General features: G+C 34.9%; 3 protein-coding genes, 1 long non-coding RNA gene and 1 pseudogene across 4 annotated transcripts; 1 reads left to right on the top strand and 4 right to left on the bottom strand.

Annotated features, from left to right (window-relative positions):
- Positions 1-29,841: 29,841 nt before the first annotated feature.
- LOC116420071 lies at positions 29,842-37,153 on the bottom strand. The gene is made up of 5 exons (XM_031943562.1): positions 37,031-37,153; positions 35,712-35,769; positions 34,889-35,116; positions 30,700-30,939; positions 29,842-29,927 (listed from the first exon to the last, which is right to left on the bottom strand). Exons 1-5 carry the CDS (start codon positions 37,151-37,153, stop codon positions 29,842-29,844), a joined length of 735 nt encoding a protein of 244 aa, XP_031799422.1.
- Positions 37,154-37,818: 665 nt separating this feature from the next.
- On the bottom strand, positions 37,819-38,114 carry LOC116420148. Its single transcript, XR_004230422.1, has 2 exons — positions 38,055-38,114; positions 37,819-37,890 (listed from the first exon to the last, which is right to left on the bottom strand). It is a non-coding gene; the product is annotated as an uncharacterized LOC116420148 (long non-coding RNA).
- A 13,425-nt stretch (positions 38,115-51,539) lies between these two features.
- On the bottom strand, positions 51,540-62,065 carry LOC116419941. The gene is made up of 12 exons (XM_031942678.1): positions 61,975-62,065; positions 61,329-61,411; positions 60,513-60,762; positions 59,604-59,742; positions 59,060-59,196; positions 58,074-58,131; positions 57,571-57,867; positions 56,685-56,905; positions 55,176-55,299; positions 54,046-54,254; positions 53,486-53,560; positions 51,540-51,848 (listed from the first exon to the last, which is right to left on the bottom strand). The coding sequence occupies exons 3-11, from the start codon at positions 60,540-60,542 to the stop codon at positions 53,495-53,497; spliced, it is 1,281 nt and encodes a 426-aa protein (XP_031798538.1). The 5' UTR covers positions 60,543-60,762; positions 61,329-61,411; positions 61,975-62,065; the 3' UTR covers positions 51,540-51,848; positions 53,486-53,494.
- Positions 62,066-62,787: 722 nt separating this feature from the next.
- On the top strand, positions 62,788-68,324 carry LOC116420072 (annotated as a pseudogene).
- Positions 68,325-142,740: 74,416 nt separating this feature from the next.
- LOC100925546 (olfactory receptor 1030-like) lies at positions 142,741-143,782 on the bottom strand. The gene has a single exon (XM_012552509.2). The coding sequence runs from the start codon at positions 143,677-143,679 to the stop codon at positions 142,741-142,743; it is 939 nt and encodes a 312-aa protein (XP_012407963.1). The 5' UTR covers positions 143,680-143,782.
- Between the last annotated feature and the right edge of the window lie 397 nt (positions 143,783-144,179).

A 144,179-nucleotide genomic window follows, 5' to 3' on the forward strand; every position in this document is an offset into this window, starting at 1 on the left:
ATTTCTTTGACAAAGAGACCTAATTCAGTTTCAATTGATCAATGATGGACAGAAGCAGCTACACCCAAAGAAAAATCACTGGGAAATGAATGTAAACTGTTTGCATTTTTGTTTTCTTCCAGGTTATTTTACCTTCTGAATCCAATTCTTCCTGTGCAACAAGAAAACTTTGGTTCTGCACACATACATTGTATCTAGGATATACTACGACATATTCAACATATATAGGACTGCTTGCCATCTAGGGGAGGGGCTGTAGGGTGGGAGGGAAAAATCAGAACTGAAGTGAGTGCAAGGGATAATGTTGTAAAAAAAATTACCCTGGCATGGATTCTGTCAATTAAAAAGTTATAAAATTAAAAAAAAACATGAGTCCTTTAGAGTGGTCTTGAATCATTATATTACTGAGAATAGCCAAGTCATTCACAGCTGATCATTTAGAATACTGTTGTTACTTTGTACTTAGTATATTTAGTATATTTCACTTTGTATTATCTGGTATAAGTCTTTCCTGGTTTTCTTGAGAGCATAATGGTATTCCATCACAACCACATAGCACAATTTCTTTGGCCATTCTCCAGTTGATAGGGATCCACTTAATTTCCCTTCTTTACCACAGAAAAAGCTGCTATAAATATTTTGCATATATAAATCCTTTCTTTTTCTTTTAAAATTTTTTTTTATAGATATCTAGTAATATGGTGTTACTAGATCAGAAAGGATATTGCATGGCCATAGATCTTATATTGCTCTATAGAATGGTTGAATTGGTCCACAATTCCATCAATAATGCAGTAAGGTCTTATTTTTCTTAAATTCTCAATGTTTCTCATTTGCCTTTCTGGCCTATTAACCAATCTAATAAGTATGAGGCCATATCTCAGAATTGTTTTGATTTGCATTTCTCCAGTCAATAATTAATATATTTTTATATGGTTATAAATCACTTGATTAGTTCATATGAATTTTCATGCTTTAATTATTTATTGATTGGGAACAGGATCTATAAGTTGACTGTTTTCCTATATGTTTGAGAAATGGAAACCTTCAGAGAAACTTCAAAATTCTTTTCATAATTACTATTGCTAAATGTATTTCCTTCCGTTTATTCTATTTTCTCTCCTTTCATCAGTCCTTCCTCAAAAAGTTTTCCTTCTGACTGTTCCTCCTTCAATCTGCCTCAATCTAATGAGGGATTCTGATTAAGGGTAATCCAAGATCCTTGCCATTATCAAGTATGAATCTATGGTTTTCTTTTCAATTCAATTCAAAAGTAGAAAGCAGGTTACTTCTACATCTTGGGATAGTTATCATTCCTATAAGAAACTTTTCACACACCCATATTGTACATATTGTTAACAAATTGAAGAGAAAAAAAGATTATGGAAAATCACCAAAATTATCCTTTCAATATGAAAAATAAAACACCTTGGATCAAGACTTACCAGTCTCTTGGTTGTGACTTGGTTCATTATTTTCCTCACTTAGTTTGTCCAGGAGTATCTAAAACATCAAATGTATTTGGGGTATGACTGGTGGACTGCAATGCTCTCCCTTTTCCTTATCTTTAAGAGGACTGGATTTCTGTTCTTCATTCTGGATCCTTCCACCAGCTTATGGGACATGTCTTCTGCACATCTTTTGTCTCTGATGTTTTTTTTTCTGCACAATCTGAGTGATGAATAGAGACTTGCTTAAGACTAATTTGTATGGGGTACTGTGCATATGGGGAATGCTTTTTGTTCCAGGAGATATCTCCTCTCCCATCACTCTTTCTTCTTTTCTTTCCACCTTCTCTTCTTCCTTCCCTTTCCACCCATCTCACTCTCTTTCTCTCACTCTTCACTCTCATTCTCATTTTCTCTACTTTTATTCTTTCACTCTCAGTCTCATTCTCATTCTTTCTCACCCTCTCATTCTTTCTCATCTCTCACTCTCACCCATTCTCACTCTCATTCTTTTCTCATCTACTTCTCATTTCTCACTTTCCTTCTTTCCCATCTACTTTCTACACTCATTCTCTCTCTCACTCTTTCCCACCCTCTTTTTTTTCAACCTCTCTTTTACTCTCACTCCCTTTTTCCATCCACTCTCACTCACTTTCTCACTCACTCACTCACTCACTCACTCACTCTCACTCTCTATGTGTACTATGTGATTAAGAAAAGAGCAAAATAAGGAAAATATTATGGAAGTAGAAATGAAGATAAAGAAATATATTTTAAAAAAGCTGTCAGTTGGGCACAATCTTACCTATATTTTGGAGTTTTCCTGACCTAAGTTTTGTATCTCTTTATCCCTTGATGGTTCCTAGAAAAATAAGCATATCTTATTTACTATTTTAAGAATTACACATTATCTTTCTCTCTCACCTATCATTTCCTAGAATACTTTTCCTCTGATTTTCATGCATCAAATTAAAAGTTGGTCAATGGAATATAGAAATCAGAATTCTAATTCCAGTGGAGGAGGAGGTGCAGTTTTTCTTGGCTTCTAGACTACATCTTTTCTGCCACAAAGAGATGTCTTCCACCACCTACTTCACAAAGATCTTTGTGGTTACTGAAGATACAGTTCTGAACCGGGGTTGATCATAGACAGGTCGATGGCACCTCAAGTGTCCACCCTGCTCACAATCTTTTGTGGTGGGAAAGATGTTTCTACATGACAGATGATCTTTACTTTGACTTTGCAAAACAAGTGACTACACATAAATTTATTTCAACTTTGCTTAAGATCAGCAGTTCCGTTGCCATCAAGTAGGTCAAATCTCTTTACTTGCCTTGTATTACTTGTGAAATGGAAGAGAGTGTATAAGTCCTTGCTGTAAGCTTTTCAAGAATTGGAAATCTGATACTTTCAAAGGCAGCTTATTGCACTTAACAGCTCTAATTATATATATAAAAAAAGTTTTCTGGTCATCAAACCAAATTGGCCTTTGGGCAACTTCAACCATTTGCTGCATTATACATAATCTTATTGCTGGTCTGAGCCACCATGTCTTAACAAAATCCTAAATTCAGATTCAGTCTCAGACTCCGTGTGCCTGAGGAAAGTCATTTAATCTCTATCTGCCTCAGTTTCTTCAACCATAAAATGGGTATTACAATAATTATACTTAAAGAAGGTAGTTGTAAAAATCAAATGAGATGATATATATCTTTTTAACAGCACATAGCACCGTGCTCAGAATGTCATAAGTATTTAATAAATACTTGGTCCCTTTTCTTCTTTTCCTCTTATTTCTGCACTATATAATTGGTGCTTCAGCCAAATTCTACTAAATTCCCCCAAACAAGTAGGTTCTGTTGCCCTTCACTTTCCCATAAGTTGAAAGGTTAATTGTTTTCATGTCTGCCTTCTGAACAATGCCACAAATAACTCTCTTCCTATTGCTCACTTACCTGAGAGTGAAAAGTGGACTCCATATTCAAACCAGCAAGCCCAAGGCCTAGTTCCATATGATTTGGCCCTGAAGGGTGAGGAAGCCTCTTATAGTTTTCTGAAAGGTTAATCAACAAACTCATCAATAAATGAATATATCCTTTCAAGTTCCTAATTAAAGGTCATTAACACTAAGGTTAACACACTCATCCTTGAATGAATGCTTGAAATATTATTCCTTAGACTGGATAAAGGTCCTCAGTCCCATAGCTAAACCACCATGCCCAAAGCCTATTTACAAGTATGTATGGGTGTATAAATACAGAACAAAAGATGTAGGAATTTAGAATAAAAGTATAGGACAGTTTAGACATTTTGTTCCTTTAGCAGAATAAAAAAATCTTGAAGGTATAATGACTGGCCTCACTTTTTGTTATTCTGATCTCATAGACCAGCTTGTTTTGAAAACAAAGCTCTTGATTGATTGATTGATTAGCTACTAGATTGCTCTCTTTTGTTTCTTCATAATTACCTCACTGGGAGTGTGAAGATGGGAAGGGGCAAAAATTGAATCAACAAATACTTGTTTGGGGAAATTTTATAGAAGGAAAAATTGGTGCCTCCTCAGTTTTCATCCAAACCACCATACTCTCAAAACTTTATCATTTCAGAGCTGGAAAGATCTAATGGATCATTGTAGTGAGACTTCACAGAGAAGTGACTCATTCAACTCATGATGAGACTGAGCTGATGTAGACTGAAATAGGTTTCAAGATAGATGCAGGGGTCCTCAAACTAAGGCCCCCGGGCCAGATGCAGCAGCTAAGGACGATTATCCCCCTCACCCAGGGCTTTATTTAAAGGCCCACAAAACCTCTCAGACCTGTGGAAGGGGAAGGTCTTTATGACCAAAGCAGAACTAGAGATCATTACTGATCACAAAATAGAAAATTTCGATTATACCAAACTGAAAAGTTTTTGTACAAACAAAACTAATGCAGACAAGATTGAAGGGAAGCAATAAACTGGGAAAATATTTTACAATCAAAGGTTCGGATAAAGGTCTCATTTCCAAAATATATAGAAATTAACTCTAATTTATAAAAATCAAGCATTCTCCAATTGAAAAAATGGTCAAAGGATATGAACAGACAATTCTCAGATGAAGAAATTGAAACTATTTCTAGTCATATGAAAAGATGCTCCAAGTCATTATTAATCAGAAATACAAATTAAGACAACTCTAAGATACCACTACACACCTGTCAGATTGGCTAAGATGACAGGAAAAAATAATGATGATTGTTGGAGGGATGCAGGAAAACTGGGACATTGATGCATTGTTGGTGAGTTGTGAACGAATCCAACCATTTTGGAGAGTAGTTTGGAACTATGCTCAAAAAAGTTATCAAACTGTGCATACCCTTTGATCAACAGTGTTACTACTGGGATTATATCCCAAAGAGATTATAAAGAAGGGAAAGGACCTGTATGTGCACGAATGTTTGTGGCAGCCCTTTTGTAGTGGCTAAAAACTGGAAACTGAATGGATGCCCATCAGTTGGAGAATGGTTGAATAAATTGTGGTATATGAAAATTATGGAATATTACTGTTCTGTAGAAATGACCAACAGGATAATTTCAGAAAGGCCTGGAGAGACTTACACGAACTGATGCTGAGTGAAATGAGCAGGACCAGGAGATCATTATATACTTCAACAACAATACTATATGATGACAGTTCTGATGGATCAGGCATCCTCAGCAACGAGATCAACAAATCATTTCTAATGGAGCAGTAATGAACTGAACTAGCTATGCCCAGAAAAGAACTCTGGGAGATGACTAAAACCATTACATTGAATTCCCAATCCCTATATTTATGCACCTGCATTTTGATTTCCTTCACAAGCTAATTGTACAATATTTAGGGTCTGATTCTTTTTGTACAGCAAAATAACTTTTGGTCATGTATACTTATTGTGTATCTAATTTATATTTTAATATATTTAACATCTACTGGTCATCCTGCCATCTAGGGAGGAGGTGGAGTAGAGGTGAAAAATTGGAACAAGAGGTTTGGCAATTGTTAATGCTGTAAAGTTCCCCATGTATATATCCTGTAAATAAAAGGCTATTAAATTTAAAAAAAAATAAAAAATAAAAAAAATAAAATATAAAGGCCCACAAAACAAAGTTTTTGTTTTTACTATAGTCCCGCCCTCCAACAGTCCTCAGGCACAGTGAACTGGCCTCCTATTTAAAAAGTTTGAGGACCCCTGGATTAGAGGATACAGTGAAGGATTGTTGCATACTTTTGCTCATTCCACCAGTTACTTTGGCACACTCCTTTTCTAAGATGCCTTTGTCTTGAGTGTTGGAAAGAGCTGAGTGAGAACAAAAAAGAGAAATGGTTGGAATTAAATATATTTGGAAAGACACAAGGAGAAAAGGAAAATATTTAGTAAAAAAGGAGAGGCAGAGAAAGGAAAAAGTGCAAAGTGAAATGTGAATGGTCATTGTGTAAGGCATAGTAAAAAAAAAAACTCACCTATTTTTTTGGAGATTTTCACATCCACGTTTTGAGATTCACTATTCCTTGGATGTTTCTGCAACATATGAGAGACATGCAAAATCGAATGGTTTCATCACTATTACTCTGCTTTCCTACTTCATGATGCCAATATTTATTCCTTTATTTCATAGGTTTTTTCTTCTCTGATCTCTTTTCTTCTCTGATCTCTTCTTTTTATAGAAAGTCATGAAAAACTATGTATCTGCTAGTCAAATTTTTGAAATGTAGGCATTCACCATTTCAAAACATGAAAAATGAAGGATTTTTAAGAAGAGAAAGAGGAGTGGTTAAAAATAGTTCTAAACTTCATTTTTATTTTTGCATAATACTCATATAGTTCTATTTCTTCCTAAAATTTCAGTACCTGGGCTGAAAAATCTTCAAAATATAATGGCAGAGATACCTGGGTAGTACAAGAAATAGAGCACTGGTTCAATAGTCAGGAGGACATGAGTTCAAATCTGACCTCAGATACTATTTGTGTGATCCTGCAAAATTCTTTAACACAATTGCTTCATAAAACAAACAAAGAGCACTCCCCAAAAAACTTTCCACAACTCATTATGGCAGATTTGTGAATATTAGTCTCTCTTCAATGAAAAACTTCAGTGAAGAAACAATCGCTTCAAAAAATATCTCCGGAACAAAGACTTTATTTCCCAGCCCACGGAACTTGACTTCCTACCACAGGAAGGCAAACATAATGAATATCTATCATTGAATCTTGAAATCCCAAAATATATAATTAAATGCCAGATTTTATGTCCCTTGTGCTCTGCTTTAATGCAGATTCCTGCCTTACGTTTGTTTTTTTTTTGTTTTTTTTTTTTTTTTTTTTTTGCTTTTCTGCTTCCGAATACCTGTGTGTAGTTTAAAACTTGTTATACTAGAGTAATGCACATGATTGGTCTGATTATGTCAAGTATTTGTTAAAGAGTGTGATCCCAAATTGCAATGGAAGATGAGAGTCCTAACTTACCTTGTTTTTTGGTTCCTTCTTCCTTTTCAATTGTGATTCTGATTCTGTTTCCCTTGTCTGATCTTTAGGAACTTCATTAACAAAAGTCACTGAGGATTGGAGAGGGTCCCTTGAGAGCAGAAGACAAGATGGCTCTAAAGGGGAGGAGAGTTAGAAATTAGGACTGTTAATCCAATTAACTCGTTGAATGATAGCTTCCTACCTGAATGCTCAGCTTAACAAATGTTACCAGATCAGAGTCAAACAAACAAAAAACAACAACAACAACAAAAACCCAGACAGACCTTAAAGAAATATGAAAAAAAAAAAAAAAAACACAAGAGAAAAGGAATATGTTATCTGATTAAAGTGCAAAAAAACTGGAGAAATTTCAAGGGAAGAAAAAATACTCAAGCAGAAAAGAAGGACAGCATGTCAGGATACTGTCTCTTTATGAAATAACTTTTCCATTAGTGAGGATGGTAAAGAAAATGGGCATGTGAGTGGGGGAAAAACAAGGAAAGACGAAAACATGGCTGGGGAGCGCCAGAAATACCGGAAACCTTACTTGGTAGAGTTGGCTGGAGTATTCCTGGGTTTTCAGCCAAGTTTTGCCCAAGGCCTTCAGAGTTTTTGGTTTTCTCTTCTTCTGAGTTAAGTACCTCTGGGAAGCATGTATTGATTTTTCCATCAATTTTCTGTTCACCATTTATAGCAGTTGGTGAGGATGATGGTGGGAACATTGAATTTTCTGGAAGAAAAATACACTAGTTAGTGCCATCTTCTGTTTTAGGACAGACCATCCTACAAAAGAACTCAGAGCTGTAATGGTGGATATCACAAATATTAAATATTCATAATTTCTAATGCAGCATCCAGAAAAAAAGATTTTGAAAAAAGAATAAATCTTCAGGTGGTGATGGGGAAGATGAGAAGCTTAGACAAATAAGGAAAAACTTGAAGCCATATGCTAAGGTGATCTTCTCAAAGCTTTAGACTCAGGCTATTGGACCGAGTGAATATTATTTTGGAAACTCATGGAAGAATATTCATACAAATATATACACACATATAGGTGTGTGAGTTTATTTCCATGTGATTGTTGTTTAACATGTTTACTTTGAGATTCATTTTTATTTGGATCATCTTTTTCTATGGGTACAACCATGTAGGAATCTCCTTTACTGAACTGCTTTTACTTCAGGAGGCAGAAGAGAAGGATGATAATTTTAGAATCATATCCTAATTTTTAAAAAACAGCATTCTATCTCTTGGGCAAACATCTTTTTTTTTTTTCTTCCAGACAAGATTGTTCCTTTCTCTACATTTCCAATTCTAAATGACTGAGCAAATTTCCAAAAAAAAACATGAACTGCCAAGTAATGCAAGTTGTTCTTTTGGAGTAGAAGAATACAAAAAGAAATCTCTTCTTTTTCCTAATGTGTTAACGGATTTAAGAAAGGTAAATGAACAGATGGAAACTATTCCTCTAGATAAGGAGGATATGAAAAGAAATGTCCTTTCCTAGTGCATTTTTCCAGCTGTTCTAAAATTATAGTCCTAGAGAGTTCCCTGGGCCACTGGGAGGTTAACTGACTTACCCAGGGTCTCCTACTAACTAATCATGGATGCCCCAAAGGGTTCTGTCCTAGACCCTTTTCTCTTCTCAGACTTGGTGACCTCATCAGCTTCTGTGGATTTAGTTATCTTGATGTTATGTTTTCTAGAGTCTATATTCCTAACATAACACTAATGGAAGAGTGAAACTCATCACTTCAACTAAAATAAAATAAACAATGCCTACCTGCCACCTGATTCTGATTCTCTTTTTCAGTTTTCTCAAGATATGCCATTAAGAGAGAATCTAAATCGTCAAATGAGATTGTAAGGTAGTTATTAGTTGGAAGTATTCTCCCAATTTCTTGGTTATCAGATTGGCTGGACTTCTGTTCCATACATTTTCTTCTTTCATCAATATCTTTGCCACTATGCAACTTCTCCATGACTTTACCAAGATGTTTTGGTCTCCAGTGTTGAAAATAACTAGAGGTCAAAGACAAGAGAAAATGGTTAAATTAATTGTATTTGAAATTGTTTACCCTTCATAATGCATTGTGTTTCCTTCTCGAAAATCATGATCAAAACAAAAGAGTAAGAAAATATTTAGTGAAAAAAGGTGAAAGGAAAGGAAAAAATGCAAATGAAATGTGAATGATTATTGAGTGTGATATGGTATCAAAAGTTTAGTTATCTCTTTGAAGATGACCACATCGTAATCTTGGAATTCCTTTTCTCTAAGATTATAGTGGAAGAGGCAACATCTAACTTTTAAGTCAGTTCATATTAGCATGTCCCCCTCCCCATTAGTCCTTTGATTATTTTTTCATTTAAGGAAGTAGATTTTGTTCCTTCTGATCTCTCTCTTTTCAATAAAGAAAGAGGAATCTTCGTCACCTATGTAAACTTCTGGAGACAGGACTTTTGACACCCAAAATTTTCAAACTCAAATCCTTCAAATGAAAGCCTCTTGACCTAAGAGTGAAAGGTAGTTAAAAATGATTCTTCCCAACTCTGACTTTCTAATTTTTTTTGACTACTTCTTTCAAATACAGGTAAATGTAATATAATCTTTGTGGGAAGAATTTTGAAATTAGGTTGGAATGTTGTGAAAGATTCTGAAAGATAAAGAGAGAAGCATTTGACTAAATCCTTAGGAGATTATTTATCAATCCCTTCCCCTTCATTCCAGGGTTTCTGGGATTGAGAATGGATTCCCTCTGTTACCTCCTGCTACCTCCCTCAGAAGACAAGTAGCAAATTAAGTTTAAATGATTCTTTTTTACTGTCATCCTGACATTTAAACCAAGATTCTTTTAGAAGAGACATTGCCATCCCTTATTCTAGGTCACATTTTTCTCTTAGCCATTCCTTATTCTAGGTCACATTTTTTCTTTTAACCAACTCCCTGTCCTCCAAGAAATGGTATCCCATTTCCCTCGTCTGTAAGACATCCTCTAGAACTTATTACATAATATTTCTTGCACCTCTTCCAAACAGGATGAAACACTTCAGTTATCCCCAAACTCCCCAAATCAAAACTCAGAAATTGTGCAAACAATCAGCTTTTTTGGGAATTATCCATAGGCTTGCTCTGCTGAAGACATGCTTTGCTATCCCTGAAGCAGCACTGATAAAAAGAATTCTTTCAGAAAATAGATTGTAAGAATGCAACTTAATCTTTGACCAAGAACCCCACAAGATTAATAACCCCAAATACAACTCACCTCCTGGAAAGAAAAGGGTTCAATCTCTTTTTTTAAAAAAAAGAAGTGGCACTGCTGACATGAAAGATCCAAGAACTGTGCTCTTCTCTGTCTGAGGAAGATGTGGAGTTGAAAATAATGTTGGTATTTATAGCCCTTTTTATGAAGGTGTTAACACTGAAGTCTGATCAGGGAGTTGAGTTCACACCTCAATTCCAGTCAGGCCATTCAAAATATTAATTTCATCTTCCTCAACCTCTTCAGTTTCATCTCCTTTAGAGGAACGTAAAGATCTCTCTGTCCCTCTTTTTTTGTTTACTAGTTGAATAACGAAAGGAATCTTGACTCCTGTTCATCTTTCAATCTATGAAAATTTGTTCTTTCCAGTTTTGTTCAAACTATAGCCTTCCTTATTCCTACATTCATTTCATCCATCTGTGAATCCATCAGGTATATCCATGCTTACATGGCTTCTTTCCTTCATGTACACTTTCTTTAAGTATTATTCACATGCCAAAAACATTTCATAGATAAAAATGTTAATGTTATTTTAACCCAAAATTTAAAAGCTAATATTGCAATGACCTGAGGTCAGTCCAAATAGCTAAAAGATGTCATGAGTGGGATGTGAACACAGGGGTGTGACTTCAGAGTTCTTTCTGAGTTTACACCTTTCTAAGTTAACACCTTTCATGTTTCAAACTTTATTGAACGAGCTCTTTTGGAGGAAAATGAAGACTGAAAAAGAAGAGAAACATATTCCTGTCCAGAAGAACATAGAGGCAGTGGGATAGCTTCAAATATAACACAACCATTTTGAAAATGAAATGAAAATGAAACTGATAAGGAAGCACACCTAAAAGAAAGGTGGATGTGTCACCAGAAAATTGTAGGCTGTGAGCCTCTAGGTACCTCACTTAATATCCCTGTGTCCTGAGAAATAATAAGCCTTGGTTTGGCTATTCAATCTACTTTGTGGTGTGGATGGAGGATGAGTTTTGTGGTCTTTTGGGCAGTCTCTGCTTTGATGCCAACCAGACACCAAGGAATGATGGCACAGATTGGCTGATGTATTGCTGAAGGTTTTGTTTCTCATAATACAGAAACTCATTCCCATAACTCTCCCAAGAGTAGATGAGTAAGCAATGCCTTCCAGCTCTTAGATATGAGAGTTTGCTATTTCTGAGTATAGTTCTATAATAATTTCTGAGTAGTAGGATCTGTTTCGTTTGCTCAATGATGTTTCATAAAAGTACAACATTTCTCATCGCTGGCCATACTTGACTAGGAATGGATCCTGATTATTGGTTTCTAAAGCTAGAAATGATAGAGAGGAAAGTTGTCAGCCTATGTGGCAGAGACTTTTTCTTTGAAACTACAGCAATAGAAACAACCACTGCCAGGATATTAGAAATGCCTGTTTAATGCAGTTCTCTTCATTTTATTTTTTCCCCTCTCTGAGGCAATTGAGATTAAGTGACTTGCCCAGGGTCAGGGCAAGTACAAAGTGTTAAGTGTCTGAGGTCAGATGTGAATTCAAGTCCTCCTGACTTCAGGGATGGTGCTCATCCTCTGCATCCTTAGCTGCCCCAAAAGTAACTTTTTCCCTGAGGAAATTGGGTTAAGTGACTTATCCAGGGTCACACAGCTAGGACGTATTAAGCGTCTGAGACCAGATGTGAACTCAAGTCCTCCTGACTTCAGGGCTGGTGTTATTCACTACATCAACTAGCTGCGCCTCCTCCCCTTTTCCCCATTTTCCAGAGAGAGGCAGAGATTCTCAGTAGGACATCTACCAGACTCAACTTCCGAGAATATTTGCTTCCTATCATTCTTAGAAATGAAATTTTATTTGTTACCAGTGAAATAAATAAAGTGTGAGTTTACACAATTTGATCAAAGTGATTTATTAGGCAAGCTAGCAGTAGCACAGTGATTTGGATCAGATGTCCCTTCAGTAGGCACTAGGACACTAAATAATAACAAAAGCTTTCTCATAATCAATAATGAAGAACAAATAGTTACATAATGCTGAGCCACAAAATATTTCTTATTTGTGACTGGTCAAAGTGTGATGGAATTAGAAAGTACTAATTACAAGTTACACTATTGTCTGCAAGATGATTTTTCAGTTAGTACTTTCTGATTTCCCTGACATCATATGAACAAAGCTTTACATGGTACTTCTAAGTCACAAAATTTATGCTGTTGAAAGCAAGGAGTTGGTTTTAGTCCCCGTGGATTACGTATCCAGTGCAATTTGCATAATATTTATGTATATTCAGGACTGGTATTTTGAACCATCATCAGATTATTAGAAATCCATTTTGAGCAGGCTTTATTACAATAAGTGATTCAACATCTAACACATGCTAAAAGAAAACAATCGTGAGGTATAAGATTATAAGAATATATTTGATTATTATAATTATATGCATCCTCCTGTGAACAGGAGAATAGTTCAGAACACCTTGCAGAGGGATTTCTCTATGGGCATTTGCATCTTGTTCAGACAAGTAGGTGTCTGCTATTATTTGTTGGATTGTGGACACTTGTCATAATTTCACCTGATTGGTTAATGTAGGAACAAGGTGGTTAACATGCTGACCCCTCCCTGGAAACAGGTATAGATCCAAAACCATATGCTTCTGCATGATCATCTGAAACAAAGAATCTACCTCAGTTTGAAGAATGGTCTTACTAATGGAGTGGCAACTTCTCATTCTCAAGGAGAGATTTCTAGCTACTTCTCTAAGGTGGCAATCCAATGTAGGAATCTGGATCAGAGAAACTTTATTCCTGAACTTTTATCTTTACAAGGTTTCCGATCTATTTGTTTCATTCTTTACTGTGGCCACCATGCTTCTAAATGTCAGTGAAATGTTTCTCTAGCAGTCTATAGAATGATTGAAAGCAGACATTGAAGGCAATAAATAAGCAATCCCACATGTTCCAGTGGTATAAGTTCTTCCTCCTCCCCAAAAAAAACAGACTCAGGATTCCAACCCCCAATGTAAAATTTAAAACTGAGAATTGCTTTAAATTTTGTCATAATAATAAAATGAAACCAGTATAAAATTTGCAAAATTAAGTATTTAGTTTTGTAGTCCATCTTCTGTATTTTATTACCAATGGGTGACCTTGATAAATAAATGATTCCTCCTTTGCAAAAGGAAGATATTAGTGTGCACCCTAAACATTCCCAAATTCTATTAATTCCTGGGATTATGTATCTTACAATATAGGAAATGACATTTGGAAGAGAGTAGCTTCTGAGTAATGAAAATAGTTTTGCAGAGAATTATCATTCCATTAAGTTTTGTAATAAAATAATTGCAATAAAGATAGGATAAAGTCATTAGCTTTAGTACTATCTATCAGAATCATAGAGATGACATAGAACTAACATAAATGATCCAAGATGTTCAACAACTTTGGAGTTGTCATGTCCAAGTGGGAATCATTTGGAATATCAGAGAAAGGCACCCAAGGATTAGATTCGCCTTGATTAATATGGTGGTAAATATCCAGCCTCCAAGAGGCCCACATTGCTTTCATATGACAAAAGTTTGCCTCTACTTCAACCTGAAATTTACTAACAATATTACAATTTTTTCTGTCATCTTGGGAGGAGTGGAACTGAATGAAAAGGCAACTGATGATAACATCAGAATTATGCAACGAGGAATTGTGAGCGGTATACAATATATGACAAGTATGATCATGAGGCATAAAGAAGATAGTAGGATAAAGAGTATCTATTAACAATTCTTCATTTCCAAAATTATTATTAGAGTTTTTTGTTCTTTTGTTCTCTAGACTTTTTTTGTGCAGAGTTAACTGGAGAAAAGAGAAACACTAGATGATAATATTAAGGCAAAGCAAAATGCAAACATTCTTGGATGCATTGTTCTCACGTGAAACAGGGAAGAACAGGTTTTCATGGGCTTGTGTATACAAAAATTTTTTTCTCTGATTTTTGTTGAAGTTGGGCAGTTAGTAATACTTGAAATGCACCTCTGAAGATTGGTTAAATTCTGATGGTCTATTGGAAATTCTTGATATAAATATCATCTCTAGGGTAGAAGTGTTTATTAAAAGGTACAGCCTATATTTTAAATTCCTGCTTTATGAAGTTCCTTCTCTCAAGTTTGTAATTCCTATATTTAAGAAGCAATAGATATATCGCCTTCCGACAGTGATGTATCATCTGAAAAGAAGAGGGTCACTTTTATGGGAGGGTGACCAAATAATATTTAAAAGAAGAGAGGTATAATTCCAGTCTTGGTCTGCTTCATAAATAAAACAAAACAAGTCAAAGTACATCAGGTCATTTTAAGTGACTTTCAGAGCACAATTTTCCAATAATCATTTTAAGTTCTTTGCTCAAATGTTTAACCTGACCTGAACTCTGGGAGAGATAAGGAGTATGAAATTTAGGAGTAATCCCAAAATAAGAATAAGTGTGAGAGAGTATTGGGCCAGGGGAGAAAACTCCTATTTAAAGATATATACAAGTTGCTAACCCATATCTGCTTATTATCTCCTTAAGCAGGATTTCAGCACAAAAAAAGTTAGCTATAGTTTTATGACTAAGAAACCTACTCCAACAAGACAATGTTGTGATCCAGTTGTTTCTGGTTTTCATCTTGAAAAAAATCCCACTCATAATATAAGCAAGTCAACCCCCATTCTTTGGAAGTAGCACTTTGCTTGCAAGCTATTTTCCTCTTTTTGAAATTAAACCAATTTTATTGTGACCAGCTTTGGGTATGAATCTAAAATCAATTTGTTAATTTTCAAATACTCATTCTGTATTTGCAACTGTTTGGAAGGCATGTAGGTTAAATGAATGAGAAGTGGGATAGGTAGTATAAAAATGTTTCCATTTTTTCATTGTCTTCTAATATCTTCAATTTCCATTTTTTTCTCTTATTACTAAAGTTAACATTTCTGGAACACTGAGTAATAGTGGTGATAAAGGGTGTCCTTGCTTCATACATGATCTTATTGGGAGCTTATCCCCATTTCAAATAATATTTGTTAGTGGTTTAAGATACATGCTACTTATCATTTTATGGAAAGCTCCTTTTATTCCTATGGTTTCTAGTGTTTTAATAGGAATGATTGTTTTATTATGTGAAAGTCTTATTCTGCATTTAGCACCAGATATGACCAACACATGATCTTCCAAGTGGTGGTAGTTAAAGTTAGCATTTTATAGGACCAGTAGTGAAAATTTTTTCCTGCTCATGTGAGGGCCAAAATGTGCTGTCAGTCTTCCAGTACCCACAGCACATTCCCACCAATGCTTGAAAACGGCTGCTGTCCTTGGTCCTAAACTCCATTTCCCCAGTCCCTAGATGTTTTCTCTTCTGGAATGTACATTAGTAAGACTAAAATGAATCTCTTTTTCCATACCATGTTCCCAAAGAATTTCTTCCCCTTATTCTTATTTAGCCTCACATTTCACCCCTTTTCAATATCATTTTATTATTGATTCATTGATTCTCTTTCTTTTCTTGAGGAAAGTACCCATTTCCCTTCTTTTCCCTTCTATCAATCAGATGGAGCCTGTCTCTAACTGTACATGGGGGAGCTAATCAGAAAAGGCTAAAGGCAGATGAGTGAGGAATCAAACTGAAATTTAATTTTAAAAAGGAAAACGGCTTGCAAACAAAGTCGTACTTCCAAGAGGGGCTCACTTGCCTATGGAAGGGTGTGGATTTTGCAGAGTGAAAACCAGAAACAGTTATATCATAACATTGTCATTTTTACATCTTGTGTGGAAAGTCTTCAATTCATTAGCATTGTTGAGCTATTGGTTCATAGTAGATCACACAACTAGGGCTAGTGTGATTGGGAACATCAACTGTTCACTTGACACTTCCAAGACTGGGGATTGTTAGCATGTCAGGTTATCTGATTGATTGAGCCACAACCTCAGTTTCCAAATCAAAGTTTCCTGGAAAATAGGGAAGTTCCAAGAATGGAACTTGTTTATTTTCCTAAAGCTTGTGTACAAGTTGACATAGATATTATCGGTCTCACTACTTCCACATTCCCTCTTTTCAGCCAAAGACTGGGACAGCCTTGCTGAATAAGGGACAATGATCACCTGAAGCTTGATTTTATGCAGATAGGCAAGAAGCACGGTCCATACCACAATGAATGTGAAGACAGAATGCAAGACCAATAAGAAGAAAGATTAGATCAACGAGGACAGTAGCACAGAATGCAGCTAAGTTTTCCAGGGAGTCAGAAGAAAAAGTCTGAGAATGTGATAGTGAAGAGAATTATTTCAGGATGTGCTATTGAGAATAAAAGTGGAATTACATTGCACAAGATTTAGTGCTCTGAAATGGATCCATGTTCCCACTTGTGCCTGACATGCAAAGCAGAGCCTGAGTTTCCAGGGAGATTCCCAGGTGTAAGAGATCCTTCAAGTAAGGGAAGAATATAACAAAGCCCCTAAATGCTGCATTTGGCTTTTTTATTTCTTGATTATGATGTCCCACTTCCCCCATGTGTGGTTGTGTAGGCTCCAGGAGAATCGGAGTCATAACTGAAATAATAGGTCCTTTGAGCTGCTATGCTTTGAAGCAGGTCAATTGGCCTTTCACCATAGGATGGAATAGGAGTTTTGGAGTATTCTGATTGGTTTTCCATTTTGGGGGTCAGTGAAGTAGAACCCTCTCATCAAGTTCAGGATATAGATTTCTAAATATCAGCTATCTCCATGAGTTCCAGAAGTCAAAATCAGGAGTAGCAGGTCCAACAATTCATTAAATTAAATATTTTAGAGAAGCATTTGGGTTAGGATCTTGAGTGGGTGGTTTAATCAGATGCCTATGCCTGTTGAATGGAGTAAGAGGTCTATATTTCAGGTTTGAGATAAGAACAGCATAAAAATGAAAGTAAGAAACCCATAAATGTGAGAAGCTAAAAGCTGTCACTTATATGAGTATTGTGATTGCTAAAACATACTAAAATAATAGTAATAAGGAGAAAGAAAAAACTTAGTCTATAGAGGGAGTCAGTGGAAACTTCAATCTATGTCTATGGTCTCTGTTTATGGTCTAGATTTAGAGGAGAGGAGTGGAGAAAAGAGATGACAGGAGAGAAATGGACAGTTTTAGAGAACAAAAGAGGAGAGTGAGAGACTGGAGACACAACATGAGGTGAGAAAGAAGCATCCAGGAAGAGACAGGGGGTTGGGGAGGAATCTATCATCTATACCATAGTGCAGACGGATACAGGCTGCTCTATGAGTAAGAATGTGGGGAAATTAACCCCATTTACAACATTGGGAAAAATGCCCACAACTGGTCGAAATGAGTTCTGGCAGAACAGAAGCACATCATTCAAGCCAGAAGAGTCACCAACACCAGATGTGGACCCGAACTACACAGTTCAACCTGAAAGTTGGAAATTGAAGTTCTTGTAATGGTCAGTGTGTGTGTGTGTGTGTGTGTGTGTAAGAGAGAGTGAGAAAGATCGAGATCACAGTCTACTAGTTTATAAGATAAATGACAGTCATTTCCCTTATCTATAACTGTTCCTTTCCTTAATCCTCTTTCATTTACCACCATAAATCAGTAGGTTCATTCTTTTTAAATTATGTTGAAGTATAGAGATAATGATTTCTATGGTATCAGTTGTGTACCTCAATTTACTCTTTTACACTTTGATATCAAGTTATTCTAGAAAGCATTTATTAAGCACTTACTTTGATCTGAGGACTGTGCTAAGTACTTAGGAATACTTAGAAAAAGACAGTCTCTCACCCCTAGGAGCTGATACTGAAATGGCAGAAGATAATACATAAGAAGAAATTTTAAAAATGTAAGACCTATAAAACTTGAAAGGCTTGAGCATCCTGAGTTTGAAGATAGTTACTTGGTTGATAAGGCTTGAAAAGATGTGCATCCATTCCATACTACGTTCATTAAATTATTCAGCTCCAGTTTTGACTCACAAGAAGGTGAAAGAATCTTATCTTGAAAAGTGACCAATACTAAAATGCTGGAATTAGCTGATATACCGAGATCCAGACCACACTGTATCATTGGAACAATAGAAAAATTTCCACTTAAGATAGCATTAAAGATGTATTTGAACCCTACAAAAATAGTGGACCTGTTCTGAAGGAATATGGGCTTCCAAAGCAGGTGACCTTAAAACAAAGGACAATAGATTTTAATTAGGAGAAATCACAAAGGAGGTGCTTAGTAAATGTTTATTTATTGATTGATCAATGATCTGATCATCATAGGAATATGCAGGTGGGGTTCAGTAATGATCTTCTGAGAGAGACTACCTTTAGATTTCATACACCTTGGTCTCTATACTATTAATATACCGTTAGACACTAGGCAATGATGACTTGATTTTCATAGTTGCTCTCCTAGAGAACCTTGGAATGGACAAGATTTTTACCAGAGATGGAAAACCATAGTCTCTTCCTAGATCAGACTTCATAGGTAAGGGAGCTATCCAAGGACAGTTGAATGTCTGGTCCCCTTTTCTGACATTCTAAGGAGAGGTAAACTATCAATAGCTCAATAGAAAGTGACTGTAGGGTGAGGTGAGGTGAAGACAAATAACATTCCAGGTGTCATGTACAGCCAGGTCAAATATATAACTTCTGGAGTCAGAATTTCCTGTGTAAAGAAGATGAGGGCAACCCATGTAGCTGTACTGGGGTATCGTGGAAAGCAGTAAATTTTAACGAGAGTAGAAAGATGAGAAGAAGTTAAATGACAGAGAACTTATAGTGTCAAAAAGATGATTTTGTCTTCGATCCAGGAAGTGATAGAATCTCATTGGTGTTTGTTTAGCACAAACATAGTTTGATCATATATGTGTCTATATGTACATATAAAATATATGTTTATATAGATTAAGATATAGTGTACATATGTATGTATATGGAGAGAGGAGGAAATACACATTTTCATCACTGAATTTTACTTTGTATGCTTTCTGGAATCGTTTAACCAATTCACACTTTTATCAATAAGAATATTAAATTATCTGTATTATAATACCTACAATTCTCAGTACACTGTTATCTTTCTAAAACATGGTAATGTACTAGCAAATAAAGAAATTATAATAAAATGTTAAAAGGTTGACATACATGAGTCATTAATATATAATTTGTCATACTATTTAATATTTCATAGCTATTAAACAATTTGTATCTTTTTAATTGAATATCAACTATTTACAAGTTGATGATCCTATTGACAAAATATATTCACCCCAGTCCCGGATAAAGAAATTGGTCTTGTGAAGCCCAGAAGCCACTTCCTTGCATTGAATGATAATACTGGGAGGGTAAGTTATTTATATTTAAATACATATCTATTATATACATATATTTTCATTTCTTTTAGTTAGAAGTTCTGAATCTTAGCTATGACATTGTTGGGAACTTTTCTTTTTTATCTTTTAGGAAGCAACTGATAGATTCTTCCTATTTTAATTTAACTCTCTGTTAATGTAATTAACATTGTTATTATAATTTCTTGATTTCTTAAGATATGCTATATATACATATATCACACACACATCCATGCACACACTCACTCCTTTTTGGTTATGTCATCAAATAGTCCAATGATTGATAAATTACTCTCCTTCACCTATTTCCTAAGGCAATTGTTTTTGTGTGACATACCTTTCACATCTTTTTTCACTCTTTTTACTTTGTCTTACTATTTTTTTATTGTCTTATGAAGTAAATTTCTCTTTGGTCTATTATTATTTTCATGGAATTTATTATTTCAGTAAAAAAAAGGCAAAATGGTTTGATTTTAGAAGTGTCTTTAAAGCTGTGCAGAGGCTTAAGTTCATTTAAATGATGTTTTAAATTTAAATTAAAAAAAATTTCACAGGTCTAAGTTCAATACCATAATAAATATTTACTTCTCAGAGGGAAAAATATTTATGAAAGCAGATATTCTCTCAATTTTTATTAAGTAGCCTTTTAAAATACTTAGAACTTTAAATGTATGTTAACAGCAAATCTAAATAAGAAAACACAGTTCAAAATTAAAGCTAAATAATAAAAAACTTTGTACATAAAAAAATTTCTTTAATAATTGATATTTCACACTTCCTCTCTCTCCTGCACCCATTAAAGTGCAGCATTTTCCCCTAAGAAATTAGCAATTAAGTTTAATGAGTTAAAAACAAATCATGACTGAAGATTTAAAGCACTGTCTCTACTTTTACTTCAGTTTGTCAGGTGAAGAAATATGCAAAAAATTAACATTAATAACTAAGAATTCTGCTTTCTTATTTTTCTAGGAAACAGAACATGACCATTTACTAAGAAGTTAGTTATTAATCTTACTGATAAATTAAGCAATAATATAGTAAGTAATTAGTAAGATTTACTAAGCTGATTAACACTTTTGGGAACATACAAACATTATTCATTTTCAAAATGATTTTCTTTTGGAGAAATATTCCATTATCCTGACATTTTAGAATTAACAAATGAAAACTGAACTATTTCTAGTGTGCTATTTATTAAACCAAAAGGGGTAAAACCAAAATTCATTCAGATAAATTAATATTTAGTAATTAAAATTTCAGATGTCTATACATTTCTTGAATCTAAGTGTTTTTTCTTTTCTAAAAACCTGACTTTTGTGACCTGAGTACGTTAGATACATTAAATGTCATCTGAATGTACATATTCTATGAATGGATTTGAATTTTGCTATCTTTTGTAAACCAAAAAAAAAAGTTTTTGTCATTATTTACTATTTGGTTTTTACAAAAAGCACTCACTGAAAATGAGTCAAGAATTTCCTAGTTTTATCTACTGGTCATCCTGCCATTTAGGGGAGGGGGTGGGGGGGTAAGAGGTGAAAAATTGGAACAAGAGGTTTGGCAATTGTTAATGCTGTAAAGTTACCCATGTATATATCCTGTAAATAAAAGGCTATTAAAAAAAAAAAAATAAAAAATAAAAATCATCCTTAAGAAGAAAAAAAAAAAAAAAAAAAAAAGAAAAATTTTTGATTTCATTTTTACAAAAAAAAAAAAAAAAAAGAATTTCCTAGTTTTGATTTCCACCAGCCTTAACTAAACCACAGTTCAACAAAGTACTTATCTGTTTAAAAATACTTAATGTTTTCAATGAAAGATGTGGATCTGTAGACTTCATCCATGTGGACCAAGCAACATTGTTTCTGAAGTGGTCATTGATTCCATCTTTGGAATGGATTCTTCAATTATATTTGAATATAACTTCATAAAGACATTTTTCAAAAGTCTTGCAATTATGGTTTCAAGATCAGCAGGATACATTGTGGTTAGGTTTTACTCTAACTTTTTTGCAGAGCCAAGTTTTACATTGTTATGTCTTTTAGGATTTTTAGCATATTTTGATACCTAGAGTTTCTTCAGGTTATTTTGATTTTCATCATTAGTTTTCCTCTGCTCTCTCTGATCAGATCAATGGCAAACACACTTCTGGGTAATCCCAATGAAGAAAGTGGAAGGTGGTAGAGGTGGAGAAGGTAACTGTGGTACAATTGTAGGGATGTATATGGTGGGATTTAAGCCACCTGAAGTAAGACTACTATTCTTTATGATTTTTCACAATCTGGATTCTGAGAAAAGCAAAATCATGACTTACAATCTTTATCATTTGGTAATATTGTAATTTTGGATTATGTATCTTCATTGGCGAGGTTTGGTAAAGACACTTGTCTGGGGGTAGCTATGTGGTTCAAGTGGATAGAGCACCACCCTGAAGTCAGGAAGACCTGGGTTCAAATCTGACCTCAGACACTACTTCTTAGCTATGTGACCCTGGGTAAGTCACTTAATCCCAATTGCCTCCGCAAAAAAACCCTCAAAAACAAACAAAAAACCCTTGTCTGTTCAAGAGCTTCCTAGTAAAATCAAGTTCATCAGAATGGGGACGCTGTGACCCAATATCTGTTCTTATAGTGGAAAACTCTTCTTCCTCTGACAACTTTAGCAATTTTCTCACTTTAGCAAAAGAAGCCACTGTAATTCTCTTGTTGTTGATTAGGACTTTTTCCCTCTCAGATGACTGGTAAACTGAAATTGTACTTTTAGATGCCAAATAATAGATTAGTTAGTAATTCTTTACTTCCTTAAAATACTTTTAAGATAAACCATGTGGTTTATTTGATAATAATGATTTTATGCTTATTCAAATTTGTTAGTAAGTCATTCTATTTCGGCATTTAACCCAGTTAGGTATCTAGATGGCAAAGTCTTTACAAATTATTTTTAATATTTAAAGTATGTGGTTCATAACCAAATTTAGTGACAACTTCAACAATCATCTTTGTTTTAAGTCTGAAATTATTTTGAATATATCCCTAGATCAAGATAGTCACACTCATCTCAATGGCCAAAGCTTTCTTCCAAGTTTTGTTGTAGACTTTTTAATTTTTCTTTCAAGTCCCTCCTAGCAACTCATTTCTTCCCCAATTCATTCCTATATAGATCAGATTATATGATTTTGAGCTCTTTTTGAAAAATTACATCATTTCATGTACATAAGCTATATTTTCCCTTGAAACTCTATTTTTTGGTGTTAACAGAATTTTACTGTCTTGGTTTCTAAACTGTGGATATCTGGAGCTATACAAAGCAAGCTTAGAGATGGGTTTTAGAGATCAAGAAGGAGAGTGAAAAAACCATAAGCCCACCTCTAAAATCCCTGACCTAGTTACTAGCCTATGGACTGAATCCATATGTATCTGGGAAAATGTTCTTCAACCTCCCCTGAATTTCCTATAATTAATCTGTCTTGTGCTGTTCCTTGATCTTTTTGGAGGAGTTGTAAAAGAGAGCTGAACTGTACTGCTGCTTCCTATTTGGAAATGCTTTCCATTTTGGTCAATCTCCTCAGTGATTGTTTTTCTTTAAGTTATTTTTTATTCTGAACATATACACTAAAAAAGAGCATTTCTATATACAGTGCTGAAAACACAAAGGAGAATTGCTTATGAAATTGTATATCCGTTTCATGCTGTGTAGTTATTTTTAGCAAAAATAATTCCTTTCAAAGCTATCCTTTTAAATTTGTGCTTCCTTCTGAATGTCCTTCTGTGCATTCAAATGTTTCGATGGTTTCCTTTCAGTATCACTATTGCTAACTCTTTTTCATTAAATACTCCATTAAAAAAAAAGACTAAGGAAAGAAAAACATGAACAAATAAATACAGTCAAGTGAAATCAACACATAAAAAGACCATTTTCCAAAAAGGTATTTCTCTTTTTTCCACTTTGAGTCAATTCTCAAGCATTGAAAGCAGATTTGATAGATGCTCTCCCATCATAAATTTCAATGCAATATAATGGTTAATTATTTTATTGATCAAATTTAAATCTTTCAAAATTTTTTGCATTTCAATGTTGCTGTCTTCATTTAAATTGTTTTGTGCTTTCTGTTCATTTCAATCTATATCAGTTCATATTATGCAGACTTCTCTGATATATTTGCCATCTTTTCCTAAAGAAAAATAATTTTCTAGTATATTCACATAACAAAAATGGTTCCGCTATTTTTCAAATAATAAGAACTCCTTTGCTTTCCAATTCTTCACCATCATGCAAGGAGCCGCTATAAATATTTTTGTCCATATGGCTCCTTTCCCTTTTCTTCTGATTTCTTTAGGATTTAAATTTAGTAATAATATTGCTGGGCCAAATAGTATATATGGTTGAATAGATTTATTGGTGCAGTTGTAAATTTCTTTTTAAATGGTTGGATCAGTTAATAGTTCCACTAATAGTGCATTAGTGTACCTGTTTTGTTTTGTTTTTTTCCACATTGCCTACAGCATTTGTCTTTTTTTGGAGGGGTCGGGTTTGGAAATCTGGTTATGAGGTAGTTGATTTAATTTGCATTTCTTTAACTATTGATGACTATACGTCTTAGATTTCTACCTCTGAAAACTGCCTGTTTTTATCCTTTGACTATTTGCTATTTGGGCATATGACTTTTTTCTTAAAAATTTGACTCAGTTTTCTATATATCTTAGAAATCAGAGAAATTTGCTGTAAGGATTCCCCCTTCCTAATTTCCTACTTCTTTTTATAGATTTAGAGGCGTTAGTTTTGTTTGTAGAAAAAATATGAAAAATTTCAATTTTATCTCCTTTGAACCTCTCAATTCCTTGATCATGAACTCTGGCCCTATCCATTCATCTGCCATTTTCTTCCATGCCCTTCTAATTTGTGTGTGATGTTACTCTTTATGTTTGAATCACGAATCATACCAATTTAGAGTATACGTTGTAGGATATTGGTCTAGAGATGCTTTCTGACAGGCTACTTTCCTGTTGTCTCAACAGCTCTTTTTCCTTAATGCTTTTTTGCTCCAAAAGCTAGCAATCTTTGGGTGAGTAAAACAATCTGTGCTTGCTACTTGTTTTTGTATATTGTGTACCTAACCTGTTCCACTGATCAATTTGTTTTATTTCTTACCCATTGTGAAATTATTTTGATTGATTATAACTTTAGTTTGATAATCTGGTCAATCTCTGTTCCCTTATTCCTTCCCACTTTCTTTTCACCAATTCCCTTATATTCTTGACCTTTTGTTTCTCCAGATACATTGTTATTTGTAAAATCATAGTTTGATTGGAATGACACTGAGTAAGTAAATTAATATAGGTAATATTGTCATTTTTATTATATTGAGTTGGCCTATTTGCGAGATTTTTCATATTTCTCTATATCTGTCTTAATTTGTGTGAAGTGTAAAGAGTGTTTTGTAATTGTGTTAATTGTTATGGAGATTTTAGGTAGGCTCCAAAGTATTTTATACTTTAGTTATTTTAAGTGGAATTTATCTCTTCCTGCTGGATTTTTGCTAGTAGTATACAGAAATCCTGATTGTTTATATGATTTATTTTATATTCTGAAGCTGAAATTGTTCATTGATTCATTTTTTAATTGTCTCTCTAGGATTTGCTAAGTACTTTTAAAAAATATTATCTGGATGCATATTTATTTTTAAAATTTTAATAGCTTTTTATTTACAAGTTATATACATGAGTAATTTACAGCATTGACAATTGCCAAACCTTTTGTTCCAATTTTTCCCCTCCTTCCCCCCACCCCGTCCCCCAGATGACAGGATGAACAATACATGTTAAATATGTTAAAGTATAAATTAAATACAAAATAAGTATACATGTCCAAACCGTTATTTTTCTGTACAAAAAGAATCGGACTCTGAAATCTTGTACAATTAGCCTGTGAAGGAAATCCAAATGCTGGCAGGTAAAAATATAGGGATTGGGAATTCAATGTTATAGTTCTTAGTCATCTCCCAGAGTTCTTTCGCTGGGTGTAGATGGTTCAGTTCATTACTACTCCATTAGAACCGATTTGGTTCATCTCATTGCTGAAGAGGACCACGTTCATCAGAATTGATCATCATATAGTATTGTTGTTGAAGTATATGATGATCTCCTGGTTCTGCTCATTTCACTCAGCATCAATTCATGTAAGTCTCTCCAGGCCTTTCTGAAATCATCCTGTTGGTCATTTCTTACTGAACAATAATATTCCATAATATTCATATACAACAATTTATTCAGCCATTCTCCAATTGATGGCCACTACAAACAGGGCTGCCACAAACAGTCTTGCACATACAGATCCCTTTCTCTTCTTTAAGATCTCTTGGGGATATAAGCCCAGTAGTAACATTGCTGGGTGAAAGGGTATGCACAGTTTGAAAACTTTTTAAGCATAGTTTGCAAAGTACTTTTTAATATAGTCTTCCAAAGTTTAAATATAACTTAAATATAGCTTATCCCTATTCTTATTGGAAAGACCTTTAGTTTATCTCCATTATATATAGGGCTGGCTCTTGATTTTAAATAGGTTCTACTTATGATTTTAAGGAAAGAAGTGATGTATCTCATATTTTTAACAGGAATTGAGTGATATAACATTTTCTACATCTGTTGTTTTTTATTAATAAGTTCAATTTTGTTTATAATTTTTCCAATAATAAATCAGTCCTACATTCCTGGAATAAATACAGCCTTGTCATATTATACGAGTCTTATGATATGCAGTTTTAGTGTCCTTAATATTTTATTTAACTTTTTTACATCAATAATAATTGGTAATATTGGTCTATAGTTTGCTTTATTTTTTTATTCTGTTTTCTTTAAGTACCAAGAGCATATTTATGCCTCAAAAGGCATTAGATAGAAACATTTCTTGAAATGTTTCATAGAATTTGCTTCTAAATCGATCTTGATTTTTGTTTTGGGAATTCTATGTGTTATTCAATTTCTTTTTTTCTAAGATAAAAATCTAAATACTATTTCCTATTTGCTTAATATGGACACTTGATAATTTTGTAAGTGTTCATTCATTTTATTTAGATTGTCAATTTTGTTGGCATATAGTTGAATGAAATAGCACCTAATAATTGCTTTTTTTTTTCATTCATTGTAAATACCTTTTTCATTTTTGATGCTGGTAATTTGGGTTTCTTTTCTTTTTTTTTTAATCTAATCACATCTATTTTATTTTATTTTATTTTTCAAAAACAAAACTGAAAGGCTGTTTTTAAGGAAAAACATTTAAAGTATCAATATTCATATGAAGAAGATGGTGCAAATAACTAATAATTGGAGAAATTCAAAATAAAACTCAGTTTATCTTCACAAGAATCCTGTGAGGTAGACATTGTAGATATCATTTTACAGATATAGAAACTGAAGACTTGAACTTAGTTCTTGCTTTTAAATCAAGGTTTCTTAATCTTGAGTCCATGAATTAAAAACATTTTTTGATAACTATTTCAATATAATTAGATATCTCTGTAATCTTTTCTATTTTATTTGATGTATTTAAAAACTGTACTTTGAGAAAGTCTACGGGTTCATGGCACACACACAATGTTAAGAAACCTTGATCTAAGTCTGGGACTCTCTCTGTACCATTAGCACCAGGACATGATTTTTTTCCAGGTGGACTTTGCTCAAACTTAAATCACCACATCGGCAAATATTCTATAGACTTTTTAGGAGATTCATGGAGGATATGGTAAGGCAAAGTGTGGGAAGAAGTTGCAAGTTGCCACTTTTGTCTCAATGTTTGGATTTTCTTAGGCTTCTCATCAAATTGTCTACAATTTTTTCCTGTGGGAAGGAAAAGAGTGAGTAAATCTCTTTCATTTTACAACAAAAGAAAATATTCATATTGTACCATGTTCTGCTTAGTGAGAATAGTGAGAGGGATAGAAAATGGGAAATTGCAGAGAACTTGCCCTTTTTTATGGTTAGCTATACATATGGATCTCAATGTTCAATTTTGACAACTACACATTTAAAAGAATATTGAGAAATTGTCCCAGAGTTAAATGAGGGTGACAGTGATGGTGAAAAGGATGCAGAATGTGCAGAGCATGCCATATAAGGATCTCTTTATGGAAATAGGAAGATGTTAAGGCTGGAGAAGAAAAAATGTAGGGAGTGAAACATGGTATCAGATATTTGAAAGTACATTTTACAGAACTTGTATTGGATTTGGCTTGCTTCATCCAAGAAATGGAAGCAGGAACAATAGGCATAAATTTAAGGGAAAATATTGGAAATGTTATAAGCAAATATTTCATAAGCAATTGGAATATTAAAAAATAGAATGGCTTTCTAAATAGGTATAATGAGTGCTCTCTCTGGCTATCTGCCAAGTACCTTCATTGGCCAAACTGCCTATATTTGGAATATTGAAAAAAGTCTTGAGTGACTTGTACCATATAGAATACAACTGTAAAGCATGCCTTAAAAGTTTGGAGGGTGGATTGAATGAGATAAAAGTTAAATTACATGCTAATATGAAGGAAAGATTTATCAGCCATGCTTTCTGTCTGTATCTCATTTATTCTTTACATTCCTCATCATTGTTGAAAAATTATTGAAAAAATATTAAAAAATTCTAACTGTATAGATGGCAAAAATCTGTAACAGAATAATAGTTGTTTTATGACCTCTTCAGATCTGGGAATATAGAATACTCACTCCAGGTCTGGGAATGTGACTAAAAGAGTATCATGAAGGCATAGTTAAAATCTATGTCCCATTCCTAAATCTAGTTCTCTCTTGGTTAATCATTACCCTAGAAATTCTGATGAGCAAAGAAACTAGACTTTTATTACTAGCACATAGCATAGTGAAATTTTTAAATAGGTAAGGGATGGAAAATTAGATTCCCTTCTCATATTGCTATCATTTCTCAAGCTAAATCAAATCTTTGATTTATTTGCCTATATAGTTAGCATGAGACCATATCTCCAGGATAATCTCTCATCTGAATACATCTGAGAGAACCACAGTAGTTGGTCTTTTTGGCTGCCACAGATTAATTTAACTGTATCTTGAGATTGTGATATAGTTGAGTAGGAAGGCATACTGTAAGGGGGAAAAAAGGGAAAAGAGTAACTTTCTGGATCAAAAATAAGTATGTTTTTGGCAATAATTTGTAGCTCAATGCATCAGTCACCATGCCAAACTATCATAGATGTTCACACTGAAGTGCTTGCTTGATTTGTTTTCCCTAAGATGAAACATTTCTAGTAGAAGGTGAGTGATTGAGGAAATGTACTACCATAGTTTGAACCATTTGTAAGAGGCATTGCAGGGTCATTTGAAGAGCCTCTTCCTTCTTCCTTTTGTGGAGTTTTCTAGCCTTCAAATACAATAATAATATAGCATGCCATCACAATGGGAGAATGTTTAGTCTTCAGGTATATTGTGGAATGTTTGAGAGAATATTTAGAAACAAAGGAAAATTAGGGTTTGTTACTGTTTACTTCACAGTATTTTACGTAGGAAAAAGTAGGCACATGTGATGATTTGCCAGAAAATACAGGCAAACCAAGCTAGGAAAATTACTTGTATCTTGGATATAGTCTTACTGAAACAGATAATCCAAAGAATCTTTGTCACCTTGTTTCATAATTTCATGATTTGGGAGTCTAAATTAAAATGATTTCATAAACTTTTCATGATTAGGCTTATTATCAGAAAATTATTTTGGATTGAGTGGACCCAAAATACAATGGAATTTTGTTCAATCTTACCTCATTCTTTTTCTTCCTCTTTTCACTTTTGGCTCTTTTTCTTGCTCGTTGGACGGATCGGTTTCTGGAAATGGCAGGTTTTCTAGCTGACTGTTTAGGTGAGGTAGATTTATATATGCTATGGATGAAAAGTAAATCAGCAAAATATTAAGTTCTGATTAATTAACTTAGTGAATTACATGTCCCTACTTGAGTGCAAGTGGGCCAGAAATGAGAAATACAAGTTTGACAGGAATTATAAATCAGTAGCATATGAATGGATGTCTGCTTCTATCTAGGGTAAAAATAATAGAGAGAAACAAAGTAAATATGACATCAAAACATGGGTAAGCCTAGGAAGAAAGTGTCTTCTTAAAACTATTTAGCACTAGTTTGAATTGCAGGGTAAGTGGAAGAATGAACAATAGATCCTTTAAGAGAAAAAAGAAAGCTGGAAACATAATTCTGTGAGAAATTACTTGGCACATTTGATTGAAGCTTCTCTGTACTTTTATAGTCAGTCAAACTGGATCCAGGAACTCCAGCTGTTTTGACTTGCTTTCTTCTAGCCATAGATTTGTTGAAAATTAGCAAGATCTTTTCCACCAATTTTCTGTTTTTTCTTCATGGGGATCAATGGATGATGGATATCTAGGGATGATAGAAGAGATCTTGAATTTCCTGGGCAAGAAGGTCACGTATTAGTACTTCCCCTCATTTTGGGGAAAGCCTTTCTTGTGTTCAGACTTCAAAAAACTGTGTAAGTTTAATTCCTGAGCATCTCTTCTGTGATGCCAAGGAAAGATTTGGAAAAATAAGAGTGAGAAAAATGGGGAAACCCAGAGATATTTATGAAGCATTAGTTTTGAAATGGAAGATAAAATTTTGATGCTACTATTGCCAGGAAATTTTTACAGAGTACTTAGGTAAGAGCTTTAGTGATCAGTTTGAGTAGTGTGTTAATGAAAATTAATTAGACCTTTATAAAATTCATGCAAAAAATGTATTTTTCATATGATTTAAATATTTCAAAAAAGCCTTCTGAACTTTGTTCATTTTTAAAAAATTATCTTACATCAAGCAGGAATTCCTTTCTTCGAACTTTATTGCTATAAAGTACCAAAACTGAATTATTCTATTAATATTTAATTTTTCAATAGAAACATTATATTCAATCATTTTTACCCCTCTTTTCTAGTAAAGGTTCCAATGACTGAGCTTTCTTCAAAATAAAATCAGTGTCCATAAAAGGGAAGATTTTTTCTTTTGAGATATCTGAAAGCAAAATAAAGCAGATCTCTTCTATTTGATATGAACAATGCATATCTCAGCCTTATTTCATATTTTTCTCAAATGAGGGCAAAGAAAAAATAAAATATAATTCATTTCTTCTTCTTCAAAAAAGATCTGGACAAAGACTCACCTGTTACCTCATTCTGATCCTGTTTGTTTGCTCCTGGAAATGTAGTCAGGGGGTAATGCTGAGTGGTTATTGGATCCGGGAGGTCATTGGTAATCTGAAATTCACTATGTTCTTGATTCTTAGGTTGACTTAAATTCTCCTTCTTGAACTTACTCTTCCTAGAAGTATTATTGCTATAAGCTTTCTTCTTCGTGTACTTTTCTTGAGCACCTTGGACTTGGGAATCAGAAATCACTAATCCTAATGAGGAAAGAGAAATGGCAAGCATGAAATTCTACTAGGAAAGGGTGACATACCTACTCTTCACAACATTTTGCCCTTTGCAGTCTAGAAAATGAGGCTGTCCAAAAGGAGAGAAACATATTTCATGAAAGAGCAAGTTAAGAGAAAGGACACCAAAATCTCATTGATCTTTTTCGAGACTTTAGCATCAAAATCTTGGAAGTCATATTCTTTAGGAATGTTCTCATAGAATAGGAATTTCTACAGAATTACTTTTTTTCCAAAGAAATAGCCTGGGAGTAGCATTAATTTCTAATTTTATAGTCTTAAACTTTGTGCAAAACCTTGTACGAAAGTCCTTTTTTGGAATTGCTTTTAGATCCATTTTAAGAGGGAAGAGAAAATGCCAATTATAAAACAATCACACTCATTTTTAGTAGACACTATCTTCAATTTATTTATTTTTATTTTTTCTTTCCTTTTTTATCTTAAAATGAAATTGCTCATGAATGAAGACTTTTTTTTTCCATAATTGAAGAGTGAGTAAGTAAGTAAAACCTTTTCTTCCTGGTGCCAAATTCTGGGAATTTGATAAAACACTTTTACAGCTTGTTCATTTCTGGACAACTTCTGGTTAAGTCAAAGAGTATGAATTTTCGGGAAGGGAAGAAAAATATCTTCATCCTTCTCAATTTTATAAGGACTCAAATTCACAATGATGAAAAATCCAGATTTAAGATCAAAGAATTATTTCTATGACTCAAGAACAAAATTTGAAATAATCTGAATAAAATTTCAGAATCCCAGAAATAATCCTGAAATCAGTCTTGGAACTAAGGCAGAATTTGGCCACTACCACGGCCTGAACACCAAAAGGAACCTTGAGTAAGACCTTTGGTAACTCAACTGAATTTTGTTTACATTACTAATATTTAACAACACATGCAAGAATTTATATTCCCTCATGATTAGTTATTTCAAGGTATTATTCTTAGAAGTTTATATACATTTTTCAAAATTGTTTTCATTATAACTATAACTTTTTCTTAACTTTTTTCATAACCATAACTTTTCCAACTTCCTCTATGATCAAAACTGAGGAAGTGTTCTCAATTCACGATATTGTCACTTAAAAACTTGTTTGCATGTTTCTTTGATACTTCTTCACAACTTAGATGCCATCCTAGACAAATCAATCTTACTCCTATTCAAAATGTTGCCAAGTTTTATTGTTTGCCACATCTTTTATCTATTTCACATTCTCTCTTCTGGTACAGGCCCTCATCACTTCATGCTTGTAATGTTGCAGTAATTTCCTGATTATTCTCAGAATACCAACTCCAGTTCATCCTCCAGTCACCAGTTAAAGTGATTTTTTAAGGCTTAGGTTTTACTATGTCGTTCCTTTAACTCCACAGATCCCCACTACCATCAGGGTCCAACATATACTCCTTTATTTGGCTTTAAAAGTTCTTCACAACCTGAAAAGTTTCTACCTTTCTTACATTTCAATGCCCTCCAAATACTACTCTTTTTGCTTTTTTCTCAAACAACTCTTCATTTCCTGATTCTATGCTTTTTTTTTTTTACTATCTGTTTCTAATGTTTGGGATTTTCTACTTTCTTGTCTCCACTTCCTGGCTTCCTTTAAGACAACTCAAAACCTTCCTTCTGCAACAGTATTTTCCCAATTCCTATTACTGTTGATGACTTCCAATTTAACTTAATGTAACTTGAAAATATATCATGTTTGCATGTTGTCATCATCATCTCTCCTCCCCATCGTTCTCCTCCCCTCTTCTCTCCTCAATTTCAAGACAAAATCAATCTTTAAAGAACAATGTGGAACACAACAGAAAGAGCCTTGACTCTAGAATTCGAATATATGGATCCAAATTCTGGTCCTGATATTTACTAATTTTGTGACCTTAGACAAATGTCACAAGTTGATTTTTCTTTTTTTCCCATCAAGTTTCTTTTTTCATTGTGTAGGAACTTTAAACTTTCTTCCTGTCTCCCTCTTTGCTCTTTCCTATTCCCTTCCTTCCTCCCAGTTTTTTTAAACATCTTCATAAAGATTCATGTTGTGAAAAGAAAACATAGACTTCCCTAAAACCCCAAAACCTCAAGAAAAACAAGTATACTTCAATCTGTATGCAGACACAATTCTTTCTCTGGGTATAGATTGTATTTTTCAACATAAGTCGTTTAGAGAAGGGAAAGGGACCAGTATGTGCCAAAATGTTTGTGGCAGCCCTGTTTGTAGTGGCTAGAAGCTGGAAACTGAGTGGATGCCCATCAATTGGAGAATGGTTGGGTAAATTGTGGTATCTGAATGTTATGGAACGTTATTGTTCTGTAAGAAATGACCAGCAGGAGGAATACAGAGAGGCTTGGAAAGACTTACATGAACTGATGCTAAGTGAAATGAGCAGAACCAGGAGATCATTATATACTTCAACAACAATACTGTATGAGAATGTATTCTGATGGAAGTGGATTTCTTTGACAAAGAGACCTAATTCAGTTTCAATTGATCAATGATGGACAGAAGCAGCTACACCCAAAGAAAAAACACTGGGAAATGAATGTAAACTGCTTGCATTTTTGTTTTTCTTCCCGGGTTATTTTTACCTTCTGAATCCAATTCTTCCTGTGCAACAAGAAAACTTTGGTTCTGCACACATACATTGTATCTAGGATATACTACGACATATTCAACATATATAGGACTGCTTGCCATCTAGGGGAGGGGCTGTAGGGTGGGAGGGAAAAATCAGAACTGAAGTGAGTGCAAGGGATAATGTAAAAAAAATTACCCTGGCATGGATTCTGTCAATTAAAAAGTTATAAAAATTAAAAAAAAACATGAGTCCTTTAGAGTGGTCTTGAATCATTATATTACTGAGAATAGCCAAGTCATTCACAGCTGATCATTTAGAATACTGTTGTTACTTTGTACTTAGTATATTTAGTATATTTCACTTTGTATTATCTGGTATAAGTCTTTCCTGGTTTTCTTGAGAGCATAATGGTATTCCATCACAACCACATAGCACAATTTCTTTGGCCATTCTCCAGTTGATAGGGATCCACTTAATTTCCACTTCTTTACCACCAGAAAAAAGCTGCTATAAATATTTTTGCATATATAAATCCTTTTCCTTTTTCTTTTTAAAATTTTTTTTTATAGATATCTAGTAATGGTGTTACTAGATCGAAGGATATGCATGGCCATAGATCTTATATTGCTCTATAGAATGGTTGAATTGGTCCACAATTCCATCAATAATGCAGTAAGGTCTTATTTTTCTTAAATCTCCTCCAATGTTTCTCATTTGCCTTTTCTGGCCTATTAACCAATCTAATAAGTATGAGGCCATATCTCAGAATTGTTTTGATTTGCATTTCTCCAGTCAATAATTAATATATTTTTATATGGTTATAAATCACTTGATTAGTTCATATGAATTTTCATAGCTTTTAATTATTTATTGATTGGGGAACAGGATCTTATAAAAGTTGACTGTTTCCTATATGTTTGAGAAATGAAACCTTCAGAGAAACTTCAAAATTCTTTTCATAATTACTATTGCTAAATGTATTTCCTTCCGTTTATTCTATTTTTCTCTCCTTTCATCCAGTCCTTCCTCAAAAAAGTTTTCCTTCTGACTGTTCCCTCCTTCAATCTGCCTCCAATCTAATGAGGGATTCTGATTAAGGGTAATCCAAGATCCTTGCCATTATCAGAAGTATGAATCTATGGTTTTCTTTTCAATTCAATTCAAAAGTAGAAAAGCAGGTTACTTCTACATCTTGGGATAGTTATCATTCCCTATAAGAAACTTTTCACATACCCATATGTACATATTGTTAACAAATTGAAGAGAAAAAAAGATTATGGAAAATCACCAAAATTTATCCTTTCCAATAAATGAAAAATAAAACACCTTGGATCAAGACTTACCAGTCTCTTGGTTGTGACTTGGTTCATTATTTTCCTCACTTAGTTTGTCCAGGAGAGTATCTAAAACATCAAATGTATTTGGGGTATGACTGGTGGACTGCAATGCTCTCCCTTTTTCCTTATCTTTAAGAGGACTGGATTTCTGTTCTTCATTCTGGATCCTTCCACCAGTCTTACTGGGACATGTCTTCTGCACATCTTTGTCTCTGATGTTTTTTTCTGCACAATCTGAAGTGATGAAATAGAGACTTGCTTAAGACTAATTTGTATGGGGTACTGTGCAACTGAGAATGCTTTTTGTTTCCCAGGAGAGATATCTCCCTCTCCCCATCCTCTTTCTTCTTTTCTTTTCCCACCTTCTCTTTTCTCTTACTCCCTTTCCCACCCACTCTCACTCTCTTTCCTACTCACACTTTCACTCTCATTCTCATTTTCTCTCACTTTTATTCTTTCACTCTCAGTCTCATTCTCATTCTTTCTCACCCACTCATTCTTTCTCATCTACTCTCACTCTCACCATTCTCACTCTCATTCTTTCTCATCTACTCTCTCATTTTCTCACTTTCCTTCTTTCCATCTACTTTCTCCACTCATTCTCTCTCTCACTCTTTCCACCCTCTTTTCTTTTCCAACCCTCTCTTTACTCTCACTCCCTTTTCCATCCACTCTCACTCACTTTCTCACTCACTCACTCACTCACTCACTCTCACTCTCTATGTGTACATATGTATAAGAAAAGACAAAATAAGGAAAATATTATGGAAGTAGAAATGAAGATAAAGAAATATATTTTTAAAAAGCTAGTCAGTTGGCACAATCTTACCTATATTTTTGGAGTTTTCCTGACCTAAGTTTTGTATCTCTTTATCCCTTGATGGTTCCTAGAAAATAAGCATATCTTATTTACTATTTTAAGAATTACACATTATCTTCTCTCTCACCCTATCATTTCCTAGAATACTTTTCCTCTGATTTTTCATGCATCAAAATTAAAAGTTGGTCAATGGAATATAGAAATCCAGAATTCTAATTCCAGTGGAGGAGGAGGTGCAGTTTTCTTGGCTTCTAGACTACATCTTTTCTGCCACAAAAGAGATGTCTTCCACCACCTACTTCACAAAGATCTTTGTGGTTACTGAAGATACAGTTCTGAACCGGGGTTGATCATAGACAGGTCGATGGCACCTCAAGTGTCCACCCTGCTCACAATCTTTTGTGGTGGGAAAGATGTTTCTACATGATAGATGAGCTTTACTTTGACCTTTGCAAAACAAGTGACTACACATAAATTGATTTCAACCTTGCTTAAGATCAGCAGTTCCGTTGCCATCAAGCAGCTCAAATCTCTTTACTTGCCTTGTATTACTTGTGAATTGGAAAGAACTTCAACTTCAGTTTGTTCTAATCTTTCATCCTGTTCAGTAATCTCTTTTGCCTCATTTTGATGGGCAATTATTATACTGAATGGCACAATTTTAGAGTTTGAAGAGACCTAAGTGCTCATTTTATGTAACAAATACTCAAAAGGAAGCTCTACTGTAAAGTAACTGAGAAGACTGTACAAGTCTTTGTTCAAGCTTTTCAAGAATTGGAAATCTAATACTTTCAAAGGCAGCTTATTGCACTTAACAACTCTAATTATAAAAAGGTTTTCTGGTCATCAAACCAAATTGGCCTTTGGGCAACTTCAACCATTTGCTGCATCATACATAGTCTTACTGCTCGTCTGAGCCAACATGTCTTACAAAATCCTAAATTCAGATTCACCTCAGACTCCGTGTGCCTGAGGAAAGTCATTTAATCTCTATCTGCCTCAGTTTCTTCAACTATAAAATGGGGATCACAATAATTATACTTAAAGAAGGTAGTTGTAAAAATCAAATGAGATGATATATATCTTTTTAACAGCACATAGCACCGTGCTCAGAATGTTATAAGTATTTAATAAATACTTGGTCCCTTTTCTTCTTTTCCTCTTATTTCTGCACTATATAATTGGTGCTTCAGCCAAATTCTACTAAATTCCCCCAAACAAGTAGGTTCTGTTGCCCTTCACTTTCCCATAAGTTGAAAGGTTAATTTGTTTTCATATCTGCCTTCTGAACAATGCCACAAATAACTCTCTTCCTATTGCTCACTTACCTGAGAGTGAAAAGTGGACTCCATATTCAAACCAGCAAGCCCAAGGCCTAGTTCCATATGATTTGGCCCTGAAGGGTGAGGAAGCCTCTTATATTTTTCTGAAAGGTCAATCAACAAACTCATCAATAAATGAATATATTCTTTCAAGTTCCTAATTAAAGGTTATTAACACCAAGCTTAACACACTCATCCTTGAATGAATGCTTGAAATATTATTCCTTAGACTGGATAAAGGTCCTCAGTCCCATGGCTAAACCACCATGCCCAAAGCCTATTTACAAGTATGTATGGGTGTATAAATACAGAACAAAAGTTGTAGGAATTTAGAATAAAAGTATAGGACAGTTTAGACATTTTGTTACTTTAGTAGAATAAAAAAAATCTTGAAGGTAATAATGACTGCCTCACTTTTGTTATTCTGATCTCATAGACCAGCTTGTTTTGAAAACCAAGCTCTTGACTGATTGATTAGCTACTAGATGCTCTCTTTTGTTTCTTCATAATTACCTTACTGGGAGTGTGAGGATGGGAAGGGGAAAAAATTGAATCAACAAATACTTATTTGGGGAAATTTTATAGAAGGAAACATTGGTGCCTCCTCAATTTTCATCCAAACCACCATATTCTCAAAACTTTATCATTTCAGAGCTGGAAAGATCTAATGGATCATTGTAGTGAGACTTCATAGAGAAGAAGTGACTCACTCAACTCATGATGAGACTGAGCTGATGTAGGCTCAAATAGGGTTCAAGATGGATTAGAGGATACAGTGAAGGACTGTTGCATACTTTTGCTCATTCCACCAGTTACTTTGGCACACTCCTTTTCTAAGATGCCTTTGTCTTGAGTGTTGGAAAGAGCTGAGTGAGAACAAAAAAGAGAAATGATTGGAATTAAATATATTTGGAAAGACACAAGGAGAAAAGGAAAATATTTAGTGAAAAAGAAGAGGCAGAGAAAGGAAGAAGTGCAAAGTGAAATGTGAATGGTCATTGTGTAGGACATAGTAAAAAAAAAATCTCACCTATTTTTTTGGTGATTTTCACATCCACGTCTTGAGATTCACGATTCCTTGGACGTTTCTGCAATATATGAGAGACATGCAAAATCCAGTGCTTTCCTGCTTTCCTACCTCATGATGCCAATAATTATTGCTTCATTTCATGGGTCTGATATCACTTTTCTTCTTTGATCTCTCCTTTTTATACAAAGTCATAAAAAACTATGCATCTGCTAGTCAAATTTTTAAAAATTAATTAATTTATTTAATAGCTTTTTATTTACAGGGTATATGTATGGGCAACTTTACAGCATTGACAATTGCCAAACCTTTTGTTCTAATTTTTCCCCTCCTTCCTCCCACCCCCTCCCCCAGATGGCAGGATGACCAGTAGATGTTAAATATATTAAAATATAAATTAGATACACAATAAGTATACATGAGCAAATGGTTATTTTGCTGTACAAAAAGAATCAGACTCTGAAATATTGTACAATTAGCCTGTGAAGGAAATCCAAATGCTGGCAGGTAAAAATATAGGGATTGGGAATTCAATGTAATGGTTTTTTGTCATCCTCCAGAGTTCTTTCGCTGGGCGTAGCTGGTTCAGTTCATTACTGCTCCATTGGAACTGATTTCGTTCATCTCATTGCTGAGGATGGCCAGGTCCATCAGAATTGGTCATCATATAGTATTGTTGTTGAAGTATATAATGATCTCCTGGTCCTGCTCATTTCACTCAGCATCAGTTCGTTGTAAGTCTCTCCAGGCCTTTCTGAAATCATCCTGTTGGTCATTTCTTACAGAACAATAATATTCCATAATATTCATATACCACAATTTATTCAGCCATTCTCCAATTGATGGACATCCACTCAGTTTCCAGTTTCTAGCCACTACAAAGAGGGCTGCCACAAACATTCTTGCACATACAGGTCCCTTTCCTTTCTTTAAGATCTCTTTGGGATATAAGCCCAGTAGTAACACTGCTAGATCAAAGGGTATGCACAGTTTGATAACTTTTTGAGCATAGTTCCAAATCACTCTCCAGAATGGTTGGATCACAGTTCCACCAACAATGTATTAGTATCCCTGTTTTCCCACATCCCTTCCAACATTCCGCATTATCTTTCCCTGTCATTCTAGCCAGTCTGATAGATGTATAGTAGTATCTCAGAGTTGTCTTAATTTGCATTTCTCTGATTAATAATGACTTGGAGCATCTTTTCATATGGCTAGAAATAGTTTCAATTTCTTCATCTGAGAATTGTCTGTTCATATCCTTTGACTATTTATCAATTGGAGAATGGCTTGACTTTTTATAAATTAGAGTCAATTCTCTATATATTTTGGAAATGAGGCCTTTATCAGAACCTTTGACTGTAAAAATATTTTCCCAGTTTATTGCTTCCCTTCTAATCTTGTCTGCATTAGTTTTGTTTGTACAAAAACTTTTCAGTTTGGTATAGTCAAAATTTTCTATTTGTGATCAGTAATGATCTCTAGTTCTTCTTTGGTCATATATTCCTTCCTCTTCCACAGGACTGAGAAGTCAACTATCCTGTGTTCCTCTAATTTATTTATAATCTCATTCTTTATGCCTAGTTCATGAACCCATTTTGACCTTATCTTGGTGTACGGTGTTAAGTGTGGATCAATGCTTAGTTTCTGCCATATTAGTTTCCAATTTTCCCAGCAATTTTTGTCAAACAGTAAGTTCTTATCCCAAAAGCTGGAGTCTTTGGGTTTATCAAACACTAGGTTGCTATAGTTGTTGACTGTTTTGTCCCTTGAACCTAACCTATTCCACTGATCAACTAATCTGTTCCTTAGCCAATACCAAATGGTTTTGGTAACTGCTGCTCTATAATATAATTTTAGATCTGGTACAGCTAAGCCACCTTCATTTGGTTTTTTATTTTTTCATTAATTCCCTTGAAATTCTTGACCTTTTGTTTTTACATATAAATTTTGTTGTTATTATTTCTAGGTCATTAAAATAGTTTTTTGGGAGTTTGATTAGTATAGCGCTAAACAAATAGATTAGTTTAGGTAGTATTGTGATCTTTATTATATTTGCTCGCCCTATCCAAGAGCATTTAATATTTTTCCAATTGGTTAGATCAGACTTAATTTGTGTGAAAAGTGGTTTGTAATTTTGGGCATAAAGTTTCTGATTTTCCCTTGGCAGATAGATTCCTAAGTATTTTATACTATCAATAGTTACTTGACATGGAATTTCTCTTTGTAACTATGACTGTTGGATTTTGTTAGTGATATATAAGGATGCTGATGACTTATGTGGGTTTATTTTATCCTGCAACTTTGCTAAAGTTGTGGATTATTTCTAATAACTTTTTAGTAGAATCTCTGGGGTTCTCTAAGTATACCATCATATCGTCGGCAAAGAGTGATAATTTGGTTTCCTCATTGCCTACTCTAATTAGTCAAATTTTTGAAATGTTGTAGACCAAGGATCCTCAAACTATGGCCCCTGGGCCAGAGCAGCATCTGAGGATGTTTATCCCCCTCACCCAGGGCTATGAAGTTTCTTTATTTAAAGGCCCACAAAACAAAGTTTTTGTTTTTATTATAGTCCGGCCCTCCATCAGTCTGAGGGACAGTGAACTGGCCCCCTATTTAAAAAGTTTGAGGACCTCGCGTATTTTAAAATCAGCCAGAGACAGGAATTCAGGTTAGGGGAAAATCGTCTATCTTTATTCTCAGTGAAGAAGGATCGAAGGTGGAAGAGAATCGGCGATAGCAATGTGTATAGCTAAGTCAAGAAGCTAGCTAGACCAGCAGCCACATGAGCAGCAGCTAGGAGTATGGAACCCAGGCCCAATCTCTCCCAGCTTCTCTTCCTGTCTCTCTCTCTGCCTCCACCCACCAAAATCAGTCATTTCCTATACAACACATCAGGACTTGCACGGAGAGTGGGCAGGGACCATTCTTTATCCAATCATGTATATTAATAGAGTATAGCCCAATTACTATTTAACCTCACAGACTTGGGACCTCAGTGCATCAACTCAAACCTCAGCCCATTACAGGCATTCACCATTTTTAAAACATGAAAAATGAAGGATTTTTAAGAAGAGTAAGAGGAGTGGTTAAAAATAGTTTTAAACGCAATTATTATTTTTGCATATTACTCATATAGTTTTATTTCTTCCTAAAATTTCAGTACCTGGGCTGACAAATCTTCAAAATATAATGGCAGAGATACCTGGGTAGTACAAGAAATAGAGCACTGGTTCAATAGTCAGGAGGACATGAGTTCAAATCTGACCTCAGATACTATTTGTATGATCCTGCAAATTCTTTTAACACCAATTGCTTCACAAAACAAACAAAGAGCACTCCCCCAAAAAACCTTCCACAACTCATTATGGCAGATTTGTGAATATTAGCCTCTCTTCAATGAAAAACTTCAGTGAAGACCTTTAGACAATCGCTTTAAAAAATATCTCCGAACAAATACTTTATTTCCCATCCCACGTAACCTCACTTCCTGCCACAGGAACGCAAACATAATGAATATCTATCATTGAATCTTGAAATCCCAAAATATATAATTAAATGCCAGATTTTATGTTCCTTGTGCTCTGCTTTAATGCAGATTCATGCCTTACTTTTATTTTGCTTTTCTGCTTTCTGTACACCTGTGTGTACTTGAAAACTAGAGTTTCACTAGAGTAATGCACATGATTGGTCTGATTATGTCAAGTATTTGTTAAACAGTGTGATCCCAAATTGCAATGGAAGGTGAAGTCCTAACTTACCTTGTTCTGTTCCTTCTTCCTTTCCAATTCTATTCCTGATTCTGTTTCCTTGTCGATCTTTCAGGAACTTCATTAACAAAAGTCATTGAGAATTGATAGGGTCCTTTGAGACAGAAGACAAGATGGCCTAAAGGGAGAAGAGTTAGAATTAGGATTTAACTTAATAATTCATTGAATGATAGTTTCCTACCTGAATGCTCAGCTCAACAAATGTTACCAGATCACAGAGTCAAACAAATAAAAAACAAAAAAAAAAAAAACAAAAAACCCAGAGACACCTTAAAGAAATATGAAAAAAAAAAACACAAGAGAAAAGAAATATGTTATCTAACGAGAGTGCAAAAAACTGAAGAAATTTCAAGGGAAGAAAAAATACTCAAGCAGAAAAAGACAGCATGTCAGGATGGTGATTTACTTTTTGAAATAACTTTTCCATTAGTGAGGATGGTAAAGAAAATGGATGTGAGTGGGGAAAGAAAGGTGAAACTGGGGGGAGGCTGAAATACTGGGAGCCTACTTGGTAGAGTTGGCTGGAGTATTCTGATCTACATGGGTTTTCAGCAAGTTTGCCTAAGGCCTTCAGAGTTTTGGTTTTCTCTTCTGAGTTAATACTGGAAGCATGTATGATTTTTCTATCAATTTTCTGTTCACCATTTATAGAAGTTAGTGAGGATGATGGGAACATTGAATTTTCTGAAAGAAGAAAATACACTAGTTAGTGCCATCTTCTGTTTTAGGACAGACCATTCTACAAAAGAACTCAGAGCTGTAATGGTGGATATCACAAATGTTAAGTGTTAATAATTTCTAATGCAGCATCCAGAAAAAAAGGGTTTGAAAAGAATAAATTTCAGGGTGATGATGGGAAATGGAGAAGCTTAGACAAACAAGAAAAGCTTGAGTCATATGCTAAGGTGATTTCTTCAAAGCTTTTAGGACTTCAGGCATTAGACTCAGACCAAGTGAATATTATTTTGGAACCTATGAAGAATATATAAAAATAATTATAGGTGTGAGTTTTCCATGTGATTGTTATTTAACATGTTTACTTTGAGAAGTCATTCATTTTTATTTGGATCATCTTTTTCTATGGGTACAACCATGTAGGAATCTCCTTTACTGAATTGCTTTTACGTCAGGAGGCAGAAGAGAAGAATGATAATTTTAGAATCATATCCTAATTTTTAAAAAATACTTCTATCTCTTTGGGCAAACATCTTTTTTTTTTTCTTTCAGACAAGATCGTTCCTTTCACATTTCCAATTCTAAAAACTGAGCAAGTTTAAAATATGAACTGCGTAATGCTGTTCTTTGAGTAAAAAGAATACAAAAAGAAATCTCTTCTTTTTCTTAAAAGTTGAGTTGAGTGAAACTCATCACTTCAACTAAAATAAAATAAACAATGCCTACCTGCCTCCTGATTCTGATTCTCTTTTTTATTTTCCTCGAGATATTCCATTAAAAGAGAATCTAAAGTGTCAAATGAGATTGTGGGGTAGTTATTAGTTGGAAGTACTCCCCCAATTTCTTGGTTATCAGATTGGCTGGACTTCTGTTCCATACATTTTCTTCTTTCATCAATATCTTTGCCACTATCCCACTTCTCCATGACTTTTCTGAGATGTCTTTGTCTCCAGTGTTGAAAATAACTAGAGGTCAAAGAAAAGAGAAAATGGTTAAATTAAATGTATTTGAAATTGTTTACCCTTCATAATGCATTGTGTTTCCTTCTCGAAAATCATGATCAAAACAAAAGAGTAAGAAAATATTTAGTGAAAAAAAAGGTGAACGGAAAGGAAAAAATGTAAATGAAATGTGAATGATTATTGAGTGTGATATGGTATCAGAAGTTTAGTAATCTCTTTGAAGATGACCACATCCCAATCTTGGAATTCCTTTTCTCCAAGAAAATAGTGGAAGAAGCAATATCTAACTTTTAAGTCAGTTCATATTAGCATGTCCCCCTCCCCATTAGTCCTTTGATTATTTTTTTCATTTAAGGAAGTAGATTTTTTTCCTTCTGATCTCTCTCTTTTCAATAAAGAAAAAAGAAACTTCATCACCTATGTAAACTTCTGGAGACAGGACTTTTGACACCCAAAATTTTCAAACTCAAATCCTTCAAATGAAAGCCTTTTGGACTAAGAATGAAAGGAGGTTAAAAATTATTCTTTCCAACTCTGACTCTTTCTAATTTTTTTGACTACTTTCAAATACAGGTAAATGTAATATAATCTTTGTGGGAAGAGTTTTGAAATTAAGTTGGAATGTTGTGAAAGATTCTGAAAGATAAAGAATAAAGCATTTGACTAAATCCTTAGGAGATTATTTATCAATCCCTTCCCCTTCATTCCAGGGTTTCTGGGATTGAGAATGGATTCCCTCTGTTACCTCCTGCTGCCTCCCTCAGAAGACAAGTAGCAAATTAAGTTTAAATGATTCTTTTTTACTGTCATCCTGACATTTAAACCAGGATTCAGATAGAAGAGACATTGCTATCTCTTATTCTAGGTCACATTTTTCTTTAGCCATTCCTTATTCTAGTCCATTTTTCTTTTAACCAACTCTGTCTCAAAAATGGTATCCCATTTCCCTCGTCTGTAAGACATCCCCTAGAACTTATTACATAATATTTCTTGCACCTCTTCCAAACAGGATGAAACACTTCAGTTATCCCCAAACTTCCCAAATCAAAACTCAGAAATTATGCAAACAATCAGCTTTTTGGAATTATCCATAGGCTTGCTCTGCTGAAGACATGCTTTGCTATCCCTGAAGCAGCACTGATAGAAAAGAATTCTTTCAGAAAATAGGATTGTAAGAATGCAAGTTAATCTTTGATCAAGAACCCACAAGAATTAATAACCCCAAATACAACTCACTCCTGGAAAGAAAAGGTTCAATCTCTTTTTAAAAAAAGAAGTGGCACTGCTGACATGAAAGATCCAAGAACTGTGCTCTCTCTGTCTGAGGAAGATGTGGAGTTAGAAAATAATTGTTGACTTATGTGTATATAGCCCTTTTATGAAGGTGTTAACACTGAAGTCTGATCAGGGAGTTGAGTTCACACCTCAATTCCAGTCAGGCCATTCAAAATATTAATTTCATCTTCCTCAACCTCTTCAGTTTCATCTCCTTTAGAGGAACGTAAAGATCTCTCTGTCCTCTTTTTTGTTTACTAGTTGAATAATGAAAGGAATCTTGACTCCTGTTCATCTTTCAATCTATGAAAATTTGTTCTTTCCAGTTTTTATCAAACTATAGCCTTCCTTATTCCTACATTCATTTCATCCATCTGTGAATCCATCAGGTATATCCATGCTTACATGGCTTCTTTCCTTCATGTACACTTTCTTTAAGTATTATTCACATGCCAAAAACATTTCATAGATAAAAATGTTAATGTTATTTTAACCAAAATTTAAAAGCTAATATTCAATGACCTGAGGTCAGTCCAAATAGCTAAAAGATGTCATGAGTGGGATGTGAACTCAGGGGTGTGACTTCAGAGTTCTTTCTGAGTTTACACCTTTCTAAGTTAACACCTTTCATGTTTCAAACTTTATTGAACGAGCTCTTTTGGAGGAAAATGAAGACTGAAAAAGAAGAGAAACATATTCCTGTCCAGAAGAACATAGAGGCAGTGGGATAGCTTAAATATAACACAACCATTTTGAAAATGAAATGAAAATGAAACTGATAAGGAAGCACACCTAAAAGAAAGGTGGATGTGTCACCAGAAAATTGTAGGCTGTGAGCCTCTAGGTACCTCACTTAATATCCCTGTGTCCTGAGAAATAATAAGCCTTGGTTGGCTATTCAATCTACTTTGTGGTGTGGATGGAGGATGAGTTTTTGTGGTCTTTTGGGCAGTCTCTGCTTTGATGCCAACCAGACACCAAGGAATGATGGCACAGATTGGCTGATGTATTGCTGAAGGTTTTGTTTCTCATAATACAGAAACTCATTCCCCATAACTCTCCCAAGAAGTAGATGAGTAAGCAATGCCTTCCAGCTCTTAGATATGAGAGTTTGCTATTTCTGAGTATAGTTCTATAATAATTTCTGAGTAGTAGGATCTGTTTCGTTTGCTCAATGATGTTTTCATAAAAAGTACAACACATTTCTCATCGCTGGCCATACTTGACTAGGAATGGATCCTGATTATTGGTTTCTAAAGCTAGAAATGATAGAGAGGGAAAGTTGTCAGCCTATGTGGCAGAGACTTTTTCTTTGTGAAACTACAGCAATAGAAACAACCACTGCCAGGATATTAGAAATGCCTGTTTAATGCAGTTCTCTCTTTTCCATTTTATTTTTTCCCCCTCTCTGAGGCAATTGAGATTAAGTGACTTGCCCAGGGTCGGCAAGTACAAAGTGTTAAGTGTCTGAGGTCAGATGTGAATTCAAGTCCTCCTGACTTCAGGGATGGTGCTCATCCTCTGCATCACTTAGCTGCCCCAAAAGTAACTTTTTCCCTGAGGAAATTGGGGTTAAGTGACTTATCCAGGGTCACACAGCTAGGACGTATTAAGCGTCTGAGACCAGATGTGAACTCAAGTCCTTCTGACTTCAGGGCTGGTGTTGTATTCACTACATCAACTAGCTGCGCCCTCCTCCCCTTTTTCCCCCCCATTTTCCAGAGAGGAGCAGAGATTCTCAGTAGGACATCTACCAGACTGAACTTCCGAGAATCTTTGCTTCCTTATCATTCTTAGAAATGAAATTTTATTTGTTATCAGTGAAATAAATAAAGTGTGAGTTTACACAATTTGATCAAACTGATTTATTAGGCAAGCTAGCAGTAGCACAGTGATTTGGATCAGATGCCCTTCAGTAGGCACTAGGACACCAAATAATAACAAAGCTTTCTCATAATCAATAATGAAGAATAAATAGTTACATAATACTGAGCCACAAGAATATTTCTTATTTGTGACTGGTCAAAGTGTGATGGAATTAGAAAGTACTAATTACAAGTTACACTATTGTCTGCAAGATGATTTTGCAGTTAGTACTTTCTGATTTCCCTGAAATCATATGAACAAAGCTTTTACATGGGTACTTCTAAGTCACAAAATTTATGCTATTCACAACAAGGAGTTGGTTTTAGTCCCCGTGGATTACGTATCCAGTGCAATTTGCATAATATTTATTGTATATTCAGGATTGGTATTTTGAACCATCATCAGATTATTAGAAATTCATTTTGAGCAGGCTTTATTACAATAAGTGATTCAACATCTTACACATAACTAAAGAAAACAATCATGAAGTATAAGATTAGAAGAATATATTTGATTATTGTAGTTAATATGCATCCTCCTGTGAACCAGGAGAATAGTTAAGAACACCTGGAGAGGGATTTCTCTATGGGCTATCTGCATCTTGTTCAGACAAGTAGGTGTCTGCTATTATTTGTTGGATTTTGTGGAAACTTGACATAATTTCACCTGATTGGTTAATGTAGGAACAAGAAGATGGTTAACATGCTGACCCCTCCCTGGAAACAGGTATAAGATCCAAAACCATATGCTTCTGCATGATCATCTGAAACAAAGAATCTACCTCAATTTGAAGGATGGTCTTACTAATGGAGTGGGCCAACTTCTCATTCTCAAAGGAGAGATTTCTAGCTACTTTCTCTAAGGTGGCAATGCCAATGTATGGAATTCTGGATCAGAGAAACCTTATTCCTGGACTTTTGTCTTTTACAAGGTTTCCGATCTATTTAGTTTCATTCTTTTACTGTGGCCACCATGCTTCTAAATGTCGAGTGAAATGTTTCTCTAGCAGTCCTATAGAATGATTGAAAGCAGACATTGAAGGCAATAAATAAGCAATCCCACATGTTCCAAACAAGATTACAGAACAAGTGGTATAAGTTCTTTCTTCCCAAATAAAAAAACAGACCAGGTATTCCAAACCCCAATGTGAAATTTAACGGTGAGAATTGCTTTAAATGTTTGTCATAAGTAATAAAAATGAAACCAGTATAAAATTTGCAAAATTAACAAATTTACTTTTGTAGTCCATCTTCTCTATTTTGCTATCAATGGGTGACCTTGCAGAAGTAAATAATTCCTCCTTTGCAAAAGGAAGATATTGTGTGCACCCCTAAACATTTCCCAAATTCTATTAATTCCTGGGGATTATGTATCTTACAATATAGAATATGACATTTGGAAGAGGAGTAGCTTCTGGTAATGAAAATAGTTTTGCAGAGAACTATCATTCCATTAAATTTTGTAATTAAATAATTGCAAAAAAGATAGGAGAAAGCCATTAGCTTTAGTACTATCTATCGGAATCATAGAAATAACATAGAAGTGATATAAACAATCCAAGATGTTCAACAAGATATTTGGAGTTGTCATGTCCTAGTGGGAATCATTTGGAATATAGAGAAAGCCACCCAAGGATTAGATTCACCTTGATTAATATGGTGGTAAAGTATCCAGCCTCCAAGAGACCCAAATTGCTTTCATATGACAAAAAGTTTGTCTTACTTCAACCTGAAATTAACTAATAATATTACAATTTTTTTTTGTCATCTTGGGAGGAGTGGAACTGAATGAAAAAGGCTAATGGCTTTCTCCTATCTTTTTTGCAATTATTTAATTACAAAATTTAATGGAATGATAGTTCTCTGCAAAACTATTTTCATGAGGCATAAAGAAGATAGTAGGATAAAGAGTATCTATTTTTGTTAATTAGCAATTCTTCATTTCCAAAATTATTATTAGAATTCTTTTGTTCTCTAGACTTTTTTTGTGCAGAGTTAACTGGAGAAAAGAGAAACACTAGATGATAATATTAAGGCAAAGCAAAATACAAACATTCTTGGATGCACTGTTCTCACGTGAAACAGGGAAGAACAGGTTTTCATGTGCTTAGTGTATACAAAGATTTTTTTCTCTGATTTTTGTTGAAGTTGGGCAGTTAGTAATACTTGAAATGCACCTCTGAAGATGGGTTAAATTCTGTTGGTCTATTGGAAATTCTTGATATAAATATCATCTCTAGGGTAGAAATGTTTATTAAAAGGTACAGCCTATATTTTAAATTCCTGCTTTGTGAAGTTCCTTCTCTCAAGTTTGTAATTCTTATATATAAGAAGCAATAGATGCATCACCTTCCAACAGTGATGTATCATCTGGAAAGAAGGGGGTCACTTTTATGGGAGGGTGACCAAATAATATTTAAAAGAAGAGAGGTATAATTCCAGTCTTGGTCTGCTTCATAAATAAAACAAAACAAGTCAAAGTACATCAGGTCATTTTAAGTGACTTTCAGAGCACAATTTCCCAATAATCATTTTAAGTTCTTTGCTCAAATATTTAACCTGGCCTGAACTCTGGGAGAGATAAGGAGTATGAAATTTAGGAGTAATCCCAAAATAAGAATAAGTGTGAGAGAGTATTGGGTCAGGGGAGAAAACTACTATTTAAAGATATATACAAGTTGCTAACCCACATCTCCTTATAATCTCCTTAAACAGGATTTCAGCACAAAAAAATAGCTATAGTTTTATGACTAGGAAATCCACTCCAACAAGTCAATGTTGTGATCCAGTTGTTTCTGGTTTTCATCTTGAAAAAAATCCCAGTCATAATATAAGCAAATCACCCCCCCCCCATTCTTTGGAAGTAGCACTTTGCTTGCAAGCTGTTTTCCTCTTTTTGAAATTAAACCATTTTTATTGTGACCAGCTTTGGGCATGAATCTAAAATCAATTTGTTAATTTTCAAATACTCATTCTGTGTTTGCAAGTGTTTGGAAGGCATGTAGGTTAAATGAATGAGAAGTGGAATAGGCAGTACAAACATGAGCTGTTTTCTCATTGTCTATTCTAATATCTTCAATTTCCACTTTTTTCTCTTGGTGCTAACGTTAACATTTCTAGAAAAATATTGAATAACAGTGGTGATAAAGAATGTCCTTGCTTCATACATGATCTTATTGGGAGCTTATCCCCACTTCAAATAATATTTGTTAGTGGTTTAAGATACATGTTACTTATCATTTTATGGAAAGCTCCTTTTATTCCTATGCTTTCTAGTGTTTTAATAGGAATGATTGTTTTATTATGTGAAAGTCTCATCCTGCATTTAGCAGCAGATATGACCAGCACATGATCTTCCAAGTGGTGGTAGTTAAAGTTAGCATTTTATAGGACCAGTAGTGAAAATTTTTTCCTGCTCATGTGAGGGCCAAAAATGTGCTGTCAGTCTTCCAGTACCCACAGCACATTCCCACCAATGCTTGAAAACGGCTGCTGTCCTTGGTCCTAAACTCCATTTCCCCAGTCCCTAGATGTTTTCTTTTCTGGAATGTACATTAGTAAGACTAAAATGAATCTCTTTTTCCATACCATGTTCCCAAAGAATTTCTTCCCCTTATTCTTATCTAGCCTCACATTTCACCCCCTTTTCCATATCATTTTATTATTGATTCATTGATTCTCTTTCTTTTCTTGAGGAAGGTACCCATTTCCCTTCTTTTCCCTTCTGTCAATCAGATGGAACCTGTCTCTAACTGTACATGGGGGAGCTAATCAGAAAAGGCTAAAGGCAGATGAGTGAGGAATCAAACTGAAATTTAATTTTAGAAAGGAAAATGGCTTGCAAACAAAATCGTACTTTGATTTTTAATATGGAAAAAATTCCACTTAAGATAGCATTAAAGATGTATTTGAACCCTACAAAAATAGTGGACCTGTTCTGAAGGAATTGGGCTTCCAAAGCAGGTGACCTTAAAACAAAGGACAATAGATTTTAATTAGGGGAAATCACAAAGTAGGTGCTTAATAAATGTTTATTTATTGATTGATCAGTGATCTGATCATCATAGGAATATGCAGGTGGGGTTCAGTAATGATCTTCTGAGAGACTACCTTTAGATTTCATACACCTTGGTCTCTATACTATTAATATACCATTAGACAGTAGGCAGTGATAACTTAATTTTCATAGTTGTTCTACTAGAGAACATTGCAATGGACAAGATTTTTTTTTACCAGAGATGGAAAACAATAGTCTCTTTCTAGATCAGACTTCATAGGTAAGGGAGCTATCCAAGGACAGTTGAATGTCTGGTCCCCTTTTCTGACATTCTAAGGAGAGGTAAACTATCAATAGAAAGTGACTGTAGGGTGAGGTGAGGTGAAGACAAATAACATTCCAGGTGTCATGTACAGCCAGGTCAAATACATAACTTCTGGAGTCAGAATTTCCTGTGTGAAGAAGATGAGGGCAACCCGTGTAGCTGTACTGGGGTATCGTGGAAAGCAGTAAATTTTAACAAGAGTAAAAAGATGAGAAGTTAAATGACAGAGAACTTATAGTGTCAAAGAGATGATTTTGTCTTTGATCCAGGAAGTGATAGAATCTCATTGGTGTTTGTTTAGCACAAGCATAGTTTGATCATATATGTGTCTATATGTACATATAAATATGTTTATATAGATTAAGATATAATGTACCTGTGTATGTATATGGAGAGAGGAGGAAATATACATTTTCATCACTGAATTTTCCTTTGCATGCTTTCTGGAATAGTTTAACCGATTCACACTCTTATCAATAAGAATATTAAAGTATCTGTATTATAATACCTACAATTCTCAGCACACTAAGGTATCTTTGTAAAACATGGTAATGTACTAGCAAATAAAGAAATTATAATCAAATGTTAAAAGGTTGAAATAAATGAGTCATTAATATATAACTTGTCATGCTATTTAATATTTCATAGCTATTAAACAATTTGTACCTTTTTAATTGAATATCAGCTATTTACAAGTTGATGATCCTATTGACAAAATATATTCACCCCAGCCCCGGATAAAGAAATTGGTCTTGTGAAGCACAGAAGCCACTTCCTTGCATTGACTGATAATACTGGGAGGGTAAGTTTACAGAAGAATGAGTATCCATCTTGCATTATGATGGTCATAGAATGAAGAAATAGCAGTAACCATGGGATTCTGGGAACTTGGATATGAGAAAACAGCTCCTGTACATCTGACATCCTATATAAGAAAAAGAAAAAAAATACTTTTTTTAGTGATGGGTTTCTAAAGACATGACATTGTCAACCTAATTTACAATTCTTTGCACTTTAGAGGGAATAAAATCTGTTGTATAGAAACGTACATGTAGGGCCATCAAGAAAGTTAAGGAAAAACTTTCAAAGTCTCTTTGGAGAAGTTCTGGAATTATCCACAAAGTGACAAACAAAGCAGGGAAAGCTCAGGAGTTTTTTCTTCTTTTAATTCAACGTCATTTATTGGAAAAGTCTGACAATTAGTAGAGAACTAATTGTCTCTTAGACAAAAGAGTTCAGTAAGAGAACAGTTTACTCAAGGGAGTGTAAGGACACATCACTCAATATTTAGTTATTCCCATCTTTCTGAATCAGAGACTTCCTCTTCTACTTCCCAGCAATAATGGGTCAAGGACAAGGTCATTTGTAGATACAGAGATATGCAAGTTGAAGAGAATCATTCTATTTAGAAATCACTATCAATCATATGCTTCTGTTTCCTTTTCCCATAAACTTCCCTGGTATGCTAAGCACTGAACTTGGTGTGTTAAGGCCTAGATGCCTCCTTGAATCAACAAAAGACGTTTTTCCTAGGAGTGACAGGAAGTATGTTCTTTGGACATGAGAAATTTTGGGGGGAAATCTCAAGGTCCCATAGGAAACCAGGGCACTCTTTTAGAATGTAATAAATTAACTTCCTGACAGCAGAGAGATGATATTCCTTCTAAACTTCTGAAGCCAAATTGATTTGAGGGATCTATATAGGTCTCCTTTCCTAACTTCCAAAAGAAACGAGTAACTTTATAATCTTCCCAGAACAGAAGGATTTTGGTGTTTTTGTCTTTTCATTAGCCTCCTGCCACTATTCATGAGATAGCTCATGGAGGCTTCTGTCTGCATCAGGACATAATGGGAAATTCTTTGCAAAGTCAAAGTTTTACAATGTTCTAAGCAGAAAAGGCTACATCATACCTGGGGAGAATATTTTGAGGACTCTAGAAAAATGATTTTCAGGAGCTTCCAGCTATCCCTTTACATGTATTTTCTAGGCTTGAACTGACTTTCCACTGACTCCAGAAACTCTGGAAGAAGTCTTTATCACAGACTATTTTTTATATTCCTTTGAGTGAATATTCATTTCTAAAAAGTTAAAGTCTGGCTGAATAATTGATAATAAACCAGAGATAAGCATATTGGTGGGGATTTGCAGGCTAAATAACATATTAAAATAATCATCATCTCCACGAGTTCAACACTAGTGCCTGACAGCACAAAGCAGTCTTGATTAAAACTACCAAGAAGCCATTCAAAGAGCAAAGTAAAACTAAAGCCTACATATGTGACACAGTTATTAATCTTCCAAGTTGAAGTTCTTAAACCATTGCTTTCATTCTGATATAATTCATGATATTAAAAATATTTTCAAATACTATTACTTTACTTATATTTATTACAAATAACTAGTATGAGTCAAAAAAGTGATGTGAACATAGATAGCTATTTGTGAATCTGTGATCAGTTTAATTTTAAAAACCTTACTCAGTCTCTTTGCTTTAAAATTCTTTTAATTAGCTTTTTAAAATACTAAATGTTTATTAGATTGAACTCGTAAAACTTACTTACTTCCACATTTCATGTGCTGTTTGATGTACCCATCTTCTTCTTCTTTGCTCTCTGGTTACCAAACCAGAATTTGATCTGCAGGAAACATGAAAGTTGTAAAATTTTGTCTTATATGCAGTTTTTAATAATTCTACTTGAGTATATTCTCTTTGAAAAACATGAACATCTGTCCTCAAGTTAGTCAGAAGGAAAGAATAGGCTTTTAGCAGTTTGGACGGATGTACATCTAATCAGGGATAATTCATTTATAGGCAAACAATCGTTTTAATGATTGCATACCCCAAAGCAGACATTTTAAAGGGGAAGAAATTGAGGTTCAGAATGCTAAATGGTCTCAAGATTCCATGGTCAATTAATGTCTGAGCTAGGATTTGTGTCTAGGTCTTCTGATTGCAAACTCTTTTCTTTTTGTTACTCATTTTAGGATCTTATTTCCCAAAGTGTTGATAACTTCATGAAATTTCAAATCACTCATTTACTAGTTATGTGACCCTGTGCACATGATTGCCTCAAAAAAAAAATAATAGTCATAAGCATTTTTCTCAGGAGATGAAACATACCCGCTGGGGTGAGACAGCCAGTGTGTTGGAAAGAAACTTGACTTCATTAGGTCTTATATATTCATTTCTCTGAAAGTATTCACTGAGAATCTGTAACTGATATTCTGAAAATTTGTATCGTATTTTGTTTTCTTGTCTAGAAGCTGGTTCTATGTTCTCTGCATCCTCATTTTTGAATCTGGTCAAAGGTGGAGTTTGGAGCAAGAAATCTGAAAAGCAACAGAAATAACAAAAAAGAGGTTTTTTTTTTTTTTTTTTTTTTAAATGAGCTAAATGAAATTAGACCAAGCCTCTTAAAATTACTAAAAATGAAGATGATGTCATCCCATGATGGCCATGGTGGGTCAGAAAGACTGCATGTTTTTTAAGAGAAAGAAAACACAGAAACCTACAGTCTCCACATGAGACCTGAGCAAATTCTAGCTGTGCCCGAGGATCCATCCCACAAAAATATAATCAGACCCCTCAGGCCCACATGTCTCCTCTGACATTATAGCTGATTAAGCAGCCTTTGCTCATTTTCTACTCCATTGCCATCTTGTGGCATAAAAGCAAACCTTGATTTCTTGTTGATTATACAAAAGTTATAGCAGATTCTTCTAGGAAGAAAGGTTTGCATTTGGGGTTATATATAATGTCAGAAGTTCAGCATTATCCATTTGGGGAGGATGATCATCAGATTGTCTAGAAGGAGATGATTTATCAGGTATAATCATTCATAAATACAATGTCCTCCTATAGAGGGAATGTATTCTGGGGATGATGAGGGAGTAGGACATATTAATGAAGAAAAGTACTCTGACCCCAGATTCAGAAGGATCTGAGTTCAAATTTGAATTCAGCTAGTGTGTCCAGCTAGTGAATCCCACAGCTAGTGAGTGTTAAAATACTCACTTTACTATTATTTTATTATTATTTATATTTAATATTTATTATTAACATATTATTATTATTAAAATACTCTATTTTAACACTCACTAGCTGTGTGACCTGGGCAAGTCACAGCTTGTCCTCAATTGTCTCACCAAAAAATAAAAAAAATTCTGATTCATAAGTGTAAGAAATCCCATTCTTGTGTAGGAAAAAAAAATCCTTGGAAAATTTTTATGTATTATTTATCCCTTTCTTACCCATCTTCTCAGGATTCTCAGATTTAAGAATCACATCTCTCTTCTTATCATTTGATAAGTCCAGTAAGATTCCTTTCTGTAGAGAGGAGTTGTTCATGCTGGTGGTTGGAATTTCATCAGTTGCCTATGGGGATAAAATGGCCTAAGGTTATTCAAGTCCCTGACTTTGGTGTCACAGACAGATTTTAAATTATTTTTTATCTGTTGTGATTTATAGATTAGTTTCCAACTCTCACTTTGCACCACTACAAAGAAGATTAAGTCTTACTTCTCTATACTCCTGAGTACTCAGAAAATCAAACCATCATCCACTAAGAACTAAAAACTATTTTAGTGAATTTTTTTCAAAGATAAAGCTAGTCCAATGCAGATTAAAATTCCCTGCTGTTTACTCTTCATTAATATAATCTATATTTATGTCTATTTGTATGCATGTACATGTGTGTGTTTGTGTGTCTGTATTGTGTATCACACATACATGTGTGTGATTTTCCCAATAGAATCATGGCTCTCAAGACCAAGGACTGTTTGTTAATTTTCATCATTAGCTGCAGCATGTTGCAGAGTGTTTTGAGTAATGATGTTTGGCCAAGATCCATATAAATATATCTTCCAAAGATAGAACATCAAATATTAATGCAGATAATCACCCACTTGGGTACTTAGATAGGAAGGTGACTGAGTCAGTGAGATTTACTAGTCCAAGTTCAAATAAAGATAATATTGACCAGAGATAGACTTAATGATTGACCAGTTCTCTATATGCTATACCATGCTGACTTTTTACTTTGTAAGCAGATAATACACTGCTGGCCTATATTTGGTAATGTTAAATACTTATTGGATTAAATTTTAAGAATTGACTTGCATATCTGATGGTTTTTTTTAATGAGTCTGCACATTTATTCCATTTGGATCTTTGATTTTGAAACCAGCATTGGATCTGCAGGAAATTCAAAAGCTTATGATATAATAATGTTTTTGCAATTTAATTATAAGTACCTCAATTGTCTTCTAGAAAACATTTGCATTTATTGTGGAAATAGTCAATGTTTATAATAAGAGTCCTATTGTGAAGGAAATAATTATCTTTTAAAAATGTAGACAGCCTGAGTGGTGCTAAAACTTCAAAGACTGGGAAATTTTTAAATATAATCTAACAAAGATAAATCTTAAAGAAGGAACTTAGGTTCAAGATGAGCAAGTTTTCAAGAATTTTTCAGCATTAAGTAAAAGTATTTCAGTTTAAACTTTCTATAGCCTAACCCAGGACTCTTTCTGCTATCTGAACCAAGGTCTGAACCAAGTTCTGTTGTCACAATTGCTAAGAGCTTAAGTTTGGCAACCTTTTCTTGACCTTAAGTTAAGATATTTTGAGGGGAAAACAACATGAATTTTAGAAAGGCAACACCAGAAATGTCATCAACAATTCAAGAAGCACCAAGACTAAAAATAAGAGAGGAATAAAGATTTCACCCTGCACATTTCTACTCAAGAGATAAGACATACCTGCTGTGGAGTCAAGTTCAATGTCTTAGAAAAAGCCTTGACTTTATTAGGTGAGTTATACTCATTTTTATAAAAGGGCTCCTTGAGAATTTTAAACTGATGCCCTAAGAACTTTTGTACTTTCATTCCTTTTTGATCACCAGATGCCTTTGTGTTTTCTTCCTTTTGTTCTTTATTTTTATTTGTTGGTCTGTTCAGATCAGGAGAGTCAGGTAAGAAATCTGCGGGGAAACCAAGAAAAGGACAAATAAAATTCAGAATAAATGAACTAAGGAAAATTAGAATTATCTTTTTAAGATTACTGAGTGGAATATTGTGTCACCCAATAAGGATCAAGCTCAGTTAGGCTGGCCATATGTATTGTAAGAGACAGAAAGCACTGAAGCCCTACTCTCTAACTGTGACCCATGGAACATCCAACAATGCTTAAAGGAGGAGCCACAGGTGACATCTCCTCTGACACAATGGATGCCTGGCCACCAGAAACTACCACCAATCTCCTACTGCATTGCCATCTTGTGACACAGAGGTCATCCTAGTTTCTTGAGAGCTGTGTTGGCAGCATTCCAATTTCCCCACATACTTCTAGCTGAAAAGGTTTCCAGGGAGGAGTATGGAAAGCTAACTACTAGGTTTCACATAATGTCATGATTTTCCCAGTACATCTACTCTCTAATCAATATACTGAATTGCAAGGGTTCTGAAATTTAGTGAGGAGGAGTAATCCACACCAGTGAAATTACTGATTCTAGAAATATTATAGTCAATTGCCTGGAATTTAAAGTAATCTATTCTAGCTCTCATGCATGTGAAAACAATGAGCCTTTTCTGGAAATAAATAAACAGTGCTTTATATATTACTATGTACTATATACTCCTTACTTACCAGACTCAATGATATCTAGTACGAATTCTCCCCTCATCAGGGCATCAAATTTGTCAGTTGGGCCTAGATTCTCGAAGATTCTTTCCAATGAAGAAGCGTTGGAAATAGGGATTGTGTCCGGGATCAGGGTTCCATAACTTTCAAATGTATTTGGGGGCTGGTGGTTAATGTTAAATGCTTCCTGATTTTCTTGGTCTTCAAATTGGCTGTAATTCTGTTGTATGTGTTTGCTCATTCCACCAGTAATTTTGTCACTCTCGTTTTCTGAAATGTTTTTGTTTTGAATATTTGAAAAAACTGGATGTGAACAAAAAAGAGAAATGGTTAGAATTAAATACATTTGGAATTATAATTCTTACCTAATACCATTTTGTATTTTCTGCTCCACAGGAAAGAAATAAGGAGAGAAGAAAAATATTTAGTGAAAAAAGGAGAGGCATGGAAAGGAAGAAATGCAAGTGAAACATGAATGGTTATTGTTGGAGCAAAGTAAAAAGTCTTACCGGGATTTTTGGAAATATTCACATCAGAATCTAGGTGTTCACTCATCCTTGACCGTTTCTGCAATATATGAGAGACATGCAATATCCAATGGTTACATTATTAGTCATTACTCTGCTTTCCTACCCCATGATGCCAATAATTATTCTTTTATTTCAGGGATTTGCTATATTTTGTCTTCAGTGATCTCTCCTTTTTATACAAAGTCATGGAAAACTATGCATCTGCTAGTCAAACTTTTGGAATGTCATAAGCAGTCACCATTTTGAAATATGAAAAATGAAGGGTTTTTAAAGAATTGAGAGGAGAGGTTAAAAACTCATTCTTGAAACTCTATTATTAAATTTTTGCATGTTAATTCAAATAGTTTTCTTTCTTCCTAAAATTCCAGTACCTGGCCCTGAAAAATTCTCAAACTATAATGGCAGGGGGTGGATAGATAATACAGGAAATAGACCACTGGCTCAAGAGTCAGGAGGACCTGAGTTCAAATCTGATCCTAGATACTATTTGTGTGATCCTGCAAAATTTACTTAACACTAATTGCCTCAAAAAAACAAGCAAAGAGGACACCTCCCAAATACCCCCAACTCATTATGACAGATCTGTGAATATTAGCCTATCTTCAATGAAGATCTTTAGAAAACCACTTGAAAAAATATCTCAAAACAAATACCACATTTGGGTCCATTTTCCCCCTTAAAAGTCTTTCCCATTCCATATAACCTGAAGTTCCTGCCACAAGACAATACATATAATAAATGTGAGCATCTGTCCTTGAATCTTGAAATCCCAAGATTTAATGTTCCTTGTGCTCTGGTTTGATGCAGATTCATGCATGGCTTATGATTTTTGCTTTTCTGCTTCTAAATACCTGTGTATAGTTTAAAACTAGAGTTTACTAGGCACATGATTGGTCTGATTAAGTTAAGTATTTGTTAAACAGTATGGTCCCAAATTGCAATGGAAGATGAGAGTCCTAATTTACCTTGCTCTTTGGTTCTTTATTCCTTCTTTCCAATTCTGATTCTGATTCTGTTTCTCTTATCTGATCTTCATGAACTTTATTAACAAAAGTCATTGAGAATTGGAGAGGGTCTCTTGAGAGCAGGGGACAAGATGGTTCTAAAGGGGAAGAGAGTTAATATTAGGACTTTTATTCAATTAACTCGTTTAACTCAATTAATTCATAGTTTCTTACCTAAATGCTCAGCTCAACAAATGTTATCAGATCACAGAAACAAACAAACAAAAAACAGTAAAAAAAACAGACAGACCTTAAAGAAATGAGAAAACACAAGAGAAAAGGAATACATTATCTAACTAAAGTACAAAAAACTGGAGAAATTTCAAGAAATTTCAAAAATACTCAAGCAGAAAAGAAGAGAAGGACAGCATGCCAGGATGGTGTCTCTTTTTGAAATAACTTTTCTATTAGTGAGGATGGTAAAGAAAATGGGCATGTGAGTGGAAGGAAAAGAAGGAAAGGTGAAAATGTAGCTGGGGAGTGCCAGAAATACGGGGAGCCTTACTTGCTAGAGTTGGCTGGAGTCTTCCTGCTCTACATGGGTTTTCAGTCAAGTTTTGCCCAGGGTTTTCAGAGTTTTTTGTTTTCTCTTCTTCTGAGTTAAGTACTTCTGGGAAGCATGTATTGATTTTTCCATTAGTTTTCTGTTCACCATTTATAGCAGTTGGTGAGAATGGTAGTAGGAACGTTTAATTTTTTGGGAGAAAGAAAATAGACTAGTTAGTGCCATCTTCTGTTTTTGGGACAGACCATCCTACAAAAGAACTCAGAGCTGTAATGATGGATATCACAAATGTTAAGTGTTCATAATTTCTAATGCAGCATCAAGAAAAAAGGTTTTGAAAAAAAGAGTAAATCTTCAGGGTGGTGATGAGGAAAATAAGAAGCTTAGACAGATAAGAAGCCATATGCTACCTGATTACCATATATCATCCTTTCTCATAGCATTAGACTCAGAATATTGGAATGAGTGAATATTAATTTAGAAGCTCATGGAAAAAATACATACAAACATACAAACACATATGAGTGTGTCAGTATGATTTCTATGTGTTATTTAAAATGTTCACTTTGAGAAGTCACTCTTTTTTATTTGGATTATCTTTTCCATGGCCACAACCATGTAGGAATCTCCTTTGCTGAATTGCTTTTGCTTCAGAAGGCAGGACAGAATGATGGCAATTTTAGAATCATATCCTATTTTTTTTTAAGTATTCTATCCCTTGGGCAAGCATATTTTTTTAAAAATTGTTTTTTTTCTAGACTCTAATTCTAAATGACTAAGTTTCAAAAGAACATGAATATCATGTAGTGAAAATTGTAATTTTGGCATAGAACAATGCAGAAGAAATCTCTTCTTTTTCCTAACAGAAAAGAAGATCACTTCAACTAAAATAAAATGAACCATGCTTACTTGCCACCTGATTCTGATTCTCTTCTTCATTTTCCTCAAGATATTCCATTAAGTCAGAATCTATAATGTCTAATAAAATTGGGGGTTGGTTATTAGTTGGAAGTGCTCCCCCAGTTTCTTTCCAATTTCTTGGTTGTCACATTAGCTGAACTTCTATTCCACAAATTTTCTTCTTTCACTAGTATCTTTGCCACTATCCTACTTCTCCACGACTTTTCTGAGATGTCTTTTTCTCCAGTGTTGAAAATAACTAGATGTGGATGGAAAAAAAAGAAAATAGTTTGAATTAACGATATTCAAAATTGTTTATACTTCATAATGCATTTTGTTTCCTTCTCCAGAAATCATGATCAAAACAAAAGAGTAAAAAAATATTTCATGAAAAGAAAGTGAACAGAAAGGAAGAAATGCAAATAAAATGTGCATGATCATTAAGTGTGATATGGTATCAAAAGCTTAGTAATCTCATTGAAGATGACCACATCCCAATCTTGAAATTCATTTTCTCTAAGAATATAGAGGAAGATGCAATATCTAACTTTTAAATCGGTTCATAGCAATATGCCCCACTCCATCAATCCTTTGATTATTTTTTCATTTAAGGAGTTTGAGATGTTTTTCTTTTGATCTCTCCCTTTTGAATAAAGAAAAAGGAATCTTCATCATCCATGTAAACTTTTGGAGACAAGACTTTCTGACACCTGCAATTTTCAAACTCAAATCCTTCAAATGAAAGATTTTTTGGGGTAAGAATGGAAGAGGGTTTTAAAAAGTATTCTTCCCAACCTTGACTTTTCCTAAATGTTTTTAACTTACTTTTTTTTCCCAAACACAGGTGAATGTCATATAATCTTTGTGGGGAGATTTTTGAATTCAAATCTGGAATCTTGTGAAAGATTCTGAAAGATAAATAGGAAACCATTTGATCAAATCCTTGAGAAATTATTTAGCAATATCTTCCTCTTCATTCCAACAAATCCTTCATACTTTCTGAGAATGAGTTTCCCTCTATTGCCCTCCCGAAAAGACAAATAACCAGCTAAATTTAAATGCCTCTGCTTCTCTTCCTGTCGTCCTAATACCTAAACTGGGATTCAAATGGATGAGACATTGCCATCTCTTATTTTAAGTCACATTTTTCTTACCAACTCCCTCTCCTCTCAGAGATGGAAACCCCACTTTCCTATTTTGTAAGACCTCTTTTGGGACTGATTATGTAATATTTCCTCACACCTGGTTCCAAAAAAGGATGATGCACCTCAGTTATCCCCAATCTCCCCAAACCAAGACTCAGAAATTTGCAATCAGCTTTTTTGGAATTATCTATTGTTGAAGACATTGCTTTGCTATCCCTGAAGCAGCATTGATAGAAAGAATTCTTTCAGAAAATAGGTGTAAGAATGCAACTTAGTCTTTAACCAAGAACCCCACAAGATTAATAACCAAACCAAATACAACTCACTTCCTGGAAAGAAAAGGGTTCAATCTCTTTTTTAGAAAGAAGTGGTACTGCTGACTCGAAAGATCCAAGAACTGTGCTCTTCTCTGTCTGAGGAAGACGTGGAGTTGAAAATAAAGTTGGTATTTATAGCCCTTTTTATGAAGGTGTTAACAATGAAGTCTGATTAGGGAGTTGAGTTCATACCTCAACTCCAGCCAGGTGATTCAAAATATTAATTTCATCTTCCTCAACCTCTTCAGTTTCATCTCCTCTAATTTCTCTGACCCTCTTTTTTTGTTTAGTGCTTGTGTAATTAAAAGAATCTTGACTCTGGTTCATCTTTCAATATATCAAGATTTACTTTTTCTAGTTTCAATCAAACCATAAGTTTCAGAATGGCTTTTTTATTCCAGCATTCATTCATCCTTCTTTTCTTCATGTTCACATTCTTCCCTTGTAAGCATTCATTGACATGCCAAAATCATTTCATGAATAAAAATGTGAATACCAAACTAAATATTTTAACCAAAAAAAGTACTTTAAGCAAAATATTAAAAGCTGATACTTGCGATGATTAAGGCCAGTTCAACTAGCTAAAACATGTCAATATTGGGATGTGAACTCAGGGTGTAAACTTGGCATGTGAACTCAGGGGTCTTTCTGAGTTAACACCTTTCAAGCTGCAAACTTGATTGGGTGAGTTACCAAAAATCCTTTAAAGGAAAATGAAGAGTGAAAAAGAAGAGAAACTTATTCCTGGGCAAGAAAACATAGAGGTAGTGGGGTAGTTTTAATATAAGTTAAGTTAATATAAGTTAAGTTCTCATTTTGAGAATGAAACTGATAGGGAAGGACAACCTAAAAGAAAGGTAGGTATATCACCAGAAAATTTTAGGCAGTGAGCCTGTTGGCTCCCAGTACCCTCAGAAATGATCAACCTTAGCTAGAAATTTTACCTACTTTTTGGTGTGAATGGAGGATAAGATTTTGTGGTCTTTTGAGTGGTCTCTACTTTGGGGTCAACTTCAGACACCAATAAATGATGGCACAGATTGGCTGATGAATTTCTGGAGATTTTGCTTCTCCTAATACAGAAATTAATTCCCCACCAATCTTCCAAGAAGTAGATGAGTAAGCAATGCCTTCAAGGTCTAAGATATTATGATATTTTGCTGTTTCTTAGTATTGTTCTATGCTAATTTCTAGGTAATAAAATTTGTTTAGTTTGCTTAAAGATGTTTCCAAAAAATGAACAGAGTATCCCCCATTGATGACTATATTTGATTAGGAATGGATTCTAGTTATTGGTTTCTAACACTAGAAATGCCACAAATCTTTCAGGAAATAGGGGAAAAAGTTATCCGCCTGTGTGAGAAAGACTTTGTGAAACTACAACAACAACAAAAAAATGACAACTTCCCTGAAATCATATGAACAAAGCTTTTGCAGGGATGCAGAACTCTTTTCTTTTTTAATTCTTTTTATTTTCAAAACGTGTGCATGGATAATTTTTCAACACTGCAAAATCTTTTGTTCTAAATTTTCACCCTTTCCCTAGATGACAAATAATCCAATACATGTTAAACATGTGTAATTCTTTTATACATATTTCTACAATCATCATACTGCATAAGAAAAATGACAAATAAAATAAGTGAATTCACTAATTTTGTAAATCATCTACCTCATTTTGAAGGAAGGTGATGGTCTCACCGACTGGACCAACTTCTCAATCTCCAGGGAGAGATTTTTAGCTACTTTCTCTAAGGTGGCAATGCCAATATATGGAATTATGGATCAGAAAACTGTTTTCTGATATATTTAGTCCCATTTTTCCACTTTTCCTACCATGCTTCTAAATGTCTAGTGAAATGTTGCCCCAGCAATCCTGTGGAATGATTGAAAAAGGACATTGGAGGGAATAAATAAGCAATCCCATATGTCTCAAACGAGATTAGGGGGGAAATGGTATAAGTTGTTTCCACACAGATAAAACATAGACCAGGAATCCCAGACTTTGGTGTGAAATTTGAAAGTGGGATTTGCTTCCATTTTTTTTTTTTTCTCTTATAAGTAATAAAACTGAAACCAGTGTAAGATTTGTATTATTAATGCATAATGTCGTTTATTATTAGTGTATAATTTTATTCATGTAATCCGACCTTCTATATTTTGCTGTCAAGGATCATAAATGATTCCTTTTTTTGTAAAGGGAAGATATTGTGGGGACACTGCAACATTTCTCAAATTCTGTGGATTCCTCAGGATTATGTTTTTCACAACACAGAAAATAAAATTTGAAAGAGGAGTCGCTTCTGGTAATGAGATTATTCTAATTTTGCAGAGATATTTCCGTTAAGTTTTGTAATTAGGTGGGGTTGGGACTGTGGGGGCGGGGGCGGGGGCGGTAAAGGGGGCGGCGCACTGGTGCCCGGGTCTGGCGAGACCCTCCTCCCCGCGGGCTCCGCGGCGTGTCGGGCGCCTGACGCAGAGCGGCGGGGGCGCGGGCTGGGGGTGGTGTCCGCCTTCCCGGAGGCGACGCCGGAGAAGAAGCTGTCTGAGCTGAGCAACTCACAGCAGAGCGTGCAGACGCTGTCGTTGTGGGTCTTGGCCCAGCGTGACCGTGTGGGAGCGGGAGCTGCGCAAGCATCTTGGAAGAGCGCTGTCGATTTGGGAAGAAAGGTCTGTTTATGAAAATGATGTCTTAGAACAACTTAGGGAAGCTCTGGATGGCGATAAGAAGAGATCTTAGGAGCAGATAAAAGTGGGTGAGGATGAAAATTGTTCAGCACTAGGATCATCAAATGAACCTCCACAGACTCTAGATCTCATTAGAACCTTACCAGAACTTGAAAATTCAGCCTCTGGCGATGCAGCAGTTCATCAGAGAATAGCTTCTTTGCCTATTGAAGTCCAAGATGTATCTCTGCTGGACAAAATAACAGATAAAGAATCAAGAGAACAGCTTTCTAAGGTGGTAGATGATGCACTCATGCTATTGGAGGACTATAAGGATTACAATTACATGTAATTACGATGGTGATTACAAGGATTGCATTGCCAAGCTCGATTGGCAGCAGAAATAGATGATACGAAGCAACTCACGCGAATGCTATCAGATTTTCTTCATTCTCAAAAAGAAGCCCTTGCAGAGAAAGAACATAAGCTGGGAGAATACAAGCTCAAGTTAGCCAGAGTATCCCAGGTTCGAAAAGAACTCAGGTCTCGAATCCAGAACCTGTCAGGGTTGCCCAACGTCACAGGCAGCCATGTACACCTGCCATTTGCTGGAGACATCTACAGTGAGGATTGATGACAACAGCTTTTTCCAGGGCCCCAGGACTATGCAAGAGCTGGAGATAGGTTAAGTGGATAGTCTTGTTGTATTATTTTTGTACATTGTTGAGAAAGTGACACAACACAGATATCCCCAACAAAATACAAAAAAAAAATATTTAAAATGTTGGGTTTTTTCCTATTTTATTGGCAAGTTAAATGACAATTTAAAAATTGTCATCCATGTGTTAATATGTTCACAAAGAAGTGATTATTTAAAAAAATGATCCTTTTATATCTTTTTTGATCCAGGGCCCTGTGAGAAACTAAAACCTTTGTGTTTTTCTTTATGTAATTTTGAAGGTTCCTCTTTATGTTTCTGCATTAATATGTGAATGTAACTTCAATATCTAATCACTGTATGATAGGTAATTTCTTCAAAAAAAGAACTAATGAGGAGGTTGGGACATTATACTCATATAGTATAGGGATTTGATGATAAAGAGGACATAAAATTGACAGATTAAGGCTAAGCTTTACCCTGGTCTATCAACTCCAGTGTCACCTTGTCTGTGCCTCTCAGTACTTTTGACTCAACACACATGAAAATAGAAATCATTTTGTGAGTCAAACTGAGGGCATTCACGTTCTTAGGGTAATATTAAGTTGACAAGAGAGTAGTTTTTTTCTCAGCTTACTGGAAACTTGTTTAATATTACAAGAATATGGAAACAAGTTAAAGTATCCCAGGATAGACTTCAGTTTTCACCTAACTCACTGTGTCCCTGAGCACATTGATGTTCCGTTTATAGTCCGTTTATAGGACAGTAGAAAAGTCTAATTTGCTTATTGCCTATTAAAAGCATTACATTGTTTATCTTAATTCACTAACTCTCAATGTAGAAAAAACATGGCATGCTTAATTGAGTATTGCATTGAGTGTGCAGTGGCACTTATAAGTACTTGAATAAACAAACTTGGAAGTGCTTTCTAGGAATTTGTCAATTCAAAGAGTTGGTCCCTCAAATTATTCTTGATTCTGGAGCTAATTTCATAAGATATAAATCTTTATCTTTTATCCATGGAGATAAATCTTTGCTTTATATTAAGTATCTCATTAATGTGAAGAATCTACAAAATCAATTGGACTATAAAAACACATTTTGTGACTTTTCCCACTATTTTCCCCAACTTCCATTTATTTTTAGCTCCAATATCCAGACAGCACTACAGATAGAACATTGTAGATGAGTTGTAGTGTTTTGTGTAGTTACTTGGAACACTTTTAATGTCCCCTCAAAGTTTTTGAATAAAAAGCAGTGCTACAGATCTGGCATATTTTGCATATAACCAGAGTTACTAAAACAAATATGTTTTTCTTTTATTTGTAACACTGTGTGTTAGAGCTATTGGATCCCATGCTTTCTTTTTAAAGTGCATTTTTTAGCAATGGGTTTGTACCAGGTAATAGCCTATAATTGTTCATGACATTGTCAATAAACGATGGAAATTTTTCATTTTGTACATTGCTTTACAGATTAGACATTTTCATTTCTATTGTAAGTATATATGACCTAATATAGACAATAAATTATCATCTCTTTTTATATCTTAGAAACAAAAAAGTCTCCATAATCTCAGTGTCAGCAGTGTAAATATTTCTTTTTTAGTGTTAGTCATATTCATAGATAGTATGCATGTATAATAGAAGGGCAATATTTATTTTCTAAGGTTCAACTATGGAAAATAATTGTAATAGTTAGGAAACTTCATAAAGTGCATTCTTGTAAAACCTGAGAAGGAATTTAGAATAATTTCATCTTTCGTGGCAGTAAATATATATGACTAGAAATTGTATTGGTTTAATCTGAGCTCTCCTCAGCTCTCCTCAAACTCCAGGATGGAAGTGTTTAGTCTGTATTGAAGTTCTGCTTTGTGAAGTTCCTTCTCTTGATTTTGTAATTTATGTATATGTATATAATTTATGTATATATAGTATTTATGTATGTAAGAAGAAATAGATGCATCTCCTTCCAACAACACTAAAAGTCTTTAGTGACAATCAAGTGCTTTTTAAACTTTATTTTCATTATTGAAAATCACAGATTTAATCCTTCATTATCAAAGGCCATCCCTGCAAATGTTTTTGATCATGTTTATTGTCATTTTCCCCTATGATGCATTTCATTTAGTTATATGTATTGAACTGACACATTTTACTTAGAGAAGTATAAATTTGGAGATGAAAGGGTTTTTTTTAAGGGTTTTTAAATTTCATTTAAACAGGTGTTATTTTCTTGTTTTCCTACCTGTTGATATTTTAAAATGTAATGATGTTGCTCTCCACCACATTATAGTTAGATGTGCCAACTCAGTATTCAAAGATGTTTATTTCTTCTCAGTTGCTTTGTTTGTGATCAAGATATGCTCTGGCCATGTGAGCAGTAATTTTGGCCAAACTATTGTCTTATGCTTATGCTTCCTGGGACTCATCTAAGGTCACTGAGGACTTGTGCCAACATCCTTGTGGCATTTGTACAAAAAAGATCTTATGTGTCTTTTTCTATTTAAGAGAGTAAATTTCCATCTTTTAAATGAGAGAGGAACTTTACTCTCTTCCAATGGAATCTAGCTGCTGCTCTTTTTCTCTCTGTTTAATATTAGTGCAGGGTAGCTCAAAAGTCTTTGAAAAATTATTATGTGTTAAAGAGTTAAAAACTGTCCTCACATGTAATAACTCTCTAACGATTATAAAACTTTACAACAGAATTTGTTATGGGTCTTGGAGTTATGAATACTGGAGTTTTTAGCAAAAAAAAAAAATTCTTCCTCTTCCCCAGAGGGTTAATAATTATTCCAGAGTAAACTGTTTAAAAATAACATTGGAAAATAAACTTGACTTGGTTTGTAAATGAGAAGATTAAAAGTATTTTTTCCACACACAATTTTTAAAAGCTGGTATGTAATTTATGTTAGGTTTAACATTATATTGTATAAAGTCTTCCTCCAGTGCCTCATCATGGTGGAACTGGTCCTGGGCTGTTGAAGGCTAGTTCAATAGTTCAGAAGTTCTAGCAGCTTCCACCAAACTAGAAAGGCTGTCAGTACTTCCCTGGTGATAGACTGCCATTCTAAGGGCCAAACTAGCTATGTGCAGAAGGGCCCATCAGTAAGTGAAGGATAAAGTTAGTGACTTTGGATAATTAAGATTAAGCTAACAAGAACTTAATTGTCACTGTCTAAATGTCTGTCAGGTGTTGAATTTTGGTTAAAAAATTTCATGAAGTCATGTACTAAGACATGAAAAGGGTGCAGTCTGCTCTGTTGGACAATGTGTACTCTCATCACTGGAATCAGGAGTGTTTGACTGGAGGTTTTTAATTTGTTCCTTTTCTAGCAATTTTAGTTGCAAGCCCAATTTGTTGACCTTCTCTTTCTCTATTTTATGCAAGCAGGCCTGTAGAGATATGAAATTTCCCTTATTACCACTTTGGCATACACACATTTTGGTATGATAATCTCATTATTATAGTTTTCTTGGTGAAATTATTAATTATGTCTATGATTTGCTGTTTCACCCAATCATTCTTTGGTATGAGATTATTTAGTTTCCAATTTTTTTTTTTGGTCTACGTTCCCTGGCTTTTTGTTGATTGTAATTTTTTATTGCATCGTGGTCTGAAAAAGGATGTATTTACTATTTCTGCCTTACTGCATTTGAGTTTGAAGTTTTTATGTCTAATTTGGTCTATTTTTTGTTAGGTTCCATGAACTGCCGAAAAGAAAGTGTACCCTTTCGTCTCCATTTCGTTTTTCTCCAAGGTCTATCATATCCTTTTCTAGTATTCTATTTACCTCTTTGACTTCTTTCTTATTTATTTTGTGATTTGATTTATCTAATTCTGAGGTGCAAGGTTGAGGATCTCCCACTATTATAGTTTTGCTATCCTTTCTTCTTACAGCTCTTTAATTTCTCTTTTAAGAATTTGATGCTACACCACTAAGGTGTATATATGTTTAATATTGATATTGCTTCTTTATCATGCACCCTTTAGCAGGATATAGTGCCCTTCCTTATCTCTTTTTAATTTAGATCAATTTTTGTTTTGCTTGATCTGAGATCAGGATGTCCCTACTTTTGACTTTACCTGAAGCATATTGGTTTGCTCCAACCTTTTACCTTTACTCTGCATGTATCTCCCTGCTTCAGGTGTGTTTCCTGTAAACAACATATTATAGGATTCTGGCTTTTAATCCATTCTGTAACCGCTTCCTCTTTGGAGTTTACCCGTTAACATTTATGGTTAAAATTACCAATTCTGTATTACTTGCCATCTTGTTAACCCTGTTTATGTTTTCTCCCTTCTTTCCCCCTTCCCCACCTTCCCAGTATTAAACTTGTGGTTCCACTTACTTCTCACAGCCCTCCCTTTTTAGTATCCCTCCCCTCCCCACCTTAGAGTTCCTCCCTATCTCACTCCTTTTTCTCACAGTTTCCTCATTTCCCTCCTGCTTAGCTTATTCCTTCCCTTCTCACTTTTCAATGAGATGAGAGAAGTTTCACCATAAATTAAAATTTTTTCTCTTAAAAGCCAATTCTGATGGCAATAAGATACCCACTGTATTCATCCCCTCATTCTTTCTCAGATATAATAGATTTCCTTTGCCTCTTCGTGAGATGTAGTACCCCCACTTGACCCTTTTCTGGTACAATATCCTTTCCACCTCTAATTTCTAGAACAAAGGGATACATTATTCTTTATACATCTTTACAGCAGAAATATAGTTCCAAGATTTCTTTTTTATCTTTTAGGTTTCTCTTGAGTTCTATTTTTGTTGATCAAACTTCTTGTTAAGTTCTAATTTTTCATCAAAATAGGTGAAATTCATTATTTCATTGATTGATCATCTTCTTCCCTGGAAAAACTCATTCTGGCTGGTAGTTATTTTTGTTGCATCGAGTTCCTTAGCCTTTTGGAATATCATATTCCTGGCCCTTTTAATGTGGATGTTGCTAGATCCTTGGTGAGCCTTAATGTGGCCCTTTATATTTGAATTGGGTTTCTAGCTCTTGGGGTATTTTTCCTTCGTTTGAGGGGTTCTGGCATTTGGCCACGATATTTCTTGGTGTTTTGATTTTAGGATCCTTTCGTAGGTGATCAATGAATTTTTCAATGTCTATTTTAGCCTCTATTTCTATGACTTCTGGGCAGTTTTCTTTGATAATTTCCTGGAAAATAGTGTCCACTCTTTTCCATCTATATTTTTCTGGAAGTCCAGTAATTCTCAGATTCTAGACCTATTTTTCCAGGTCTGTTGTTTTCCCAAGAAGGTATTTCACATTTTTATCCATTGTTTGATTTTTTGGTTTTGCTTGACTGATTCTTCTTGCCTCCTCAGTCATTCAATTTCATTTGTTCTATTCTGATTTTCAATGAAGTGTTTTCTTCATTCACTTTTTAAATATCTTTTTCTAATTGTCCAATTGTGTTGTTTTGTTCTATGGAATGTTTTCCATTTCACCAATTTTGTTTTTTAGAGAGCCATTTTCTCTTTCCAGTTCACTAATCCTATTTTTCAAGTATTTGATTTCTTTATTCACTCTGTCTTTAAATGAGTGGGATGACTTCTCCAGACTCTCTTTGCCAAGCCTCCCTCTCCTTTTCCAATCTTTCTTCTAGCTCTCTTGTGAGAGCCTTTTTAATTTCTTCTGTGAGATTCATCTGTGCTGAGGAACAGATGATCTCCTCCTGTGGGGATTCACCTGGAGACAGTCTGCTTTTAGTCTCCTTAGGGTTTAGAGTCTGCTCTCTGTACGTATAAAAGCTGTCAATCATTAAGGTCCTTTTTAATTTTTTGCTCATTTTGTCAGAGAAGAATCTGAGACAAAAGTAGCAAAGAAAAAAAAAGAAAAAAACCCCAAATGGAATCTTTTTTTGGGGGGGAGGGCCTGGGTGGTATTACCGAGCTTCCTCTACAGACTGTGGGGGCAGCAGCGAGGCACTAGCAGGACTGTGCTGAGCCTGTGCTCCGAGACTCTGAGAGCGTGCTGAGACGCTGTGGGGGAGGGGTGGCCAGGTCCCAAGGAACTTCAGCTGTTTGGGGTTGTATTCTTCACCCCCGGTGTTTTTAGCTTCTCTGCTGGGCTACTGACTGCTGCCAGGGTAAAGTATCCAATCCTGTAGCAAAGCTTTCCCCCCAGAGACGGCTGAGATCACACCCTAACCCCCTCAGGTCTGCTGGGCTGTGAGCTGCCTGCGGAGCTCTCGGTGCCGCTGCCCTCAGCCTGTGCCTGATCTAAAACTGTCCCGCCCTCAAGCAAAAACAGACCTTTCCTGGCAAATCTCAAGGATGTCTTCTCTTGGTAACTGTTTGTGGGTTTTTTTTTCAGTCAGGCATTAATTCAGAGGCTTGTAATGAGATGGATTCTGAGAGAAAATGCGGAGCTTACACAGCTGTGTGCCTCCTCACCGCCATCTTGGCCAGAAGTCGGCCTACTTCTAAAGAAAAAAAAATTTCCAGAAGAAGAAAGAAAAATCATTATTAGTAAGTTTGCTTTCATGGAATTAGAGAACAGCAAGTTTAAGAAGACTAACATGGGTAATTGTTTGTCTGCAATATTTGATTAAGAGTTTTGGGAACTTACTATATTTTTGAGAGGTTCTATAATGTTGAAATTGAAATAAAATTGATATTGAAATTGGGGGAACTAATTTCACTGCTGCCTTGCATATGTTAGATTTATTCTGAGTGTAAAATCTTAAGAATTTTTTGAATATTGTGGCCTTTACATCTGAAGAGAAAATCTTTTCTCAATTTGGAAATATAGGTAGCTTATTTTAGAGAGGGGGCGGGGCTCATGTTGGTATCTCCCTACTGAAATGGTATTTGCTTTTAAAACATATTGGGTAATTTGCAAACTATATTATGAGTTTTATGAAATTTGGTTCCAAATTAATTGTGAATCTCGAATGTTAAATTTTTTTTAAAAGGAGATTTAAAGACAAGGGAAAAGAGATTGATTTACAAAAGCAATTAATAGTTTAAACAGAGCATCTATTCAGAAGTATTTCAGAGAAGGTTTGAGCAAGTCAGCACTGGGAGGAGAGAGACAGAGAGATGGGACAGGAGAATGAAGGTGATTTAAGAAGGATTGATTAGTAGGAGCAAATGATTTCAAGAAGAAATCAGGGGGGAAAAGAAGGAACTGGTTGGAAAGGGTAGTCACAGAGAGATGGCTATCAGATGGGATGTGTTTTTGCAGGGGGGAGAGCAGCAGAGCAGCAATGGAAAGCGGCAGCCGCATGGTTCCTTTGGCTGAAGAAAAAAACGGTTATTTAAAGAGACAAGCTGCCCTTACAAGATGTTAATTGATTGACTATTTGCTTCTTTAGATACATAATGGTTATGAAAATTAAAGAATACAATCAGAAATGTGGCATATAGTTTGAAAGGGTTATTTCAAAAAGTTTAATTGATGTTTTCAACAACTTTCCAGATGCTCTGTATGTGAAAATAGAAAGTTTTAATTAATGGTATTGATGCCAATTATGTGAAAGGGATTCCAAGGATAATGATGAATGATTGTTAAATCCTGACTTGGTCATCTATTACTGTGTGTTTAAGATTTGGGATGGAAATTGTTAAAATTGGTAACTGTTGCTGGTAAGGAAGTTATAATATGTTTATAAGATCTATGTTCACTTCAGAATATGTAATTGTTTGAAAGATTTTATTTTATTTTATTTTATTTCTAGGAAACTCCTCCTATATTAGTCTGCTATGTATAGGAACTTTAATTCACTCTTGGGATTTATGTGTGGGATGGTTATTTGAGTATCTACTTTTTTTTTCAGATGATTCCTTTCCATGAGGAAAAAAAAAGGAGAGGAAGCAATAGGGAACTAGGGAAACTGGTGGATTTTTCTCAAAATACTTAAAAGAGTGGGAGCCCTTAGTTGTCTGTTCACTTTGCCTTAGGTACTTCTGCCCCACCCCCTATATTACCAGTTCAAATTGAATTGGAAGTCCTTAAGCAGTCCTTTTTTTTGGTTTGGTTTGGTTTTGTTTTTACTGTGCTTTAGCTTTGAAACCCCTTATTCTGTTGGAATTGCTCTGGCAGACTATTCTCTGATTGCCTGTTTTTAGGAAATCTCCAAGATATAAGCACCTGTCTTGGGACTGGCAGTCTCCAGCCCTGTAACCCTAGTTTCTCAATTGGTATCTCAGAATTTTCAATAGCATTGCAGTTTTGAGATCAAGCCTCTAAAGTTTGGGGTTTGCCTGGCTTCATGCTGTAACTGTGCACGCTCTGATAGCTCTGCTCAGAAATCTGTATTCTACTAGCAGCCCTGTCTGTCCCTCTGGGTAGCGACAGATGGAGCTACTCCAAACCTCACCCTTCTCCCCTGGAGTGAGGTGCCCCTCTAAATGGGCAGCATGACTGTCTTGAGCTCTGCTACTCCCTATAGAAGCAGAAGCTGAGTTCAGTGCACAAATGACTGAAGACCACCTAACAGTGAACTGTCCATCTCCAACTGGATTCTCTGGCTGAGATGGGGGCCTTTGTACTGCTGATAACTCTGGGGTTGTCAGGAAGAGACTTGCCCTTGCCATAAGTCCTTGAATTTTCTAGTTTCATTGGATTGGTCAAAATTATGGTGCTGAGACCTCCCAGGTATCCAGGGGGAGGTAATTCAATAATTCAGATATTCAGAAGAGTATAATATGTGCAGGCTCATATTTACTTGACCCTTGGCCAGCTAGAAACATATTTACTGAACCTGAGCTGATGACATTATTTTGATGACAAAATGTATTTGACATTTATCGATATTTAGTCTATTATCTGGACCACTATCTGCTTGATTAAGCCTGAAGGCCTGACTTTCTGTTTCCTAGAAATCAGGAGATTTCAGGGAAACAGAAACCTTCCATTCCAATCTCCCCAAATAGCAACAACCAAGTATATGCCTCCCCCTCCCCTTCTCAATGCTCCTTACTTGTGATGTAATTTTTTGTATCAATACTATGTATCTTTACTACTTCTTTAGCCCTCTTACCGCGACCTTTCTCTTTCTCATCTGGCGATGGGATGGCTCATCCTCCAGAGGTTTTCAGTAAACAACTTTTCTGCTTTCTACTGAGTGATCTCTGAGTAGTCATTTTGGCTAAGGGTCTTCTACATCCCTCACACTTCCACCAACTGTTTTGGAAACAGTTATCCCGGCACAGATTGGCAATTGGCAGATATAAAAATACAAAGATAAATCAACAAAGAAGGCAATCTAGGGCAACCGAGGCACGACATTACACTCTCTCCTTTGGAATATTTGAATTATTGAATTACCTCCCTTAGATACCTGGCAGGTCTCAGCACCATAATTTTGGCCAACCCAATGTGAAGTAAATAAATCAAAATGAAACTAGGAAATGCAAGGGCTTATGGCAAGAGCAAGTCTCTTCCTCACAACCCCTGATTTATCACCAGTACAAAGGCCCTCATCTCAGCCAGAGAATCAAGTTTGAGATGAACAGTTCACTGTTAGGTGGTCTTCAGTCATTTGTGCACTGAACTCAGCTTCTGCTTCTATCGGGAATAGCAGTGCTCAAGACAGTCATGCTGTCCATGCTAGGAGGGGCACCCGCAGTCTGTCAGGGATTCCAAAGGAGGGAAAGAGTGGGGCCTGGAGTAGCTCTACCTGTCCCCTCCGATAGAATGGGAGCTGCTAGTAGGATCCAGAAGGGATTTCTGAGCAGATAGTTACACAATTGAACAATTTCCATCCCAAATCTTAAACACACAGTAATTTTAACAATAATTCATCAACCACTTTCCTATTTCCCCCATATCAGTGCAAATTATATCAGGAGTAGGGGCCATGGTCTCTCATTCAAAAACTGTTTCATGCGGATAAGGGCTGGAGAACTGGCTCTCAGTCCAAGCAGAGGGATGGCATGATGTGATGACAACACTCAATGGGCTGATCCAGGTCCCAAAAGCAGGTCCGTATATAGCTGTAATGTGACCAAAATCTGGCACAAAAACACCAAATCTAACAGATAAAGATTAGAATAGTCTGGAACTGCTACAAAATGTGGGGAGGCCAGTATAGATTGGGCAGCAGTTCCTATGGGAAGGAACAAGTTTGCTTCACAGGACAGGCAATAGTCTCAATAAATAGCAGTTAGGTTTCACAGACCACTGTGCTAATTGTCCTCTCACTATTTAGAAACATTTAAAAAAGAACCTGAATATCCACAGACACAAATATCCAGTAACAGGTAGATGACCAAGGTAAATACTCATTTGCCTAAGTATTTAGGATAGAATGATTACATATAACCAAATTGGAAACAGATTAGAAAAGGTATGAAATATTAAAATTGCATTAACAGTTTTTATTAACTATTGTTGTGATCATAGAAATCATTCACAGGAAGAAAAAAATGGAAGAACATAACTATAACATAATATAACCTATTAAAACTCAACCTTCAGCACATCAGAGAGTAGAGCTTTAAAACTCCCAAATAGGATTAAATAGAATCACCAAGAATTTTACTTCTAATAACAAATTCTATTAACCAAGTTTCAGACCTATCTTAAACAGATATTTACCATATCTCCTATCAATTTCTGAAAGTCATTTAAGATGTTTAGCTTCTCTGTTCTTAAGGAAAGATTTTGTACAGTAAACACCTTAGGGTCAACTTGATATCCTACATATTGAAAAGGAGCACATCTTTGAAATTTTTCTGGAGCTATATGCAATTTGTAGTTCCTTGATGTTTCTACGGTCTTTTATACACATGCTTCTAACATTTGCTCCTCAGGTATGCACCCCAAGATATCATCCATTTAATATAAACACATAACTTTTGGAAATGCTTTTCTTGTTGGAGTAAGAGCAGCAGCAACATACATTTGACACTTAGTAGAGCTATTTTTCATTCTGCATGGGAAAACTGTCCCTTCATATCTTTTATAAGGCTCAGCTACATTTATGCTGAGCACTGAAAAGAAATTTTTTTTCATCTCCTCCTTATCTAGAGGGATAGAATAGAAACAATCCTTAATATCTATAACCCAAAGAGGCTATTCTCTAGGTTATTGAGTAGGAGATGGAACTCCAGGCTGAACTGTTTCCATAGTTTCCATCTGTTCATTTACTTTTTTTTAAATCAGTCAACAGGCTCCCTTTTCCAGATTTGTTTTATCACAACAAAATATAGGGGAATTCCAAGGACTTAGAGAAGGTTATAAGTGTCCTTGGTCAAGTGGCTCCTGTGCTATATCTAATAAGGCCTGAATTTTATCACTAGCTAAGATCCACTGTTCTATCCACTGGTATGTCAGTTTTCCATTGAATAGGAATAGGTGAGAATGCTGGCAGGCCTTCAACAGCAGCCCTGTCTAAAAAGTGGAATTAGTCATTTGTAATCCTAACTGTTGTAAGATGTCTCTTCCCCACAGATGGATGGGGATCTTTTCAACTACACAAGTAGTAGAAACTCCAGTTTCACCCTCTAATGTCCATCTCAAAGGGGCAGCACTAACTTCAGCTGCTATTGATCCTCCTACGCCAGACCCTATAGGTGTCTGCCTTAATCTTTGGCCAGTTACTGGGCCAGTTGGCACCTCTAATGACTGTACGATCCGCACCTGTGTCTACCAATCCTTCCAGTGGTGTGCCATTTATACAGATAGTGAGCATAGGCCTGTCAGCTCTAACTGCTGCAGTCTCAAATATTCCTGGATTCTGCTGCTTGGAGTCGGAATCTGGGCAACAATCACCAGATTGCCTATTAGGAGTCTGTATCAGTAAACCTGATGCTACTACTTCTCCTGGTTGATAAGTCACACATTGTCTACCTGTATTAGTGCCTGGGATATTATCTACCCAATTGCCAGTTTCCCACATTAGCATATGGATGAACATGGTTTGGAAAGTACTCTCAGGAGGTGAAACGGTCAAGCCTACTGTGCCTGGAGGCAAGGGATCCATAGGCTGGAGAGGAACAGATTTCACTTCTACAGGGGATAGCCCCTGCTGCATACAACTCTAAACTCCCCAATTTTAATCCCTTTCTCCCATCAGATTGCTTCTTGGCTGATTGGTCATGTCTGAGTATTGAAATTCTAAAGACTCTCTGGGTGTTGCATCGGATACCATCATGCCCCAAGTGTTTTTTCCCCCTGGGCCTCTAAGGCATGGCCCAGCATCCCGTTTCCCTGAATCAATCTGCATGAAGCCTCTGTTGCATTTTGGGCACAGGGTTCTGGGTCTTGTTCTCTCACCCTGTTTTCTCACTCTAAAGCTGTGGCAACATTGAGCCTTCAAATGCCCTACTTTACCACATTGAAAGTATCGACCAGTCTCTCTGGAAATCCTTTGCCAAAAGGCCCACTGTTTTCCCATGTTTGGATCTGGGGAAGTCTGCATCACAGCCTGGATATAAAAGGGATTTGTGCCCACTGTGGCACAGCATCTTATGATCTCCTCTAAAAGAGCATCCTGGTGTAGTCCTAGTACAATTCTTCTATGAATCTCTTCAGCATTTTCTTTAGCCTGTTATCTTATCATAACTTCTGTTGCTTCGTTTTCACCAATAGTTCGCATGACAGCTGTCTGCAGACCTCCCTCTAAATCAGCCAAGGTTTCATTTGGAGTGTGTGCTACTTTGTGAAGGCTTCCCCTCTATCTTGCCTTCCTGGGAGGATGCCCACCCACGCTTTCATAGCAGCAGCAGTAATTTGCTCATATGTGGTTATGGGGCAATTAATCCGTGCTAAAGCTAAAGGGTTGGCATAAGGACCTACACCTGTTAGTTGGTCACAGGTGATTGGTATATTAACTCCAGGTTGCCTGTTTCAATGGGCTTGTATCCTACAGAGTTCACTCTACTCAGAAAGCCGCAACAAGTTGTGTTCAAGTTCTAAACTTGTCCTTGCTATAAATTTCCAGTCACTAGAGGTTCAAATTTCATAAGCCAAATTCTCTAATTCCATCTTAACATAAGATGATGTAGACCCATAAAGAGTGCAAGCCTTTTTCAGATCTTTGATAACTTCTAGATTAAAAGGAGTGTATGTTTTTTTATTGACCTGAAGAGTTAAGCTCTTCAATCATAGTATAAGCTTCTATTCTTAAATCAGCTGTATTCTACCCTTTTTCTTGGGCTTTAAGTAGTGCCTTTTATAATCAAGTCATGGGGCCCGGGGGGATGGTTGCTGGGGGACAGTGCTTGGTGATATCACTGCCCTTCCCATTCCTCCTCCTCCTTTCACCCAGAAAATTGAAATTGTTGGGGGAGGTCAAGGATCTGTTTGGGTGTAGGCTGAGATGAACCTGAGCTGTGAGAATGAGAATCACCACATCCTTTAAGTACACTCAACTCTCCATCCCTTTCAGCGATTTTGTCAGTACCATCCCCTTCTCCTCTTCTTTCTCTTCACACTTCCTTGTCTGGCTGTTATCCTTAAAATTTTTCTTTTCTTTTTTTTTTGAACTTCTGGGATTCTTTAAGGCCAATTGCATTATGTTGTGTATATAGAATGTTTCCTTAGAAATTGAATCAGAATCATTATCCTTGTAATATTCAGTTAGTTCTTCTACTAGTTTCCACTTATCTGCTCTAATTCATCTTCCTTGAAGAAGCAAGGGCATGTGCATTCTCATGTATCCAAGAGTCCACCAATCTGCTCCCAAGTTACAAGCAAACCTTACCTTTTGATTAATCTAAATATGCTTTCTACAAACATTGCTCGAGGTGGGGGTGGGATACTAGACTCTTTTCTTAGTATCTCCCCTATTTCAGCCAGAAATCGAAAGTTATTAGTTTAGCCCTTAACAGAATTTCCTACTTTTCTATTTGAATACGAATCCTATTTCCAGGTCACAAGTCGCAGGGACTTCTTCCCTGAAATTACCACCGAGCTGCCTGCTGGTCCTTAGTCCATGTTGGCACCAATATATAATATCTGCCTAGCTCTCTGGAGGTCCTCAGGATAAGTCAGAGTCAGGGTCAGTCAAAGTCCTTGGTATTTAGAAGGAGAAGTGAAAGAGGCAGGCAAGCCACTAAAGGAGTCATCAAAGATGAATCCTGGACTCTGGAGTCTGAAACCTGAAGTCTTCTCTCCTACTTGTGCTGTCAGAAAGAGTCTAATCTCTCTTTCCCAGCCCTCCAATCCTTGCCTATGATAATCTCACCACCACACATCCAGCAAGAGCCAATGGTGAGGAGAGCTATCACATAGCTAAATATATGCTTATAGAACCATGATCTTACAGTGAGTAGGTAATTAGCCTTAAGTGCTCCGCTGTCTTAGATTCAAGTTCACCTTTTCTGAGTTCCAACCCTCTACACTGACAGCTGCTAATTGAGTATTGTGACTAAGGGTAAGCATCAGCTACCCTAATGACATTCAGGCCATCTAGTGACAGTTAATAACATTAAGAAACCTTCAAAGGAATTGTCCCACTTTCTCTAGAACAACGGTTTTCAAATGTTCAACTTTTAAAGATTTTCAAGGGTGTTAAAGATCTTTTGTGGATGTCAATTACATCATTATTTGTCACATCAAGAAGAAAAACCAAAAATTTAAAATACGTATTCTTCACTTTAAAATAACAACGAATTCTTTACGTGTTAATATAGCTTTTTAAATGAAAACAACAGCAACAATTATGTTTTTGAAAGCAAAACAAATCCAATTAATGGCATTTGGTTAGAAAATTTTGAAAAGCTTTTAAATGTCTTGGTTAAAAAAAATTTTAAAGTAAAGAACAGAAAGGTCTTGGGTAATAGAAGACAACCAGATTGTCATATCAGCGTCTGCATTTAATTTGTTGTAGTGTGTTGTTTTACTTGAAGTAAATGAAGAAAATCCTGCTGCATGTAGATTGGTAGATTGGCAAATGGATGAATATGTTAATAGTCAAATAGTATCTGGGTATTATTATGAAAATAATTTTCACAACATGGCAACCCTGAAAGAGTCTTGAGGTTCTCTAGACAACACTTTGAGAATTGCTATATGGATTGCTAGTGGATCTTAAAAATTCAAACCTGTGAGTAGTGACATATAGACAAATATATACACACACATATAAAACAACAATATAAAATAATATTCACAAAATTCCCATTTTTTTTGTCACGTACAAAGCTTGTGTCCAGGGAAAAGGTGACATGAAGACTTGGAATCATTAAACAAAATGAGTACTTAAGACTAATCTTGATCCCAACTAATTTTTACTTGATTACATTAAAATTTGACATTTTTCTTTTGCCCGTGTAGACACAAACTAGTATGTTTTAATTTGTGACACAAAAATCCTATATTGTCCATCTACCATAATTATATCCCCAACTTACCGGATGACTGCTTTCTCCCAAACACTACCATCATAACTTATGTAGAACACCATTGCTTCTTATTGTGCACATATTGTTATTCATAGTATTTTTTGTTTGAAGTTATAACCGAGTATTATTTTTATTGATTTTTTTATCATAGGTTTTTATTTACAAATTACATGCATAGGTAATTTTACGGCATTGACAATTGCGAAATCTTTTGTTCCAATTTTTCCCCTCCTTCCCCCTATCCCCTCCCCCAGATAGCAGGTGGACCAATACATGTTAAATAGGCTAAAGTATAAATTAAATACAATATAAGTATCCATGTCCTAACAGTTATTTTGCTGCACAAAAAGAATCGGACTTTGAAATAGTGTGCTGTTAGCCTGTGAAGGAAATCAAAAATGCAGGTGGACACAAATACGGGATTGGGAATTCTATGTAATGGTTCCTAGTCATCTTCCAGAGTTCTTTTGCTGGGTGTAGCTGGTTCAATTCATTACTGCTCTGTTGGAACTGATATGGTTCATTTCATTGCTGAAGATGGTCACGTCAATCAGAATTGATCATCATATAGTATTGTTGTGGAAGTATATAGTGATCTCCTGGTTCTGCTCATTTCACTCAGCATCAGTTCGTCTAAGTCTCTCCAGGCCTTTCTGAAATCATCCTGCTGGTCATTTCTTACTGAGCAATAATATTCCATAATGTTCATATACCACAATTTATTGAGCCATTCTCCAATTGATGGGCATCCACTTAGTTTCCAGTTTCTGGCCACTACAAAGAGACCTGCCACAAACATTCTTGCACATACAGGTCCCTTTCCCTTCTTTAAGATTTCTTTGGGATATAAGCCCAGGAGAAACACTGCTGGATCAAAGGGTATGCACAAGAACCGAGTATTTTTTATGAAAAGAAAATTGCCAGGTTTTTCTGAAACTATGGTCCAGTCATTTTTCTGTCATGTGCAACTCTTTGTGACCTTATTTGGGGTTTTCTTGGCAAAGAAACTGGAAGGGTTTGCCATTTCCTTCTCCACCTGAAGAAACTGAGGCAGAAAAGGTAAAGGGAAGTGGCCAGTGTCACAAAGCTTGTAAGTGTCTAAGTTCAGAGTCAAACTCAGAAAGATAATTCTTCTTGGTTCAAGGGCTGGCACTTTATCCACTGAGCCACTTAGTTGCTCTTCCAAAACCATCCCTTTCATCATTTCTTACAGCACGATAGTATTTCATTAAAATCACATACCACAACTTGTCCAACTATTCCTCAATTGATGGGCATACCCTCAATTTCCACCACAAAAAAGCTGCTATAAATAGTTTTTGTATATGTGGATCCTTTGACTTTTTCTTTGATCTCTTTAGGATAAAGACTTAGTAATAAGATCTCTGCCTTAGGAACATGCACAGTTTTACCATTCTAAATTTGGGCACAGTTCCAAATTGCTCTCCAAATGATTGGACCAGTTCACAACTCCACCAACTGTCATTAGTGTATTTTCCCACATCTCCACATTTATCATTTTCCTTTTGCGCTATGTTAACCAGTATGATGAGTTGTTTTAATTTGCATTTCTGTTTTCAGCCCATTATTGATCATTTGCCTTTGTTGTTTAAGATACAAAGGATCTGGTTTGTGCCATTTGAATACTTCTACTATGGTACTTCTACGTTATGGAATGTCCCTTAGTCTCTGCCAATTATCCCCTCCCCCCTCTTCTTAGCCACACTGATTTGATTTATGCAAATGTATAACTTTACATTGGAAAATGTTTCATTTTATCTTTTATGACACTCCTTCTTTTATTTGGTTGGGCATTGTTATCTTAGCTGTGGACTTAAAAGATATCTTCTTCCATTCTTCTATTTTCAAAAAATGATATTATGTTTTATATGTAGAAGGTGTAACCTTTTAAATCTTAAGATGGTCTAAAGTGAAAAATTATCCTTGAAATCTAAATTTTTCCTAAACAACTTTTTTTCTACCTTTCCCAGTGAGTTGTGTTCTTTACTTATTGACCACCGGGTTGATATATTCAATTGACTCTGTATCTGATTTTTCTAGTCTGTTAAAACAACTCCACCTTGTTTACCCTGTAAACACCAATATAAAATCGTTTTGGATAATTAATCCATTGTGATAAAGTTTGAAATCTAGTCCTTGTTTATTTGACATTAAATATTCCTTGGGATTGTAGACTTTTTATAATGAATTTTGTCATGAAATTTCAAAACTTAATTTGTGTTGGAAAATGTTATTTTGTATATTTCTATAAAGTTAACCCTCAATAGTTTGATTGTGATAAGTATAAGTTTTTAAATCGATTTGCATAGTCTCATCATTTTAAGATAATGTGGAGAAATCAATGAAGACCCAGTCTCTGTCAATTACCTTAACAAGTCATTTAATCTCTCCACACTCCTGAACAACTTTAAAAATAGAAATAGCAAATCAGTGACATATTCACTGATAAATGATAAAAATGAAATAATTCAAAATTATTTTTAAATTGGCAAACAAAACTAGAATTTGGTTTTAAATAAAAAGGAAATAAAATAGATTACATATTTGCTAATATGATTTTAAAAAGAGAAGAAAAAAACCAAATTACTGGCATCAAAAATGAAAAGGAAGAATACACATCACTAATGAAGATGAAATCAAAGGTATTATTAGGAGTTGTTTAGCCTACTTTTATGCTAATGAATTTAACAACTTAAGTGAAATGGAGCAATATTCATAAAGATATAAAGTTCCTAGGTTAACAGAAGAGGAAATGAGATATTTTCTATATTTTGATACAGAATATTTCTTAAATAGAATAAATCTATGTTTATTTTTTTTTATTATATCCCTTTCTTTCCAAGATATATGCATGGGTAATTTTTCAGCATTGACAGCTGCAAAACGTTTTGTTCCAATTTTCCCCCTCCTTCCCCTCATCCCCTCCCCCAGATGGCAGGTAGACCAATAATCTTAAATATGTTAAAATCTATGTTAAATACAGTTAAATCTATTTTTACAAGATGAAATTGAACCGGCCTTAAAGAAGCTACTCAACATATAAGCATCAGGATCAGATGGATTTGCTAAACATTAAAGATCAACTCATTCCAATATTAAATGGTTATTTAGAATAATAGCAAAAAAAAAGGGATGCTATGAAAAACTTTTTTTTTTTTAATGAAACAACTAGGATATTGATAGCCAACCAGGAAGAATAAAAAGAAGAAAGAAAGTTACAGAGAAATTTCACTCATAAATATGGATGGGAAAATTCTAAATAAAATATTAGTCAGGAGACTATAGTATGTACCAAAGATTATATGTTGTGATCAAATGGAATTAAATAAGGATTACAGGGATGGTTTATTATAAGAACTATTTCACATAATTGATTATAGCAGCAATAAAAGTCACAAAAGTCATATGACTGTATCAATACATGGAGAAAAGATTTTTTGACAAAATATAGCACTCATTCCTTTTAAAAGATTTGTAAGCATAAGTATATATAGAGAAAGATCTTAGAAAAGAATTTAAAAATCAAATGAGAAACATTGAAGGAAATAAAAAATAAAATAAAGACCATTCAAGAAAAATGGGAAGATTCTTTTTTAAAATTTAAGCAACTAGAAAAGGAAATACAGGGTCTCAAAGACGAAAATAACTCTGAAAATTCGAACTGGGCAGAAAGAAGGCAGTGAACCTACAAGAGCCCAAGAAATAACAAAGCAGATTATAAAAATGAAAGAATAAAACGGAATGTGAAACATCTTATAAGCAAAAGGGCAGCTCTAGAGAACAGATCAAGAAAAGAAAATATAAGAATAATGGAATTGCCTGAAAATTCTGACTAGAAAAAGGACTTTGCCATAATAATGCAGGGGTGGGGGTTGGGGGGGGGGGGAATTCCAAGAAAATGATCCTGGAGTAATAGAACACAAGGAGAAAGCAGAAATAGAAAAAATTCACCCATCACCACGTCCAGGAGATCCTTTGTGAAAACACATAAGAACATTGTTACCAAACTTTGAAAATCTCAGATCAAAGAGAAAATTTTCAAGAAACAAGGAAAAACCAATTGAAATAAGCTAGAGCTACAATTAGAATGGTACAGTCCTACTGAGCAGCCACAATTAAAGATCCCAGGTGCTGCAATCACGTCTACTTACTGACAATCCAAAGAAACGAGCCTGAGGCCAGAAATCATCATAGAGAGAGAGCAAAATTATCTTTAATATTGAACGAGAAGAAATAGAGATTCAAGGAAATTGCAGATTTTCAAGGCTTTTTATGGTTAATGGGCACAGCACTGGGCCATGGAGAGGGTGACTAGAACCTGGAGCCCCCCTCCAGGTATCCTCCCGGGAGTGTGGTTAATGAACCAGCGGGCTGACGTCACCCAAGCAGGTGCAGTCCCGGCCCTGGCGTCCCTATAAAAGGAGGACTACTAGGCCGGCTACCTGTCAGAGCGAGCTAGACAGTTCCCAGAGCGGACGTGTTCAGACTTGCTCTTTGGACGTTGCGGTATTTTGGCGTTTCCAGCCCGGAGTACCAGAAAGGTGAGCTCGGCGAATTTCTGGGTGAGTAGCGGGGACCCCAGCTCTTGGTAGCTAGATCGCTAGGGGAGCTTTCCGTGTCTGCTTTTCCCATCCTGGGGGAGCACTCTTCAGCCCAACCCAGCCAGAAAGACTCCAGCCGTCTCGGCCCGCGCCATCCCGCGCCACTGTAGCCCCTGCGCTCTCCCTTCCTTAGCCTGTCGCGTCTTGTCCTGGGGAGGGTGAGCCAAGAACCTAAGGTCCAAGGGAAGGCTGAGAGGGAGGCGGGAGACATGGAACCCACGCCATCCGAGCCTAGGGAGAAAACAGCATCTCAGCGGGAGTTTGAAGGCCTCGGCCTGGGAATTGGCCGCCACGGAGGCCAGGGCCAAGCCCTGTCCCTCAACGCGGCAGCTTCCCCGGCATGGACGCCCTGGGCTTCCTGGATGCCGCCGCCCTCCTTCCCCCCAGAAGCCAGAAGGGGGTAGAAGCGACTGCAAGGCCCAGGTGCTGCGTCACATTCTTTCTTTGGCCGGCGAGCGACAAGCGCAGCTGGCCGCCTGCTGTCCGCCCCGCGTCAGTCGGGACGACTTGATCAAGGCAGCTCAGCACAAGGGCCGAGCTGCTGGGTCACTACTAAAGGGTCATCCTGGCGGACGTGGTGTTCTCGGAGGGGCACCGCGCCAGCCAGCGCCTCTGGAAGCCCGCCTCCATCAGGTGATCGAGAAGCTGGGGGCACCTCCTGCAGCAGCCCAGTGCCTGCCCCAGAGCACGTCGCCCCAGGCTCTGGGCCGTCCTGGACGAGGGCACCCGTCTGGAGACTTTGCTGGAAAAGCTCCAGAAGCGATACCGGTTCCAGCTGGGGAACATCCCACTGTGGGTCGGCCCTTGGCCACCAGCCCTTGGAGGAACCCTTGAAGTCGGCCTTGGCCTGTGGCCAGAAGCTGCTCCTGTGCCTGGGAGACCTTGCCCGGCACCGGGAGCAAGCCCAGGGCTCCGCAGACTTTGGCACAGCCCGAAGCTGGTACCTGTAAGCTCTGCAGCTTGATCCTCAGACCCGCAGCCCTACAACCAGCTGGCCTTGTTGGGCGCCTCAAGAGGGAAACTGGACGCCGCTTGCTACTGGATGCGGTTTAGCTGCGGGAGACCGAGCATCTGCAGCAAGAAGAACCGAGGAAACTCTTTGCAGCCCTCGGACGCCAGGCAGAAGACAGAGGCCGGAGGAGCAGCGGCAGCAGTGCGCGGCCTGGCGATCTTGGCAAGCTTTCACGCCACTTTTCTCGGAAGCTCACGCCGCGACTTTTTACGGGAAGGGGATGGAGGCATTTCGGCGGGCGGAGGAGGTGCTGGAGAAGTTCCAGCTCCTCCTTCGCAAGAGTCCCGCTTCTCTGGCAAAGCAGCAGATGCTCCTCCACCTCCTGACCATCAACATGTTCGCTGTGCACAACTCCCAGCAGCAGGAGGGGCCCTCGGCGCCCGGGGCTCCTTTGGTCCAGGGAGAGGCTACTTGCCTGGCGCTGGCCATGTTCGCGCTGCTGCGCGCTGCTGCACCCACTGGCTTCAGCGATGGCCTCCAGCTGGGGCCCCTGCAAAGGGCGAGGACCACCCTGGGGCTATCCTGGTTTCCTCCTTCGGTCCCGCCCTCCGAGCCCTGCTTCCCAGTGTGAAGATCTGTTGCAATGGATCGTGGTTGTGGAGAAGTAGCTGGGAGCCGGCCAGCAGCAGCCTGGAAGGCCGCAGGACGCGTTGCCTGGGACGTTTGGGGAGTCTCCATGGTTTGGCGCCAAAGCCTGCTGATGGTCAACACTTCCGAGGTGCTTCCTTGGGCAGCCTGGAGACGACCTGGCCCTGTCCTGCTGAGGAGGATCAGCTCTTCTCAGGCTTCGCCTGCTACTGGCGGCTCCCGAGAGCCCTGCTACTACCTGAGGACAAGTCGGACGAGGCCACAGCAGGGAACTGCAGGCAAGTTAAGGTGCTGGAAGGATTTGTTGGAATGGCTTTGTGGCCCAGAGAAGCCCCTCTGGGAATCCCCGGATGGCCAGGGCATTGGGCAGACACCGCTGCAGACTCCAGCCAGCAGAAAAGGCAAAGGCGACTGCGTCAGGAAGACGGGAAAGTGTCAGGGCAGACGCGTGGAGGAAGCCCTGGAGCTCCTGACCACGCCCCCAAGAGCTGAAGGTGAAGGAAGCTGCTGGTGGCCCACGAGCAGCAGCGGAGAGCGGCGTCGCGCCAGAATCCAGGCTATTCTGCACGGCCCGACCCACGAGAGTCTGCTGGAGGAAGACCCCGCCCCAGCTGCCTGGTCCTAGACACAGTAGTTTCCTTCAAGCTAGACATCATGAGCCAGCTGCTGGAGGAGACGAACCTCACAGTGCTGGTGCCCCTGGTGGTAATCCATGAGCTCAAGGGCCTGGCCAAGGGGAGCAGGGGAAACCTGATGGCCAGGACCCCTTCCTCTGTGCCTGGGCAGAGGGCCCAGAGGGCCCAGAGTGCCGTTGACTTCCTGGAGCAGCACTTTCCACTCTCTAAGGTCGGCTCAAGGTCCTTAGCAGTCAAGGGCAAGAGCTGCAAAGCATTGCCTATGACCAGAAGGACATCCTCTGGCTGCATGGAAATTTCGATGACCACATCCTGGCCTGCTGCCTCAACTACCAGAGAGCCAGACCAACAAGAACATGCCTTCCTGGGAGACCAGCCAACCCAGCTCCATCCGTGGGACCTTGCTCTGCTCACAGATGATCACACCCTTTGCGGGAAGGCACTGGCCTCCAAGGTGCCTGTGTGGGACAAGGAGACATTCTTCCAAGAAATGAAGCATTTGCAGCCTCCTCCTCTGTAGAGAGCCAGGAGGCAAGAATGCAACCCAGATTTTAAATGTTAACCTAACTAGCTTCACCAGCATGTCTTTTCCTTATTAACAGCACAGGCGAGCTTGAGCTTCGAGTCCAGCTCCTGTAGTGAGTTGAAGGATGGGACAATATACCAGGGCCAGCCGGAGATGTCCTGTTTATGGACTTTTGGATGTTTATTGATCAGAGAGACAATATATATATATATATATATATATATATATATATATATATATATATATATATATCAAATGCTCATAGTTTTGATACAGAGTACACTCTTTTAAAAGTCCTCTAGCCTAACAAAATCTTCTACGATGTCAAATATGAAACTGCTTAAGCCCCAGATCTTGCTTACTTAGACAGAGATGGAAATAGTTGAGGTCCACAACTAAAGTAAAGTTTATTATAGTTTTTTCTTGGGTATCTTTCTCCCAAATACCTTTAGGCTCCTTGTGGACATTCTCTCCTGTTCTAAATTCCAAAATTTAGCTTTTACTCCAAAGAGTAGTGTTTGCATTTTGCTTCAGTCATAGATTATTAATTTCTTATCTTGAAAGCAGTCTCTTCTTCCAATAAGGGAGTTTTGTTGAGCCAATTTACTGTAAGCCCCGAAACTTGGCATGGAGTCTTCCCTCCTGGCCCTCTATACTTGGTAATACTATAAATTGGAATTCCAGTGACTGAAACAAAATGCAAACACGACTGAACAGATTAAAGCTAAACCTTTGAATTTGGGACAGGAAAGAAGGTCCACAAAGAGACTAAAGGTATTTGGGAGTAAGATACTGGAGACTAAGATACTATGCGGACCTCAGCTATTTACATCTCTGTCCCAGTAAGCAAGATCCGGGGCTTAAGGGTTTGAATCGTGTAAATGGTAGTAGATTTTGTTAGGCTAGAGGAATTTTCAAAGAGTTTATTTACTTTGTATCGAAACTACGAGCATTTGAGGTGTATATAGATTTGTCTCTCTGATCGCTAAACTTTGAAGAGCCCATAACCGAGACTCTCCCTGCCTGGCCCCGGGAAAGGCACACCTTTCATCTCACTACAGGAGCTGGACTCCACTGTTGGAGCTGTGCCCGGAACAGGGACAGAGCCTTGCATGAGTGGAAATTCACACGAGTGAAATGCCCTTCTGTGGAAGGTTGCCCACTTCGACAGGGGAGTGCTTGCTATTCAGGTAAGTGGAGAATTAAATAATAAAAAGTGAGGATAAAATGGGGGAGAAAGGTGATTACCAACAGGCACTGTATCCCTGGAAATAATTTAGTATTAGAAATAATTTATCACCAAAATGACACAGGGGAAAGGTATGGAACATAACATATCAGATAGGAATATATATATATAGATAAAATTTGTAAAATTGTTATTGTCCAGAAATAATAAAAAAGATAAAATACAGAAAAACAATTTCAACATTCATGTAAGTTCTTCACCATATCTCTCCATTCCACACAACTCCCCCTTTGCAATATGTAAATGATTTCTATCATATTTCTATGAAGAACTTACACATTGTTCAAAATCCATTAACAGGTTTATACATTGTTTATCGAGCTCATCAGCAGAATCATCCGCTCCTATTACATTCCACCCCTTTTTCTGGAGAATAATTTTAATAGCATCTTCTGTATGCAATATTTTTGATAGGGATCACTGAACTGTTCTGCTTACTAATGTAATTATTCAAGGTTAACATAATGGTAACAATATAATACCATATAAATCTCAAAAATCTGTTTTAGCAAAAAATATATGTATGCATATATGTGTCTTTGTGTGTGCACAGATATGTATCTACTATATACATATATATATACACACACACATACACACACACACATTGCCTTGCCTTCTCTTTAAACAAAAAAGCCAAATTACTTAAGGCAGTGAAAGTCATCTCTGAGAACTTCTCAGCTCAGCAATTTGGAGAGAGAATAGATGTGGCTACTATTAAGAAGGGGAAAAATCTATTTAGCCTTGTTCATCTTATCTCAAATTATTTTGTAAATGTAAATTAAGGAATTAGGTATGGTTTATTGGTGCTAGAAAATAATGGAAAAATTACAACAAAAACTATTTGGTTATTCTCAGGAAGAAATTTTAAAAATTTTTAACTAAGTTATTTGAATCTATTGTCATCATGTTAAATCTAAATCTGATAATTACTGGAAGTGTATATGGTTCTTATCACTACAAGATTATTAGAACTGGTCTTAATCGTCTCACTGTTGAGAAGAGCCACATCCATCAAAATAGGTCATCATATATTCTTGCCATTGCCATTTACAGTGAAATCCTGGTTCCCCTCATTTCACTTAGCATCAGTTCATGTAACTTTCACCAGTCCTCTCCAAAATCATCCTGCTGATTATTTCTAATAATATTCCATAACATTCACATACCATAACTTATTTAGCCATTCTCCAATTGATGGGCTTCCACTCAGTTTTCAGTTTCTTGCCACTACAAAGAGGGCTGCTACAAACATTTTTGCACATGTGGATCCCTTTCCCTCCTTTAAGATCTCTTTGGGATATAGGCCCAGTAGAAACACTGCTGGATCAAAAAGTATGCACAATTTGATAATCTTTTAAGCATAGTTCCAAATTGCTCTTCATAATGGTTGGATCAGTTCACAACTCCACCAACAATATATTAGTGTCCTAGTTTTCCCACATTCCTTCCAACATTTGTCATTATCTTTTCCTGTCATCTTAGCCAACATGTCAGGTATATAGTTGTGTCTCAGAGTTGTCTTAATTTTCATTTCTCTGATCAATAGTTGTTGGAATCCTAGTGTCAACTCAACTTGAAACAAATTCCTGGCACATGAACAATGGATTCCTTTTGGACTATTTTTAGGAGTTATGGACATGTATAATTCTGTATATTGATTCATGTTATGAAAAATTGTTTACTTCAAAGCTTACAGGAATTATTGGATTCCTGGCATATGAACTAATGGACAATGGATTCCTTTTGGACTATTTCTAGGACTTATGGACATGTATAAATTCTCATGTTGATTCATGTTGTTTGTTACATTACTACTAGCCTGTGTTATATTGCTATGTGCTTATGTAACTATGTGTAATGCCTCCCATATTGATGGATTTATGTACACCTTCTTTCATACTTGTTTCAAGTTGAGTTGACACTAGGATTCCAACCAATAGTGATTTTAAGCATATTTTCATATGACTAGAAATGGTTTCAATTTCTTCGTAGATGGCATTTTCTATCCAAAGTTTATTGGGATTGCCTTGGATCATTGAATCACTGAAAAGAACCAAGTATTTAATAGTTAATCATTGCACATTCTTGCTGTTATTGACTACAATATATTTCTGGTTCTGCTTATTTTGCTCAGCATCAGTTCACCCAAATTTTTCCAGGCCTTTCTAAAATCAGCTTCTTCATCATTTTTATAGAACAATAATATTCCATTACTTTCACATACCATAGCTTATTCAGCCATTGCCCAATTAATGGGCATCTATACATTTTCCAATTCTTTGCCACCACAAAAACAGCTATTACAAAAATTTTGCACATGTAAGATCTTTCCTGTCTTTTATGATTTTCTTGAGATACAGATTCAATAGTGCCAAAGAGTATGCGCAGTTTTGTAGCCCTTTGGGCATAGTTCCAAATTGCTCTCCAGAAGAATGTTAAACATTTTTTAATAGATGTTGCCTTCACTAATACTCAGTCTCCAAAATATAAGGAACAAAATTATTTTAAAGTTTAAAGTTCTAGCAAAAGATCAAAACCACATAGGAAAAGGATGTAGAATTGTCTAGTCTGCTATTCATGAGTTATGCTGAGAATATTTTCAATGAACCTACAGAGAATCAGCTTACATTCCAACTAGTAAAGAATGGTTTTCCATTTCTGCAGTAGTCCATGGAACATATTTTAGAAGGAACAATGTCATAATAGTTACTTGTTTCTGAGTCATTTTTATATAAATGTCATAAAAAATGAAAACAAGTATATTATTTAATGATAAATAAGTATGTGGCAGAGTGCTTGACTTGAAGTCAGGAAGATCTGGATACTAATCTAGCCTAGGATACTTACTCATTTGATTCTGAGAAAATTATTTAACCTCTGTTTGCCTGTTTTCTCAGCTGTAAAATGGAGATAATAGTAGCACCTACCTCTCAAGGTTGTTATGAGGATCCAAAGAGATAATATTTAATAGTATTTAGATATCTATTATTGTTATTATTGATAGTTATAACAATAACAATAACAATATAGATCAAACTGGTCTCAGACCCAGGAAAATCTGTTTCAGATCCCACTACTGACACATACTGACTATATGATGTTAGGCAAGTTATTTAACCTCTTGGTTTTCTAGATTACTTTCTAAGGATATAGCTGTATTGCTTGTGGAAACTTCTTCAATGAAATACAAGTCCCTAATAAGTATAAAAGAAACAGCATCTCAGAGACTGAGACCAGTGTGGGACTTTGAAGACCTGAGATCATGTCCAACCTCTGACATGCACTGTAGGGCATCATGTAAGTCACTAAAGCTCTCAGATCCTCAGACAACATTAAGATCACAAGTTGTCAGACAAGAGAGGAGAGAGAAAAGAAGACTGAATTTAGAGTAAGAGAATTTGAATCCAAATTCTGGCTATGCCACTTTTTAACTGTTGTGATCTTGGACAAATCACTTCATTTCCTTGGATCTCATTTTCTGCATCTATAAAATGACAGGGTTGGAAAAGATAACTTTTCAGTTTCTTTAAATTCCAAATCAATTTGCATCAGGTGTAGACCAAGACCAAGCACAAAAGGCCGATATTTGCATCATGATTAAGAGTTTACATTTCACTTTGTCTCTTAGCACATGTGAGATCGTATGGTGTAGAGAGAAGGACTAGATTTGGACCCAGAGCTCCATATCATATCATATATATGCTACTAAACCAACTGTGTGATCTTCAGAAAATCACTTAATTTCTCTGGCCTTATTTTTCTCATTGGTAAAATTAGGGATTTGGACTAGATAGGTTTTGAGGTCTCTCCTAGCTCCAAATCTGTGGTGCTAGAGAGCATGCATACTGTTGTTCCAGTTTCCTAGATGAATTAAATAATATGGTTAAAGAGTCATGTGATCTCTATCTTAGTGCACTTTATTGGGATAGAGCAAAAGCAAGATCATTGTGTGGGGAGACAAAGAGAGGGAGAGAAGGAGATGGGGTTGGAGGGAGGAAGAGAGAGAAACAGATACAGAGAGAAAGAGAGAAGAGAAAAGAGAGATAGAGAGAGAGAGAGACAGAGAACAGTTTAGTTGTTATAGACAGCAAATTTTTAAAAATATATTTGTTTTGTGTTACAGTTAGATGTCCAAGTGAATTATTGATTACTTTCAATTCTTTATAATATGGTTTACAGAATTTATTGTAGGTGGGGTTTTAAAACATTATTAAGAGGCCAGCAGTGGGGAGATCCACTTCAAGATTTTCACTGCTACTCCTAGATGAAAACAGAAGGAAAAGCATCAGTTTATTTGGTTAGAGTTTCTTGGTCTCATGGTATCAAACATTTAACTTTCTCTAATTAGCTGGTCTCCTAGGTAACTGCAGAACTGCAGCTGCCTCTGGAGTCAACCTAACAAATTCAATGGGCATGATTAGTTGGCACTGTGACGGAGGAGGGAATTATATAGGTTTCTATGGAAATTCAGCAGAAATAGAAATTGGCTCCATTGGACCTTATTAAACATGGATCATGTCTCCTAGATCATGAAAATATTTCTTGAAGTTAAGAATTATCCTTAGACTCTCAGGAAAAGATTAACAAGCATGATTCCTGTCATAAATGAGAGGATACCAGATGCGACAGCTTAACAGACTTATTGGTCTAATGTTGTGAATGAGAAGATGTGTATGGGGAGAATTTGATTAAAAGTTATACTCCTTTGGGAGCTTCTATTCCAGTTTCTGTGTGTCAGAAAACCTTGAGTCTTGCTCAACTGTAGGAAATACAATTTCATGATCTTGTAACAGCTGAGACAACAGTAGGTCACTGAGGCTTTCACTGATAATGCAATAGGTTGTAATCTAAACTTTTTAACACTTTGGACTTTGGGCAAGTCCACTAATTAACATTCAGAGTTCAAAGCCCTTCTGCAGTTTTCTTCTCATTTATTTCTACACATTTGAAAGGAAAAGCTGTGACACAAAAATATTGAATGTCTGAGCTAAAATTTGTCCACCTAATTTTACAGATGTGAAATCACTGCAGTTTAGGGATGTTAAATGACTTTTTGAGAGTCAAACAATGAGTAAACAGAAAAGATGATAGAAAGTACAAAAAGAGAAGTATATTTTTCAACCTGGTGCTCTTTCCACTATCCTGTAGCTGCTTCCCACTTGTCACTTCAAAAACTAAAAGAAAAAGCAAACTTAAAACCTCACATGACATAAAAGGTTTACCTCAAATGCTTCTCAAGGTTCCTTAGAATTTATCACCTTCCCCCTGCTCTGATCCCTTTAACATCTAACTTATATTTAGATTTCTAAAGTGCTTTAGACAAGCGGCCAAATAAAAAATAAAAGGAATGGGTGTCTGGATGGGTTAGCAGAATTTTAGAAACTAAAAAGCAGATGAAATTCAACCAAAAAAGGGAACCAAACACAAACATTTGCACAAAGTGTATACTCAATAAAACCTCATTCTTGCCCATTGCTTTGTATCTTCTCCCTTCTTTAAGAAAGCCAACAATGAGAACTATTTGAATTTTGAATTCCTTACCTCCATTTGTTGGCTTCCACTTATTCTTCTCAATCTGCATTGTTCCCTCTAGGCATCTCTAATGAATTTCACCAAACTGATGGCATTTAAAAACAATTATTCTGAAACTGGCCATTTTCAATCTGTGTAGAAAAAGTAAAATGTAAGAAAAATCTAGATGAATATGAGTCATCAAATATGAGATTATTTTGTTCCTATTTTAATAGAAAGGAAAAGTGATAAGAAAACTATTTACTGAGGCAATTGGGGTTAAATAACTTGCCCAGGATCACAGAGCTAGGAAGTATTAAGTGTCTGAGATCATATTTGAACCCAGATCCTCCTGACTTTAAGGCTAGTGCTCTATCCACTGCACCATCTACCTGCCCCATATATTTTCAAATAAAAGATATTTTTGAAACAAAAGATTTTCCATCCTCTCTCACAAAACTAATTAACTAAGTAATTAAATCCAATAATTTGTCCTGTTTACCAAGTACTATGGACAATTGAGTTTTACCATGACTCTTTGTGCTCCTGTGGTGGTAGTAGTAATAGCTAGTATTTCTTGAACATTTTAAGGTTTGCAAAATATTTTTTAAAAAGCACCTCATTATATTCTTAAAATAGGAAGGTAATTATCCTTATTTTTAAAATGAAGAAACTGAGACAGAGAGTTAAGCAACTTGAATTTATATGTTTTATATATATGGTAAATGTCTGAATCTAGATTTAAATTTGAGTATTCCTGATTTCAGGTCCAGTGCTGTATCTACAGTACCACTATTAAAATTCCTGAGTAAAGGGCTTTTGGTGATGCTGTCAGCATAATTACACATCAAAGGGATCATTGCAACAGATATCTATTTTGGGCATTAAAATGTTATTATAGGCTCACACCAATCCAGTCAGATAGACACTATAGATATTCCCCTCACTCCCCATTTTACAGGTAGGAAAACTGAGGTTTAGAGAGCTAGTGACTTGCTCATCATCACAGTAAATGTGAGAAGTAGAATTCAAATTCAGACGGTTTAATGTTCTATCTGCTACAATCTCCTATCATCCTATCATCTCTGATGTTTAGACCACTGACATATCCTTGACTCATAACTAATTGCATATGAAAATACCTATACTACTATATAAAATCATCTGTGATAGTACTGAAATGGATTTATCTCAAGTTTTTTTTAAGCATTGGCTTCTTTCTTGGCATCTTCAAGCATGGTTAAATTTCCATGATTTTAAAAAATTATGTGCTATCAATGTGTCTTCCTTAGGTACCATCATCTATTTGTAGTCCTTTTCCCAAAAACATTTCTATATTGACATTTTCTTGTTCTTTTCCATCCCCACTTAATCCTCTACAATCTTTCCTTTTTCCCAATCTAGATAGCATACTGAATTTGGAAATAGGAAACTGAGTTTGAATCTTCTTTCAAGCAGTTCCTAGTTGTGTAACCTAGTCACCTAATCTCTCTGTCTCAATGTCTTCACAACTACATTTAGGGAACTGCAGGCTCAAAAAATTTCTAGCTATAAATTTTAGATTCTGTGAGTTGCTCTAACAAATGTTAGCAAATAATTGTATTCTCAATATGTTGAGAATATATTCTCAAATAAAACTATTCAAAGCAATATATTTCATACATGCAATGAATATACAGAATAATGAATTAGATTAACATTAACTCTTTCTTTCAATAAAGTTTACACTATCCTATAGGCTTTTGGCCCTAAAAATTAGCAACTGATTCCTGGCTTCCTGGCTGTCTATTCAAAATGGTGCATTCTACATAGGTCAGTGAATGTCATGAATGGATTAAATTGGATGAAATAGTCATTCTTTCTTTCAACAAATTAGGATCAATTCAATTGGATCAATTGACTGGGAGACAGCCAAAGATCTAGAGATTTAGAGATAGAAGAAATATCTAAGGCAAGAATCCATCTGAGCTCTTCTTGACTCCCAAGCACAAGATTCCATCCACTGTATCAGCTAGCTGTCTCACTGTGCCATCTACTAGCCTCAGACAATCACTTGAAACACTAAAGGAGAGAATTACTACTAGCTGGAATATTAGGAGCTGGAGTACTTCTTTTATGGCAGCAACTGAGCTTTCCTTGAAGGAGGGAAAAGATGCCAATTAGCAGGATTATTATGAAGGTCAAATAAAATAACATATTAAAGTACTTTGCCAACTTTAAATCCCTACATAAATACAACCACTTATATTAATAAGTAGAAATGGGATGTTGTTGGGAGATAGAATCCATTCTACTCAAAGGGAAATGCAAACAGAAAAGCATTAAAATGAAGGATAACATGATAAGATCAAACAAAAAACAAATAAATGAGTAATCTCATTTGGTTAAACATAGCATATGTAAAAGGGATTACATGAAACAAGGCTCAGTAACCAGGATTGTGGAGGCCTATATGGCAAGCTGTATATTTTATTGTTTTATATTTGATAGAAAAGAGGGGAACTATTGAAGGTTTTTCACCAAGCACTTATAGGATCAAACTTAAATGTTATAAAAATTATTTGAAGGAGAAGTAAAGGATAAATTGAGAATAAAGAGGACAGTAGAGAGAATAGTTTTATAACTATTATAATGATTCAGGTAAAAAACCTGATACAGGTAAAAAGTGATACTTCCTTTTCTATGTAACCTACATTGAGTTAAAGTCAGAAAACCTAGAACTAGTCTCAACTTGTCCCAAACTAACCACTGGTGAGGTCTTTCCTTGATCACTGCCTATATTTCTTCCTGTGTAAAGTGATAGTATTAGAATAGAATTGAAATTCAGATTTTCTTCCAGCTCCAACTTTGTATAATTCACTAGCTTCTCAAGGAAATGTAGAAGTACCTAGTAAAGGAACCTGATTTTTTTTGTTGCTGAGGCAATTGGGATTAAGTGACTTGCCGAGTCACACAGCCAGGAAGTGTTGCGTCTGAAATCAGATTTAAACTCATGTCCCCCTAACTCCAGGGCTGGTGCTCTATCCACGAGGAGCCTGAATTTTAACTCAGGTCCTAACACACCAAATCCATCACTCTTTTTTTTTTTTTTTTTTTTTTTTTTTTACTGAACCACACCATTTAATTAAGTTATCTCTGTGCCTTTTTTTTCTCTGGGCACAGTAATTCCAAATAATTTCATTTTTCTTGGAGATTTTCCTATTTTCCCATCATTTTCCTACTTGTTTCATTCACAAGGCAGTAGATACAGTACATTAATAAAGACATAATAATAAATGTAATTGGAACATGGCCTCAGATCTTACATATCAATATTTTGTCAATTTATTCAGGTGTTTTACTGCTACTTCATAATACAGCTTTTGTGAGTCTGTAAGCAAAATCTATCCTCTTGGACATTTTGGCATCATTTTACACTACAGAATATGCACTTTTATTTATAGTTTCTAACCAACTGCCTTTAATGACTCTTCTCTCCTAGTTCTCTTACCTTCTGGATGACATTTCCTCTTTGGTGTCCTTCATTGATCTCCTTTTACTCTTCCTCCAGTTCTTTAAGTGTGGATGGGTACATCTCAGTCTGTCCCCAGAATCTCTTCTGTGTTTTCTTTCTTGACAATCTTATATACTCCCATGTCATAAATTATATCAATTCTGTGGATAACAACCAAGGTATACTTTGTTCAAAAGAATCATAGATATTTGTATTAGGAATTCAAGAATTTAAAAGTGTAAATATGGAGAAGAATATTAGGATAACGGGAAAAAAGGATGAGAAAACAGAAAAAACATTTTCTGAAAAGTATTACTCAAAAAGATATGAATGTCTGGATCATATAGTTGCATAGTTGTCAGGGGATGAAGAGGCACATATGGATTGACACAATGTTTGTGTTTATTCAACTGACATTCAACCACACAAAATCAACCTCCAATATTTTTATTTTTTACTTCTTAGTTCCATGTTCCTGGGAAAATTTCTTAAATTTCTCTTGTTGGAAAAATGTGTCATAAATTCCCTAATTCAACTCCTCATTGCTAGCTAGATTTCTGCATTGTGATTTAGCCTCCACCAAGACTCCTGACACTAGAAATAAATATCAGTGCCATTATCAAATTACAGTTGTAACAAACCAGTCTCCATAAAACCTCCTGTGCTTGTACTCATCTTCCCCTTGGAGAGTTAGCCTGAGTATAGGCTATTATATGTGCCCTTGAGGTATTGTAGCTTTAATATAAGTTATAACAATTTGCTTAATTGACCATTGGCAAGGATGAAAACTACGGTTACAGATTGTAGTTACAAAGTATTTCCTGATCATAGTTAGGTGGTTCTGAGTACAAGGAAGATTTTCACCCAATTTGAGAAGTTGATTGAGTTCGGGGTACAGATAGAATTATGTCTTAAATGTTACTACTGTAAATTCCTTGATGAGCTAATGAAGATTGCCCTGATAATTTTTGGTTTACTGGGATTTAACCAGTGAATTACTCTAGTAATGATAAAAGAGAGCCCTCTGCTGGAAAAATGTGAGAATTTTTCCCCCCTCTACATCACATCATATAACTTCAAAGGTGGATTTTAGAGTGCAACTATTCCAGTCCCCCTTTCTGAGAAGTTTCACATCATCTTTCCCAAAAGATAGCTCTCAGAGCTAAATCCAATACTCAAAGGTTATCTAACCAGAATAGGTGAGCAGAATAACTTTGACCTGCTTCATTCTGAATACTAATTACATAACCAAAAATTCCATTGACAAAATCTTAAGTGCCAATCTTATAGCTCACTAAAGCCCCCATGTGACAGGATGTTTGAACTGTAAGAAATCTTATAAATCACTTAATCTTGCATTTTTCTCATAAATTAGCCTGTATTTATGTAATAATTCCCTTTCATACCTAGGATCAAATATAAACTGCTTTGGCATTAAAAGCTCCTTACTACCTGGCTCCACTCATTCCATACAATCTATAGTCCAGTCATTTTAGTTTTCTTTTTCTTTTTCATTCACAATATTTCCCATTCCATTTCCATATCTTTATTCTGGCAGTCCAAACACAGCCCTTATGTTAAAAATATTCTCCATTCTCAGTCCCTTCTTCATTTTTTAATGCATAATTTCCTGTAAAACTCATTTTTGAATTCATAATTTCTTGCAAGACACAGTTAGATATCACCTTCTTTATTTAGACCCCTTCTGGTTACTGGAACTCTTAGTGTCTTTTAGTAGTTTGCTGGTTAATTTGTCTTTGCCCTGTTTCTGTTTTGTTTATAGTTATTTATGTATACGCTGTTGTTACCTCTATTAGAATGTAAGTTCCTTGAGCAAACCAACTGTTTGCTTTTATCTCCTCTCTCTAATTGCTAGCACAATGTTCTTGTTGATTGATTTGTATATATGTTGAAAATGTATACCTTAGAAGATACGTTCTTTAAGGACAAGAACTGATTGAATTTTTTTTGATTTCCAGCACCTAAAACCGTGCTTGTAACATAACAGGTGCTTAAAATGTTTATTTACTAATTCATTTTCTTACAGAAATACAGATTTAGAATTGGAGAGATAAAAGAAGTTATATAGTCCAATTCACCCATATATTTGAAAATACTTAGTTCCAGGAAAATTAATTTATTTCTCCAAGGTCACACAAAAATACAATGGCAAAGCTATTGATATCATGATGGAGATAGTATCAATAGTTCAATCTCAAAACTAAGCCCTGAAAAACACTATAAGGTCAGGGAAGAACATGTAAAAGGAAGGGTCTGATCTGAATAAGTGTTTACTTTCAGACAGGGAAAATAGAATTATGTAAGCTGCTCAGTCTAGAACAGGAGAAACCATGAAAGGATGATCATAGTGACAAGTTCATTTTCCTTCAACCCTTCCCTACATACATTTATTTATTCCTGACAGTAAAGTTTGAGATGCTTGATGGTCTAATAACCATGGTATTCAGATAAAGCACTACTAAAGTACACATGGTATATAGTTGTAGTACTAACTCTCAATTTTCAGCATAACCTTTTTTTTATTCCTCTCCTTTCCCTTTCTTTCCCTTCCCCTTCTTCTTCTTCCTCCTCCTCCTCCTCCTCCTGCTCCTCTCTCTCTCTCTCTCTCTCTCTCTCTCTCTGTTTTTCTCTATCTAGAAAAGTGCACCTGCAAGGGGGAATATTGGAGACCATGCAGAAATTTGCAGAAGATAAGATTTGGGAAGGAATGGTATTGAGCTTGTCTTCAAATATTTGAAGGAAAGTCTTCTGGAAGAGGAAATAGATTTATTTTCTTTGACTCCAGAAAGTAGTACTAAGACCAATAAATGAAAGTCACAAAGAAGCAGATGTAAATTAAATAACTGAAGGAAAACTTTCCAGCCATGGGAGCAATCCTAAAGTATAATAGATTATCTTGGAAACAAATAGTTCATCTTTACTGAGGTTCTTCATTTAAATGTATACTATGTGACAACTTCTTGGGAATATTGAAGAAAGAAGTCTCAACAGGTATGGTTTGGATTAGATAAATCAATCAGTCAACAAGAATTTCTAAAAATTTAAATTGTATATATGCAATTTATATAAATATACAAAAATATGAAATTGGTATTAGTACCTGTGACTATCAAGAAAGGCTTTGGGAAGTACTTCTTGAGCTGAGCTTTGAAGAAAAGTAGTGATTCTAAGTAAAGGTGAAAAAGAACTGCATTCTGAATGCAAGGGATAGCCTGTATAAAACACAAAGATGAGATAAGAAACATAATGATTAAGGAAGAATAAGTAGGTTAGTTTGTTTAAAGGAAAAAGTTTATGAAGGGTAGTCAAATATAAACAATCTAGAAATGTAAGGAGGAACCAGCTTGTGACAAACTTTAAATACCAAACAGAGGAGCTGTTTTCAGAAATACCTTGTGTTATTCTGCTGTTCTTTTATTTTGATTCAGTCATTTAAGAATTCTAAAACAAGTTCAGATAGATTGCCATAGAGAAATCCTCAGGCTGTGGATTAGGGTTTCACAGAGTTCTAGATAGGTGATTATTCATATGTAAGACATCACTGGAAATATCTGAAAGATCACTTTTATTCTAGATTGCCAAGCTTTTTATTGCAGCGCATGTCACCATCTCAGCAAGTTACTATCCTCCACTCACTGGATCCAGGAATCACCAGATATTACCAAGATTTTGCCTCAATTTCTAGAAAATTAGATCATTTATCCTATATTATGTCCCTGATTATTCCAACAGCTTGGAAATGAAAGTTCTTATCATTAAGGTTTTGGACTGTTGCAGTCTAAAGGAAAGAAGATTGTTTAAAAACCCCAAATCTATTTTCCTCATGGGAGACTCAAAGCCCTTAAGTTAATACTACAAGGACTTTATATCATCTTAAGTAGGACTCACTAGAATGTACAAGAGTTATCTATCAAGCAATATTAGGTGATTTCCCTTTGAGAATAGTTAAAAACTTCAAGATAGTACCATAACTTTATGGATATGAAAATAAGATTTACCAGAATATTAGAGGATTACCTGTTTAACAAACCCAGGTTTTTTTCCTTTCAAGTGGAATATAAGCCACAGTCTAGACTATATAGGACCCTGACTATTCATGAGAGAGGGATAAGAACTGTATCAATTATTGATGATGTATGAACTCTTTATGGTTATTTTTTTCTCAATAGTATTTTATTTTTCCAAATATATGTAAAGATAGTTTTCAACATTAATTTTTGTAAGATTTTGTGTCCCAAATGTTTCTCCTTTCCTCTTCCCTCACTCCTCTCTAAGACAGCAGGAAATCTGATATAGATTAAATATTTTGTGGTTATGTTTTATCTTGTTTTGCATTTTATGTTGGTGTGAAGAGAAGGATAAAGGGAATCTTGTATCTTACATATGTAGTGTTGCCTTGAATTCATCTACAGAAATTGGGACCCTTTCCTCACTTTTGTGGAATCCTAAAAATAAACTTTATTAAAGTTATAATTAGAGCTTTCTAAGAGGGAAACATGAGTTGTGGCAAAACAAGTCAATGAATATTTAGAAGAAGTCCCCAATATTTGAACTTTTCATGTCAACCCAGACTTTACACCATGGATCACATAAAACATTTATTTTAAGAAAACCATTTTAAAAGAATAAACTAAGATTTCCAAAAATTCAAAGGAAAACCCATAAACAACCCAAAAAAAGATATTTAAGTTTGAAGTAAGCAACAAGGAAGGAAATGGTACCTTTGTCTGAGAAAATTCCTAACATATGACTGAAGGAAGACAACTCCTGTTGTACTTTAATTTTTAATACCAAAGACATTGATATACAAACGTTCATTAAGTAGTTAATAGATGTCACACATAAAAAATTTAAAAAAAGTTCATCTAGATACTTTAAATGAACTTGTGTTTTCAGAATACCAAAAGAACTGATATATGCTATGACACAACTGTCAAAGATCTTTAGGGAATAATCAAAAATAAAAGTTCCAAAAGAATTTTCCTAATTTATTTTTAAGGAAAAAAAAGATGAATTGCAGAAATTATGATCCTAGAATTATAGAATCTAAAAGCTGTAAAGAACTTTAAAAAATCCTAGTCCAACTGCTGCTTGAAGCCTGAATTCCTTCCATATGGACTTTCTTCTGTATGGAATTCTCTATATCAATTTTAAGACATGAGAGACACTGGCACAGGACAACCCTGTGTGGGGTTCTCTTCAAAGAAGGTGCTGTGCTCTATGGGCAAAACAGAATTGTCAGAATTCAAAAGAAATGTGAGTTAACGAATTTAAAGACAGCTCTACTCCAAATGTTGGGACAATTTGTGCCCAAGCCTTTCAAACTCATATTGGTTTGATCAAATATAGTTGGACCCCAACATAGTGATGTTATTTTTATCTTCTTCAAGCAGAAAGGACAACAATTATATGTCTATCATCTATGTCAAGATTCTTCTTAAAATGGAGTGCCTAGTACTGAATGTATGCTAGATGCAGTTTGGACAAGAAAGAAGAAAATAAGTCATTATATTCTCATTCTATACCTTCTGTGATGATTATTGCCACCCAAACTTTCACCAGTTTAATATTTCCAATTTTAATCAGATAATTTACAAACATCAAGAAAAACAAGAAATTGATGAGATATAATATGAGTTCAAGAAGTTTTGTCAAATTAACCTCATAATTAAAGGGTTTACCAGACTGAAAGACCAAAGAAATATTGAACACATATCATCATGCATGTATTCATTCATTCATCCCCTGAATCACTCAACTAACTTTTAGGTTGCTGTTCAGTTGTTTAATTATGTCTGACTCTTCATGATCCCATCTGGAATTTTCTTGGCAAAGATACTTAAGTGGTTTGTCATTTTCTGTTCCAACTCATTTTACAGATGAGGAAACTGAGATAAAAGGGATTAAATGACTTTTTCTAAGTCACATTGTTGGTAAGTTTCTGATGACAAATTTGAACTTAGATCTTCCTAACTCCAGACCTAGAACTCTATCCACTGAGCTACTTAGTTGCCTCTTTTTATTAAATACCTACTCTTTTGTTTATTTTTGCTCCTCTCCCCCATTGACAATTGTATTATTTCCAATGGTTTCAACTCCAACATCTATGTAGATAATTTTTACTCTATCTCCTTGTCTCTTCTGTTTTCCAGTCACACATCTACAACGTGGGTTTTTTTTTTTTTTTTTTTTTTTTTGTGACTCTGCTTTACAGACTTTACACTTCAGGCAAACTGAACTGCAGAACATGCCCTGTGCTATCCTACCTTTGTCCTTTTGCTTATGCTGGTTTTCATATCTGGGATTTCTTTTATCCTTCATTTATCTTATCTATCACATAAAGATGAAAAGCAAATGCCTCCAGTATGTGAAACCTTTTCTGATTAGCTAGTTAGTTTTTCCCAGTGGCTAAGGCATGAGATTCAGTTAGGAAAACCTTTTAATCCTTCCTCAGATGCTAGTTGTGTGACCCTGGCCAAATAACTTAATATCTCTCAGCCTGTTTCTTCATCTACAAAATTTAGAGAACATGTCATAAATAGCTACCTCCCAAATCTTTTAAAAGGATCAAATGACATATTGCTAAAGAACTTTGCGAGCCTTAAAGTAACTATGTAAATGGTGCTAATTATAATTTTGTCTTTTCAGTTCCTTTTGTATGTAGCATGTAATATTATATGTTATTTTCTCTGGATCTGATCCTTCTATAGGACCACAAGACAAGTAAGATATATCTTATCTACTATTGATATTTCTCTCAGTGTATGAAGCAGTAATTATTTTAGTGCATTTATAGTAAATGCAAAAATCAATAAATGAATCAAACAACATATAAATGATTTGATAACAGGTTCAATGCTAGGGACAGGGAAAGAGGGAGGAAAAAATCAAAGGGAACTTGACTTAGATATGTTAAGTTTGAGGTAGTGGTGGGGAATATCAATGGAATTATTTTGTATGTACTTAGAGATTAGATCCTGAATCTTAAAAAGAAAGGTCACAAATGGAGATATCAATTTGAAAATCATCTATGTACAAGTGGAGGCTAAAGTAGAGTATTACTCCTATTTCTAGACATAGTTTACATGTTGATTGGTTTGACTGAACTATATTATTTTATTTCTGTTTTATTCATCATCAGAAAGGATGGCTCAAAAAAAAATTAAAAAAAAAAAAAGAAAGGATGGCTCCCTGTGTAAGGGAAGGAGAAGAGATTAAATTCAAAATGAGGTAATAAACTAGATGAAAAATACATTCTTTTAAACAAAATAAGTGATTTTTTAAAAGAAATATATTTTATAAATGAATTATTATTTTTAAAAATTATTTGCATGGAAATGATAACTAAAACTATAGGAATAAATGAGATTGCCTAAGGAGAAAGCATAGTTAGAGAAGGAGGTTTCTTGAGAGTCAATATAAGAGACAGAAAAGGGATGGTAAGAGGTGTAAAAGAAGGAAAATTGACCGTAGAGGATAGAGTTAGGCTTAGAGTAAAAAAAAAAAAAAAACAAACCCATGAGATTTAAATCCCCAATCTGAGATATATTAGCTGGGTTTGATCACAAATGAGTCATATACCTTATTCAAGTTTCAGGCTTTTGAATCTAACTCTCTAAGAGTTTCTTTACTTGAGGGTCTATAAACTTTAAAAAAATTGATAGTTGTATTTACATACAATTGGTTTTCTTTGTAATCCTAATTACTTTATTCATTTAAAATTTTTTTCTGAGGAAAGATTAATAGGACTCATCAGACTTCTGAAGTGGTCTATAAAAGAAAAAAGGTTAATAATTCAGTTCTATTAATTATAGAAAGGTTATGATCTGTGTTGGAGGTAAAATACAGGATTTTTTTTTTCAAAATGTATTTCTATATAAATGAAATTCCAGATCCTTTACACATACTTTTCTAAAAAAAATATGAATTTTGATAAATGTGGCTTTGGGTAAATTTGCCTTAAGCCAATTGATTTTATGTAAAATATCTTTAGACAAAATGATTAGTAGACAAATTGGTCTAAATTTAGGACTTACCAACACATCTCTTGAATCCCTATTGAATTCATTGCTATTATCCCAATCATTTTTCATTCTCAAATTCCCAATTATCCTCTCTCTATTCACTTTTTTGAGATTACCTCACCTTCTTCATCGAAAAATAAAATCCATTAGATATAAGCTTCTTTATCTTTTTTCATTTTTCACTTCAACATTTTCTGCATCTTCTCTGCCATGTAGCACTGAAATCTAGAATGATGAAATAATTGTTTACTAGCAGAGGAGTCACTTAATTTAGGAATGTATTGTCTCCAAAGTGCCTGAAGAGCATAGAATGCCAGGTGATGCCTGAATTATCTAGGGAATGTAAGTTTGAATAATGGAGGTAATTTTCTAGATACTGAGCATTACAATACCATGGCACTGACAAAATTCTTGATAAAGATTTTGTTAGAGTTTTGAATGTCCTAATGATCCAAATTTCTCTTGTAACGAACTATATCTTAGAGACTCCCATTTCCATTCTCTTAGAAAAAATATATATCACTGCTCTTAGATTTCAATTATGGATTAAATCCCAGTTTCTTAAACTGTGGTTTGCAATCCTATATAGGGTCTTATAACTGAATATGGGGATCATGAAGTTATGATGTATTATCAGTAAAGGTTTGATTTCTATACATATTTCTATACCTATATATCCAAAGTCACATAAGAATTTCTCGAGTGTAGAGACTCCATGAGTGGAAAAAGTTTAAGAAGCACTATATTAGATCTATTATTTCAACTGTATAATGAACTCCTAGGTAAGGAAACTCAGTCTTTCTTTGTTAGGTGACACCTTTTCCAACATTTATAGTATTGGAAATCTTCCTCAAGCAGTGAGATATTCAGTGACCTGCCCAGGGTTACATAGCTAGTATGTATCAGAAGCACAATTTGAATGTAGATCTTTTGGGTCCTAGGCAGGCAGGTTTTCTATCCATTATGTTATGATGCTTCTCCTGCTCTCAAATTAAAAAGAATAATAGAATTATAGAAGTATTAGGATATAATGCCTTGGAATATACTTTCTTTTTTTATTTACAAAATATATGCATGGGTAATTTTTCAGCATTGACAGTTGCAAAACCTTTTGTTCCAACTTTTCCTTTTCTTCTCCCCACCCCCTCCCCCAGATGGTAGGTAGACCAATACATGTTAAATATGTTAAAGTATATGCTAAATATAATATATGTATACATGTCCACATAGTTATTTTGCGCCCAAAAAGAATCGGATTTTGAAATGGTGTACAATTAACCCGTGAAGGAAATCAAAAGTGCAGGTAGACAAAAATAGCGGGATTGGGAATTCTATGTAGAGGTTCATAGTCATCTCCCAGTGTTCTTTCGCTGGGTGTAGCGGGTTCAATTCATTATTGCTCTATTGGAGCTGATTTGTTTCATCTCATTGTTGAAAATGATCATGTCTATCAGAATTGATCATCATAATATAGTGTTGATGTTGAAGTATATAATGATCTCCTGGTCCTGCTCATTTCACTCAACATCAGTTCATGTAAGTCTCTCCAGACCTTTCTGAAATCATCCTGCTGGTCGTTTCTTACAGAACAGTAATATTGGAATACACTTTCACAAGCTATTTGTATTGCAGGTCAAAGAGGAAAACCTATTTCCTGCAATCTGTGGGCAGATTGATCTCTATATGTGACTATATTGTTCTATGTGATTTTTTTCCATACTCTGCCTACATCCCATAGTTTGAGGAGAGCTCTTTGATCATCAATGGATACCTTCATTCAGGTCCCTTTCTTGTCTTCCTTCTGCTTAGACATTAGATTATTGCCTCAAACCAACATACTGGTTTCTTGCCCCATTGTTTGAATGTGAATTTCCTTCCTCTCGTAATTCTTATTTTTTCTCAATAGCTAGCTCCGGACAGTTCTACATATTTTGTGACATTAGTTAACTTCATCTGTTACTAATCCAGGACCATAACTTTATAGATGGAAGGGAAATTAATCTAATGCATTCATTTTATGGATTAGAAAACAGACCCTGCAAGGCAAAATTACTTACATGAAGTCACACAGGTAAATGACAGAGCTTGAAATTGAATCCATATCCTTTGAATCCAAATTCATCACCCTTTCCACTTTTCTACATGGAACTTCCCTCCTGCCCATAGAAATGACAAAAATCAAATAATTATAGAACTGGAATTGAAGCTAGAGCTCATATGTTGTTTCCTCCCTCTCCTCTTTTTTTTTTTCTGAGGCAATTGGGGTTAAGTGACTTGCCAGGGTCACACAGCGTTTTTCCTCCCTTTTAAAAAATAATAGCCTTTTATTTTCAAAATACATGCAAGATTGTTTTCAACATTGCAAAACATTGTGTTCCAAATTTTTCTCCCTCCCTCCCCCTTTCCTCTCCACTAAACAGGAAATAATCTCATTTATGTTAATATCTGTGCAATTCTTCTATACATATTTCCACATTTATCATGCTGCACAAAAAAATCAGATCAAAAAGAGAAAGAAAAAAAAGTAGGAAAACAACAAAAAAGGTGAAAATACTATGTTGTGATCCATATTCAGTCCCTGTAGTTCTCCCTCGGGATGCAGATGGCTCTCTCCTTCACAAGTCTATTGAAATTGGCTTGAATCACCTCATTGTTGAAAAGAGCCAAGTCTATCACAGTTGATTATCACAAAATCTTCTTGTTGTGTATAATGTTCTCTTGGTTCTGCTCACTACATATATGTAACTTCAGTTTACGTAAATCTTTTTGGGCTTTTTTGAAATCAGTCTGCTCATCATTTCTTATAGAACAATATCCCATTATATTCATATACCATAGCTTATTCAGCCATTCCCCAGTTGATGGGCATCCACTCAGTTTCCAGCTTCTTGCCATTACAAAAAGAGCTGCTACAAACATTTTTGAACATGTGAATGTTCTCCATTTTTAATGAAGAGCATATATTCTAACTTTTTAACTTTATAGCTGAGGAAATTGAGATCCAGAGAGTGCCAAAGCAATTGACTAAAATTCCATTGCTATATGATAATCTGCAACTAGACCTAGATTTCTGAACTTTTAAGTAGATCCAGTGCTCTTCCCACTATAACAGAAACGAGAAGCTCTTTAATTTAAATCAGCCCAATTTTCATGTGTGTATGGAAAGGAATAATATCCTGATATGCCAAAGAATTGTCTAAAAGTATCATTCAACATCAGTGATACAACTTTCTAATCTGGTAACTAGATAGGATTCAATCATTTAGGTAATAAGAGGGAAGAAATAGATTGGTAAGTGTTGAATATAGGTCAATTTAATTATTACCTTGTAAAACCAATTTGAATAATTTTTTTCTTGTTCTGTTAGTTAGCTATTTCATTCATGTTTAACCCTTCATGATCCCATTTAGAGTTTTCTTGGCAAAGATACTGAGTGCTAGAATGGAGTAATGCTGAGACAGGGGTGGAATCTTCTATGGCCGAAGGTAATCATGGATGTAGGCTGAATTGAGCTGATTTTCCAGTTGCAGCAATGATGAGTCCTAATAGTTATAGGGTGTCGACGTTGGTTATGAAGATGTATTGAATGTCTCAGGAGTTGCTGTTTTCTTCTCCAGCTCATTTTACAAATGACTAAACTGAGTACAGAAAATCAAGTGAATTCCTTAGCTTTACATAGTAAAATGTCTGAGACATCAGTCTTATGGAAGAAGGTCTTCTTCTTGATGGAAGAAGAAAAAGAAGAAGGAGGAAGAGGAGAACAAGGAGGAAGATGAGGAGGAAAAGAAGAAGGAGGAGGAGGAAAAAGAGGAAGAAGAGGAGGAGGAGGAGGAGGAGAAAGGAGAAAGAGGAGGAAGAAGCGGAAGAGGAGGAGGATGGGGAGAAGAAGGAAAAAAAGGAGGAAGAGGAGGAGAAAAAGAAGAAGAAGGAAGAGAAGGAGAAAAAAGAGGAGGAAGAGGAGGAGGAGGAGGAAGAAAAAGAGGAGAAAGAGAAGGGAGAGAAGGAGGAAGAGGAGGAGGAGGAAAGACAGGAGGAGGAGGAGAAGGAGGAAAAACAGGAGGAAGAGGAGGAGGAAAAGGAGAAGGAAGAGGAGGAAAAAGAAGAGAAAAAGGAGGAGGAAAAGGAGAAGAAGGAGGATGAGGAGAAGAAGGGAAAAGAGGAGAAAGAGGAGGAAGAGGAGGAGAGACAGAGAAAAAGACAGAAACAAAGAGAGAGATGAAGAAAGAGAGAGACAGAGACAAAAAGTATATTTTGCTTACAACAGTCTTCAAATTAGAATTTTTGTTGGTTGGTAAGTGCTTTAGAAATCTTAATCACCTACAGAAAAGTAAGTTATTATTATTCCTACGCATTCCTTCCTGAGGTTCTACATGTACAATTAAATTTAAAAAACACTTATTAGATTCTAATATGCCTGGGTTCATTTCTCACCTCTGACATATGCTTGTGGTACAACCATGAGCAAATCATTGCACCTCTCACTGTTTAATCTAAACAACTTTTTAAGACAATGTGTTCCAGAGCAGGTGTGGACCTGTATTTGTAGAGAGTTGCTTTATTTAAGTATTCCCTTCAATCCATGAATTCACAGGTATAGATCTGCCTAACTGCAGTCTTTACAGTTTCACAGGTTCCCCATATCTGGAATGTGCTTCTTCCTCAACTCTGCCTTATAGTATCTTTGACTTTCTTCAAGGTAATTACTTTCTTGAAGATTTCAGGTGGTATTCTACATATATACCTGATGTCAGGAAGACCTGAATTCAAATCAAGTTTCAGATATTTACTAGCTGTGTGATCCTGGATAAGTAATTTAAACTCTGTCTGCTTCAGTAATCTCATGAATTGATAATGGCACTCTTTCTCCAGAGTAGTTGTAAAGAGCAAATGAGATAATATTTGTCAAACACTCCTGCAAATGATAAAATGTTATATGAAGGCTATTATTATTATTATTATCTAAGATTCATTTCAGGTGCCACTTAATATATGAAACTTTTCTGTAGCTCTCGTCCTTAGTTACTACTTGTTACCTCTTCAAATTATGTTGTATTATCTCTTGATTCGTTCTAGGAAAATGTAAGTTTCTTAGGGACAAAATTTGTTTCATTTCTCTTTTGTGTACCTTGCACAGAACTGAATAATAATAATGATTGTTTCTAGTTTGCTGAAGTTCTTTTCATATGCGTATACATTAATTTGAAATGAAAAAAAAAGATCCAGTGCTTCTGGGTATGGCTAAAAACTTCCAAAGAATAATATTATACCAGCAGTTAAAGTTAAAACTGGAGCTGACCCATAGTAAGTAATAAATTCTTGTGGAGACTGACTGATTGAATGTTGCTGATTCTATGCAGTGCAATAAATTGAACTTTACTATCTTGAAAAAGGATTGTAAAGTATCAAGATCTTTCTTCTGTTTCATCAAATCTCAGAGTTGGAAAATACCTGTAAAGTCCTCTACTCCAACCCATACCTAAAGCATGAATCCCTTCTAGGAGACATTCCACAAACGATCATCCAGTCTCTGCTTAAAGACTTCTACTCTTTGTATAGAAATTGGAAAGTGAGTGGATACTCATCCATTTGGGAATGGCTGAATAAGTTATGGTATATGAATATGGGATATTATTGTTCTATAAAAAATGGTAAGCAGGATGATTTCAGAAAAGCCTGGAAAAACTTACATGAACTGATGCTGAGTGAAGTGGGTGGAACAGAAGAACATTGTACACAGTAAGAGCAAGATTATATGTTGAACAACTATGATAGATTTATCTCTTCTCAGCAATGCAGTGATTTAAGATAATTCCAATAGGTTTGTGATGGAAAATGGCATCAGCATTCAGAGAGAGAATTTTGGAGACTGAATGGGAACAAAGCAGACTATTTTTCCTTTTTTAGGTTGTCTTTTTCTTTCTCATGGTTTTTTCCTTTTATTACGATTTTTCTTTCACAACATGACAAACATGGGGATACGTTTAAAATAATTGTATTTGTATAACTATACAAGATTGCTTGCTGTCTTGGGTGGGGTAGAAGAGGAAAAGAAGAGAGGAAGAAAGAAAGTGGAACTAAAAATCTTAAAAAAATTTTCAATAGAATTTTATTTTCCAAATACATGTAAAGATAGTTCTCAATTTTTGTTTTTGTAAGACTGTGTTCCAAATTTTTCTTCCTCCCTCCCTTATTTTTTCCCTCTCCCCAAGACAGCAAGTAACCTGATATGGATTAAATATGTGAAATTCTGCCTTTTCATATTCTTTTACCATTTATGAATTGCGTAATATGTGTATTCTTATAAATTTGACAAAGTTCTCTATATGTTTGAGATATGAGATCTTTATTTTAAAAATTGCCTATAAAATTTTTCTTCCCATTTTCTGTTTTCCTTCTACTCTTGGCTACATTGGTTTCTGGATCTTGTTTACTTAATATCTTTAGCAGATAGATTTTTTTCCCCCTATTTTCAAATAAGTGTAGTTTGAGATTTTGTAATGGTGGATCTTTTCATCCTTACTTTTCTCCATTATTTCCCTTCAGTTCATTGAACTTTTTTCTACCCAAATAAATTCTTAAAAATTGGTATATTTTTATAAAGTAAATTCTTGGTATTGCAAAAAAAAAATAGCCTCTTTATTATTAAGGCAAAATTTTTGTCAACTACTAGAGCTTTTATTGTCTTTTTTACTATATTGGTTCAACCCAAACCAATCATGATCATTTTTACTTTTCCAATTATTTTTTCTTTCACTTTTTGTAAAGAGTGTTTATAGTTCTATTCATGTAAGTCACAAACATGTCTTGGTAGATTGCCTTTCAGAATTTCATGCATTTTGAAGTTGTTTTGAATGTTTTTTTCTGCTGAGTTTTGTTAATAATATATAAAGACTGGTGATTTTTGTGGATTTATTTTATATTCCATTCTACTACTATATATTTTCCCCATTATATATATATATATATATATATATATATATATATATATATATATATATATATATATACCTATGGAAATGAATGCTAATTCTATCATCAAAAGTACTATCAGATCCAGACTGGTCTCATGAAAAATTTCTAAGTATTCCACAAATACATTCTTATTCAACTTATTGACAAAATTACTGCTCAAAAAAAAAAAAAAAAAAAAAGCTAAGAACAGAGCCTGAATAATTCTACTAGAAACTCCAATCTAGGTTGGCACCAATCTATTCAAAAGCCTTCTTTAGGTATGATTACGTAAACATTTCTAAATCTATATGTATATTAGTGTATACTTCTTCATCTTGTTCAGAAAGATATCATAAGAAACTGTGTGATCATTGGCACACTTATTTCCCTGAAGAATTTGTATTGTACTCCATTATACTTATATTTGTTCTTTTTCTCCAAGAAAGTTATCTGTAAATTCCACATTGTTCCATGTAGGTATATTTTGAAGGCTATGTCAGCAGATCATACACTATGATAGGTCTGAAAAGGCATCATAAATGAGTCAATTGATTTCTTGATGATATAGAAATGTGGTCATTATTATTCATTATCATTATGACAATGTCTTTTGTGGTTAGAAAATAAGCCAATGACATTTTTTTATTAAAAAGACTTAAAAATAGAATCATTAATTTTCAACTCATATGTTTCTGATGATCACCAATAAAAGTTCAGGCAAATAAAAAAATTAAAATATTTTCACTTTCTAAATTCTAAATAAGTCTAAATTTGGACTTATTTCAATTTGAAGTTTATTACCAAGGAAGGCAATAAAAAGTTTGAATTTTGGCAAGCAATTTAAAACTAGTAGTATGTTATGAAATCACCCATTTGATGTTAAGTTTATAATTGTTACTTAGGATTACAACATACAAAAAATTTCATTAAGCATCTGTTGTACACAGTTAAGTGCTAGGTGCTGAGGTAAGCATTATTTGGGCATCTAAGTAATGCAGTGAATAGAGTACCAGCCTGGAGTCAGGAAGACATCTTTTGGAGTTCATACACTAACTTTGTGTGACCCTGAGCAAATCACTTAACCCTATTTGCCTTGGTATTCATATTAAAAATGAACCGAAGAGGGAAATGGTTAACCATTCCAATCTCTTTATTAAGAAAGTCCCAAATAGGGTCCTGAAGAATTAGACATAGCTGAAAAGGACTTCGAAAAAGAAAGGGTAAATCAAGGTCAAATAAAATATAGTTCCTTTCCTCATGAAGTTTACAATATATAAGGGAGATAAAACACAAAAATAGATGACTATAATATACAATATTACATTTACCCATATGTAAGGGAGACAGTCATTGAATCAATTATTCCACATCACTGTAAATGATAAGATGCTATACTTTAATACTATCACTAGGAAAGAATGTTTCATAATCAACCACTACATGTAGAAACTCTTAAATGCCATTGAATGAACTGAAGTGAACTGATAAAGAAGGCTGTTTCAGTTGGCTGAGGTACGTAGCCCTGCTGAGTCTGTGTTTGGAGGATTAATTTTCCTGTATAAAAACAGGAACAAGTTCAGAACTCAAGGGATTTGTGTAAGTGACAAGACAGCAGAAAGTAGTTCTGGATAAATGCTTATGAAAGAGTTGGAGAGGGGTACTTTGTATTCTTCATATCCCCCTTTGCTGGAGAAGGATCTTGTAAACTTTAGAGTATCTGAGGATTTGGACTTTTTCACTGTTAGTGTAATCCTAAAAGTGTCCCTGGAATAGCTGAGCAAAGTTGCATCAGTAAGCTAGGACAGACTGGAAAATATGAGGAAGGACAGATTTCAGGCCCTACAGAGAATTCAATAAAACAATTCTATCATCAATAAGCGAACATCTTGAGACTACAATAAAAATATTTGCCATATTTGTGAGTTATGCTTTAGTTGTATGGAGTCTTTAAACTTCAGCCCACTTTCCCATGGACTCTATATAATAATAGAAATGTATAACTCAAGAGATTTTTTGGAAGTGGGAATAGTGCTTTGTATCAGCTACACCATTAAAAAATGACCAGTAGGATGAATACAGAGAGGCTTGGAGAGACTTATATGAACTGATGCTGAGTGAAATGAGCAGAACCAGGAGACCATTATACACTTCAACAATAATACTGTATGAGGATGTATTCGGATGGTAGTGGATAGATATCTTTGGCAAAGAGAAGATCTAATTCAGTCCCAATTGATCAGTGATGGACAGAATCAGCTACACCCAGAGAAGGAACACTGGGAAATGAGTGTGACTGTTTGCATTTTTGTTTTTCTTCCCAGGTTCTTTTACTTTCTGAATCCAATTCTTCTTGTGCAACAAGAGAATTGTACGGTTCTGCACACATATATTGTATCTAGGATATACTATATTTAACATGTATAAGACTGCCTGCATCTAGGGGAAGGGATGGAGAGAGGGAAGAGAAAAGTCAGAACAGAAGTGAGTGCAAGGGATAATGTTGTAAAAAAATTACCTATGCATATGTTCTGTTAACAAAAAGTTATAATAATTATAATAAAAATATTAAGAATATGAAAAAAGTTCATTTATAAAAGCTAATTGTTTGGCTGACTAACTTATATTAACTGATAATCATGGAGAGGGGGATACACTGATGGAGGCTTGTGAACTATTGCATTGGAAAGACAACTCCTAAACCTCTAAGGCTAGTCCTTGAATCCTGAGGGGATATAATAGCCAAGCTTTGGAGACCTAGCTCATCAGTGCAATTGGGAGTTGGAACAATAACTTCAGAGTAATGCTCTACTGAATTAGAGAATAATAAAATAGAGTATTGAAGAAGATTACCAACCTTGCTTTTGAAGCAAGGTGTTTATAAGTTTATAGTTAATGAAATTGTATGAAAATGTAATGTTGAAGGAAAAAAAATACTGGTGAAAATTGTATAATGGCCTATTAAATGGGCACCTAGAAAGGAAAACAGTAATCGATTAAACTAAACAAGAAAGTCATATTTAAAAAAAAAGTCTTGCAGAACCATATGGGACATTTATTCAAATCTGTGCCACTAACAACTATTACCTAAAAGACAAATAATAATTTCCAAAAGAAGAAAAATAAGCTATCATTAATTATTTGAATAAATGTTCAAAATCATCAATAATGAAATGTAACCAAATTGTTCTTTGAGGTAGCACTTCTCATCCATCAAATTGATAAAGATAGCATAATATGGGCAAGAGCAATACTGGAGGATTTAGGGAAAACAGTCATACTTTTTCACTCATGAAATTACGAGTTGGTTTAGTCATTTTAGAAAACAATTGAGCAATGCATAGAAATTTCAAGGGAAAAAAATTAACAATTAATGTGGCTCATAAAATGGAATGTGTTGCCATGTTATTTTTTTTTTTTATTTTTACAAGAACAAATCAGCATTAAGTAGTTACTTTATTACTGAGTTGAGGGAATGTTGAAATGCCAGATAATTTTACATTCACACACAAAATGGTGTACAGAGCAAATTTGTGTATTTCTTATCAATTCCCTCCTTGATTCAATTGATTATTGCATCACATCATTAATAAATTATTATCTCAATTCAATGAGTATTTAACACTCTCTATTTGCAGATGCAAATTTTCCAGGGAGAATATCTTGTTGGGGTTTTGGAAGCACACTTTTGTTTGCTGAAGAGAATTCAAGGAAAGAAAAATTGATCTTTATTTCATGTATAACATATCATCCAATCCCAGTTTTCTTGAGTTCCATTAAAAAGATTGTTTGGTAAACCAGTTGTCTGGGAGGTGATTTTTATTATTATGATTTGCTTTAAATTAAACATATGAACTTTCAATCATATTTATTTTATCATAATAATTAATGATCCATGCTTAATAGAATATTAGAAATTCTTCCATTGATTGAAGAATTTGTATCTAGTTGGCTACTGGTTAGTTATATTTTTTCCTAATTTTGGATTCTAGAAAATATTTTAAAAAATAATTTCATAACTATTGATATTAAAATAGCATTTTGTGGTGTCTGCTGGTTATAAATGCCTATGCCAAGCAAATGAAGTCTGTTTTCAATGATGATTTTTACACAAGTTAACTATTTTTGAGAGAATTTAATCTCTTCCTTCTTTAGCTTTTTTCTTGTAATATTGGAACAAATCCAATTGTTTTGGAACTATTTAAAACAAAGCATGAATGAATAATTATAAGAAAAGAATAATATTGTTTCATATTCTTAGATTAAGAACTTATATGATTCAAAGCATAATGATTTTACTTGAATATAGCATTATCAAATCATAAAATTCTTGGGTTGGTGGGAATCTCAGAAACTAATTAGTTTTGTCTATACCTGAAGAAATTTGAGAACATGATATTAGAGAAACGGTTTTGGAATATTTTGGAAAAAAAAGCAAGTGGTAATTACTAAGGATCTCCATGACTTCATCAAGATCATATAATGCCAGTCTAACTTCATTTTCTTTCTTTTTTTTTTTTTTTGAGAAAGTGTTTATTCTAGAAGATAGAGGGAATTTTGTAGCTATAGTTTCAACAAACATGTTTTTCAATTTCAACTTGCATGGTTTTTGAAAAATGACTAATACATGATCATTTTGCTCACACTTTAAAATATCTATGAATAACAAATATGGAAATATTACATGATCGCACATTTATAATCTATACAAAATGCTTATCATTCTAAGGAGAATGAAGGGGATAGAGTGAAAAAATTTGAAACCCCCAAAATTCTTAAATTTATGCTAAAAGTTGTCTTTACATCCAAATGAAAAAAAATTAAGTATCTTTTTTAAAGAAGAAAATACCTTAAAAATCTCCTTCCCAATGCAGCTTACTTCACATCTGAAAGCTTCTATTTCTTAGATTTTCTTTACACCAAATTGAAATCTGTTTCTGTGCCCAATGCTCCTTGTTTTGTCCTAGAATAAAAAGTTTAATCCCTCCATTACATAATAGCTCTTGAAATAATTAAAGATATCTATGATAAAATTATTCTATTTTATTTCACTGCCAACTAAGCATTCTCATTTCCTTGTTTATATCTTTATAGAACATAACTCCCAAACCTTTACCATACTATTTTTCATTCTTTGATTGTGCTCCTGTTTGTCACTTCTGGACTCCAGACTCCAGATGAAGTCTGACCAAGACCTATCATCTCTTTCATTCTAGACATTATTTTTCATTAATGCAACTTAAAATAGTACTAAGTTTTGGTTTCCTATATTGAACTTTTGGCTCAAGTCAACCATTCAGGCATTATAACCTCCATAACTTTTTCCACTTGAACCATTTTACCCATCTTTTCCTACCTGAACTGTTAATTTGATTATTTGAAGAAAGCGTAGAATTTTACAATCAACACAATGAAATTTAATCTTTTTATTATAGCTTTTTATTTACAAGTTATATGCATGGATAATTTTACAGCATTGACAATTGCCAAATCTTTTGTTCCAATTTTTCCCTCCTTCTCCCATCCCTTCCCTAGATGGTAGAATGACGAGTACATGTTAACTATATTAAAGTATACATTAAATACAAAATAAATTTACATGTCCAAACCATTATTTTGCTATACAAAAGAATTGGACTCTGAAATATTGTACAATTAGCCTGTGAAGGAAATTTTAAAAAAATAGGCAGGCAGGCAAAAATATAGGAATTGGGAATTCAATGTAATGGTTCCTAGTCATCTCCCAGAGTTCTTTTACTGGGTGTATTTGGTTCAGTTCATTACTGCTCCTTTGGAACTGATTTGGTTCATCTCATTGCTGAAGATGGCCAGGTCCATCAGAATTGATCATCATATAGTATTGTTGTTGAAGTGTATAACGATCTCCTGGTCCTTCTCATTTCACTCAGCATCAGTTCGTGTAAGTCTCTCCAGGCCTTTCTGAAATCATCCTGTTGGTCATTTCTTACCGAACAATAATATTCCATAATATTCATATACCACAATTTATTCAACCATTCTCCAGTTGATGGGCATCCACTCAGTTTCCAGTTTCTGGCCACTACAAAGAGGGCTGCCACAAACATTCTTGCACATACAGGTCCCTTTCCCTTCTTTAAGATCTCTTTTGGATATAATCCCAGTAGTAACACTGCTGGACCAAAGGGTATTCACAGTTTGATAACTTTTTGAGCATAGTTCCAAATTGCTCTCCAGAATGGCTGGATGTATTCACAATTCCACCAACAATGTATTAATGTCCCTGTTTTCCCACATCCCCTCCAACATTCTCATTATCTTTCCCTGTCATTCTAGCCAATCTGACAGGTGTGTAGTGGTATCTCAGGGTTGTCTTAATTTGCATTTCTCTGATTAATAATGACTTGGAGCATCTTTTCATATGGCTAGAAATAGTTTCAATTTCTTCGTCTGAGAATTGTCTGTTCATATCCTTTGACCATTTATCAATTGGAGAATGGCTTGATTAATGAAATTTAATCTTACTGGAATTTATCCACTTAGTTAAGATGTCTTTGGATCATCACTCTGTCATCATTCTCTCCTTGTTATCATAAATGTTTGAATTTACTGAAAAAAGTTATTAAAAATGTGGAGCAATATGGGTCAATGACACATTCCTATATAACATTCCACAATATAGTTCTTTCCAAATCCTCAATTTGTTAAATATTGGTCTTTGGGTTCCATCATTTGACCAGTTCTAAATTTAACTACTTGGCTTAACATTTAGTTTGCATCACCCCACCTTTTCCAAACTGATAGGACAAGAGACTTTGCCAAATGCTTAGATGAAATCTAGGTAGATCATTTCTTCAGAATTCCTCTTATCTTTTACTCTAATGACACTCTCTCAAGAAATCATCTGGCATGACTTGTTTTTGCTGAAGGAATATATAAATGTTTATAAACTAGGACTTTAATAATTTGTTAGAGTATTTTCAGGAGTCAAAGGAAATTTTATTAGCTATCAGTTTGCAGAATCCAGACTGTTTTCAGTTTTTAAAATCAAAATTTCTGATCCAGTTTAGTCTCTTGCCCTCATGCTTACCAAAAGAGTGAGAAGTCTATTCTCAGAAGTCTATTCCTAATGTGATGACTAGAAATAATGTTTCCATTTTCTATCACCCTTATTTCCAATAAATTAGTGGAAAACCAATACCATTGAATTGGTAAGATTACTAAATGTTTGAAATAGTTCCTTTCTCAAATTTTGATGGTTAGTACTTGAAGAGCAAGCTAAAACTGTGGTCAACAATTGTGGAGATTAAAATGATAAATGATTTTCTTTTAATAAAATTTATTTACAGAATTCACAGATACCCAAATTCTGAATCTATGAGGTTATATTAATTTTACATTTCTTTTTTCCTTCCATACACAAAATGTAACACAACAAAATACAATTTAAGGAAGTATTTGCACCTCATTTTATCATCCATTTTCATAAAATAAGATAAATCTTAACAAATCTTTTTAATAAAGCTTTCTATTTTCAAAACACATGTATAGTTTTCAATATTCACCTTGCAAAACTTTGTGTTCCAATTTTTTTCTCCCTCCCTTCCTCCCACCCTCTCCCCTAGACAACAAGTAACCCAATATATGTCAAATATGTGTATTTCTTCTTCCACAGTTATCATGCTGCACAAAGGAAAAATCAGATCAAAAAGGAAAAAAATGGGAAAGAAAGCAAAATGGAAGGAAATAACAACAACAAAAAAGTAATTATACTACACTGTGATTCACATTCAGTCCCCACAGTCCTCTCTCTTTAGGTGCAATTGGCTCTCTCCATCACAAGTCCATTGGAACTGGCCTGAATCATTTTGTTAAGGAAATCTTTTTTAAAAAAGATTTTGTTCCCATAAAGACCCATGAAGATTTTCTATACTGAGATAGTTGCTAGTGGAGTTTTGAACTTACAGTGTAACAAGAACTTTTTTACATAATGGATACCTACTTATCCGGTAGAGCAAAATTTCTAACATTAAAATAAGTATCTTTATTAAAAAGACATACTAACAAATATCCCTTACTGGAATTTTTCCATCTGTTATGCCACAAACAGTTTCCTATTGTATTTACACTATTGCAGGTAATACATATAAAGATACCTATTTCATAGTTGTTTGACTTTATAAGATGTTGCCACCTCTGATAGCCAATTGAACTCTCAATGGGCATTGAGTCTGTTTAATTCCATGTTGATGTATGTACTATGTCTATAGACTAAGATGGGTTAATCTAATTGTCTGTTTCTGTTTTTTTTTTTATGCCTTTCTTTGGTCTACCATCTCTTTTCCCTATTTTTAAATATTGACTTTAGGATTCTTAGTATTTTAATTGCTGAAAAAGCATGGTTGTATCTTGCTTCACAGTTTTAATATTCTAACCTAAACGTCTTTTCTTCTCTTATTTTGTGTGTAGTCTTTCCCCCATTACATTGTATGGTTCTTGAGGAAAATAACTCTTTTTTATTAATTGTATCCACAACACACTTAGCACAATGCCTGGCACAGAATAGGTGGCTTAGTAAATGTTTACTACATTAGACAAACCTATAGAATTTGTCCATTAGTATGCATATCTAGAATAGACACTAAAAACAAAAAAATGAGCTATGCCCAGAATTAAATAACAAAAGGAAAAGAAGTTATAGTTCCTTCAGAAAACTGCAAAACTTTTCTGCCTGCAAACTTTTCTTAGAATCTAAGGCTCATTATTTTAATGCTAATATTACACCAATGTCCTGGAAAACATAGCATATAACATCCTATAAAGAATAAAAAAATAAATATCATAAATAGGGCAGAATGGGTATGAGCAGCTTGTAACCAGTAAGGTACTTATTAAAACTAGAATAAAAGACATTAATAGGGAAGTGTATGATAGAAAAATAAGATGGATAGACAATGATGTAAAAACAAGATGACGCCCAGACTGAATGCCCCATTGGTTTCCTCATAATACTTAGATAAAAAAAAGAAGTCCTCCAACATGTTCCATAAATCTATTGTGGTAAACTTTTGGGAGTATTTGGGCAGGAGTCTCCCAGGATGGACAGGTTGTGATCTATATAATTACAAGGAACATTCAATTGATGCAGATACAGATGTATTTGCATATTTGTAAGGTATTTATCCTTTGCAGCTTTGTTTTTGAGATGGTCCCTCCCATTCCATGGTTTTGCACAACAGTATGTAGGGTGGAACCCTTTCAGAAATATGTCAATAATAGTGACAAACAAAAGAAAGTTTTCCAGATACATTTTACTTAATTATAAAACACATTTCTTTACTTTGGAGGTGGGGGAGGGTAGAGTAGAAGGAGTTTCCCAAATAGGGAATATCCTTTTGGTTATATGGGACATAATCAAGCTTTTGTGAATTTCAATGTAAAATGAAATTGTTATATCTTCAAGTATAGACATCCTAAAAAGGATATTTCGAATATGAAAGTTCATTTATAAAAGGAAAGCCATTCAAACATTGTACTAAAACCTGCCTCAAGCCTCTTAATCAGCAAACCCAATATATATAATCTTAGCCCTAATTCTGAACTTGTCTACAGACACATCCACTCAGATTGACTCTCAAAGAAAAACCAGTGTTGCAATGCATTTTGGAGGCTTGGTAGGCACATACCTCTGATTTACGTTCCTTCAATGTTGCTTAGGCCTACTGGTAAGTGATTTAAGATTTTATTATTCCTTAAATCAGTGTTAATAATAAATTCAACTAAATCTGGGATTAACTGATGTTTCCTCTATCTCATGACATATTCATTAGTTTTAGGACTCCCCTCTTCCCTTCTTACTATCCTCAACCTTTCCCATTGTTCCCAACATAGGATGAAGAGAGTCTGTAGCTAGCAAATAGACTTTATTTTACCTTTAGATATAGATTTCCATGAAGACCTTCTTACAGGGAAAAGGTAAGAAAAGAGAGAGTTTGAAATTTCCCTGCCTTCTTTGGCTTGACCTGATGTCCTATTCCCTTCTTAACTCCCCTTCCACTCATTACTGGATTGTAATTATTATTGCAATTATTATTAATAATATTTATAGCTTTAAGTCTAGTATGCAAATTCTTTAGAGTGAGTAATTTCTTTTAAATGTTTTATTTATTTATTTTTTCCCAATATGGTATGTACCTGAAACAAATCACTTTTTGAGAATTAAAAAAAAAAGTGAAACATGGCTGATAATACTTGAGAGGAGCAAGTTGTCCTTAAGGGTTTTGGGTGGTGGTGGTTGTTTATTTTTTTCCTTTCTCTGCCCACAATGCTAATTTTCTTCAATGGCAAGACTTTTTTTTTTAAACATCCCTAATAGTATCCTTATAATTTTCCCAATAATAGAACTAGTAATAAATCTCCGGGGAAACTAGGGAGAACCCAATTCCTCGAGTCATTTAAAGCTCACACTCACAAAACACCCCCCAGTTAGACAGTACAGAAAAAAAACCTGGTTGGGAGATATTCCAGGTAGAGCAGAAATATAATATGTAAGTGTTTTCCATATCTCATGTCTCAAAAGCGAAAAGTGATTTTTAAAAACGAGCATGTAGGAAGAGAATGGAGAAATATGCTTTAAAAATAGGGTTTAACCTGAATCCTTACCAAAGACTTTGTAACCTTGGCTCCTACATTTGGAATCAATCTGGAGAATAAATCTATTCAATTTTATAAAATGAACAACCCCTTTCTTTGAATTAGTAGGGGTTTGGCCAGGTTTCTAGGAGGAGTCATATCATGTAACACACTAATTTTCAAACTATAGTTTTGAGAAAATGGCAATGATTTTTAAAAAGAAAATTGTTTCCTTTTTCAAATTAAAAAAATTCAGCAAATATATTAATCCACTATTCTAACAAAATGTAAATTGATGAAGTTTTGGAAGCTAGTTGATTCTCTTTTTTTCTATTTCCTTTTTTAAGCAATATGCTATACCAGCATTTCAGTGATAATTAGACCTTCACATGTCACATCTCAAAGGCTGGCTTTTACTGCAAAAAAATATAGGATTCAGAAAGGATTTAAATTGTCAAAAAAAATTAGATCTGCTGTTAGGTCATGCTATTCAATGAGGTAAATTGATTGTGTAGTTTAAGAATTTATTGAATGAGAGAATAAAAGGGTAATTATACTCATTACATGGCATGGCCCCCCTGATACCTACTGATTCGGGGGTAAGGAAGGAAAAGCATAACTTATCTAGGTAGAACCTGAACGATGAAGAATCTATCGGGGAATACAGAAATATAGCAATAAGCCCACAAAGAAATGTTCTAACATTTTAGCAATGTCTAGTTGTCACACTTTTGACCAAATGAGATAGCACTTGTAAGTGATTTATAAATTTTAAAGGGCTATAGAAATATAAGCTCCTAGCAGGATGATGGTTAAAAGCATTAGAATGGCTATATTTGACCCCAGAGGGGAAAATAAATATCCGTAGGGGCAGCTATATGGAAAGTGAAGATTTTAGTTCAACATAAGAAAAAAAAATCATTGTAAATTGAAGTTCTGTCCACACGGAAAAATTACCCTGGGAGCTTTAGGGACACAGTAGAGTTAGTGGTGGGGGAGAGAAGGAGAAACAGTTTCTTGTCACTGGATTTGATCAAATGGAGGCTGAATGACTATGAGGAGTTTATAGAAGGAAATCACACTTTAAGGATTCAGTTAGCTAATCTCTAAATTTATTTTTAATGCTAAGTTTCTAGATCTGTATGTCAATCCTCCTTGAGCAAATATGCAAAATATAAGAGAAATGATTTTTTCCCAGAGCTTTGGAAGCTGTTGGATTTATTCACAAAGGATCAGTTCCAGATAAAGCACAAGGTAAGCAGTATATTTGCTTCCCCATCCAAACATTGCACTATTGTGTCTTTGTTATTTTTTTTTAAAAATGGCAGAAAAATGGAAAAATCCTCCTGGACAACTGAACCTTGGACAAAAGGATAATTCCACATAGTGGCCAGGCAGTGTTGCATAATGGATAGAGTCCTAGATCTGCAGTAAGAATTCAAATGCAGCCTCTGACATTTATTAGTCATGAACATGAGAGAGGCACTTAACATCTCTTAGCCACAATTTTCTTATCTGTAAAATTTATTTACTCCTATAGGTTTTATGTGTGTGAAATTCAAATGAGATATTGTACATAAAAGGTTAAGTGCACTTTGATGTGTTATATGAGTAGCTATTATGATAATAGAAAGAACACAGAATTTGGAAACAATGGAGCTGAGTCAAATTCTGGCACTATACTTTCTCCTTTTAACATCGTGTGTAAATTAATTTATCTTCATGAGCTTCATTTTTCTTTTTTAGAGGAAATGAGAGCATTTAACTAGATAATCTACAAGGTCCCTCTCTGGCTTTAAACCTATGATAGATAATTATGACAGTTTGACATATGTATTCAAGAATCTACTTGAAAAATAAACCAAGTTTTCATCATTGCTTAAAGAACTAGAAGAAATTTCAAGAGTTCTTTTTGTCCACCTCCTTATGCTTAGAAGGAACTTTCTAATAAAAATTCTATTTCATAACAATTCTTAGTTCAAAATTTTAAAATAAGTCTTCAGAAAATAAGATTACATAACAACCTTGAGCAAAATAGTTCTAGCCTCTGTCACCCTTTCTGTGTTTTTCTTATGCATAAATTACATTTGTTGTTGCTGCAGTTTGCGTCTCAGTACTATGCAGATCCATTTGAAATAATAATACTAGTTATAAAAAGTACTATGTAAAATGTATCTTATTGGATTTTCATAGCAATCCTTTGAGGTAGGTAGTGTAAATGTTATTCCCATTTTACAAATGAGACTCAGAATAATTGTCACTTATTCAAAGTTGCTCAACTGAAAAATATAGGATCCTGGACATGAATCTTTTGTTCTGACTTCAAATCCAGGTTTCTTGCCGCATGTATTTTGCTGTTTAAAAATTCAAAGGAACTTTTTAAAAATCACAATCTGAAAAGTGAGGACTATATGAAATTTCCAACAGGACAATGATAAGAGAAGGGGCATTTCCTTTCAAGGAAGACATGTTTCTATATCTCTATTGCCCTTTTCTCCTCCAGGCACTGCATTTCTCTGCCAAGTTAAATGTGAATTTTTCCCAGGTACACTTACAATTACTTATCAAAGCCTCCACCAATTGAAAATATCCTCTGGAGAAGAAATTCTTTGTAGAGGTCAGTGTGTCCTCAAGACCAAGTCTGATTTGTGCTTAATAACTGTGCAAATTCACTCCCCTGAACCCCAGCTTCCTTATTTTCAAAAAGGAGATAATAATATCCTATTATTTTTATTATTAACATGGGCAGTTCAAGTACCTATTTTCCAAGCCTGCTGCTGCAAGAGAATGATTATTACAAAGATTTTGAAGCATCTGAGTTTGAAGCCCACAAGAATTTCACAAACCCTTCTTTTTTTTTTTATAATTACCAGCATCATAATACTCATTCTGATAAAAATACAATCAGTCAAAAGAATAAACTGAAAATCCTGCTTGTAACACCATTTAGTTAGATATTGATCATATCTTAGTATTATTTCTTCTAAGCTGAGACTATTAAATTATTTTGTTTTTGATCATTTACATGATTATGTTAAGAAGTCCCTGAGAATCAGAATGGTAGATTATTTATGGATCAACCTTTCCTAATTCAATCTTGCTTTTGGACTCTCATGCACATCCTATTTGCAAGAGTTAATACTCTTACATTCTAATAGTGGTCTAAATAAAGTTTACAAAGAGCTTTCCTCACAGTGAACCAAGTGATAGGTAATGTCAGTTTTTATTATCCTAATGTTATAAACTCAGAAATATTTTGAGATTAGCTCAATGTCCTCCAGGTACTATGTATAAAAAAGATTTGAAGGCAGGTCTTTGCTGACTTCAAGTCAATTATTTTTCAATATTCTTAATTAACAAATTGGCCACATTTTCTAAATTTTGAGTTGTACAATTTGTTCTTTAGTACCAATGAATAAATCCTGTATTTGAAACCATTTCTTAAGTATGATAGTTGCTAAATGTAGATAAGGCAAACTATTAAGAGTTTGGAAATAAGTTGGGTTTTTAAAAATAGTAGGTCCAGTCTGAAGTACCAAATGAGAGGAATTAGGAATGATCTTATGCAAGAAGGAAGGATTAAAGTGTAGAAGGGGAAGGAAAGCCAGCCAACATTTGGAATATTCCAAAGGAAGGATTTGTGATGCCTCAGAATTTTCATTCATATGGTAAGGAGGATAAGAGCTGAAAAGCATCTAGAAAACAAGATAAATGATAGTGAGATAGAATATCTTGTTAGTTCAAAATGAAATCAACCTTCCTTATTACTCACTTAAGCAAGCAATGAATTTGACTTCTAATTAAGAAAAGAATCAGTTAAGTGACAAATTCCTAGAGTGATTTTTTTTCATGTGTATGATTGTTAAAGCAGAGAAGAGTTGCTATCATTCAATCATTTTCATTTGTGCCTGACTCTTCATTTACCTTAACTGGGGTTTTCTTGGCAAAAATAATAGAGTGGTTTGACATTTCCTTCTTCAGGTAATTTTTATAGATGAGAAACTGAGGGAAAGGGGACAAGTGACTTGCCCAGGTCACCCAGCTGCTAAACGTCTCAGGTGGATTTGAACTCATGAAAAGTCTTTATGACTCCAGGACTAGCACTCTATCCATTGTGCCACTGAATACCTTCATTTGAATCTAAGCAGAATTAGAGGGATACAAGTTCCTGATGCAATAACATGCTGTTTTATTTTTAAATGAGCCTCTTTTTTTTTTTTTTTTTTTTTTTTTTTAAGAACAAAAGATTCCTTTCTTCACCATAGTTATACATGCAGTATCAAGTGGAGACTACCACAATATTCCATTAATTTGAAACTTTGCACAGGGCTCATAAATTCTATAACTCAGCTCTGAATGTGTAAATAAGTCCAACTTAGAGATTTGGTTATTTTGGGAAAAGTAGTTAAGCAAGCACAAGAATATTGTAGGAATTTGAGAACATACTCCCTATCTCATTACCCCCTTAGATATGGTTTCCAGCTCTTTCTACCTCCCAAAGCTCTCAATAGCACTTTTCCTTCCTTCCTTCTTGATAAATACAACAGATAATCTAGCCTTCTATAGTATATGAAGCATGAAGGAATAAAAAGAAAAGTCATTTTAGAAAGAGATATATTGAGTTCAGATTCTAGCTTTGGATGAGTTCATTTGCAAAATGGAAAAAAAAGATACATGAAATTCTTACCTTGCAAAATTGTTTTGAGGAAGGTGTTTTGTAATCTTCAAGGTTCTATGTAAGTAGAAATGGTTAATATTATTATCATTATTTCAAAAAAGAATTTTAAAGTATCAAAAGACTATCTTTCCCCTTTCTCCATAAATTAAAATTTCTTCATGTTATTGCTTATTATCTCCTCTTTCCTTACCATTCTTGAAGAAAAAACATTTTTATTCTCTTCTCAGATTAATTATTTTGCATTCATGATTCTAGCTCTACCTCTTATCTTTTCCAGGACTATGTTCTCATTGGCATCCATTCCATCCCCTCTTCATTTATCTTCAATTTTTCCCTCCCCATTGGAACCTTCTTATTTGACTACCAACATTCTCAATTCTCCCCCATTTAAAAGAAAACATCTTCCTTTGATCATTCTATCCCATCATTCTGCTACCTTATCTTTCTTCCCTAATCAAACTTTTTGAGATAATATTCTTTGCTTTTAACACTTCTGTCCCCACCTTCAGGCTAACTTCAGCTCCTATAATGCTGCTGAAATTGTTCTTTTTTTTTTTTTTTTTTTGAAATTGTTCTATACTAGCCTTTTAAATATTCATTTCTTCCTAGAAATCTGCAGCATTTTATACTTTTTGCCATCTAATTAGTATGAATATTCTCTTCTCCCTTGGCTTCTGGTTTTCCATACTTTTCTATATTCTTCAATCACTATTATTCTGTAGTTGTTCTCAAAATATATATGTGAACCTTCTCTTCTCTGTGCACCTTTGCTCTTGACAATCTCATTCATTCTAGAGAATTTCTAGGGAAAAAATGGTGTCTGGATCTTCATTTTGAGCCATGGCTCCAACTGCCAGTAAAACAATGCCAATCTAATATTCTAGTCACTGCAAAGTCAACATGTGCAACATGAACTTAAACTTCCATTCTCCCCCCAAAAATGAATAAATTCTATTCTTCTTCCAAACGTCACTATTTCTCTCAATGGATCACCCTACATTCAATTCCCAGTGTTTGATATGTAGCATTTTATTTGGCTCTTTTTATTTTTACCTTTCAGAACTAGTCTGTAATCAAGTTCTATTATTTCTACTTCCTCAATGCTTTTCACATTTACCTTATTCTCTCTATTTCCACTACCACCATTTCTAATCAGGGCTCCAATACTTCCTGCCTGGACTTCTAAAAAAGTGTTCCATCATCCATTATCTTCTATTTGCTAAATTTTAAATACTTGCTTCCAGAATAATCTTTTCTACAAATAGATATCTTGTCAGGTACACTCCCCAAGTATTTTATATTGTCTGAAATAATTTTTAATGGAATTTCTTTATCTCTTCATACTAGTTGTTGCTGATAATATATAGAAATACTGATGATTTGTGTGAATTTATTTTATATCCTGCAACTTTGCTGAAGTTAATTGTTTCAACTAGCTTTTTAGTTGACTCTCTAGGATTGCCTAAGTATACCATTATATCATCTTCAAAGAGAAGAATTTGAAAATTTCCATTTTCAAATTGTCTATTCTTATTCCTTCAATGAATTTTTTTGTCTAATTGCAACAGCTAACATTTTGAGTATAATATTGAATAATAGTAGTACTAATAGACATCTTTGCTTCACTTCTGATTTTTTCCCCATTACAGATAATGCTTGCTTTTAGTTTTAGATAGATATTACTTATAATTTTAAGAAAGACTCCATTGAACTCAATGCTTTCTAGTGTTTTAATAGGAGTAAATGTGTTTTGTCAAAGGCTTTTTCTGCATCTAATTGATATAATCACATGATTTTTGTTATTATAATAATAATGATAATTATTATTATTATAGATATGGTCAATTATGCTATAGTTGTCTTAATATTGATCCAGCTCCACATTCCTGAGGAAAAAGTCCCATTTGATCATAGTGTATGATCTTTGTGATATATCACTGTAATTTTTTACTAGTATTTAAATTGGCCTATAGATTTCTTTCTGTTTTTGCTCTTCCTGATTTAGTTATCCAAACTATATTTGTATCATTAAAAAGACTTTGAAATAGAACTCCTTTACCTAATTTTTTCCCAAATAATTCATATAGTATTGGAATAATTGTTCCTTAAATGTTTTGTAGAATTTACTTGTAAATCCAGGTCTTGAAGATTTTTTTTTCGTAGAGAGCTCATTAATGGTTTGTTTAATTTCGTTTTGTAAGATAAAATTATTTACATATTCTCTTTTCTCTTCTGCCAATCTGAGTAGTTTAAGTTTTTTTAAAAAAACTATTTCACTTAGATTGTTAGTTTTGCTGGCATGTAACTGGACAAAATAATTCTTGACAATTGATTTAAAGTCATATTCATTGGTAGTATATTTATCATTTTCATTTTTGATACCAGAAATTTAGTTTTCTACTTTATTAAACAATTGAGATAACCTATAATTTCTTTATCTCCCCCCCCATAAAACTAATTTTAATTTTATTAGTTCATTGGGTGTTCTTATCTTTTATTAATTTCTCCATTGAGTTTCAAGATTTCTATTTTGGTGTTTAATTGGGGGTTTTTAATTTTTTTTAATTTAGTTGCATACTCAATTCATTGATCTGCTCTTTCTCTCTTTTATTGATGTAGGAATTTAGAGATATAAATTTCTTTCTAAGTACTGCTTTGATTTCATCTCACAACTTTTGGAATGTCTTCTCATTGTTGTCATTTTCTTTAATTAAAAAATAGTCATCTATTATTTCTATGATTTGTTCTTTGACTCAGTCTTTGGAATTAAATATTTGTTTTCAATTAACTTTTAATCTATGCTTCCTCAGCCCCTATTTTTATTGCATTATGGTCCAAAAATGGTGCATTTAATAGTTATGCTTTTCTCCACTTGTTTTATGCTCTGCTACATAATCAATTTTTATGAAGGTGCCATGTGCATTTGAGAAAAAGGTACAGTTCTTTCTATTTTTATTCAGTTTTCTCCAAAAGTCTATCATATCTAAATATTCTGAGACTTGCTCCTATCCTTGATTTCTTTTAAATTTATTTTATAATTAAACTTTCCCCTATCCTTGATTTCTTTTAAATTTATTTTATAATTAAACTTTCCTTGCTCTGAAAGTGGAAAGTTGAGGTGTCCCATTAGTACAGTTTTACTATTTCCTCTTGCAATTTATTTCATTTTTCCCTTAAAATTTTTGATTTAATGCCCTTTGGTACTTGTCTGTTTGGTATTGATGTTACTTTACCACTTATGATTCTTCTTTCTTTCTTTCTTTTTGGGCAATATGTTGTTTCCCTGCTTATCCCTTTTCATTAAGACTTTTTGCTTTTATTTTATCTGACATCATGATTACTACCCCTGTTTTTTGTTACTTCACCCGAAGCAAAATAAATTCTATTCTGCTATTAATTTTAACTTTGTATCTCTATGTTTCAAATATGCTTCTTATAAAGAAGAAATTGTTGTAATCTAGATTATAATCCATTCTGCTATTCACTTATATTTTATGGGTGAGTTCAGCCCTTTTAAATTCACAGTTGAAAACACTAACTGTGCTTTTCCCTCCATTCTATTTTCTTCTGTTTAATCTTTCTTTTTCCCTTTTTATCTTGTCCATCATCAAAGTCTATTTTGCTTCTGATCACTGCCTTTTTATTTGCCTTTCTTTTCTCTTATCCCCTTTCACATCTATTTCATGGTTGGATAAAACCTATTTCTATTACAGATATCATCTTCCCATATAGAAAGATAAACAGTTTGATCTTGTTGAGTCCTTTGTTATTTCTATTTCATTTTTACCTTTATATGTTTCTTTTGAGTATTTGAAAGTCACAATTTCTCTTCAGCTTAGTTCTTTTCATCAGGAATGCTTTAAAGTCCTCTATTTCATTAAATATTTATTTTTAACTTTGAAGGATTACACTCAGTTTTACGGGATAGGTTATTCTTAGTTGAAATGCCAGCTCTTTTGCCTTCTTGAATATCATATTCCATATCCTCTGTATCTTTAATGTGATAGGTACTAAATCATCTGTGATTTTAACTGATTCTATTGTATTTGAATGGTTTCTTTCTGGTTGCTTGAAGTATTTTTTCTTTCTGGAATTTGCCTATTGTATTTCTGAAAGTTTTCTTTTTGGGATCTCTTTGGTGGTTTCTTTAAATTTCTACTTTATTCTCTCTTTTCAGGACATTAGGGCAATTTTCTTCAATATTTCTTGAAATATGATGTCTAGGTTCTTATTTTTTTGATCCTGGCTTTCAGGTAATACAATAATTTTTAAAATTATCTCTCCCCAATTGGCTTTCTAGGTCATGTTTTTGTCTTATAAGATATTTAACATTTTCTTCTTTCCTTTCCCCCTTATTCTTTTGACTATTTTATTTTTTCTTGTAATCTATTGAAGTCTTTAGCTTTCACTTTTCCAATTCTAATGTTTTAAAAAATTATTTTCTTCAGTACATTTTTGTACTTCTTTTACCATTTGGCCAATTGTGTTTTTGAGACATTACTTTCTTAGTATTTTTTTGTGCACAATTCACATTTTTTCTTTGAGGATTTGCTTGCAGATGTTTTGAGTTCATTGTCTTCTTCTGAGTTTGTCTGTCTCTTGATTTTAACTGTCACCGTGATAGTTTTTGTTGTTAGGTTCTTTTTCATTTTAATCTTTTTGTTCATTTCTCTTCATTTCTCTTGATTTGGAACTTTATGTTAATGTTAGGCTCTGTTCCTAGCATAGGGAGTAAGAAGGATGCTCTCTGAAACTTCAGGACTTTTCACTATCTGTTTTCAGAGATAGCTTTGATGTTTAGAACTTTTCAGTTCTTCCAATGTGTTACAATCTGAGGAGAGTTGAAGACATTGCTCTCTTGTTCTGCACGTTGGTCTATGCCCAGGAAGGGCCCCTGATCCCTAGGGATTGCTTCTCAGGGCTTCTCCTCTATTGGGACCAGAAACACTGTTCCTCAGGGTTCCTGATCCTTCAGGGTTGGAAATGATACTATTCCTCCGAGCTTTCTCTCTCTTATCCAAAAGTATTTCTTTCCTGCCCTTGAAATTCAAAATGGATTTAGGCAATGCAGTTGCCAAACAATTGCTCTAAATGGTACTATTTCCTCTTGACTGAAAGCGTTTTTGTCTGCCTTTGAACTATGACTCAGAAGTATGTACAGGTTTATAGGAATAGTTCAAACAATGCCTGTTCCAGCATCCAGTACTACCACATGGGTGCTTTGTATTCTCTTTCTATCCACTGCGCCACCTAGCAGGCCCTGTATTCTCATTCTAACCAGTTTTCAGGTTTCTTTACCATTTTCAAATAGAGTACTACAAAAGCTACTGCTGTTTCTGTGCTCTCTATAGCAGAGTTTGAATACTGGCAATTCATCTCAACAAATGACCTCGGCTATTGGTTCCTTCTCTTACCTCAGCCTCAGAGGCTGCATTGAGTGCATATTCATCTGTGAACCAAAAGTGATGTATCATCACTTCTTTGATTTTATTCTTTTTTTTTTTTTGATTTTGAATGCTTTATTATTATTTTTTTAAAATAACTTTTTATTGACACAACCCATGCCATGGTAATTTTTTACAACATTATCCCTTGCACTCCTGTTCCGATTTTTCCCCTCCCTCCCTCCACCCTCTCCCCCAGATGGCAACCAGTCCTATACATGTTAAATAGATTACAGTAGATCTTGGATACAATATATGTGTGCAGAACCAAACAGTTTTCTTGTTGCTCAGGGAGAATTGGATTTAGAAGGTATAAATAACCTGGGAAGAAGAACCAAAAGTGCAAGCAGTTTACATTCATTTCCTAGTGTTCTTTCTTTGGGTGTAGCTGCTTCTGTCCATCCTTGATCAATTGAAACTAAGTTAGATCTTGTCTTTGTTGAAGAAATCCACTTCCTTCAGAATACATCCTCATACAGTATCGTTGTTGAGGTATATAATGATTTCCTGGTTCTGCTCATTTCGCTCAGCATCAGTTCATGTAAGTCTCGCCAATCCTCTCTGTATTCGTCCTGCTGGTCATTTCTTACAGAACAATAATATTCCATAACATTCATATACCACAATTTACCCAACCATTCTCCAATTGATGGGCATCCATTCATTTTCCAGCTTCTGGCCACTACAAACAGGGCTGCCACAAACATTTTGGCACATACAGGTCCCTTTCCCTTTTTTAGTATCTCTTTGGGGTATAAGCCCAGTAGAGACACTGCTGGATCAAAGGGTATGCACAGTTTGATAACTTTTTGGGCATAGTTCCAAATTGCTCTCCAGAATGGCTGGATGTATTCACAATTCCACCAACAATGTATCAGTGTCCCTGTTTTCCCACATCCCCTCCAACATTCTGCATTATCTTTCCCTGTCATTCTGGCCAATCTGACAGGTGTATAGTGGTATCTCAGAGTTGTCTTAATTTGCATTTCTCTGATCAATAGTGATTTGGAACACTCTTTCATATGAGTGGTAATAGTTTTATTCATCATCTGAAAATTGTCTGTTCATATCCTTTGACCATTTATCAATTGGAGAATGGCTTGATTTCTTATAAATTAGAGTCAATTCTCTATATATTTTGGAAATGAGTCCTTTTTTGATTTTATTCTTGCTTCTGGCCTTTTCAGGTTAAATAATTCACAATCTATGTGGTAGTTTACCTTGATGTCATTTTCATCTTCATTGAAGATGTCTGACAACATCAGTGAAAACATCATGCTAAAAAGCAAGCACATAATTCTGCTTCATCTTAATTGATTCAGTCTAATGTTCTATCCTACAAATATCTTTGCAGCCTGAATATCATCCAACACAGTAGGCTATTCTATTTAGTTTTGTTTCATCTACAAACTTGATAAGCATATTGCCTGTGCTTTATACAACTCATGTGAAAAAATACGAAATAGTATGAATACATAATATTTCTTTATATCTACAAGAATAATGTAATCTTTCAAATGCATTGCTAAAATCTAGATAAAATGTATCCATTAGATTTCCCCAATATATTAGTCTTAGAACTGTAAAAAAAAAAAAAAAAAAAAAAACAAGAAAGAAATGAGATTAGTCTGGTACAACTTAATTCTTGATGAAGTCATTTTGAAAATTGACAACCAGAATTACTTTCTCTCTAGGATCACTTATTATTCATTGATAGTACAATCTTGAATATTTCCATATTAAAATTCAGCTCATTAGAATAGATTTTGTATCCTGCAGTCCAGCTAATATAGATTGACTGCCATTCCTTTCACATGTTCCATACTTTCTTACCTCTGAGCTTTTGATAAAGCCTTTCCTTTTGCTAGGGATGTTGTCTATCCTTGATTCCAAGTGAATTTCTATGCATCCTTTATAGCCAAAGTAGAATGTCACCCACAAGAAATTCTTCCTGAACCATCCAGGTAATAATGACCTTCCTTCTTCAGACTTTGCATAATTCTTTAAATTCTCCTATGTACTTGAACATTATTCTGCATCACAATTATTTGTCTTTCTGTCCTATCTCCTAATTGACTTAAGTTCCACGAGATCCTAAGTTATTTATAAGCTTATTTCTCAATTATTTCTCAATAAGCAGTTTTTACTTAATAGATAATAACAATTTTTGTTATTTCTTATTCAAGAAAATTTATCTTTCTTAATTTTGTATTATGCATTCTAGGTATTTTATAAACATAATTTTGTTCAGGGTAATAACTCAGTAACATGATAAATGATGGCTAAATTTCTGAGTCTACATTTCTTAGAATCCCACAACTGTGACCCTTAATTCCTCTCCCCCACTTTGCTCTCAGCATGTCTCAACTAAACAGGCAATGCTTAAGCAATGAGTTGATCCCAAGAATTCTAAAACCGCACATGTCTGATTTAGAGCAGATGAATTTATGACAAGCTAAATGAAATAACAAATTTTAAATGAAAAGTTTTGTGCCAATTTGCATACAAAATGCTCTAAAGCAAAATTTTCCCCTGTTGTAAAATTCAATATGAATCATAGTTGTTCAATTTTGTCAATTTTTTTGTGCATTCCAAAGGTCATATGACTTAATAGAAAGAAAGTTAGTTGTTTACAAAGCCTAGGGAGATCTAGGGATAAGTTCTACTTCTGACATACACTAGATGTATAATGCTGATCAAGGGACTTAAGCTCTCAGTGCTCCAAGCAATTCACAAAGACTATAAATTTCAGCAAAAATAAACAAAAGAATGACACTGATTGAAGGTGTTTCCTTTCCTGGGATATTCCTATACCAGTGAAATTACAAGTCCAGTCTCTATCCTTACCTATGACTTCAAATATGAAATTTTATGAAGTTGATACATATTTATATAAATTGCATATTTACACACAAAAAATTATTTGAAAGGGTAATCTCAAAAACCTTGATTAGGCTTGCTGTATATGCTAAGGAGATTTAGAGAGACAATGGCCTTGCTCCATGGATTTAGCTTTATTTTTGTTTCTTTCCTATTCATTCTCTCTCACTCTCTCTACATGGAAGAGAATAAAGAATATCTTGAAAAAATTGGGGAGTTCAAATTCAAAGCTATTTGGTAATTTATTGAGCATATAACCTATGCATACATTCTAATCAAGTATATATGGTATAACCTTCAAAGGTCAAAATTGAAAGGTTTTTGTAATGGTCAGCATAAATTAGATTGAAATTATCTATGGACACTCAATCCCAGAGACCAAGAAATTCAATCCAAATGAAAAATTAAACCTAAAGGCATTATCTTGCTGGAAGAAACCTGCTTAGTACCTGGGGCAGGAAATCTCCTGTGAGAAGTAGAAAAGCAATTTAGACAAGACTCTGGAAAAGAAGGGACACATCATCCCATAAAAAGAAAAAAAAAAGATTAAGAATGTTTATTTGTTTTCTCTAGGAATGGTTATTTCTGATTTTATGGAGGAGACAAGAGTGGCTGCTTTTCTATAAGTTTTATTTCAAAAATACCTTCGACTTAGAAACATGGCAGAAGCTACTCTTTTCATGAAGAAGAAATGACTCTATAGCAAAAGGCTTCAGTTGAGCTGAAAGCTGGAGGAAGGAAAAAATCTCACTCACCCACAAAGGCTGTGTCTGGCAGCATCCAGTGAACCTGAAAGTCCAAGAAACATCCGATGGAAACAGGGATTAGATCCGCTGAGAATCACATAAGTTACCACCAAGAAGCCATGACCCTACATTGTTGAAGGAGTGAGTCTCACTTTCATATGAGTCTCCTGATTGCATATAATCCCCATTGTGTCCCCCTCCACTTAGGTACCCTCCCTATAAATGTTTCCTACATGTCTACCCTTTCCCATGGTCCATCTATGTTCCCTACATAAGAGATCCTCCATAATGTACTCATTTTATGTGTTCCCTACTTATTTGTCTTCATGAATATCTCCTGGTCACACATGTTCCCTACACACAAGAATCATACCTACACTTGTTCTTGACATATATGTCCCATCATACAGGCCATATATATATATTCCCTACACACATATTTCTTCACATATTTTCCCAATGTTGGTCAACACTTCCTACTGATGATATATGAGTGGGTGAACATGTCCCAAATTTATGGGGAATAATTTGTTGCTACTTTTTTTATTATGCTATATTGCCAAATATTTTTGATTTGCACTGATACTGTCCTCTGGTTGGGTCCATGAACTACATAGAGTTTTAGTGGATGAGATCACAGAATATATTGAGCCTGGACTCTATTTTCTTGGGAAACTGCATGAAGGTTGAATAGTGTCTCTCAAGTTCAACATATACAACACTATTTTTTGGAAGCTAAAAATTGTCATTTCCATCATTAGAGCAATGCATAGTCAATCAATAATCATTTATAAAGCATCTGCTACATGCCAGATACTATGCTAGTATATAGAGACAAAAGAACCGGTTTCTGCTTCCAATAAATTTGCAATATATAGGAGGACAACATGTATACTTATAAGTAGGTAGAAAATATTTACAAAGAAAATAAAAAATAAATATCAGATAATTTGAGGGAGGCTCATCACTAGCTGGGGGAATCAGGAAAGGTTTAATGTAAAAGATAGCACTTGAACTGAATTTTGAAGAAAAGCAAGAATTCTATTTTTTTAAATGGCTTTTTATTTACAAGTTACATGCATGGGTAATTTTATAGCTTTGACAATTGCCAAATTTTTGTCCCAATTTTTCCCCTCCTTTCCCCCCTCCCCTAAATGGCAGGATGACCAATACATGTTAAATATATTAGAGGATAAATTAAATACAAAATAAGTATACATGTCCAAATCATTATTTAAGGCAAGAATTCTAAATGTGAAAGTGAAGAAACAATGTATTCCAGATATGGGCAACAACCTCTGCAGAAATATAGAGGTAGGATGTAGAGGGCTACATATAATTGATAGAAAGCAGAGCACATAGATCAGTCCAGAAAATACGTGAAAAGGAGTAATGTGTTATAAAACAGGAAAGCAATTTAGAGTCAAATTATGAAGAGCTTCAAATCCTTAAACAGAGAAATTTGTTTTTAAGCAATAAGAAGCTACTGAAAATTCTTGAGCAGGGGATTAACAAGATCTTATATGTGATTTTGGAATATCACTTTGGTAATGTAGGAGAATGTGGATTGAATAAGGGTGAAGCTAGAGGTGACGAGACTAATTAGGAAGCTATTTTACCTTGACTGGAGAGTTAATAAAGACATGAAGTAAGGTTTTGCCATTCAGATGAATAGAACATGGCAGATAGGAAAGGCACCATAAAGGAAGAATTAACAACATTTAACAACTTCCTCAATAATGAAGATAATGAAGAGAAAAAAGATTATTCCAAGGTTGTATAGCTGGGTGACTAGAAGGATGATTATACCCCTATAGTGCTAGTTTACCCAAAAAAAAAAAAAAAAAAAAAAACTCTTCTGCTTCTGAGTGTACAATAAGTAGGAAGATATGACATATATACTTATAAGTAGATATGTTATATACAAAAATTTAGGTTCCTAACAAAAATAGGGAATTTATAAGTATCATCTTAAAATTCAATTAGTTGTAAGATAGAGATCAAAATGGGGAAAATTTTGCTTTAGTGTTTGAATTAAGGCTAATGATCATTTTCTAGTATATTGAAAAGAAATTCTTGTTCAGCTATAGGTTCAGGTCATTGAGGTCCTTATCAGTGCTGATATTCTTTGATTTTGTAACTGAAGCATTATTTTTAAGTGTAGAAACAGAGAATTGCTTCTCAAATTAAATGATTTACATTTTGTTTGTCAAAATAATGATGTTGAATGTGGAGGAAGGCAAAATAGGGAAGGTGAGGAAAGGATTTAGTTTGAGAACAATGGTAACAAGGTTTATTTCAGGCATGTGTGGAATTGGAGATGCTTGAAGGATATTTATTTGGAAATATCCAACATATACACACTTGGAGACATATGCCTGGAACTCAGGAGATATACTAGGGCTGGGTATATAGATTAGGAAGTCATCTGCATAGAGATGATCATTCAAACACTGGAAACTATGGAGACAGATAGGCAGACAGACTGATAAACTGACACAGAGACAAAAAGAGACAGAGAAAAAAGAGAGATAGAGAAGACCTAGGATGGAGGCTTAAAGTATATTCAGTTAAGAGGAAAGATACTTTTTCCAGGGAAAAAAATCCAGAGAACATTTTATTTTTCAATTTTTATTGAATAATCAACCTAATAATAGAAGCTCTCATATATAGTGCTTAACAATTTCCAAAGTGTTTTTCTCACAGTAAACCTTTGAGACAGATAGTACAGTGGAATTATTTATTATCTCCATTAGCCGAATACAGGATCCAAAAAATTATGTGACTTCCCCAAGTGTCAAACCCTAAGAGAGAGCCCACATTTTCTGAGTCTGAGCTCAAAGTTTTTGTCACTGTACCACAATGTTTCTCAAAATTATGCTATGAATATGATCATCTCTAACTTGTAAACTATAATGCACAAATCACTTATAGTAACATGTAACATTTTCAATTTGCATGTGCTCTATGCTTTTTGAAAACATTTTAGATAAACTGATTTGAGAATACAGATTTTCAGATTTTCATCTTTCAATTCAATTGACTTCAATAACCTTTTATTAAGCATCAACTATATGCAAAGCACAATTGTTCACTCCCCTCTAACACAAGCATGTGACTACATTCCATCAGCTGATTTACACAAGAAAATATTCCTGGAAGTAAGCCCAGATAATTTTCTAAAGAAAAATAGAGAGTGAGGTTTTTATTCAGTGAATGTAAGCTCCTCCCTGTTTCTGCCTCTCTGAATTTGATATGTTTGGGGATGCTAATGCCTTGCTGGATCCATAATATCAGTAGTGTGAGTATTCTATATTGTTGCCAATTGCCACAAGTCTGTACTTCTCATATTGCACAATTCTTTTCCATATGTTCAGAAAAAATTCTACATAAAGCATTTATCTATTCAGAAGGTCAGAAGTCTTTACTCATATCAATCTCTTTGTTCCGTCAGGTTAAACTTTTGCTTACTTCAAATGGAAAATCTCTCTTGTCCTAACTCTCTGTGTTTCATCCAAAAAAAACAAATCAGAAACACTTCTTAATTGTGACTTAGTGCTAAGTCACATAACATCCCCTATCATAAGGATGATGTCTTCCCACCCTGCTTCTGTATCTACCAAGAAGAAAACCACACTTTCTGCAGTGAACATAGACATAATTCAAATATTCAATAAATCTCTAAAGGCCTTGAAAAGTACACAGATGTCCTCAATAGTATCATATAAAAATATCTATCAACCTCCTCATCTTCTAGTTTTTATATTTTAATATACAATCTTAAAATTCTAAATAAAATCTATAATTTTTCTTATTTAATTCTAGTTTGTCTAATTCTCTGTATTATAATAGTATGTTCTCTAGTGTTTTTCAATGAGGATAATGTCAATTATACATTATTGGATAATATAATATTTAATCATCTAGCCTCAGAATTGAAATACAATTTCTAATATCATTTCTACAAGGGGAAAAAAGCAATGTGATTTTCCCTTTAAGCAATTGAATGACAAACAAAATTTTGGAACACGAACTGTTGATAAATTGAAAAATGTTTGTCATTAGACTTCCAGTTTGGGGTGCTAGAAAAGGTTCTAGTGTAGGATTAGAAGCTCTCTATAACAATCTAACTTCTACATAGCTGTGTGACCTTGCCAAGTTAGTTAATGGCTTAAAGACTGAGTTTCCTTTACAAAATAAGGATGACAACTAACCCTTTGTGGTTGTGTGATCCATAACAATTCAAAATGGTTAGACCTAAATGTCTATGCATAAAAAGCAGATTAATAAATATAAGCTAATATTGCCTATTTTCCAGACCATAATATACAATTGGATAGACTGTTCATAGAGCTGGCCTAATTTTTAATTCATTTACACATATGTTAATTAAACATCTACCTGGGCAAGGCACTGTGACATATATACTATATATCTTGTGCTGAAACTATAAATAGAGAATGCATGAAATTCTGAATTCTGAAGGAAGTAGATAATAGGGTAGATTGCATTTAAGAAATCAAACTATACTTCCAATACCCCATATCAGTGGGATTACAAATCTATTGATATATCAAAGTATGATTTTCATATATGACTTGAAAAATTAATTTAGTTATTTTGTTTTTTACAATATCTTTGTGCTTAGATCCAATTTATTTAATGTGTAGCCCACATAACTGTAGAATTTTGAATCAATATGGGATTATTATGCACATTAAGTATTCTCTGTTTTTAAAAAAAATGAATAATCTATTTTAATGAGATAAAAGGTATAATTTACACTTAGGCTCTCCCCAAACTTCTGAATCTTTTGAAGAAAAAAGAATATCGATATGATTGAATACACTATCTGTTATAGAGTGAGGGGTCCTGTTACTTTTGTTGCTAAAGTATAACTACATTTTGTTCTCTGATTTCTTAGCAATTGCTCAACAAACTGTTGATCGAAATGAATAAATATCCTTAAGTAATTACTATGTGCAAAGTACAGAATCAAGTGGTAGGGATACAAATTTAAAAATGAAACTTCTCTGCCCTCTAGGAACTTATATCCATCTGTGGTCACAATATCAATTAAACCTGTTATATACGCCTCATTTCTCCACATGCTACTCTGTTCCACATTTGTAGCCTGGCAGAATTAATTCATTGTGACCTTTTTCCCTCTAGGATCTTTTTTAGAGTATCCTTCACTTCTGTGTTCCTAAGACTGTAGATCAGTGGGTTTAGCATGGGAATGACAAGACTATAAAACACAGAGATGACTTTGTTGTATTTCCAGGAATTTCCTGCTTTGGGCTGCCGGAGATACATGAAGAAGAGAGTCCCATAGAAGATGATGACCACTGTCAAGTGGGAGGCACAGGTGGAGAAGGCTTTGCACTTACCCTCAGAGGAATGGATCTTCAGAATGGAAACCAGGATGCAAATATAGGAAACAAGAACAGTCAAAAGAGAACTAGTTAGATTTAAAGCAGAGAAGATCAAGAGCTGTTTCTCCTTAGAGTGAGTGTCTGAACAGGACAGTGCTAACAGTGGTGGATCAGCACAGTAGAAGTGATGGATGACATTGGACTCACAAAAGGATAATTGGAAAGTCAGAATGGTCTGTATTATTGAGTTCAGGAAACCATAGGTGTACACACCAATCACCAATTCACTACAGACCCTTTTAGTCATGATGGCGGTGTAAATCAGAGGGTTGCAAATAGCCATATAACGGTCATAGGCCATTGTCGCCAACAGGAAACACTCTGTTGTAGCAAAAGCACTTGAGAAGTACAGCTGTGCAAAGCATCCTGAGAAGGAAATGGTTTTCTTCTTCACAATTAAGTTTTGAAGCATCTTGGGTCCAATTGAAGATGAGTAACAGAGATCAATGAAGGCAAGGTGACTAAGAAAATAATACATGGGAACATGAAGTCGTGAATCAAGCTTGATTAGGACAATCATTCCAAGGTTTCCAATGAGAGTGACAAGGTAAATTGCTAGGAACACAACAAAGAGGGGAATCTGAAGCTCTGGACGATCTGTGAATCCCATGAGAACAAATTCTGTCACAGTGGTATGATTTCCTCGGGCCATTTTTTTCTGGAACTTCTTTCTGTTGCCAAAAAAGAAGGAATTTGCCTTTAAAAATATTTTACCATATAGCAAAAGGTGCTGAAAAGTGATAATACTTTTAAAATTCTATATCAGTGGCAAAAGATAAGGATTAAAAGATCTGTAATTCTTTAGATTATTATCCCATTCTTCAAATCTAGGGACTCGTAGAGGTTGCTAATGGATTAGAAAACTGCCTCTTTCAATTCAGTTCCATAACTTTTCTGTAATTTATAGTCAGAAAATTATTTAAGGCACTTAGAGGTTAGATGATTTGCCCAAAATTATATAGCTTGGATGTGTAAAATGCAGGACTTAAACCTAGTTCTTCTTGGAACCAGGACCAAATTTTCATCCACTACACAATACCTTGCCTATCTGTGTGTGTGTGTGTGTGTGTGCATGTATTTATTATGTATGTATCTATACTTCAGACAAGTTAATTTATTTCTGTTCCTTTAATGAGTTCATCATATGCTTGC

The sequence above is a fragment of the Sarcophilus harrisii genome, chromosome 6 (genome assembly GCF_902635505.1).
Source record: "Sarcophilus harrisii chromosome 6, mSarHar1.11, whole genome shotgun sequence".
NCBI lineage: Eukaryota > Metazoa > Chordata > Mammalia > Dasyuromorphia > Dasyuridae > Sarcophilus > Sarcophilus harrisii.

What these genes read in the sequence shown, in the direction of transcription:
- LOC116420071 (XM_031943562.1), bottom strand. Translation starts at nt 37,153, where the DNA reads ATGAGTTTGTTGATTGACCTTTCAGAAAAATATAAGAGGCTTCCTCAC. An exon ending in AAGTCACAACCAAGAGACTG is followed by an intron (nt 30,940 to 34,888) that starts GTAAGTCTTGAT and finishes TTTCCTCATTAG; the next exon opens with GATTAGTGATTTCTGATTCC. An exon ending in GGATCAGAATGAGGTAACAG is followed by an intron (nt 29,928 to 30,699) that starts GTGAGTCTTTGT and finishes TATCATCCCTAG; the next exon opens with ATATCCATCATCCATTGATC.
- LOC116419941 (XM_031942678.1), bottom strand. Translation starts at nt 60,542, where the DNA reads ATGAAGAAGAGAATCAGAATCAGGTGGCAA. An exon ending in GAATATTTCCAAAAATCCCG is followed by an intron (nt 57,868 to 58,073) that starts GTAAGACTTTTT and finishes GTTCACATCCAG; the next exon opens with TTTTTTCAAATATTCAAAAC. An exon ending in TGAACTTGACTCCACAGCAG is followed by an intron (nt 55,300 to 56,684) that starts GTATGTCTTATC and finishes TTATCCCCATAG; the next exon opens with GCAACTGATGAAATTCCAAC.
- LOC100925546 (XM_012552509.2), bottom strand. Translation starts at nt 143,679, where the DNA reads ATGGCCCGAGGAAATCATACCACTGTGACAGAATTTGTTCTCATGGGA.